Source organism: Pristis pectinata, chromosome 24 (genome assembly GCF_009764475.1).
Source record: "Pristis pectinata isolate sPriPec2 chromosome 24, sPriPec2.1.pri, whole genome shotgun sequence".
NCBI classification, from domain to species: domain Eukaryota; kingdom Metazoa; phylum Chordata; class Chondrichthyes; order Rhinopristiformes; family Pristidae; genus Pristis; species Pristis pectinata.
The window spans coordinates 4,610,924-4,732,819 of NC_067428.1; the positions used below are offsets into that span (position 1 = coordinate 4,610,924).

Sequence of the window (121,896 nt, forward strand, 5' to 3'; positions counted from 1 at the left end):
CGTTGTTAGGCTCGGTGGGGCAGGCATGTGGAAACCCAGGTCTCCTTGTGGTGAAGGAAGTCATAGAGTCACGGAAACAGGCCCTTCGGCCCAACTGGTCCATGCCGACCAAGATTCCATCTAAGCTAGTCCCATTTGCCCACGTTTGTACCATATCCCTCCAAACCTTTCCTATCCATGTACCTGTCCAGCTGAGGTTGCAGGTTGTGTTGGGAGACATCTCTGCTGCTGCTGATGGTCCACAGAGCCTCCTGGATGCCCAGTTTTGAGCTGCCAAATTCTGAGTCTGTCCCATTTAGCATGACCGTATTGCCCACAATATGATGGGAATGTGTCCTCAGTGTGAAGGTGGGATCTTGTCTCCACAGAAACTGCGCCGTGGCATCATCTCCCAATGCTGTTGTCGGAAGTGATGTCAACAGCAGGTAACTTCGTGAGGATGAGGTCACGTAGGTTAATCTCACCCACCTGCCGTGAACCCAGTCTTGAAATTTGGCCAACTCAGTCAGTGGTGATGTTATCAAACCACTCTTGCTGATGGACACTTAAGTCCCCATCCAGAGTACATTCTGTGCCCTTGCTATTTGTAATTGATATTGCCATTGGTTTATTACTGTCACATGTACCGAGATACAGTGAAAAGCTTTTGTTTGTGTGCCATCGAGACAGATCACTCCGTACATGAGTACATCGAGGTAGTGAAAAGAAGACAGAATGCAGAATATAGTGTTGTGACTGCAGAGAAAGTGCAGTGCCGGTAGACAGAAGTGCAAGGGCCACGATGAGGTAGATTGGGAGATCAAGAGTTCACCTTTAGTGTATGAGAGGTCTGTTCAACAGCAGGATAAAAGCTGTCCTTGAGCCTGGTGGTACATGCACTCTGTCTTATGTATCTTCTGCCCAACCAGAGAGTGATGAGGAGAGAATAACTGGGGTGGGAGGGGTCCTTGACAACGTTGGCTGCTTTTCGAGGCAGTGGGAAGTGTAGACAGAGTCAATGGAAGGGAGGCTGATTTTCGTGATGGACCGGGCTGCGTTCACAACTCTCTACAATCTCTTGCAGTCTTGGGCAGAGCAGTCGCCATACCAAGCTGGGATGCATCCGGATAGGATGCTTTCTACGGTGCACCTGTGAAGATTGGTGAGGGTCAATAGGGACATTTCGAATATCTTCTGCCTTCTGAGGACGTAGAGGCATTAGTGAGCTTTCTTGTCCATAGGTTCCACGTAGCTGGACCACGACAAATTGTTGGTGATACTTACTCCACAGAACTTGAAGCTCTCAACCATCTGCACCTCAGCACCACTGATACAGACAGGGACGTGTCCTCCTCCCCACTTCCTGAAGTCAAAGACCAGCTGGTTCATTTTGCTGACATTGTCAGACGATGTAGAAGAGGGCAGATTCTTCAGCCAAGGAAGGATGGGAGGTGGCAATTGAGAGGTTTCCTTGCCCATGTTTGACCTGGTGACATGAGACGTGGTGGTATTTAGAGCTGATATTGAGGACTCCCAAGATCACTTTCTTTTGCCCGACAGAGATAGAAAGGTACTTGATGAGGGAAGGGTGAAAGGCCACTGCTGGTAGACGGGAATGCAGAATTGAAGTTACAGTCAGATCGACAATGATCTTACCAAATGGTGGAGCTGGCAAAGGGTACTGAGTAACCTACTCCTGTTCCCAACCCATGTGTTCCCTGGCTTTCTTGTTTTATAATCTCCACACAAACAAGTTAAAGGCTCACATTTCAACTACTCCGGTCCGTAGGAATGGTGCCTATTAACCAGCTGGATGCCTGGGACTGAATCTGAAGACTTAACAATTTCTTTCTCACACCCCCAAACACTGTGCCGTAAGTAACGGCTACTGACAACCAATCAATATTCAGAAGGACACTGCAAGGCTTTGAGCGACCTCAGCTTCGTGAGAAGTGTGAATCCTGCTGTCTTGTATTCCAAGGTATAAATAACTTGGCCATTTTGACAAAGGTAGAAAAAAATTTAAAGTGGTGGCATGTTCTGATTCTGGACAATAATCCAGAAGATCTGAAGTATTTCACAATACTCTAATTCTTTCCCAACTAATGCTGACAAAGGGGGGAAAATTTCAATTAAATCACACCTCGTCATATTTTTAAAAGTATCTTTACAATCACTCCAGACAATGAATTACTGTGAAATGCAAAGAAATCATTTTGTGCTCAGAACAACCTGACACAAAGCAATCGGAGTTAATCTGTCTTGGTGGTGCTATTTAAGGGAATAATGTTGCGCCAGAAAAGTCCCTGAACTTGTTGATCACCTGAACATACAATAAAACATTTATGACCTACCTGAAAAGATTGCCTCAGTCTCTCGTAGGAGTGCGACTGGATTGTGAGCTCAAGTATTGGGGCCATGGGTTGTTCCGAACATAGAACATAGAACAGTACAGCACAATACAGGCCCTTCGGCCCACAATGTTATGCTGACACTTAAACCTCGCCTAAGACTATCTAACCCCTTCCTCCCACATATCCCCCTATTTTAAATTCCTCCGTATGCTTGTCTAGCAATCTCTTGAATTTGACCAATGTACCTGCCTCCACCACCGCCCCAGGCAGCGCATTCCATGCCCCAACCACTCTCTGGGTAGAAAACCTCCCTCTGATATCTCCCTTGAACTTCCCACCCATTACTTTAAAGCCATGTCCTCTTGTCTTGAACATGTTGAACATCAGAGCATCCACTAAAGTAATGCCCTGCATAAGGGGAAGCAATGAGCCCGCAGGTGAGGTAGGAGAAGTCCCACAGCTCCTCACCGAGGAGATCCGCCCATCATAACAGTAGGAGCTCCCTATGACAAGTGTATGAGCGGAGAACGGACCAAGAGGAAAATCAATGCCTGGAGCCAAATCCGAGGAATGTTGCCCACCAGGAAGGAGAGAAAGATCCATGGTTGGAGAGTGGAGAGAGGCCTGGAAAAAATTATCAGAGGAAGTAGTTAAACGTGAGTGGATCAAACTAAAATTAACCTAATTTTAAAGAGATTCGAAATAAAAGTCTGGTGTTTGAACGTATTTGAATAATAATTATGGCAGAGCACTTCAAGTGCTCAAGTAAATGCTTCTCCAATGTTGTGAGGGTACCTATCTCCACCACATCCTCAGGCAGTGTGTTCCAGATCATTCTCTGGGTGAAAACGTTCTTCCGCAAATCCCCTCTCTCCTTCCTGCCCCTCACCTTAAACCCTGTGGTTACAGACACTACTGCTAAAGGGAAAAGTTCCTCACTATCAACCCTACCAATGCCCCTCATAATTTTGCATTCCTCTGTCAGGTCCCCTTCAGCAGTCTTTGCTTGAATGAAAACAAACAGCCTATCCGGGCTCTCTCCTCGTAACTACTGTGCTCTAGCCCGGGCAGCATCCTGGTGAATCCCGTCTGAACCCACTCCAGTGCAATCACATCCACCCTGTACTGTGGCCACACAACTGCACAATGCTCCAACTGTGGCCTAACCAATGTTTTATACAGTTGTAACATTACCTCCTTGCTCTTACAGTCAATGCCCAGGGTAAGGAAGGCAAGCATCCTAAATGGTGCCTTCAACAGTTTATTCACCCGTACCGCCAGCTTCAGGGATCCTTGGACATGTCATAGAGTCATAAGGGTTGTAGAGTCACAAGACCTTTGTTCCATCAAGTTCAGTCCAACCATTGAACACCCACTTACACCTCAGTTTATTCTCCCCTCATTCTCACCCACTGCCCCAGATTCCTTCGTTAACCTACCAACCCATATGCCTTTAGGATGGGGGAGGAAACGGGAGCACTCGGAGAAAACCCACACAGTCACAGGGAGAACGTGCAAACTCCACACAGTCAGCACCCGAGGTCAGGATTGAACCCAGGACACTGGAACGGTAAGACAACAAATCTACTAGCTGCCCCACCGTGCTGCCCTCATGGTACACCAAGGGCCCTCTGTTCCTCAGTACTTGCTAAGGCCCACCATTCATTGAGTGCTTCCTGATCTAGTTAGTCCTGCCAAAGTAATCACCTCACCTCTTCCAAGATTAAATTCCATCCTGCCATTACTCTGCCTGCCTTACTGTACAATATTGTCCTGTAGCCTAAGACTACACTATCAACAACACCACTGATTTTTGTATTATCTGTGAACTTACCAATCGCATGTCGTACATTCACATCCAGATTGTTAATGTACATATCAAACAACAAAGGTCGCAGCGCCAGCCTCTGACACACAACACAGGTCAGAGGCTTCCAATTGCAAAAACCATTCTCAACCCCATCACAATCTGCTTCCTATTCCCAAGCCAATTTAGGACCCAATTTGCCAATTTGTTATGGATCCCTTGGGCTCTTACCTTTTACCCTAATGTGGACAAATGGGGTCGGTGTAGATGGGCGAAAAGGTCGGCATGGACGTGGTGGGCCTTAGGGCCTGTTTCTCTGCTATACAACTCTATGACTCTGTGACCAAGAGTCTATAGTTCACTGTACTTTTGTTTGCTAAATGTCAATGTTAAGAGTTGGGGCTGCAGTGGGAAGCCTGATATTGTGGGCCTGCCTGTCCGGTGCTTCCGGGAACACGCTGCCTCTTCCCCATGCTTGTTGCTGCCCACGAATCCCCACGCACGGGCAGCTCAATCCTTGCTCAATGTGTACGTATTGGGCAGCAGCATATGATGGTCCACAAACCTTTCAAGGTTTACCAGGGCTACAACACCCAAAGAAGTTGGAAGCACTTTACCACCCTGAGGAACTCCTGAAGTGGTGTTCCAGGCCTAAGATGACTGCCTTCCAACAATCACAACCCCATTCACTGGAGAGCCTGCCATTTTATTCCAGCTGACTTCGGTTCTAACAGGGTGATTTGATGCCTCACTCAGTTGATTGCTGTCTCAAGGTCAAGGGCAGTCACTCTCGCTCACTCTGGAATTCAGCTCCGTTTCCCTGTTTGGACAATATGGCACTGAAGCCGATCTGTGAAGAGTACTATTTTCCAGTTTCCATTATCTGGTGAGGAAGAAGAGGTTAATCTTCTAAAAAAAAGATCTGTGAATTTATTTTTAAAGAACTATGGAATTTTAATGATTTGCATTCAATCTGATTGCTGCACTGAAATCTTTAAAAAAAGTTCAACATCAAACATTAAAGTCACAATTAAAGCAAAGTGCAACAATAGGTACATCTACAAAGTAGTAAAGGGCGGTAAGGCACAAGTGGAGAGTTGAAGAGATGGTGTTGGTGAGGTGGGAGTGGATGGTGAGGAAGGGGTTGGTGGAGGGGTAACTCCACAATGAAGTGAGGGGAAGGATTATGAGGCAGGACTGGATTTGTCGGTACAGGGAAGTGGAGGTGGAAGTGAGGTCAGGGTGGGATTGGGGGCAGATGGGGGGGAGGGATTGGATGGGAGGGTGGGGTGGGATTGGGGGCGGATGGGGGGAGGGATTGGATGGGTGGGTGGGGTGGGATTGGGGCTGGATGGGGAGGAGGGATTGGATGGGAGGGTGGGGTGGGATTGGGGCTGGATGGGGAGGAGGGATTGGATGGGAGGGTGGGGTGGGATTGGGGCTGGATGGGGAGGAGGGATTGGATGGGAGGGTGGGGTGGGATTGGGGCTGGATGGGGAGGAGGGATTGGATGGGAGGGTGGGGTGGGATTGGGGGCGGAGGGGGGGGAGGGATTGGATGGGAGGGTGGGGTGGGATTGGGGGCAGAGGGGGGGGAGGGATTGGATGGGCGGGTGGGGTGGGATTGGGGCTGGATGGGGAGGAGGGATTGGATGGGCGGGTGGGGTGGGATTGGGGTGTGATGTCAGGGTAGATGGAGGTTGGTAGTGAATGGGGAGGAGGGGGGTTGATGAGTTGGGGGAGTGGGGGATGACGAGAGAGGGGGATGGTGAGGGGGGCAATGTGAATGATGAGGGGGAGTGATGGATGGTGAGGTGAGGTTTGGGTGAAGATGTGGGGGTGGGTAGTGAGTGGGAGTGAAGTCTACTGTTGGTCTCACGGTCCTTGTTCTGTGCAGAGAAAAGTTAGTCAGGGGAATGAGACTGCCACAACTTACTCAGCGTTTCCCACATCAAAGGCAGCTACCTGCCGACATTAACAACAAGCAACTTGTGCAACAGGCAGTGGCGGTGGTGGTGACATCCCTCCATCCTCTGAGAACCACCAGAGAAGTGGAGAAAGCGGCATCAAACGCGGGGGAAGGACTGAAGTGACTGGCGGTGGACGGGAGCAGGGAGCGTGACGCTCCGAACTACGAGTCAGAAGGAAGAGAGCGAGAGGGGCGAATCACCATTGCGACTGGTCACAGAGACCCTTGCTGCCCTCACACAGCTGATCCTGTCTCTATGTCAAGGAAACCAAAAATCACACAATGGTGCCTGCCCACAGGATGTGTTCACCCCCACTGACTGTTTGGTTGCTTTGAGTTCCCACATTAATGTCATTAAGACTAGCATTCACTTCTTTAAAAATGTAAATATATAAATTGTAGCTAATATAAAACCAAGATATGGAAGATCAACATATATTTGGACTGCAAAATGGTTAATTTGGAACTGTGAGGCTGCTTCTAATCTGGAGAGAGAACTGGTAGAATATATTCTGACGGAAAGACTTCAATCTCACCCGTGTGTTCAAAACCCGATCAGCCAAATTTAAATATCAATTAATAAGACATTTTTCATAATTCAGAAACCGCTACATTTCATCTCCATGGTCAGGGGTCAGTCCAGAAGAGCTCAGTTCAGTCCAGACTGAATGGCCATGTTCTGTAGTGTGGTCTTCCGGGTCAAGATCTTCAACGACTGTGACATCCTTGGAAGCAGTGCCATTCCTCAGCAAAGGGTCGGACCCATCGACAGCGAGACTGCCAATGACCCCAGCGAGTTCTTGGCTATTCTCAATTTGGTCTTGCTTGTTGCCTGCGCCAATACTCTCCAAGGTCAGCTGTTCACTCCATTCCTGGTTCTTCTCTGCTGGGGACCGAGGGTTGGCCAACATCTGAAGCACCCGGGTTGACTCCACATCATGCAATGACCGAGAGAATACTACAAGGCAAATCCATATTTTAGTTACCAATGTCTGCAGGAAGAAATGTACCAAATAAAAACAGGACAGAAGGGTTTGCATTAATGCTCCAAAATGCTTTTCAGCTCATTAGATATTTTTGGAAGTGTGGTCACAATGTAGGTAACATGGGAGGGATCACAGATTCACAGAGTTGTATAGCAGAGAAAGAGGCCCTTCAGCCCACCACATCCATGCCGACCTTTTTGCCCATCCACACTAATCTCATTAGGTTCATATCCTTCTGTGCCTTGACTATTTAAGTTCCTGTCTAACTGCTTCTCAAATGTACCAATTGGATCTGAGTCCACTAACTATTATCATTTTTGTTTATTATTATGAAGCATTGTGATTTTTAGTGTGATTCAGTACAATATATTTTGTAACATTCTGGTTTTTTTCCCTTTGGTTCATGTACTTTGTACTTCTTATTTGGAATTAATAAAAATATTGAAAACGAAAAGAAAGGATCTGACTCCACCACTTCCTCCGGCAGCGAGTTCCAGATATCAACCACCCTCTGTGTAAAAAAACTTCCCCCTCAGATCCCGTTAAAAACTCCTTCCCCTCATCTGAAACCTTTGCCCTCTTGTTTTTGATACCCCTACCATGGGAAAAAAGATTCTGACTTGCTAGCCTATCTATGCCTCCCATGGTCGTTTATACTTCCATTGCTGCAGGGAAAACCAGCCCAGCCTATCCAATCTCTCCCCATAACCAACGTCCTCCAATCCAGGCTACGTCCTGCTGAACCTCCTCTGGTGTTGTGGCATTCAGTTGTAGGCACACAGATGCAAGGTTCGGCGTGGGAGACACTGATGGCCTGTTGCACACTTTTCTTCACTTAAGGAAATGATGGACCTGGGTCAGGTCTGGGGGCATTCAATGTCTGGGTACCAATGGCAGGGGGGGCTAATTGGTACCTGGGGAGAGGGAGGATGTCTTGAGATTGGGATAAGTCTGGAAATTGGACATCGGCTCCAGGTGCCCCTGAGATCAGAGCCCCATGTTTTTACCCAGAGATGGTGGGTTGGTAGAGCAGGAGGTGGAGGAGGTGAGATGGGGCTTGGGTTGCAAGGTCATTGCATGGGGCAACGTTTGGTGAGGTCATGGGAGGTGGGTGGGATCCCAAAGTTGAAACAAAATTAAAGGGACCTACTGTGTCAGGTTCCCAAAGCTAGACTGGGGCAGCTCGAGAAGGTCCCATCACAGAACAGAAGAAGGCTGTTCTGGTGCCAAATTACAGCTGCTCCTCAGAACAATGTGACCCAATTTCCAGGGCAAGAATCCAATGGGAATCTCCTCACTGACACAAGAGAAGGTCAGGACTGGAAATGCCCAGGTAAACTTCCAGATGGAAGTGATTCAAACCACAAAAGGTCACAAGTGTGACATTCAGACTCAAGCACTGACTAAAACAGTGTCACATCTCCAACTCTTTTGGCCAAACCATTTTCGTGAATTTAGCTGAAGGATATCCCCAAGGTATCAAGGACTACTACAGTAGTGCCAGAGGAAGTTTAACGTCCACTTTAGAAACAGATGAATCCTTGATTTTAATATCTCATTCGAAAGACAACACCTCTCACAGTGCAGCAGTCCCTCAATGCTTTCCCTCAATGTCAGCCTAGATTTTAATGTTCAAAGTTCTGGTGTGAGGACAATACAGTTCTGTCTACCAACTAACACCCAGCTGACTGGTACGTGAGGATCAGCAGAGAGACATATTCCACTTAAGCCCCAATGTGTAATGATACATCATGGGTTCAAACAACCCATTTTGTCAAATTCTCTGACTCCAACACACCAGTAGATATACAGACAGCCAGGAATTTCTCCAAAGGAGGACGGACCACTCTCTCCATCAAACTAATCCTTCCACCAACCTGACCCTAAATCTGTCCCTAATATCTCATTTGGTTTAGTCAAGTTTTGCCTGTGTGACACCTCAGGATGTTACATTATGTTAAAGGTACGATGTACATGCAGGCTACCAGTGTTGTTGTGACAGTAAGGTAAAGGCCAAGGAAAAATGAGGTTTCAGGCAAAGTCTCCCAACAGTATACATTCTCCTCAGGGGCTTGATTTAGCTCCTCTACAAATGCTGCCTGAGCCATTAGCTGTGCCTGGCGACATGTTTGTTTTTGATCTTGGGCAGAATTAATCCACATTGAATTCAGTTTCCCAAAGGCAGCTGAGGTTAAAATTGCTCCTCCAGTTTCAGGAACGTGGGAAAGATCAGCCACCAGCTTTAGTTGCTTTAGAATCTGAAGACTTCCTTTCCCAAATGTACTTCTATTGTCTCTTTTCATGTGACGGGTGTTCCGTGCTCAGCCTAACAGGGATGTCAACTGTTCTACACCTTCAAATTCTCACATCATTGACTGAGTCAAAGATATGAATTAGGTTGAGGGTGCTGTCTGTAGCTCAACACCAGCGTATGGTTTGTTGCTCCAGGTTCCAGCATCTGCAGTCTCTTGTATCTCTGCCAATGAATGGTGTTGGAATGTTAGCCAAATCAACCAGTGTTAACTTAACCTGGGTCCTGTTACTAACCTCGTATAGGAGTGAAGTCGCCTTCATTTGCACCCTTATCGGTGCTGACCGAGCTGAAGCTGGGGAATATGATCAGACTGAAGGAGACCACCAGCACCTGGAGAGAGAGGAGGCCAGAATTGACACCACTCACATTAACACCAATAGCACACACGGCGTCCTAAAGAAATCCAGAAAACACTGGCGGAACTCAGTGGCAGCATCTGTGGAGATTCGGCGTTCCGGGTCGAGACCCTTCATCTGGACTTCGGGTCTGTTATGTGACAAGCCCAACGTTCATTCCATTGAGGTCAGTGGGACAGAGGCTAATGCAATTCCTTCTTCATCACCACCCTTGTCTAATTTTACCCACTCTCTGCAGTCAAACGGTTTACGTGTACATGCTGTGCAAACAGGACTCCTGAGATGATAATTTACCATAATGCATGTGCTTGTCTGTGCGCTCTTGCCCGTAGATTGCATGACCAGGGCTTGGAGTTTTCTCAGCTGCTGCATCAGTGTCCTGTAGAGAGCAAACAACGTTTGAAGCATCTGCTTTCCTGAGCGTATGCTTGTTCTTTTACAAATGATAAACGTCTCAGACTTTGAGGAACACACTGTACCAAAGCAGCCTCAACGCTGACCGTACTGTTCAAGGGCAATGATTCACCCATGCCTTAACAAGAGATTAGCAATGCAACCCCACACCCCCCCACACACCCCCACACACCCTGAGTCACCTGCACCTTCTGGGGCAGAGGCACAATCCACCAAACACGGACAACCAGTTATTTCCATTTTTTGTTGACTCAGCTATTGTGATCAGTCCTTTTATATTTATTCACATTACCTATGCAAATATACAAACCTCCCAGTATTCCACCGTAGTTGCTGCATCTTTCATTAGCTGAAAATCATATTTTTAATAGAGCTGATAGTCAGTGAGACCGAGAGTGTCTCATGCAGCAGTGAGACCAGTGTATATGGTTACAACCAGGGCAAGAGTGAGGCAGGACCGTGGTTATAAAAGGCGAACAATCTGGTGGTGCGTTTTACCAAGTTGTCCTCAATCTCTCTGGGTCTTTGAGAGCTCACCACACTCCCTCAAAGCGTCTCCACTGGGAGCCCTTCCCAACAGCCCCACGGGAGTGCTGTCACCAGAAAGACTGCAGCAGTTTAAGGAGGCAGCTCACAATCCCCTCTCAGGGCGATTGGGCCAGCACAATAAGTGCTGGCCTTGCCGGTAATGCCAGGATCTGGAAAAATGAACAAAGAACAATGTCCACTCACTCTGCTGCACGGTTCACAGTCACATTTTTCCCAGAGGATTCCTAACTAATTAATCCTGTCTCATCACACAAGACAAAATCTAAAATGTTGTATCCTAGTTGGTTGAAAAATATATTGTTCTGGGAATTCGTTCCAGTACATTCTGTGAATTCAAACTCAAAAGTGCTTCTGCCAACTTGATTTGGCCAGTTTAGATGAAGATTATTATGTTACTTTTGCTGTGGGGTCTGCATATATTTGATTAATACTCTCTCCAGTTGTACACCTTCTATTAGCTCCAAGCCCCACGACCCCTCCGTCACATAAAAAACCCATTTGTGCATCCGTAGTATTGCCTGATCCTGCCTCTGCTTCATCCACTTTCTTCTGAAATCGTCATCTCCATCATTGGCACCCCAGGGTTCCACTACAAACACTCTCCTGGTTAGACTCTTGTTTTTACCCACTTTGCAGATAAGCTCATCCAAAACTCTGCTGCTCATTCCCTACCTGGCATCAAGTTCCATTCTCACATCACCTGTAGCCGGGGAACAGACTCTGGCTCCTGAATCCCCCAACCTCCAAATTGAAATCTCAGTCTTCTATTTAAATCCCTGACTGTTCTCTCACCTCGTCACCTTTGTATCTTTCTCTACAGTCCTCCCCTGTACGTTCCAAATTCAGCATTGTTACCCCATTTCTTCCACCTCTCCATTGAGGACTACATGTCACAGTGCAGAATTCTCTCCCCTTACTGCCTCACATCTTGCCTTGTCCTTTCAAATCCTCCTTATAACCTCGACCAAGCTTACGGCCAAGCCTCCTAATTTTCTCCATAGCTTCTCAACCATTTTTTATCTGTTGGTGCCTCTGTGGAGACTTCCTGTGCATTTAAAGTTGTTGTTGTTTTACCTGGTACTAGATATTAATGCTGAGAGGAAATTAGTTTCAACAAACCTCACTAATGTTGGAAGACACTAATCTCATCGGAGACAGGAACACATCAGAGAGGTACAGCATTGTAGTCATGTCTCAGCCACATACTAAAAGATCCTTGGGTCTACAGAGGTTCACGTCCGTATCAGATGTACACCAGTGGTTGGGTTTTCAGTGTCACGATGTCTGCTACAGTACAACAGACCAGTGTAAAATACGGCCAGCAGAGGTGACTACTCACATGTTCTGCTTCTCCAGATGGATGACCTTTCTCTGTAGCTCATGGTTTTGAGTTGTGCAGGCAGCCATCCTGAGGAGAAAGAAAAGCTCTGTGATTCTGACATAGCACTTGTTCTCCTAACTCAAAAACACAGTGCCATCTCCTTAGCCTTAATTAGACACAGGGCACCTGGTGACGTATCAGGCACCCAGAGCTCAGGATGTCCTTAATCAGACACTCAGCACTGAGTGTCCCGGATCAGAGACAGCCTTCTGCCGGGTAGGTTCTAATCCTCCCCACCTTAAGACACTCCTTAAACCTTTCTCCTTGGTCACCTGTCCCACTCTGGTTCTGTGGCTTGGTGTCCTTTTCTCTCTGATGGCGCTCCTGTGAAAGGCCTTGGTTTTACTACATGGACCTCATCATATACGTATAAAGGGTTGCTGTTGTTGTAGGTGGGTCTGATTTCACGCAAACCCACTCCACCACATTCCAGAGACAATTTCTATTTACTTGATACTCAACCTCTCCCTGCCCCCTCCTAAAATCCCCCTGAGGACTTTAGGTGCAGGGATGATCTCTCATTGCCACCCCTTGTACCAAAGGCTGTAGCATTTCCACCCATCAATTTACCCGAGATCAGCCAATCAGCAGAAAGCCTGTTGCTAGTCAGGCTCAGTACCACTCCGCCTGAGGTGTCTGGGTGCATCTAGTGGAATTACAGTCTCACAGCTGCAGCGAACCAGGTTCAGTCCTGACCACGGGTGCTGTCTGTGTGGAGTTTGCACGTTCTCCCTCTGACTGCATGGCTTTCCTCTGGGTGCTCCAGTTTCCTCCCGCAACCCAAAGGCGTGCAGTTTGGTAGATTAATTGGCCACAGTGTGTTGGTGAGTGTCTGAATCTGGGGGGGAATTGATGGGAATTTGGACAGGAAAAGGATTAGTCCTTGTTGTCTGGCACGGACTCAATGGGCTGAAGGGTCTGTTTCCATGCTATATGATTCCATGGCATCCCTCACCTGTTTTCTAAGCCATCAATGTATTCCTTTTTCTTCTTGCGGCTCTCTTGTGCAGACTGTTTATTCCGGATCTTTCTCCTGATCTTCTTCAAAATCCGTTCCTCTTGCTGGGATAGGGAAGAAAACTCATCGATCTGTCACAGTTGGAGTCAATTATAGAGAAAGGGGACGCAAGTGGGAAGGGGTGAGAGAGAGACGGGGAGAACGAGAAAGAGACGCGGGAAGTAAAGAGAGGGACGCGAGAGGGAAAGAGAAAGGGTGAATATTGGAGAGAGAATCTGTGCAAGGAGCTGGAAGCAGCAAACGACAGCCAGAAAGGAAAACAGCTTGTGCGCGGAATGGGCTGCCGCAAACGGTGGTGGAGGCTGATACGACAGGGTCTTTCAAGAGACTGTTAGATCGGTATATGGTGCTGAGTAAAATAGAGGGCTATGGGTAAGCCTAGTAATTTCTAGGGCAGGGACATGTCCCGCACAGCTTTGTGGGCCGAAGGGCCTGAATTGTGCTGTAATTGTTCTATGTTCTATGTTCTAAATGTCTGAAGTAGAAAGTTGGCAGCCTACATAAAGACCACAGTGAAACGAGGGAGATATTTTATGCAGCTTGCATCACCTAATCATTCTTTAAATTTAATTATTATTTAAACTTTTATTTTTATATAATGTTATTATTTGTATTGTATACATAAGTATGTTATATTTTAAATATTATCTAACATATAGTATATACTGTCTTTATTAAAATGTATAATTGGGTGATATATGGTAGATATCATCCACATTACTGTATTCATTTTAATTTATATATAATGTACAAAAATTACAGTGTATGTTATAATATATTTATTATAATATGTAGTCTATGTATATTTTTTTAAAATGTATCATATTTATAATATATGTTTATAAATAAAAATTATATAAAAATAAAGATGTAATAATTTATTATATAACTAAATTAATTTAATTTAATTAATCAAAAAATTAACAACTGCTTGCCATTCCTTAATCACAACTCAGATAAAAGTTCAACCCAGAAAACAGATCCGAATATGTGCAGAATGAGACAATGGACGTCTTGTCTCCATTTTTGCCGAGGAACTGGATTTACCCCGTGTTTTGGGGTGCTCAGGGTAAATCCATAGAAACCATAGAACCATAGAACCATACAGCACAAAACAGGCCCTTCGGCCCACCATGTTGTGCCGTCCATCAAACCACCCTCACACTACCTAACCCCTTCCTCCCGCATATCCCTCTACCTCACATTCCTCCATATGCCTATCCAACAAGCTCTTGAACCTGTCCAACGTATCTGCCTCCACCACCACCCCAGGCAGTGCATTCCATGCACCAACCACTCTCTGGGTGAAAAACCTCCCCCTGACATCTCCCCTGAACCTCCCACCCATAACCTTAAAGCCATGCCCTCTTGTCCTGAGCATTGGTGCCCTGGGAAGGAGGTGCTGACTGTCTACTCTATCTATTCCTCTCAATATTTTATATGCCTCTATCATGTCTCTTCTCATCCTCCTCCTTTCCAGTGAATAAAGCCCGAGCACCTTAAGCCTCTCCTCATATTCCATACACTCTAATCCAGGCAGCATCCTGGCAAATCTCCTCTACACCCTCTCCAATGCCTCCACATCCTTCCTACAATGAGGCGACCAGAACTGAGCACAGTACTCTAAGTGTGGTCTAACTAGAGTTTTGTTAAACTGCATCATCACTTCGCGGCTCTTAAACTCAATCCCACGATTTATGAAAGCTAACATCCCATAGGCCTTCTTAACTGCTCTATCCACCTGTGAGGCAACTTTCAGTGAACTGTGAATATGAACCCCCAGATCCCTCTGCTCCTCTACACTGCCAAGTACCTTGCCATTTACCTTGTACTCTGCCCTGGAGTTTGTCCTTCCAAAGTGTACCACCTCACACCTCTCCGGATTGAACTCCATCTGCCACTTCTCAGCCCAGCTCTGCATCCTATCAATATCCCTCTGTAAGCTCCGACAGCCCTCCACACTATCCACAACACCTAAAACTAACAATGAAAGAGTTGGTGAAGCAGCAACGAAGTGGTTTACACCAGAAGGGAAGTGTAGTTCCAAAGGGGATCGTACTCAAGTCTGAGAATTCGCTGACACTACTGAGTATCAATCAGCATTCCTCATGGTGGACAGACAGCAGCAGGAGACACAGAGGAGAGAGAGGTTCAGGGGAGACAATGATAGACCTCCACAGTTCACCGAGGGGATTAGTGAGAGATATGGTAGGGGAGAGCTCTTTTCACCAGAAGACCTACCAGGGCTACCATTGAAAGAGTGCAGTAAGAGGTGGGTACTGATGTCTCCTTCCCAGACAATGGAGCAAAGTTGCAAGGAACTTCATCACCCCATGAGATATGTCAAACTGCACCACACTAACAAATTCTGCCCATTCTGCAAGGACCTCCTTCCCTTCCCCGATCACCAGGCTGACACAGGCAACAGACTCTAACCTTCAGGAGGCCAATGGTGTTTTCCACCATGACCCCGGATCCCAGTGGGAACGCCAGAGGTCTCATTGTATCTGCCCTTGGCTGCTGAGGGTGGAGACCACCCTGGTGTGAGAGAATCCTTGTCCCCCAGGGCCCTTCCCGCCAGCCGCAGAAAATATCCGGCTGCGTGGAATCCTTTAGGATGATGGAGTCATGTGTGCTTCCCAGAAACAAGAAATTCTTCATGTGGTCCACAAGCACCCATGCATTGAATGAGTGGAAACTCATAAAGAGCTCTGGGTGTCTAATGGGAGTCCTTAGGGGCAGAGCCGTGTGATCCATGATGCCTGTGCTCAGGGGCAGTCAGCAGTGCTGACAACTACCAGTGCCTGAGATGCTGCCTGTTTCTCACTGGATGGTAGGTGAAATCGTTTCTACACAAACACAGTGCCTGAGTGTCCTCTTCCATGTTGTAGTGAGCAGCAGGTTTGGAGATATGGCAGAGATCTGCTGTGGCTAGTTGGAGAGAACCTATGGCGAGGAAGTTAATAATCAAGGTGACCTTGACCTTCCAGGCATTCTCTCTTCTCTCCTCTTCCATTGGGTAGAAGATACAGGAGCCTGAGGGCACATACCACCAGGCTTAAGGACAGCTTCTACCCCACTGTGATCAGACTATTGAACGGTTCCCTTATATGATGAGATGGACTCTTGACCTCACATTCTACCTCACTATGACCTTGCACCTTATTGCACTGCACTTCCTCTGTAGCTGTGACACTACTCTGTACTGTTATTGCTTTTACCTGTACTACATCAATGGACTCTGTACTAACTCAACGTAACTGCACTGTGTAATGAATTGACCTGTACAATCGGTTTGTAAGACAAGTTTTTCACTGTACCTCGGTACAAGTGACAATAATAAACCAATACCAATACCAATACCTACACCCTTCTAATAGCTAGGCATTCTAGGCGTTGCCCAAGCAACCCATGTCTTATAACTTAACCCGATTTCCGAGGTGTGGTGTAGGGATGAATGCTCTACATGCAATGTAACCTGAGCTCTAGTGTAAATTATAAGTGCAATATAAATTCCACCTCTCTGGTCTCTGATAGTAAGGATATAGTTTTCAGGGTGACCAGCTACGCAGGGATCTGCTCTAATTCATTACATGCATGCTCTTGTTGAAACCAGCCCATTTTGTTTCTACCCAGCCGGCCACCACAAGACATGGACGTACCTTAGTCAACGGCAGCTGTGATGGAAGTGTGACCCCTTCTTTCAACAACAGCTTCTTCTCATCTTCGTTGAGCACCAGTTCTCGGGTGTGGTGCGGCTGCGGTTGGTTCTGCCACAGAAACAAACAGGTGGAAGTAAGAGGAAACTCGGATGCCCAGGGCATAACTTCTCAGTTACGAGGAGGGAACTGGGTGGGCCTGACTTGTTTCCCTTGGAGCAGAGGAGGCTTGAGGGGGGACGTATGAAGTCTGCAAGATTATGAGAGTAAGTGACTCTTCCCCACGGTAGAGGGGTCTAAAACCAGAGGGCATAGCTTTAAGGTGAGGAGCAGGTGGTTTAGAGTGGATCTAAGGGGGAATGTTTTCACCCATTAAGTAAATGTATCAAAGGTATGGAACCAGTAGATTAGATGAAGATAGGATGTAAATGGATGGTAGCACAGGCTTAGTTGGTGGTGGGATGTCCTGACTGAAGGGGTGGTGGATGTAGAGAGTCTCACAATATTTAAGAAGTATTTGGAGAGTGTCAAGGCATGGTGGGCGACAGACCAAGTGCTGGTAAATGGGACTAATGTAGACGGAACTGGAGGTTAGCATGGACACAATGGGCCGAAGGGCCTGTTTCTGTGCTGTATTCCCCCATGACTCTATACAAACTGAGGGGAGGCCACCAGACCTGCTGCGGTACCAAAAAGAACTGCATTCATATAGCGCCTTCCATAATTCCAGGACATCTCGGGTTGCTTTGCAGGCAATGCAGATGCTTCTGAAATTTGGCGGCAGTCGACCATAGAGAGTCAGTTTCCACATAATAAGGTCCCACAAACATCAATGACCTAATATGACCAGGTAATCTGCTTTTACCTTAGGCTGAGGAACAAGTCCTAGGCAGGATGGGGAAAGTTCCCCTGCATTTCTTCCACAGGGATTTTTATACATCGAATGGGATACTTTAACTTGAGCTTTAATTTGATCATTTCTCTGACAGACAGCCCCTGACCTGACAGCACTCCCTCAGTACTGCACTGGGGTGTCAGCCTGAAATATCCGCTACCTGAACCCACAAACTTGGAAGTTAGAGTGAGACTTTCACTTGTACTATCTCCTTCCAAAGACTTTTACATGAGAATAATAACACATTCATACTCTGTCAATATAGTTTATGAGGATTTAATGTTCCCTGCATCATTAAGTATTACTATTACACATTTGTTTAAATGAGGGCATTTATTAGTCTTTATGTAGCAAGTATTTAACTATATATTGATTAAAAATCCAGTTAATTTAAACTGGACAGATTTGCGGTTGAATTTTGTGAAGAATTTTGTGGTTGTAACTTACAACATGGGAGGATGCTCTCTGTGACTGTGCTAATTCGATGCAAGATTAGTCCCACAGCCACATTCCACAACACTCTGATGCTTAAACACCAAAATTAATTTCTCACTCAACCTTATCTTAAAACTAAAGATAAAATACAGGAACGCGGCAATCTTCAGGTGAGAGAATTCGTTCAAAGCAGCCTGCTCACACGGGGCGTCCACAGACTCACCTTCTCTGACACGTTGGAGAGAAGTAGGTCCTTGACGGTGAGTGCCAGGAAATTCTTGGGGGCAGTCTGTGCTGGAACGTTCCGTGCTCCTTCCTCAAGAAGTTCAGTGTTCCAATCACCTGACAGAATAAACGAAGCGTTTGCCTAGGGATTTCAGTATTAGTTGGGGCCACTGAATGCACAATGTAAATGCAGAACAACCAAATAAAACTGTCTTTGATGCAGCGAAACGATGCAAGGCACATCACAGGAGCATTACTGTACCCTGAACTTTCATTCCCTTCAGCAGTGGTGCACAGTGGCTGCACTGTCTACACAATGCACTGTGGTTACTTACCCAGGCTGTTCCAAAGGCACCTCCCAAACCTGCAACCTCTCCCATCGAGAAGGTTCAAGGAAGCATCACTGCCCTTCCAGTTGCACATCAACCTGAATTGGAAGTACATCTCTGGTCTTTCATCATGACTGGATTTAATTCCCTCTACTGTGGGAGTACCTTCACCAGAAGGACTGCAGTGGTTCATCACCTCTTCCTCAAGGGAGGTTACAGATGACAATGAGCGCTGGACCTGCCAGCAGATCCCAGATCCCAAGAATGAATCAAAAAAGCACTGGCCAAAAGCTTTGACAGAGAGTTAATCTTAAAGGAGGGGGAGGTGGGGAAGCTGCAGGATTAAGGGGAGGAATTCCGTTACAAGGCCTGAAGACAAGACGGCAGTATTGGGCCACATGGAAGAGTCAATGCGGAGAAACAGGCAGATCTTGGAACTGGAGGAGGTTTCAGACGCAGACAAGGCCCAGCTGGAGATAAACCTCAGAACAGAATGGTTGGGCCAAATGGCCTGTTTTTTTGTGTGATTCTAACTCTATGCAGGGAGGGAGAAAGAACTTGCATTTATATAGCGCCTATCAGACCTCGGGACAAAGCAAACCACTTTACAGAACCTGAAGTAATTTTGTACCATCATCTGCACACAACAATTGCCACAAACAGCAATAAGATCGAAACTCTCAAACCAACTAGGTCGATGGAGCTAAATATTCTGGGTCACAGTTGAAGAACGAATATTAGCCAGGCCACTGGGAGAAGTCCTCAGCTCTTTCCTGAAGCAGCATCCTGGAACCTTTCTAGGTGTCCAAGAGAGCAAAAGGGGCCTTCAAAGAAAGTGGGTTCAGGTCGAATTTCGTTTGTGGTTCTCTGCACGGAAATACGGAGGGACATGACCAGGAAATGTAAACCACTGGATTATTTGCAGAAAGGAACTCGTATCCCAAGGCAACCGAGAAATAAACTTGTGCAGACCTCACACACATCCTTCTTTCCAAAACCCTCCACCCCCAGCCCCCTATCATCCCCATTATTTTCCCCTCTCCCACCCACTCTATCTGCCCATCACCCACACACTCCTCCCACTGGGTCCCTCCTTCCCCCACTGTTCCCATCTGCCCTCCCCACCTCCCTCACTCGGTTCGACGGTCCACCTTCCTCTCCTGTCAGATTCCATCATCTGCAGCCCTTTGCAGCCTCCACCTGTCACCTCCCGGCCTCTGTCGCTGTCTCCCTCCCCACTGGCTCCATCTACCAATAAACCCTTCCTCACCTGGATCCGCCTATCGCTTGCCAGTTCTCGCCCTGCCCCTCCCCCTCGCCTCTGTATACCGGCTGCTCTTTCAGTCCAGATGAAGGGTCTCGACCCAAAACGTCCACTTCCCTCCACAGATGCTGCCTGACCCGCTGAGTTCCTCCAGCGGCTCGTTCTTTTTTTACTCACACAGACCACTGCTGCTGAACTGACAGGTATCAGTCAGTGAAGCAGTGCAGGGAAATTGACAACAGTATTGAGAGCCTCCCTGAGTGGCCTTCCTTGTTATCATTTCAAGGATTTGAGATGAACATAACTAATAATGCCAACAAAAGCCAGAATGTTCATCAATGGCTCGTTTCTGCTTTTGCATGGGGGGGGGGCTGGGGGCAAATACACTTTAATCGTGGTCATCTGCTGCCACCTTGTGGTCACATTGCACCAAGGTCGAATCACTGAGCCTTTTGTTAGGGAGTTGATGCCACTAAATCGCCACACCTCTCGGACGGCTTCAGGAGGTCCCAACCACTCGAACCAAAGATTAGAATAGATGGGCACCTTGGTTGGCATGGGTGAGTCGGGCCAAAGGGCCTGCTTCTGTAATGCATGACTCTATGATTCTAAGAATTTCCACTGAGATACTTCTGAACAGTAGTCATTATGGCAATGTAGGAAACAAAGCAGTTAAATCCCACGGGAGAAGCTCCCACAGACACCAACAAGAAAGTGAGGCTGCAGTTAGCTTGAGACATTAGCAGAGGGATGCATATTGTCCAGAGGCTTCCCTGCTGTTCTAGATGTTATAGGTTCCTAAGGGACACCTGACTGAGAAGGAGGAGCCTCAGCTGAACATCTCATCTGAAAGGTAGCATCTCCTGTGAGTGTCACATTCCATAAGTCTACCAGGGAAACATGCTCAGGGCTCTGGAGTGGAAGTCGAAGACACGGCTTCCTTACAACCTGTGACCACAGTCCGAGGCACGTGAGTGTAGAAATCCCTGCTTTGAGCCTCAGCCAGTAAGAACATAAGAAAGAACATACTATATGAGAAACAGGAACATTATTAGGCTGTTCATCCTCTCAAGACTGCTCCACCATTCAACAAGGATGTGACAGATCCTTTACCTCTACCCAATTCCCTGATACCCTTAACACCCACAGATCTATCAGTCTCTGTTCTGACTGACTGAGGCTCCACAGCTCTCTAGGGCAGACTATTCCAAAAATTCACCAGCCTTTTGTGCGAAGGCATTTCTCCTCATCTCTGCCTTAAATGGTCGACCCCTCACTCTGTGATGGTGACCCCCCCCCCCCCAGTCCTTGACTCCTCAGCCAAGGGGAAACATCCTCTCCACATCTACACTGTAGACCCTGCTAAGAATTTTGGAAATTTAAATAAAATTAACCTAAAGAATAGAAGGACGAGAGGTGATCCACTCCACCTCTCCACAATTGACAGAGTTGCTGTCTCAAGAACCAGTCAGGTAAATCTCACTGGACTCCCTCTGTATCAAGTGGATCCTTTCTATAGGTATAAGATCTTTATTAGTCAAATGTACATCGAAACACACAGTGAAATACATCTTTTTGCATAGAGTGTTCTGGGGGCAGCCCGCAAGTGTTGCCACACCTCCGGCGCCAATATAGCATGCCCACAAACTTCCTGACCCGTACGTCTTTGGAATGTTGGAGGAAACCGGAGCACCTGGAGGAAACCCACGCAGACACGGAGAGAACGTACAAACTCCTTACAGACAGCGGCCGGAATTGAACCTGGGTCGCTGGCGCTGTAATAGCGTTACACTAACCGCTACACTACCGTGCTTGCCAAAACAACTGTGCAGGTATATTACAAGGTTCCGCCACAATTTGAACTTGGATCGCTGGATTCAAGGTTCAGAAGTGTTCACCATTACAAGACCAAAATTGTACACAGGACACTAGGTGTGAACCTTTATAATTGTGGTAAGACATCCTTACTCTTGTACCCAAACCCTCTTGCAACAAAGGTCAAAAGGCCATTTGCCTTCCTAGCAGCCTGCTGCTCTTACAGGTTACCTTTCATGACTCGTGTACAAGGACATGGAGTTCCTTTTGACCATTGGGACTAACCAATCACTCAGCATTTACAGAATACGCAGCATTTCCATGAGAACAAGTGCCACAAGGGATTAGCTTTCTCACAGTGACTACTGTAGTCAAATAGCCTTAGATACCGGGTTGACCTTTGGGGTGAGGTGCCAAGGAATTCTCACAACTTACAAGAGAAAGTTGATATTTTGCGATAAGCACATAAAAATGGAGTTCTGAAATAAAAACATAACATGCGAGAAACACTCAGCAAGTCAGGCAGCAGCTGTGGAGAAAGAAGCAACCCTCTCAGGTCAATAACCCTTTGCTGGAATTGGTGAGAAAACTATGGTTTAAGTTGCGGAGAGGACGAGGGTGGGGAGAACAGAGGGGATGTCTGTGGCAGGTGAGGCTCTTCAATTCTGCTGAAAGGTCATTAATCTGAAAGATTACCTTTGGTTGTCTCTCCGTAGATGTAGCCTGACCTGCTGAGGATCTCCAGAATCCTCTGAATTTATTTCAAACTGTGTCATCCTCCCAACATTGCCCTCTGATTGGGTTACACCCCGCAGACATCAGTCCTGTCCAAAGGGACAGGGAATTAAAACAGGTCAGCGTCTGGGCAAACAAAACAGGGGAACATCTCCTTCCTTCACACTCGGTCTCCCAAGTCCGCACTTACAGGGCAGCTGTGCCTCTTACCAAAGCTGACGGAGAAATCCACATCTGGGTATGTAATATCTGGAGCTCCTGGCCAACGGTCTGAGCAGCAGGTCTCTGGGCCAGTGTGAAAGGCCGGCTCCTTATGGAAACCCTCAAAGTCGCGGGAGCTGTTGGATGACTGCTGCGGGCTGTCCAGCTGATCAGACAGGTGGTCCTCAGATATCCCGCTGTCACTGCCCGCCGAGGACCAGAGCGGGGAGTCAGGGACTGCTTCAGCCAGGATCGATGACAGGATCTCCTCGCTACTTCTCCCGCTGTGGGTCTGGGGAAACCAAGGAGATCGGGGTGAGAGACTAGATTATCCGTCAACACTTTACCGGTGGAAATGTGTGAAGTGCCTCAGGTTGTGATGTTTTGTGTGTGGGACATGACCCACGTTAGAATATTCTGTGTGTGTGTGTGTGTGTGTGTCTGTCTGTCTGTCTGTCTGTCTGTGTCTCTGTTTGTGTGTGTGTGTGTGTGTGTCTGTGTGAGTATGTGTCTCTCTCTCTCTCTCTGTCTGTCTATCTGTCTGTGTATGTATGTGTGTGTATATGTGTGCGTGTATGTGTGTGTCTGTGTGTGTGTCTGTGTGTATGTGTATGTGTTAGTGTGTATGTGTGTGTGTCTATGTATGTGTATGTGTGTGTGTGTGTATGTATATGTGTGTGTATGTATATGTGTGTGTGTTTGTGTATGTGTGTATATATGTGTGTATGTATGTGTGTACATGTGTGTACCTGTGTGTGTGTGTGTGTGTGTGTGTGTGTGTGTGTGTGTGTGTGTGTGTGTGTACGTGAATGAGTGAGTGAGTGGGTGACAGGGTGTGTGTATGTGAGCGTAAGAGTGTGTGAGGTTACCCGAGTTACGATGTTCTGTGGACGTGCGATGACCCAGGTTAGAATTCTGTGGGATATGAAAGCAGAACATGCTGGAAACACTCAGCAGGTCAGGCTGCATCTGCTGGAAGAGAAACAGTCAACGTTTCAGATTGAAGGCCGTTGGTCAGAACATTCTGATGACGGGTTTTCGACCTGAAACGTTAGCTTTGTCCCTCTCCCCACAGATGCGGCCTGACCTGCTGAGTGTTTCCAGCATATTCTGCTTTTACTTTAGATTTTCAACATCTGCAGTTTTTTTCTGCTTTTCACCACAATGTACGTGGGGTGACCCAGGTCGCAATGATCCATGTGCAAAATTCCTGGGATTGCACTATTAACCCAGGTTACAATGTTGTGTGTGTGTGTGTGTGTGTGTGTGTGTGTGTGTGTGTGTGTGTGTGTGTGTGTGTGTGTGTGTGTGTGTGTGTGTGTGTGAGAGGTAAACTGGGCTACAGTATTGTAACTCGGCAAGCCGGGTTACAATACTGGCCTGGGTTATTGACTCGGATTACAATGCTCTTTGTGTGTGAGGTGACTCAGGTTTCTGGCGCTCTATGGGTGGGGTGACCCTGAGTTGTGGTACTCTGTGTGCGGGGTGACTCAGGGTTACAATGTTCTGTGCCCGCACGGTGATACAGCATTCCAATTCTCCTTACACTGGGCTGCGCCATCTCCCAGCAGTCTGCACTCTCACTGTCATTTGCCTCGAAGCTTTCATGGCGAAGGATCCCATCCTGTTGATCAAAGAGTAGATCCAGGAGCTCCACACTGTCCAGTTCCGGGGTCAAGCATTCTCCTGGTGCCTAGAGAAGGAGCACACAGAAAGTGTAATCCCACTGAACATCAGCCCAGGATAATTTGCACAGATGGTAAATATTAGTGAGTACCAGCCATAATCAGAGGATATAACATGTATTAATCACTAATACACATAAGAACCAGCCTTCAAACTTCTTCCAAATGTAAATTACAGGTAATAAGGACAGCTGCATGAACCAACATCACTGTCTGTGAAGGGAGCAGACTGTCGGCTCACAATGGGAGACAGTTTCAGAGAAATGCTTTGGAAAGGGACAAGATAATACCTGAGGAGTTTGTGTATCCAAAGGATCACCCCTCACAATACTGTGGTACAGGAAGGTTGCCTTGGGAGTCTAGAGTTTGTCCTCAGCCATTGTTAGAATATCGAGGCAAACCACCTTGTCTCAACAAAGGTGTTTGAATATTCAGTGTTGTTCTCGTCATTTAAGATGCACTCCCATTGTAACTGGATAATCCTATGCAACTATTTACCCACACTCAAAATATTGAGGGGAACTACACATTGAAAGTATTGAGAATGTATTTGATCACCTGTTTACACCTACGGTCTCCACATGGCTCATTCAAAGTCACAACAGTACATCAAACGATTGAAAGGGATTGAAGATTCAAACAGCATAACAGCTGAAGCTGATTATATTACTTATATTATTATATTATTTAATTATTATATTCATAGCATTATTATAGCATATTATATTACATATAATATAATCTGATAATAAAGGAGGAATAAAGGCAGCAAAGAGAGTGCATCTTAGCTTAGAAAATCAGTAAGTAGAATTATTCTGAGCTGGAGTTAAGAAGCAGAAAGGGACATAAAACACTGATGGGAGTCGCGTTGAATCAAAGGAGACGATTGTTTATGGCAGTGGGGCATTATCCTCAAAGTCACGTCTCTCATCCACAAAGGAAAAGTAATTTGATCAGTCACTGGAATTTGTACCTCACTGGATCACTGGTGGATTAAATTCCAGAACAAAGAGTTCATTTCACAGCAAGGAGAGGTAGAGAGAAGGGAAAGGATATCCTAGGGTTACCTGTTGTTTAGATGGTTTTAGTCTCTCAGCTTCAAAAGTAAGGAATTTTGTGGGGAGATTTTGTCATTTACTAAAAATCCCTCATTAGGACTTCTCACAAGGCTGTTGGTGATTCATTGACTGCCCACTGTAAACATAGGTGGGCAGGTGGACAGACTAGTCCTATCAGACTTGGGATATACCAGTGACAGTGCAGAGGATGAATTCATGGAATGTAAATGAGATGGTTTTCTAGATCACATATTGAGGGATGAAATAGCGGGTTGACTGTTTTAGATCTATTATTGTGCAGTGAGAAAGAGTTAATTAATAATCCTTTGGTTATGGGGCCTTTAGGGAAGAGTGATCACAATATGAAAGCATTTTATATAAGGATTGGGAATGAAACCAGCGTCTTAATTATAAACAAAGCAGTGTGGAAGTTTGAGTTGTGGGTTGGTTGTGGTAGATTGGGAAGCTGCGTTAGAAGATATGAAGTGAATAAGCAAGGCCTAACATTTAATGAATTAACATATAGCTTGCAGCAAATGTATATCCATTTAAGGTGCAAAATTCCAACAGAAAAAGAGGTCCAATTCTGGCTTAAAATGTTGCCAGAAGAAACAGTAATCCACAGGAAGCAGAAAGTTTCAGAAGTCAACAACAGAGGATCAAGACAACAATATTGAAAGAGAAAACCGAATTCAAGAGTAATCTAGTGAGAAAAATAACAACAGGCTACTGGCTGCTCCACTGTGCCGCTCAAAACCAGAGCAGTAGGATTGTGGGCACATACGGGGCATTGACTGAGGATTGGCTAATGGAAAGAAAGTGGTGAGTAGGAATGAACGAATCATTTTGTGCTGGGGGTGTGTGAGTGGTGGGGTGCCAGAGGGGTCAGTGTGGGGGACAACCTCTCACAATGATTTGGATAAGGAGATAAGTACAATATTTCCGGGTTTGCCGATGATACAAAGCAGAGCGGCATTGTGGATTGTGAGGAGGATACACTGAGGCAGCAGGAGGAGAGAGACAGGCTAAGGACCTGGCAGATGGAATATAATGGGGAGAAATATGGGACCATCCACTTCAGCACAGAATGCAGAAGGACAGAGTATTTTTTAAAAGGTGAGAGATTGACAGGTGTTTGAGAGAGACTGGCACATGATTCACTCAAAGTTAATATAAGTAGTGTAGCAGTTAGCGTTACGCTTTACAGCACCAGCGACCTGGGTTCAATTCCGGCCACTGTCTGCAAGGAGTTTGTACGTTCTCCCCATGTCTGCGTGGGTTTCCTCCGGCTGCTCCGGTTTCCTCCCACATTCCAAAGACGTACGGGTTAGGAAGTTGCAGGCATGCTATGTTGGCGCCGGAAGCGTGGCGACACTTGCGGGCTGCCCCCAGAACACCCTACGCAAAAGATATATTTCACTGTGTGTTTCAATGTACATGTGACTAATAAAGAAATCTTATCTAATCTAATCATCTAATCTAATAAGATATCTTTATTAGTCACACGTACATCAGAACACACAGTGAAATATATCTTTTGCGTAGTGTGTTCTGGGGGCAGCCCGCATGTGTCGCCACTCTTCCGACGCCAACATAGCATGCCCGCAACTTCCTAACCCGTACGTCTTTGGAATGTGGGAGGAAACCGGAGCACCTGGAGGAAACCCACGCAGACACGGCGAAAACGTACAAACTCCTTGCAGATAGTGGCGGGAATTGAACCCAGTCGCTGGCACTGTAATAGCATCACGCTAAACGCTACACTACCCCGGAGGTACAACAGGCAATAAGGAAGACAAAGAGTATGTTGGCTTTTATTGCAATAGGGTTTGAGAAAAGAGAAAAGACATCCTACTAGAGTTATAGAAGGCCCTGGTGAGACTGTACATGGAATACTGAGTACAGGTCTGGTCAGGATATATTTCTAACAGAGGAAGTGGTGGTCTGGCAGGCAGTTGAGAGATGCAAGAGGGCAATAGGACTGGCAGACAAATGGTGGCTTGTGGGGAGGACCAGCAGATTGCTGAAGGAATCTGTATGACATTGCAGATTCAGGAGAGGCTACAGATCAGAGTGCCTGTGGGGCGATGCAGTTAACTGACTTGGGTCGGTGTTGCGGGGTGTGCAGACCAGGTTGTCCTGGTTGTGCTGCCAGCAGGCGCCCTCAGAACAATGGCCCAAAGGACACACAGCGGGGACAGCAGGGACATCCCCCGCATCCCCATCGTCAAAAGCACACCGGGGCACAGGAGCGATTCACACTCTGATGTGCTCAGTCAGACTTCCAAGTGACGTGAAGCAACCCAGAAGCAGATGTTATTGTCTAGAATAAAATAGACTTCCAATTACATAACGTTGAAAAAAAAGGTAGTTCAGTGCAATTTAGTTTCTAGGCCCCTTATAGTTGGTCCAAATGGGCTTTTAACATTTCAGCAAAAAGTTGCAAATAATCAATTAATGCTTAAGTAATTTTAATAAAAGTACAGGCCAGTGACTGAGTTGGGCAACAGACCACTAAAACCAATTTAGGGGCAGTGCTGCTTCCAAGCTGAGTCTTTCAACTTCATTGTGTCTCTTTTTTCCCTCTGTCTCTAACTACAGTTTAGCAACACTACGGTCACTGTGAGCACTTTGCACTAAAATGGACTTTTTTTGTTTTAATTGTGTTCTTTCTTGTAGAAGTTGGGTATAATTTACGTCTAATTTATGTTTTTTCTTGTGAATGCTGCTTATCTGATGCTATGTGCCTGTGACGCTGTTTCAAGTAAGTTTTTCATTGCACCTGTGTACACATGGACTTGTGCAGATGACAATAAACTCGACTTTGACTTTGACCACTGGTTTTAAAACCTTAACAACATTGATCTGTGACCTATCACAGACATTCCTTTTTTTTCCTCTCTCCACCTTTCTGCAACTTAAAACTCACTTGTTTTGTTTTCCACTTCTACAGCTCTGATAAAGGTTCCCTGACCTGAAACATTAACTGCTTCTCTCTTCACAGATGCTGCCTGACCTGCTGAGTTCTTCCAGTTTTCCCTGTTTTTGTTTGCAGTATGGCTGCCTTGCCAAGAATTGTAACTGCATTGTTATAAGCAACTGTTTCATTCGAGGTATCATTCGAAGTATTTTCATAAACAGGCCCACCCCAATGTTGGACAATATAAAATCGCAACCATTATCTGTGATAACAATTTGAAAAGAAGTCACCCATACATGGGATATTTATACGGTATTGTACATAACGGCTTGTGGAGAGTATATATTTTGATTTAAAGTGAATTTGATTTAAGTATAATTCAGATGGATTTTCTTAATGAGCTATTATCTTAGAAATTATATTTCACTGAAAGGCATATTTAGTCTCATAAATGAATTAATGGAAAACTATAACACGGGGGGAGTGCGAGCTCAGACCTGCATCAATCATGTTAAAATCAGCGTCACCAAAATACATAGGAGCAATTTGCATAAATTTGAATATATTTGTGGCTGATCAGGATAAACTTATGTGTAACTAAGCATGTGAGCTGAACAATTCAGAGAAGCATGACAGAAAATGTGCTTCAGTAATTATCGATGACACAAAATGCAATAATGTTTCAAATCAGATTACACAATATTTGCAAACTATATACTTCACAATGATCATTCCCGTCAAAATCATTTTGGTTAAATGTAAATTAGGGAAAAGTTAGCTACTGAGAAACAAATCTGAATTGAGTGTTAAATGAAGAATTTACAGATGAAAGGTGCTAATTAAAACATCTTAAATACTAAATTAATATTAAAAAAAAGTTATTTTTTATTTTATATCCATTTCATTACAGAATGGAGAAAATGTGTGCTGTGCCAATGCAGTAGGTTTATAAGCACAACACTGCTTCAAGCATTCTGATCCAAAAAACAGAGAGACGAGCAGTTGAAGGCCTTGGGAAACAATGGATTAGAGCAGGACTCAGTATAAGTGCTGGTTCCTACACCCCGAGGAACTATTGGAGAGGAACCAGCTGTATTGAAGTTAAATGAAGGAGGTAATGTGTGTTTCTCTGGTATCTTTCACATCTTCTAGATGTCACAGAGCATTTCACAGCCGAAGAACCACTCTTGATGTGTAGTCAATCATTGTGTGCAGTAAAATATTGCAAATAGTCAAGTAATAATGACTAAAAGAAATAATGTTCTTGCTTGCTGGTTGGGAGATAAATATTGGCTAGGAGAACTCCCTGCTCTATTTTGAACTAGTTCCATGAGATGCAAATAATGTGTGGAGGAACTCAGCAGGTTGGGCAGCATCTGTGGGAGAAAAGGAAATGTCAACATTTCGGCTCGAAACCCTGCATCAGGTCCAGGTCCTGATGTAGGGTTTCGACCCAAAACATCAGCAATTCCTTTCCTCCTAACTCCATACTCAAGGAGAAAAGACATCTTTCAATCCATAGCAGCTGGTAGGGTAGGCACAGTATTTGCCTGAAATCCAAGCTCCTCCAAAGTGCAAGCATTCATGGTGGCCAACATCCCCGCAGCTGTAACCCTGAGGGGTCTCTGTGAACCCCCCGCACAAAAATATGCCTCTTAAGGGCACAGTTCTTCACAAGCCTGTCCACATCTTCTGGCCCCTTTAGCCCTCTCCCACTTCCCTCCCATTAATGCAGCATCCATTCACCTAGTAGCAACACTTCCCAGTGCCCAGAAGAGTGTTGACTGCATTATGGTACGCTGGCTGCAGTAGTTGTACCTGCGGTGCTACATGCTGAGATCCGTGAAGAGGCACGACTTTAGGGAACACCATGCCATCAGATTTATTGTGATATTACACAGGGAAATCCGACAATACTGTTCTGTGAACCTTCCAGTTGAAGTTGCCACTCCATATGCAACTTCCACAGTGTAATGATAACCCACAATGCTATTTTAACACCAAAATGGTATGGACCAATTTCTAGGCAATTATCTAAAATATACATTTCAGCACTCCCTTAGCATTGGACTGGAGTGCCAGCCTAGATCTAGTGTTGGATTTGAACCCATTACGTTCTGACTCAGAGGCTAGGCTGCCGTCCACTAACCCACAGGTATGCAAGAAGAAAAGAAGGAAGTTCCCATGAAATTTTGTTTCTATACCGCTCCTCACACAAAACAGCGGATAAAAGGTAGAAATAAACAGGGAAGAGCGTAAAGCATGATCAGTCAGTTTAAGTAAGATAGAGAGATTCAGACAGAGTTCCAGTACAGACAGAACTGTAACTAATGCTGACACAGAGGGAACGAGATGCATAGTGGTATCTTAGGGCAGGGAGGCATGCAGTAGAGACACACAGTGACAGTCAATCCCATGGTTTGGTCGTGTTAAAAAACTGAACGTGGAGAAAGGAGCTGAGAACAGGTAGAGTTTGACAGCAAGTGAAGTTAGTGAGGAACTGTGTGTGGGAGAGACAGGAGTGTACTCAGTCAGGTGTAGTTCATGGAAAAGAGAAGCCAAAGATAAAAGAGCACTTGAGAAGCCTCATAGCATGGGGAGGGAGCAGGGTCTGAGGCAGGCAACATTCTAGTGTTCTTGTTGGTGGAACTGACTGCCCAGAGAGAGGCACAGGTTACTGCCTACAGATTAGGACAATTACCAGACAATAAAAGGCCAAGGGCCATATATAATAATAATGGAACCATTGGCTGATTATAGCTATCAGTCTTTATTAGTTAGATACAGTAGACCTCAGGCATGATATGAGAATAAATCCAGTGGTGGACAACTTTGAGCATCAGAGTAGAAATTCATCCACGCTCACTTTGTACCCTGGTAACAGCTGCAATAGTGTGTCACATTTTAGTCAACAGAACCGAATTTTGGAAGCAAACTATGATACGCAGCCCCTATCATATTGTGTGCTTAATGCTAGCAGCTAAGTTCTACACCAGGTAGAAAGTCATCTGATCCTCACAACTGTGCAACACTTACCACATCTGTCTTAGATTACTTGTAGGCACTACACTAAATTCTAAAGATCAAGTTCAAGTTTATTGTCATGGACATACCCAAGGTGTAAATGCCATGAAAGTTAGCTTGGGTGCTGGTATTTTAACTCTTGGCTGGGACCATCTTAACTCTTGGTACTCATTACCAGGGAGAAGTCAGGATTAAAGGATGTTGAAAATCAGCTCAAAGTAGAAATGAGTTGGACAGAAGTAAGAAGTGTGGCAAAGAGGGGCTGTGACAGTAACAGTCAGTGATCAGACAATAGGTTTCTCAGGTGTCTGAAGGGCAGGATGTTGGTTTAGGAAAGCTTCTTTGGAACCAGAAATGTCACAGAAGTTTTCAAAGGGTGGGAAGTGACCCAAAGTATTCTTCCATCAATGTCCATTACTAAAATCAGACTAATTGGTCATTCACTTAATTATCATTTGTGGGATTGTGCTTTGTGGAAATTGACTGCTGTGCCTGCCTAAATAATCATTGCACCTGAAAAATAATTGATTAAATGATAAGACCTTGGGGATGTGTTGCAAGGTGCAACAAAGTATTGCTTGATGTCTTCCTTCCATTCAGGAATTATGTTACAGAGAAATAGGGAAGCCAGTAAATCCTTAGTCTGAAGGAAGATTCGAGCATTTTTTGGACAGTGTTATATTCAGAGAATTAAAAAGAAAAGATGAAAACAAATCCTCTTGTGATCTTTCTGGAAAATTGACATCACAAGAAGAAATTCCGGATGGATGACCTTGCCTTCAAATATTTGTTCTCTTGGATTCGGAAGATTAAAAGCCATGACCACAGCATAAACATGAATCAAAGATGTCCAAAGTATATCACATGCTACCCTTGAGATGATGTTTGTTCAAAAACTGCATTTCATTTATTTTTGATGTCTCAAATCTCAGATTTGCCAGTTTTCAGAACACCAGTTTTATCATCTTCCCCAGTTCTTGTTGTTCTCAAGCCCTTGAATTGTTGGGGTTGGGAATATGGATTGGGGTTAGGACGGACACAGCGACATCATACCAGGGCCAGTTTGACTCTTAGCACTCATTACCAGGCAGAGGTCAGTCTTCTGATATCAATAGTTCTCCGTCCCAAGCCAAATTCACACTTGGCATGTGGCTGAAGCAAAATGTTTCCTATCAGGAATTTCTGCTGGGAATGTAGGTGGACCATCACTGCCATTAGGGTAAGTAAAAGTGAGGACTGTCTGGAGAGGAATGTGGAGGGAGGGAGGCTGGGAAATAGTGTATATACAGCATGGAAACAGGCCCTTCGGCCCAACTCGTCCATGCTCACCAAGTTGACTATCTCAGCCAGTCCCATTTGCCTGCATTTGGCCCATATGCCCTCTAAACCTTTCCTATCCATGGACCTATCTAACTGTCTTTTAAACACTGTAATTGCGTTCACTTTTACCACTTCCTCTGGCTGCTCGTTCCATATACCCACCGCCCTCTGCGTGAAAAGGTTGCCCCTTAGATCCCTTTAAATCTTTCCCCTCTTACCTTGAACCTATGCCCTCTGGTTTTAGACTCCCCTACCCTAGGAGTGACTGCTCATCTTGTCTATTCCCTCATGATTTTATATACCTCTATAATGTCACCCCTCAGCTTCCTACAATGGGGCTGCTTGTTTCCTGGCCTTCCACAGTTCCAACTCAGGAGACTGGGATTAAAATACCATCAATGTCTGAATGACTTGATGCAGTCTCAGTTTCTGCATTGATGACACCCTTAACAGACTGGTGAGCACGTCCTCTCATGATCACAAACTGCAGAACAAGTGTACTAGGAATGGTGGTGCCAGCCAACAGTTTAACTGCATGAACCTTAGGCCTCTCTTTCCTGCATTTAAATGTTTCTGAAAATAAAGCAGGACGTTGTTGCTGCCTGCAAGCCATAATACATAGCAAGTCACAGGTCTCTGCACTGACTCAGAATTAGCACTGTTGCCTCTTAAATGGAAGTTGCGATTTCAACTCCCCACCCCACCAGCAGGTCTGCACACAAACACCTAAAGCAAATCCAGTACTCTACTAAAAACTCAAGAAAATAGAACCCCCACCATTTAATACGATCATGACGGATCTACCCCCAGACTCAACTCCTCTTCTGCCCCGCTTCCCCATCACCCTTGAGCCCCTGATCATTCAAAAATGTATCTACCTCCACTTTAAATAATTCTAATGATCATGTCGTGCCTTCACAACTCTCTGGGGTGGAAAATTCCAGAGATTTACCTCCCTTATCGAGAAGAAACATTTACATACCTCAGTTGTAAATGACAGGCCCCTTATCTTGTAACTATGTCCCTCATTCAAGACTCTCCCAATTGTGGAAATATCTCGATATCTACCCTCTCATGCCCCCTTAGAATCTTATACATTTGTAAACCACCCCTCATTCTTCTAATTTCCAAGCAATACAGACCCAACCCATCTAACTTCTCTTGATAGGACCATGCTATCACCCAGGAATAAGCCTGGTGAATCTTGTCTGGAATGCTTCCAAAGCTAGGGAAGGTGACCAAAACTGTGCACAATATTCCTGGTGTGAGAATACTGCCTTTCTAAAGAAAATTTCAATGTTTTCGGAAGTGCACGTAAAAGATCCAGTCAGAGTCAGAGACATTTTCCCAGGGTGAAAATGGCTAACACGAGGGGTCATAATTTTAAGGTGATTGAAGGAAGGTATAAGGGGGATGTCAGGGGTAAGTTTTTTACACAGAGAGTGGTGGGTGCATGGAACGCACTGTCGGCAGATGTTGTGGGGGCAAATACATGAGGGACATTTAAGAGACTCCTAGATAGGCACATGAATGATAGAAAAATGGAGGGCTATGTGGGAGGGAAGGGTTAGATAGATCGCAGAGCAGGATAAAATGTCAGCTCAACTTCGTGGGCCGAATGGCCTGTACAGTGCTGTAAGGTTCTATGTTCTATGACAGTATCTGAAAAGCGCAGGAGCATTCTCCCTGGTTCTCTGTTCAATGTTTATCCCTTATTCAACATCACTATATTAGGTTATCTGGCTATTGTCATCCTGCTGCTTGAAGGACTTTGCTTTTTGTAAATTACCCACCAGGTTTCCCCATAGTATACCATGGTCCACTGACTATAAACACTTTGGTTGATCCTGAGATTGTTAAAAGCCCTAAACGAAACCAAAGCTTTCTTCCAAAACAATTAATTTTGCAGGTGGATACCCCTCAAATTCTCAGAACATGTAGAAGGTTTGAATCTTCCACCCTGAACCCTGTGCTCCAATCTCTGTCTGAACTTTGTCCTGTTTTAGAGCTTTGTGTTTGAACAGATCTGATAGCCGGATGATAAAATGAGTTTATTTATTTTGAAAAATTATTAAAGTTCAAATAAACTTACCGTCCCTGTGACCAATGTCATTTTCGGAAATTTCAGTATGGAGCTAAAACTGTTCCTCTGTTTTCCTGTGTTTCAGAAGCTTTCCCGTTCCCTCCACTCACCGATGCACCCTCGTCTTCCTTTGATTTGACCTGTGACTAAGTTGAAGTCCAACTAAGGAAAAATAGCTTCAGATATTGCAACACCAGCTGCCCTTATGATTGGCTGGAGAGGGGCTGTTATCTGCGCTGGCTGCCATGGAAAGGCAGTGACTGATAGCTGAATATCACGTTGATGGTTGAGAATGCCAGGGTGTCATACAATTGCCAATTATCCAATAAATAGGGGAGGAGAAAAGAGGGCTCCCAAAGCTGCACTTCTACACAAATCAAAGTACAGCACAGACGAACTTTAGACCATGATCTCAGCTCACTGAAGAAAGTGTACGCTTCATCAATCACACAATTAATGGATCACCACTGTAGCACTGCTTTATTAGATCATTCTCACTTACTGAGGGAGTATGATCACAGGCTCGAGCCCTCTCAAATTCTCTAGCACTGGGAATAGCTTGTTAAACCAGTGTAGTGCAACAGGCCAATGTGTGTCTTGCACATGGACACGCCAATGCAAAATTCTATTGCGCATGAAGCCTGAGGCATTGTATTCAATAAAATCAGCCCTGCACGGATAAACACGTACAAAGTCCTTTCCACCAGAGTGGGGTGTCAGGTAATGGTTCGTGGGATTGGGAAGCTGGAGCCATGGAGGAGGGAGGCCCTATGTCTGGGGCTTCAAATGGGGGACAATTGGGACTCTGGGGTTGGGTATCAGAGGGGTGAGGGGTGTGGTGACCAGCTGGTGGGGGTGAGGAGAGAGATCAGGATCAATGCTGCTCAACCCGAGCTGTCGTAGATTAATAATTTGTGGAATAAACAAACCAATAATTTGATTGCCACTGGCGATTGGCCTGTAGTTAGTTACTTGTTTCTCCAGTAAATGGTACAACATTAGCAATTTTCCGGTACTCATTCACAGTAGTGGGTGTCACTGGGAAGGGCATAATTTATTGCCACACCTGTTTGACTTTGAGAAGATGGTGGTGAGTCATCTCCCTGAGCTTCTGCGGTCCATGAGATGGTACCCCCACAGTGCTGAGGGCTGGGGAGTGTCAGTGTGCCATCCTCATGACAATGAAGGAAGAACAATGCACCTTCAAGACAGGTTTAGGATGGAGGGCAGCTTGAGGTGCTGGTATTCCCACGTGCCTTTTTTACAAGTCTTTCCAGGTCATCGAGTCATACAGCATGAAAACGGACCCTTCAGCCCAACTGGTCCACGTCGGCCAAGATTCCCATCTAAGCTAGTCCCATTTCCCCGTGTTCGGCCTATATCCCTCTAAACCTTTCCTATCCATGTATCTTTCCAAGTACCTTTTAAATGTTGTTAATGTACCTGCCTCAACCACTTCCTCTGGCAGCTCATTCCATATACTGACCACCCTCTGGGTGAAAAAGATGTCCCTCAGGTTCCTATTAAGTCTTTCCCCTCTCACTTTAACCTTATGCCCTCTAGTTCTTGATTCCCCAACCCTAGGAAAAAGACTGTGTGCATTGCCCCTCATGACTTTATCACCCTTATCCTCCTATGCCCAAATGAGAACAGTCCCAACCTGCTCAACCTCTCTCCATAACTCAGTTTCTTGAGTTATGGCAACAACCTCGTGAATCTTTCCTGCACTCTTTCCAGCTTAATGACATTTTTCCTGTAGCAGGGTGACCAAAACTGAACACAGTATTCCAAATGCGGCCTCCCAGACATCTTGTACAACTGCAGCATAACATCCCAACGTCCATACTCAATGCCCTGAGTGATGAAGGCCAGCGTGCCAGAAGCCTTCTTCAACACCCTGTCTGCCTGCGACACCACAGGTGACAGAAGTTACAAGTATGGGAAGTATTTTTAAAGAAGCCTACCATGTTATTGGACTGGAAATTGTGAATGGTACAACCACAGCCACATTGTACCAGTGAGGGACACAATCAATAGTTAATACGATGGACGAAATGCAAAACAAGTGAATGAGCACCAGAAACTTCCTAATGTTGTACCATTTATTGGAGAAACAAGGAAGTAACTATAGGCCAACCTGTCCAACACCAGTGGTAAACAAATTATTGGTTTGTTTATTCCACAAATTATTAATCAAACACAGCACAGGTTAAGCAGCATTGACGCTAACCTCTCCCCTGACCCCCACCAGCTGATCACCACACCCCTCACCCCTCTGATACCCAACCCCCAGAGCCCCAATTGTCTCCCATTTGAAGCCCCAGTCACACATCATTCCTTTTGTACTTCCCGCCCCTCCCGACACACCATCATCCATTCCTCTGTGACTGTTTAAAACCTGCCACATCCCCAACCTTTTCAAATTCTGGTTCAAATCATTGACCTGAAATATTAATTCTGTTTCTCCCTCCACAGATGCTGCCTGACCTGCTGAGTGTTTCCAATATTTTCCTTCAATATTCCATCAAACTCCTGAGGTGCCCTGATGGAGATGGAAAGGTTCGAGGGAGTCAGGGGGTGAGTCACTTTGATGAAAATACTGAGACTCTGACCTACTCAAGAAACCACAACATTTAAGTGAAAATTAAGGGGAAAAATAGTTGGGGGAAGGTCAAAACCGAAGGTACCAGTGCACAAGGGGTCAACCAGTGCCAGCAAGATTTTGAAAATGTATCCATCATCAGACACATCTTTAATGAAGACACAGGAGACTGCAGATGCTGGAATCTGGAGCAACAAACACCCTGCTGGAGGAACTCAGCGAGTCGAGCAGCATGTTTAATGAAGTTTCTGCCAAACCAAGGAAACAGAAAATTGGAGTAAAAGGATTTGGGAATCCTTCTCAACAGTTCTTAAAAATTAGATCAAAGGCTGGTTCATTCACTTTAGTTAATGCTGTTTAAGAGCAGCTGTGCATTTAAATAAATCCCTGGGAATCCAAAGCCATTCTCTCTGACCAGCTCTTTCAACATTGCCCTGTTATCTTCAAAAGTTTATTTACTCTTTGCTAAAAAGGTGTAATGACATGTGTCTCAATCAGTGTCCGGAGCAAACTGTCCTGCAATCTATCGACTCCCTGCACAATGACCCCTCTACCAATCAGCCCGAGGTTTCAAACTAATGAACCCTGATTTCCCCAGTCAGAGGAATTACCCTGATTCTGTCAGAGTTCATATTTTTTAATTCTATTCTATTTCATCTCAGTCTTCCGCAATCTTGAGGAAATATATTAAGTTCTATTAATTCAAATTTGCTTATATCGATTGATAGATCCATTATTAAATTTTCTCATTTACTACATTACTTAATTTACTTTGTTTGAAATATTAGATAATTTAATTTTATTGCTACAATAGTATAGAACATTACAGCACAGTACAGGCCCTTCAGCCCACAATGTTGTGCTGACATTTTATCCTGCTCTAATATCTATCTAACCCTTCCCTCCCACATAGCCCTCCATTTCTCTATCATTCATGTGTCTATCTAAGAGTCTCTTAAATGTCCCTAATGTATCTGCCCCCACAACCTCTGCCGGCAGTGCGTTCCACGCACCCACCACTCTTTGTGTAACAAAACTTACCTCTGACATCCCCCTTATACCTTCCTCCAATTACCTTAAAATTACGCCCCCTCGTGTTAGCCATTTTTGCCCTGGGAAAAAGTCTCTGACTGTCCACTCGATCTATGCCTCTTATCATCTTGCACACATCTATCAAGTCACCTCTCATCCTCCTTCTCTCCAAAGAGAAAAGCCTTAACTCACTCAACATATCCTCATAAAGCATGCTCTCCAATCCAGGCAGCATCCTGGTAAATCTCTTCTGCACCCTCTCTAAAGCTTCCACATCCTTCCTATAATGAGGCAACCAGAACTGAACACAATACTCCGAGTGTGGTCTGACCAGAGTTCTATGATTTTGCGTAAAAGGTAAATTGTACCTTTCAAAGACTGTCTCTCCTCTGGTTTCTCAAGCTCCTCTTCATAAGTACTCCTGTCTCATCCTCGGTCGTTTTAAAAACCTTATAACCAATTTTTTTAAAAATTACTGTCACTGTAGTAATTCAGGAAGAAAATGGCAGCCAATTTTCACACAGCAAAGTCCCATACATAGGAAAGAATCAGTTCCAGTGTTTGAGAGAGGAATATTAGGAAGGAATTCTGAAGGACCCAACTGCGCTTCTTCAGATCACAGCATGGGACTTCCAATAATCTTTTGAACAGGTAATTATCATTCAAAGGGCTGCCTGTTAAAATATATAACACTCTCAAAGCCTGCTGGGTCACATTATCAGCCCAGATCATGTACTCACTCACAATGAAGTTAAGAATTCACAAACATCTGACTCACTGGGAAGTCTGCAATCTTTAAAGGAGGGGTTGTCTATTTTTCTATATTTAATAATGACAATATAAATTAAATATTAACTCCCTAATGTGCCTTTTTCTGCTGCTGTAATCCTAGTTCCCACATGCATTACGGATACAGCATCACAAGGCAGGTACCATTAACCTATTGCGACTAAGCTTCTGACTTAACTACTGTGCCTAGAAATTGCTGCACATAATTTTCTTTTGGTGTAGTTGCCCTATTGCTGTTTGTGAATGTTGCATTGAAAGAAGAATGACAATTGTGTGTTTCACAGAACAGAACAGAACCTACCGGACATTGAAAGGCCTGGATAGCGTGGACGTGGAGAGGATATTTCCATCAGTGGGAGAGTCTAGGACCAGAGGGCACAGCCTCAGGATAAAAAGATGTCCCTTTAGAACAGAGATGAGGAGGAATTTCTTCAGCCAGAGGGTGGTGAATCTGCAGAATTCATCGCCACAGACGACCATGGAGGCCAAATCATTGGGTGTATTTAAAGCGGAGGTTGACAGATTCTTGATTAGTAAGGGTGTCAAAGGTCACAGGGAGGAGAATGGGGTTGAGAGGGAATAATAAATGAGCCATGATCGAATGGCAGAACAGACGATGGGCCGAATGGCCTGATTCTGCTCCGATGTCTTATGGTCTAATTGTCAGTTTCCCTGCTGAAACTGACATTATTGGTCTCTGCATAATATTCCCTATTGATCAGCTGTAGGTTCTTCCTGCTTTCAGCATATAACTCAGCAGGTACAATCTTAAAGGAATATACCACAATGCAAGCACAGTGGACAGTGTTGCTGCTGAATGGATGGATGATGCAATGATGGGGGAGGAGTGTGACTGTCCTCTCAGGGGTCTGAGGGATCTGGACAGACTGGTGAAGAACAGTGCCCACAGGAGGCCATCGGCATTGAGGGGATGTCTCTGTCAGGACGCGAGGGCAGTCTGCACTTGGGAAAACATGCAATGCAGGAAAATGCCTCTGCCCCCTCTGTCTAGTACTTGAGGCTGAAGGAAAAGCAAGTGAAGTCTCCTCTCCTTGAGCATGGAATTTGAGTGGCCTCCCTAATGCAGCAACGAGCAACAAATTGTGAGGTGTGGCAGAGATCAGCAGCAGCCTGGGATGGTCCTGAGGCCAGGAAGCTGAGACTGATCATAATCCTGGGAAAAGCAGTTCAGCTGTACATATGAGGTTGTATTTGAGGTCAAATTAGGTCACAAATCTCATTTAGGACAAAGTATTTAATTTGAGTGGTGACCCTTTGTATATCAAGGGACAATTACATCTGGTTGCTCCATCAGTAATCAAGGATTGTTGCTTTTCAGACCAGTAAAGTTGAAAAACTCACTGTATTGGGTATTGGTTTACTGTTGTTACACGTACCAAGATACAGTGAAAAGCTTTTGTTTTGTGTGCCATCCACACAGATCATGCCAGACATTATTACATCGAGGCAGTAAAAAGAAAACAGAATGCAGAATATAGTGTTGCAGTTACAAAGAAAGTGCAGTGCAGGTGGACAAATAAAGTGCAAGGGCCACGGCAAGGTAGATTGGGAGATCAAGAGTTCATCTTTTAGCGTATGAGAGGTCTGTTAAAGAGTCCTATAATAATCGGATAGAAGCTGTCCTTGAGCCTGGTGGTACATGCTCTGCCCAATGGGAGGGGGGAGAAGAGAGAATGACTGGGGTGGGAGGGGGTCCTTGACTATGTTGGCTGCTTTCCCGAGGCAGTGGGAAGTGTAGATAGAGTCCACGGAGGGGAGGCTGGTTTGTGTGTGGATGGGCTGTGTTCACAACTCTCCGCAATTTCTTGCAGTCTCGGGCAGAGCAGTTGCCACCAATTTGTGATGCATCCGGAGAGGATGCTTTCTATGGTGCATCTGTAAAAATTGTTAAGGGTCTTTGGGGACATGCCTAATTTCCTTAGCCTTCTGAGGAAGTAGAGGTGTTGGTGTGCTTTCTTGGCCATAGGGTCCACGTGGCTGGACCAGGACAAGTTGCTGGTGATACTTACACCTAGGAACTTGGAAATTCACCGTAGATGAATTTTGCAGTTCACCCTACTGTTGATGTCACTTGGGAAAGCTTTAGTCCAGAAAAGTACCAGGGAGAATGAAAATCCCACCAAAAAACATGAAGACAAATCCCCCAATTGTTGGTTAGACACAAGGAATTCAACATTGATCTACTCCAGGTTAACCCAATATTCAACAACACCTCACCTTCTATGGTTGTTGTGTGAATGAACTTCTAGCCTCTGATCTGGCTCTGTGCAAGCCATGGTCCCCGACAAATCAGAGTTTGTCCACACAACAGACAATCACAAAACAGCTTGACTATCGGTTTGCGCAAATTAAATAAAAATCAAAAAAACTGCAGGTGCTGGAAACCTGAAAAAAAAACAGAAAATGCTGGATATACAGAGCAGGTCAGGGAACGTCAAAACGATGAAGGGTCTTTGATCTGAACATTAATTCCGTTTCTCTTTCCACAGATGCCGCCTGAGTATTTGTCTTTTATTTAATGCACCAATCAAAATTCTTCTTCTACACTAGCTGGGCATGCACCAATCATGACTCCACTTTCAGTGTGGGCTGAATACACCCTATCAGGAGATGCTATCTGTACAAGCTCCCAATCAACAGTGATACTATCTTGTGATTGGTGAGATGGGCACTGAGCGCAGATTGCGATTGGGAGTACAAAGAGCCACTGGATAAAGTTTACAGCAATGTGATTGTGGCCAAAACAGCTGTTGGCGGATCACAGAGTATCTTTGTAGCACACCATTAACAGTGCGCTGCAACTTCTAGGTCTTGTCTTTTCACAGTTCCAATAATGCTCTATTACCACAGTTATCTAACATTAAAGATCTCATCTAAAGTAACTTGGCCTACTAATTTCACATGTGCCAAGAGGAACAGACGGGGAAGAGGGATGGAGCAATGTGTAATGAATGAAAACATTTTTTGGTACCACGAGGTCAGTACGGTGGTGCAGCGGGTAAGGCCGCTGCCTCACAGCTCCGGTGACCCAGGTTCGATCCTGACCCCTGGTGCTGTCTGTGTGGAGTTTGCACCTCTCCCTGTGACCGTGTGGGTTTCCCTTGGGTGCTCCGGTTTCCTCCTGCATCCAGCAGATGTGTGGATTGGAGGGTTAATTGGCCTCTGTAAATTGTCCCTAGAGTGTAGGTGAGTGGTAGAATCTGTGGGGGAGTTGGTGGGAATGTGGGGAGAATTTAAAAAAATGGGATTAGTGTAGGGTTTGTGTAAATGGGTATCTGATGGTCAGTGCAGACTCGGTGGGCCAAAATACCTGTCTCCATGCTGTATAACTCTATGACTCCATGCAAGGGCTGCCCTTAACCATTGAGCATTACATGGTCTACCCCTTGCTACAGGGCAAGTATCAGGTCTGGTGGGGTATGTCCGTGTCACCATGTCAGCTCTCCACCTGTCTGTTTGCCTACAGAGGAGGTTTATTGCCTTCCAGCTAAAATATTAAGTACTAAACCTGACATTTTAAAGAATTACATAGATGGAGCATTGAGTCATTTTGCATTTCCACTGCTTCTCCCTCTTCACCAGTCAGGAAGTGCACAGTTCTAACCAAAATGAATGCCTATGTTAGAATTTGTTTGCCACATTTTTGGCTATTTGCTGACTCTGTTGATACATCTTTGTGGTTTGATGCTTCCAGTTCATTACTTACCTCACCTTGAGCCTTTGGCAGACTTGGACAAATGGCTCTCCATCCTATCACTTACATCATTAGTAAATGCAGTGAACAGTTGAGGTCCCATTATAAATCCCAGTGGGCCACCTCTTGTCACATCCTGCCAATTAGAGTGTCTGCCCACTAGCCCCAATCTTGATCTTCTGTTGTTCACTCAATTTCCCAATTCAGGTCAATACTGCAAGTTGAATTCTATGGGATTCTGATGAGTGTCTGATGAGTGTCTACATTGTATGACTTCTAGGAACCCACAGATTTCACTATTTTAGTTACCTCTTCAGATAATTCAGCCAGCTTCATCAAGCTTGCTCTTCTCTCTACAAATACCTGCTCTATCTCTGATTGGTTAAAAATATTCAAGCTGTTCAATCATTCGATCCTTAATTATAACCTCCAATAATTCCCCAATAACAGGTGGCAGGATAACTGGGCTATAATTCCCTTGCTTCCTTCCCTCACCTTTTGTAAATAGGAAGAAGAGATCATCACAAGGCATGTGACAGGAAGGCATTCATGCTCAAATTGGACTCATCCATTCTCTCTGTAATCATGGACTATGTGCTTGGAAAGCCCATCTGTGCATCAGACATTGTCTACTGCTATAATTGATCAGAATTTGAAGCAGTCTTTATATCCAATAGCTGTGGTTACCAGTGGAACATTCAACTTCCATCCTGGGCCCGGCATATAAACGCTATCACAAGGAAGGCGCGCCAGCGTCTTTACTTTCTTAGGAGGTTAAGGAAGTTTGACTTGTCACCGAACACTCTAACAAACTTCTACAAATGTACCTTTGAAAGTATCCTGACTGGTTGCACCATGATCTGGTACAGCAATCCGAATGCACAGGAATGTAATAAGATGCAGAGAGTAGTGGACTCAGCCCAATACTTCACTGGCACATCCCTCCACACCATCGGTGGTATCTACAGGAGGTGCTGCCTCAAGAGGGCAACATTCATAATCAAAGATCTCCACTATCCGGGCCATGCCATCTTTTCACAGCTACCATCGTACAGAAGCTGTACTGAGGTACAGAAGCCCGAAGTCCCACACCACCAGGTTCAGGAACAGCTACTTCCTTTCAACCATTTGGTTCTTGAACCAACCGGCACAACCCTAATCACTACACTATGACCACTTTGATCACTTTACGCTAAAATGGACTTTGTCTTCTTTGTTTTAATTGTGTTGTTTCTTGGAAAAATTGTGTATAATTTATGTTTAATGCTTTTCTTGAGAATGCTGCTTATCTGATGCTATGTGCCTGTGATGCTGCTGCTGCAAGTAAGTTTGTCATTGCACCTGTGCACACATGGACTTGTGCAGATCATCTTTGACTTTGACTTCCTCTCCAAATGGACCAAAGTGCAAGTATATCCGAACAGTTGTATGCCCTACACGAGTCCTATAGGGAACTATACTCAGAGCTGTCCACCAAGTACTGCTGCACATTTGAGAATCCTGTAGGAGAGAAAATATATACAAGAGCACTGTCAAATTAAGAATGTTAGGATTTAGTTGTGCATATGATCACACTTCATTCATTGTTGACATCAAGCTAAAATGAGAGTTTTATATTACACTTAATTCCTTCACCAGGTACCTGGGTAGCCTGTATTTCCAAAACAGCCAGGCAGATAGAAAATGGTTTTGGAAACTGACCTCCAACACACTTATAGTCTGTGAGATCTCTGGAAGGCCACTTCTGGTTTCTCCCTGTTCTCCTGCACAGAGGGAGTGTAATGGTATGTATTCAAGCAATCAGTGATGTAGATTCATACCAGTTGTTCAAAGGAAGTGGGAGAAAGAAAAGTAAATATCTGGCACTATTATTATTAGAATCATTACTGACAATGCAACTAAAGGCACAAAGTTCCAAATTTAAGAAAAATAATTCATCCCATCCAATCTCCACACAACCTATCGTTTCCATTCAATACATACATCTCAGGTTAAATGGAAACTACACAACACTGTTTATAAATAATTAAATCATTGCCCAAAGCTCCCTTAAGGTGCACAGAAAGATTTCACTCATTTACAAGCCAGAATATGCCCCTCCCTCTATATTAGTAGCAGCCAAAAGATCAGTGTTCAGGGCCCATCGCTAAAAAAGACAATATTCCCTTCGCATGTTGTTGTCTGTCACCAGGTGACAACACTTCCGCGCAAATAACCACACTTAAAAGAGTTCAGTTTCCAAACTAGTTGCATGTACTGACTACTTAACACGCATTGTTACATTTAACTTCTGTTACCAAGCTGGGATATTACCCACACACTTGTGAACTCGACAGAGTCACAGTGAGGGGTTTTCCTGGCTCCCAATCCCAGACATGGGGGATTACTTCTTCCTTGCAATGGCTGGTCTCCAGAGTTGTTGCTTCCCGAGGTCTTTGACAATCCATCTTTTATACAGTTTGTTCAAAACCCTCTCTGTTTCCGTCCAGTCCTGTTTCTGCAGTTCCTTTACAAGTCCATTAATGGGCCTGTTTTTCCACTTCACCTATCACCGATCCACTGGTAATGTTCCCATACAGGTATTGATCAGACAGACACCAGCTGTTTCCTTTACACAGAGAGTGAAGGATTCAGCAGTTACAGCAGTTACATATCCTCTCCATTGTCCACGACCTTGACCCTAAGTTAGAACCTCCTTGGCAGCTCCTTGGCAGAAAGAGCTCTGCTCCCAAGCCTGATGGGATACTTCTCCGGCTACAATAAGGGTGCATTGAACTGTTCATAAAGTCACTAAGTCGTGCAGCACATTAACAGGCCTTTCGGCCCACCATGTCCATGTTACCACTGTACCTATTTTACACAAATCCCATTTACCCGCATCACCAATAGCCTTCTATGCCCTGGCAATTCAAGCACTTGTCCAAATGCTTCTTTAGTGACATGAGAGTACCTTCCTTCACCACCTCCAGGAGGAAAAAACTCCCCCTCAGAGCCCCTCTAAACTTCCTACCTCTCACCTTAAACCCTCTTATCTTTGACATACCCAGCATGAAAAAAAATCTTTACTATCGAACCTGCCCATCCCCTTCAATTTTGTATATCTCTGTCAGATCACCCCATCAGCATCCTTTGCTCCAGGAAAAACAAACCCAGCCTAGCCAGTCTCTCCTTATAACTGAAGTGCTTCAACATCCTGGTGAATCTCCTCTGAACCCCCTCCAGCACCATCACATCCCTCCTATAGTGTGGCAATCGGAACGGCACACAATACTCCAGGTGTGGCCAAACCAATGTTTTATGAAGCTGCAACATGACATTCGAGTTCTTATATTCCATGCCATGGACTCTGAAGGCAAGCATATCATACGAGTTCTTCACCAGCCATCCACCTGTGCTGCCACTTTCAGGGATCTATGAACTTGTACTCCAAGGTCCCTTTGTTCATCAGCACTTCCCAGAACCCGGCCACTTACTGTATACATCTGACCCTCATTTGCCCTCCCAAAATGCATCACCTTACATTTGTCAGGATTAAATTCCATTCACCATTGTTCCGCCCAATTTTCCGGCTGACCGATATCGTTTTGTAGCTTTAGACAACCTTCCTCACCACCTGGATACTTACTTATCAGACCTCCTGCATTCATAGAACCATAGAACACTACAGCACAGAAAACAGGCCATTCGGCCCTTCTAGTCTGTGCCAAAACTTTATTCCGCTCGTCCCATTGACCTGCACCCAGTCCATAACCCTCCAGACCTCTCCCATCCATGTATCTATCCAATTTATTCTTAAAACTTAAGAGTGCGCCCGTATTTACCACATCAGATGGCAGCTCGTTCCACATCAGATGGCAGCTCGTTCCCCCTAATGTTCCCCCGAAACCTTTCCCCTTTCACCCTAAAGCCATGTTCTCTTGTACTTATCTCTCCTAATCTAGGTGGAAAGAGCCTACTCACATTTACTCTGTCTATACCCCTCATTATTTTGTAAACCTCTATCAAATCTCCCCTCAATCTTCTACACTCCAAGGTATAAAGTCCTAACCTTGGTCATATCCAAGTCATTAATGTATATCACAAACTTCAAAGGTTCCAGCACTGATCCTTGTGCTACACCATTGGTCACAGGCTTCCAATCAAAAATGCAACCCACTACCACCACCCTCTGCCTCCTGTTACCAAGCCAATTTTGGACCCTATGTGCCAGCCTGTCTTGTATCCCATGTGCTCCAACCCTTTGGGCAAGCCCATTATGCGGGAGCCTGTCAAAGGCCTTAATAAATTCCATGTACACAGCATCTTCTGCTCTCACCTCATCAATATGCTTAGTCACATCCTCAAAAAATTCAATCAAATTTGTGAGGTAGGATTTACCACTAACAAAAAAAGCCACGTTGAATATCCCTAATTAATCCTTCTTTCCCAATTGAATCCTGTCCCTTAGAACTTTTTTGCAATAGTTTCCCTACGATTAGTTATTAGTCCCTGTAGTTATCCGGCTATTCTTGCTAAACTTCTTGAATAAAGAAACAACATTTGCTGTCCTGCAGTCATCCAATACCTCAGCCATGGTTAATAAAAATGCAAAAATGTCCATCAGGGCCCCAGCGGTCTTCTCCCTTGCCTCCCATTGCAGCCTGCTGTTTGAGGATCCCCCAATGCAAGTCCCTATGCCCAAGACTGCACTCAGCCCATTCAATTCCATTTAGCCTTCTGTCAATTGGTCCTATCATTTTTGATTTAAATCATTATTCACCTATTTTCTTTACTTTCCCCACTACAGAGGCATCAACACTAGATCACTGCTCTTTATTTATTTAAAAATATCTTCACTTCATGGTTCAGAAGGCTACGAGCTCACTCCAAGTTGAAAGACAAATGCTACACTATCTGTAGTGCCATCTCTTGAATGAACCATTCAACAGAGCCCCTGTCCTCTCAGATAAACATGGAAGATCTCATAGAACTAATCAAAACAAAGCAGAAGGGTTCTCCCTGGTGAGGAAACCCACATGGTCACCGGGAAAACATGCAAATTCCACACAGACAGCATTGCTAGCTGCACCATTGTGCTACTTATACAGAAACAGACAGAACCATCAAAATTGATCACAAAAACATCATGAAAACTCATAAAACCATGTTAATAGTTTTACCTTCATTTGTGATAAAGATCATGATCACTAAATAATCTAAAACCCAAGTATGTCCATTAATCTATTCCCCAACGATAAGCAATATGTTGTGAATACTATCAGTTGGAGGGGTTTTGAGGGTTCCTGTCTGACAGAAACAAGCAACACCTCCCTGAAAATTTTGGGGAATAAGTCTTCCAATTCTCACCATCATTAGGGACGTATTCTACCTGGAGAGTCCCAAGAGCTTAAAACAGCTGGGAAGTCCATGTAAATTGTAAATTAGCATCCTATGATAAAGAGTAGATTGCAGGACTGAGAATAGAACAACTCCCTCCAGTGTCCTCTGCTGGCCCATCCCACAGGCTGGGTAATTTGAGAGGCACAGCAGTGAGAGTTGGAAGTTTTGGAAGGACAAAGTCCAATGTCCAAAAACCAGCTCAATAAAGTCAGCACAGAGGCTGTAAACAAAACCTAGTCCTTTATGATTAACCAGTCTGAGCATGATGTAATTCTGTAAGTGTCCAATGAAGGACAAACCTGATATTAAAATTACCAGAAAGTAAATATGACAAACAAATGAAGAATATTTTGGCCTAGACTCGGTCATGTCCTTGATGAAGCTACAGATGAAATTTACTGGGATGGTAATGGAGATGAGGGGCTTCAGTTGTTTTGTGAGACTAAAGAAGCCTGGATAGGTTTACTTGAAGGAGAGAGGGTGATGGGGAGATCTAATGGAGGTGTTCAAAGTTACAGAAATTACTGATAAATTATATAGGTAGAAAATATTTCCACTGGCAAGATAGTAATCAGGATGCAGATTTAAAGCACTTAACAAAATGAGAGATATGAATTGAAAACAAAAAAAAACTGTAGATACAGGAAATCTGGAATAAAATAGAAAGTACTGGAAATTCTCTGCAGGTCAGGCAGCATCTGAGGAGAGAGAAGTAGAGTTAATGTTTTAGGTTAGTCAATGATCCATCATCAAAAGGGTGATTGAGCTGGGAGATATGAATTTCTTACACAGCAAATTGCAATGGTTGAAAGAGGGTAAAATCAGGTTTGGTAATAACTTGTAAAAGGAACTGGATATATACAGTATTTGAAAAGAACAAAATTTCAGTCCATGGGAAAAGAAGCGGAGAATGGAATCTTTCATAGAGCCAGCCCAGGCAACAAAATGGGGTAAATGGCCTTTCTCCTTGTTGTGTGTCTCTATGAATTAGCATGTTAATGGATTCTTTAGTTCTGTTATAGTATTAACAGTTTTAAAAAGTTACTTTTTTTAAAAAAAATTGTAATGAACAAAGTTATTGGTTTGACTGCAAACAACTTTCTGAGGGAAAGAGCAAAGTCATTCAATTCATTTCTAACGAAAGGTTTGCAACCTGAATTAACCCTGTTTCTCTCTTAAGAGACGCTGCCTGATCTATTGAGTGTTTCCAGCATTCTCTGTTTATGTCTTGGACATATTGTATTTGCCCCCTTATCCTGATATTGATAATGAACAGTTGGGGGGCCCAGCACTGATCCCTGCAACACCCAACCAGTTATAGCCCACCAACCCAAAAATGACCTTTACGGCCAATAAGGTACTTTTTTAAAGCAGTCATACAAAACATAAAGGCTCATGGAGGTGCATGGGTGAAGAATTGTTCAAAGAACAGAAAATTGAGAGTAGGATCTAATGGAACATTTTCAGGTTGGTTGCCACAGCAGACAATATTTGGAAGAGCAAAACACAATACTTTTTTTAAGTGATGAGAAGCCAATGTATGTAAGTGTGCGGAGGGATTTTTATGCACTGGTTCATTAGATGAGGGAAATAAGTATCCAAATACTAGTAAGTAATTGAGAAGGCCAGTAGCATGTTGATCTTTATTGCAAGGAAGCCAGAGAACCAAAATAAGGAAGTCTTGCTGAAGTTGTAAAGGGGTCGGTAAGACCTCATTTGGATCACCATGTACTATAGTCTCCATAACTAAAGGAAGATATGTTTGCCTTGGAGTCAGTACAGTGTAGGTTAACTAGATTGATTCCAGAAATGAAGGGGTTCAGTTTAGTTTATTGTCACGTACACCAGGGTGCAATGAAATTCGTTGCTCGCGTAAAGTTGACAGAGTAAACAGTGTACGTGCTATTGATAAATGCAACAATAAAGACAACAACAAGCACAAAGCGACAGAACGGTGCAAAGATTGTAGTGCAAACCGAAGTAGTGCAAAAGAAAAGCTAAATTGTAGAGTTGTGAATGCAGCCCAGTCCATCACACAAACCAGCCTCCCCTCCACTGACTCTGTCTACACTTCCCGCTGCCTTGGGGAAGGAGCCAACATAATCAAGGACCCTTTCCACCCCGGACATTCTCTCTTCTTCCCCCACTCCGTCCATCAGCCGGAAGATACAAAAGCTTGAGAACACATACCACCAGGCTCAAGGACAGCTTCTAAGACTCTTGAACAGACCTCATATATAATAAAGGCGAACTCTTGATTTCTCAGTCTACCTCATCATGGCCCTTGCACCTTATTGTCTGCCTGAACTGCACATTCTCGGTAACTGTAACACTATATTCCGCATTTTGTTATTGTTTTCCTTTTTACTACTCCTATGTCTTATGTATGGGATGATCTGTCTGGAAGGCAAGCAAACTAAAACTTTTCACTGAATCTCGGGACATGTGACAATAATAAACCAATTACATTCACCACTGGGTAGGGGATGTGAAAGAGGTGATTGGTTCAGATGTCTGATAGTGGTGGGGAAGAAGCTGTTTTTAAGACGTTTGGGCTTTAAAGCTCCTGTATCTTCTCTCAGAAGGTAGAAGAGAGAAAAGGGAATGGCCAGCATGGCAGATATCCTTGACAATACTACAAGCCTTGCTGAAACAATACACCATGAAGATGGGTTGTCCTATGAACGAGAATACTCACTGGAACTGAGAAGATTGAGGTATAATCTCATTGAGACATGATTTGAGAAGGATCAACAGGGTAGATACTGAGGGACTATTTCCTTTAATTTGAGAGCCTTTGGACTCAGAGGACTGTGAATGTTTAATCATTAAGTATGCTCAAGGCTGAGATAAATAGGCTATTGGACACTTATGGAAATCAGAAAATATGGGAACAGGGCAGAAAGTGAAGGAGGCACAGGATTGCCCGGGATCTTGTTGAATTGTGGAACAGCCCAAGGGGCTGGGATGCCTCTTCTTGCTTCTTTTTCCATGTTGTCATTTCTCTGCTGTAGTGTAGGAAAGGCAACTCCATCCCAGATGTCCATTTGAAAATATCGGTCCTGATGCAGGGTCTCCATCTAAAATGTCCAATATCCCTTTGCCTCCACAGATGCTGCCTGACCAACTGAGTTCCTCCAGCAGCTTGCTTTTGCTCCGGAGTCCAGCATCTGTGGTCTCTTGTGTCTCTCCTTTTTGGCTGGCCCTTCCCAAACCGGGTGGGTAAAATTCCAAAACACCAGTGGGAATGGAGGGAACAATATGTATTCAGGGTGTCGTTTCATTTCCGCTGTACGTTTGGTCCTATGATCAGCATCACTCACCACTGGGAGATTATTAGGGACTCTGCTACGGAGACCCAGACACAGAGTTCCATAAACGTCAAAGTAAAATTTTAAATATTTATTATTCAGGATCTAAGGGAAGAAGAATGCTTTATGACAAAAGACTACAGCAACCTCTCACTTCTCATCATAAGGTGGCCTAGTTCACATCACTGATGTTGACAAATTCGGAACTCAGAGCTAACATTTGCTGCAAATAATCATACTTTTTTTTAGGGTCACAAAATACTTTGGCTGTAAAGAAGCACATCCTGAGGTCAACTGCACATTGTGGTCATTGATGAATGAAGCCTGTACGTTGGAAAATCCCCCAGCATAACTGCTTCCCTTTCCTTCTCCCTTATAATCTTTATACTTGAAATTGTAGCATCTTTAAGTGTGATGATCCTGCACTGAAACATATAAACGAGCAAAAGAATTAATGTTGCGGCCTGAGTAAGGTGCACCCTGAAGACTTGTGGTCTATGGAAAGTAAACCATCTGTGCTACATCCAAGCTCACTCGATTGCCAAGAAAATCAAGTCAGTGTTATCTTTTCCATAAGCTCCTAGTTCCCTAGCAAGAGTCCTTTACACATGAGCCATAAGTAACATTTTTCATTTTATGTGGACATTTTAATTGATGATGCTGGCTCCCAGGAGCCCCCACATTCAATAAAAACTGTAGTGCCTAATATAATAGGAAAATATGATTAAGAACTTTTAAAATGTTAATACTTTTTGAAGGTCTGTTACTAATAAAGTCTGAGGGTGTGAGGCGATCAAATTGTATGCTGCTCCAGTCAGATGAAGCTTTAAGTACAGTGTCCAATTTCAGTCATCGTAAAACAAGGGAGACATTCAATAGCTGGAGGCAGTACAGAGAGGAGCAGTGTAAGGGGGCTGAATGAGGAGGGTAGGATGAAGATGCGAGCTACTCTAATGAAGGCTGAGGGCTGATCCTTTAGAATAAAGTGCACCGAATCACTTAACACCTTTTGACATCTGAAGTATCTTTGAAGTGCAGTCACTGTGTAACTTAAGCATATCAGCTATGGAATTGCTTTTCATAATTGATAATAAATTATTGAGTGTTGACTAATTTGGAATACCACTTTAAAGATTTGGGAAAAGGACAACATGAGGGTTCAAACAAGTGAATCATAAATTTTGAAGTGATTTAGGAGGTTCTTCACAATTAGAATGGAGGTCAGGCAAAGAAAAATATTTATAAGAATACTTGATCTAAAGCAGATCTACTTTATTACAGTTGCAAGAGGGGACTCATACTGTGTTAACAAGAGAAATGGAGCTGACCTGATGCTCAGCTGGTCAAGCCACCAGTAGTTGTTCCAATGTAAACCCGAATCAGCAGAAAAGGTCCTCAACCTGAATTATTAACTGATGCTGCCTAATCTGATGGATATTTCCACCATATTCTGTTTTAATCCTAGTTGGTGCTGTGCTAGGCGATTTCAGTCAAGGGAGCAGGAGGATGACAAATGTGACAAAAAAGTAACAGCAGGGAATAATCACTACATGCTTCAACGCTGATTGGAATCCAAACCCTGATCCCCACTCCACCTGTCCAATAACAACAGGAGGTACGGCAGGGTGGGTTTAAAATGCTGAAAATTATGGTTCTTCTCAGTCCTTTGCAATGAGTGGCATTTGAATGGATGTGTTTTGCCAGGCAAGTGAGGACCCTGTTGGAGGGTTGTGGTGTGATAATTGCCCTCATCTTACAGTATTTTATCTTTTGACAGCAGCTCAAACACCCAGTGCTGAGCTCACCAAGTGAAAAAGGACAGTAAGTTCAGGAGAGACCTCATAAAATTTGGGAAGGGGGCAAGGAGATACGAGCTAAGATTTCTAAATTTGCCACTGACGTAAAACTTGGCAGTATTGTAAATTGCAAAGAGGACAGTGATAGATTGCAGCAGGATTAAAAGAAGCTGACAGAATAGCAGGCATGCAGCAGATACAAAGATGTGAGGTGATACGTTTTGGTAGGAAGGATAAGAAAAGGCAATAGAAAATAAAGGATACTGTTCTAAAGAGGGTGTGGGAGCAGAAGGAGCTGCTGATACAGATGCATAAATCATTGAAAGTGGCAGACCAATTTGAAAAAGTAGTTAGTAAGGCTTACACAACCCTGAACTTTATTAACAGAGGCAAGGAGTATAAAAGCAGAGAATCAGGCTGAACCTTTACATAACACTGGATCAGACCAGCCTCAGCTGGGATATTGTGTTCAGTTTTGGTCACCTCATTATCAGAGGCTTTGGAGAGGGTCTAGAGGAGATTTACAAGAATGGTTCCTGGGAAAAGTGACTAAGGTTGCAAGGATAGATTAGGGAGCCTAGGACTGTTTGGAGTAGAGAAGGCTGAAGGAAACCTGTTGGAATTATCTGATGAGGGATTTGAATCGAGTAGGTGGTGGCAAGCTGTTCTCTTTGGTGGACAGGGTCAAGGACTAGAGGTCACAAGTATAAAATAAAGGGGAACAGAACTAGTAGTTTTTCATGGACAGCGTGTTTGGAACCTGGAATGCACTGCTTGCAGATGCAATGGAGGCAGCTTCTACAATGCTCTTTAAGAGGGAATTGGATAAAAATATAGTGAGGAAAAGTTTGCGAGGCTATGGAGAAGGGTCTGAGGTGTAGAATTACAGAGATGCTCTGTCAATGAGCTGGCATGCACACAATGGGCAAATGGCCTCCTTCTGTTCTGCAACCATTCTATGATTCCATGATTCTACGTTCTTTTTTTATTATTAAAAAATCCTTGTAGTCTGGAGTAATAACTGTTAAACTTCCAGTGCAGCACCTTCTAACTTCTTGCTACAAAGCAGACAAATCATCAGGCCTTCCTTCTGACTTCTATTCAAATGCTGCTCCTAGAAATGCAAGTCACTTTGGAGTGACATATTTCTGTTGGTTTTATAATTAAATCTTTTCTCTATTCCCACTCTGTGAAAATTTACATTAGGTAAGGGGCTGGGGGACAGGGAATCTTACACCAGCTAGAATTGGTCCATAAAGAGAAGAAATCAAGTATGAGGAAATACTTAACTTTGTTTTATTTATAGTCCATTTCAAAAAAATTCTCAGCTAAAGCTCACTCTCATCTCTAAGTTGAATAGATATAGGTTCAGGTCCCACACCAGAAACTTAGTGCACCTAATGGAGCCAGATACTTCGGCATAGTACACTCATGGTTGGAGAAACTGGCTTAGAAATGCGTTTGTCAAATCCAAACTCGGTGCTGTGCAGTTGAAATTGGCTTGGCCTGGGTTAGGGCCAGTTTGCACACATTTCAGATTGTCGTGGTGTTCTTCAAGAAAGAACTGCTTGGTTGGATTTCTGTTTGCTCCAGCATAATGACCCCTCCCACCCTGGACATTGTCTCTTCATCCCCCCCCCCACCCATTGAGCAGAAGATATAAAAACCTGAAAGCGTGTAGCACCAGGCTCAAGGACAGCTTCTATCCCGCTGTTATAAGACTATTGAACGGAACTCTTGTATGACAGGATGGACTCTTGACCTCACAATCTACCTCGTCATGGCCCTGCACCTTATTGTCTGCCTGCACTGCACTTCCTCTGTAACTGTAACACTATATTCTGCGTTCTGTTATTGTTTTTCCTTTGTACTACCTCGATGTTCTGATGTGATGAAGTGATCTGTAAAGGTGGCATACAAAACAAAGTCTATCACTGTACTTAGGTACATTAAACAATAATAAAACAATTACCAAAACTCCAACTGACAACAAAAGTGTAACATACAAAATTCATCTGCAGTGAGACTACTGAACTCACTGGTCTGAAAAACGTGAGTTCCTAATTATCCACAGAATAACCATGTTTAACAAACCCCATTTCCCCTTAAACCATGATATTTAAAGGGCCAACACTCAGACTGCGGCCTTTGTCCTCAGTGAGAGCTGTTACCTCCTGCAACTTCAAATACAGCCTATCTGCCTGGACTCTTGGCCTGTGGAGGTCAGGACCATGGTCACTCTAAGTCTCCTAACGTCAGGACCATTCTAGGCTGCTGATGCTGATCACTGCCACACCTCACATGTTGCGCTCACTAGTGCAGAAAAGAAGGAAAGAAGGAACTCAAGCTCCGTACTCGCAGAGAGGAAATGTCACCTATTTTTCCTTAGCTCACAGGAGCACCAGGAAGGCGCAGGGATTTGCCTGTAGTGCAGGCTTCCCCAAAGTACAGGGCTTCATAGACTGCACTCACGTCCTTTGTAGCAACCTCCTGCCAGGAGCTTCTGGCTGCAGCTTGAAAGGTCTCCAGACACAAAAAACATACCTGCTTCAGCCTGAAAACATCCCTATGAGTGGATTCTCTCACCTACATCCTCCTATCTTTGTGGAATCCATTCACATGGTTGCAACACTCCCCTGCAACTGGAAAAGTATTGTTAATTTTGTGGTCACTCCCTTTAAAACCTGGCTACAAAGAATGCACCTCAGCAACAGAACACTATGGACCACCTCTTGCGTTACCATGGACTTTTCTTCAATTGTGTCTTTGTTTTCTTTTTGCACTAAGGTCTTGCTTTTGGACAGTCCTTTTTTGTTCACTGTATGGTATAGTTTTCAAGTATAATTTACATTCTGTGTTGTCTGTACTTACTTGACTGTGATGATGCTGATGTACTGCAGCTCACTGTACTTGTGCACATGACAATAAACTCAGTTTGATTTGATTTGTTAGGCTAGATGCTGACAGCTGCAATTTCCATGACAGCGAACACTTGGCTGTAACTGACAGTATGGGGGATGTTGTATCACAATGCTCATGATCCACAGACATCAGCTATGATTGAGAATGTCAAAATGTGTTCACAATGGCTTCTACATGCTGTTTTTACACCAATGTCAAACTTTCCTAAAGAAGTAAACCAGAGCACCGTTTCCCAAATCTGCGAGAATCTGCAGTACCTGCCATGTGCATCTTCATCACAAGAGGTCCTCAGCGTTAAGCTTCATCTGGCTATTTGACCACAGGACCCTATTTTCATATTCACATGCAACACGACAGGAGACAGAAGCTGTCAGGAATAGGACCATGGAACAGGATCTTTCTTTCCCACTCTAGAGCCACTCACTTAAACCATTTGAAGCCTCAACCTGGGCTCTTCCCTGAATATCTGTATGTTGCCAATCAAAATTCACTTACATCTGTGTCCCATTAAAAATATTACATACTATCGGTCTACAAATCTCTCTTTCATTACACTTTATTCCATTATAGATCCCCATGCACATACTTTGAATGGGAATCCATGCTTCGATGGTCATCCTGTAGTTTCAGAACTGACCATGAGATGGTACCATAGAGTTTTCTCCCGTCAACCCCTTGCACGTCCACTGTGGCAGCAGGTTAAAGCACTGGCAGACAGGAGGATCATCAAGTGCTAAATGACGCACGCCTCTAACTTAGGTTTCATTTTCCCTGCAACAATCTTTCGCTTTTGTCCTTGGCAAAGTCTCTCAGGAGGCAGTGAACCTCAATGTCTCCTGTATTTTATTTTTGAAGTTTGAAAGAAAGTCCGTCTCCGATATTCTTTTAATTTGATTGCATTCCATTAAAAACACAAGAAACAAGATCAGGAGTAGGCCACTAGGCCCTTCCAGCCTGCCCCGCCATCCAACAAGGTCAAGCTGATCCGGTCTTAGCTTCAGCACCACTTCCATGGTGTGTCCCCATACCCCTTCGAGTTCAAACTTGAATAAATTCAATTACTGCTCCCACATGTCTGTAAGGTAGAAAATTCCAAAAATTAACAACCTTCAGTACGAAATTCCTCTTCATCTCCCTGTTAAATGGACAATCCTTTATACAGAAATTATATCCCACTAGTTCTAGACACCCCACTAGGAGAACCATCCTCTCAGCATCTACCCAGGTCTAACGCTTTACAGTGCCAGTGACCCGGGTTCAATTCCAGCCACTGTCTGTAAGGAGTTTGTACGTTCTTCCCATGTCTGCATGGGTTTCCTCCGGGTGATCCAGTTTCCTCCCACATTCCAAAGACGTATGGGTTAGGAAGTTGTGGGCATGCTATGTTGGTGCCGGAAGAGTGGCGACACTTGCGGGCTGCCCCCAGAACACTCTACGCAAAAAAGATGTATTTCACTGTGTGTTTCGATGTACGTGACCAATAAAGTTATCTTATATGTGTCAACAAGATCACTTCCCTTTCTTGTCTCCAATGAGTGTAGGTCCAACCTGCTCAACCTTTTTTCATATATTAACCCTTCATCCCAAGAATTAACCCAATGAACTTCCTCTGAACTGCCTCCAAAGCAAGTATATCTTTTCTTAAATATGGTCTCAACGGCGCCCAATAAAGTTACTTCAAACTTCCCTACATTTAGTCTCCATATCTCTTCTAATAATTACTTCTTAATTTCTTCATAATTACTTCTTGAACTTGCAAGCCAATTTATTTTGAGTTTCATTTCGTAGTCTCACTCCATTTAAATAACTATTAGTTCATTTCAATTAATTTCTAATTTCCTTTCCCACTAGGCAGCCTGGTTTTGCCTCCAGGTTGCACTGGTTTGAAGAGTACGAGGTACATGCACCACTACAGTGCTCAGTGCACATCAACCCATTGTGAGATTCCCTGCTCCTACCCAAACCTCACATGTTGAGCACTGAATGCAGAATCCAGCAACTGCCCAAAACTCCACCACCCAGGGACAAGGTAAGTGGCAGAATGGACGAGGTAACACCCCCACTTTACTACGCCTGTAACTATGGAACTGCTGGCGACAGTGCAACTCCACCTTGCCACTTGCAAGGAACCAGACAACCAAAGTCTGAGGACAGCTTATGAACTTTTGGGATGGGATAATCGACAAAGGTTCTGAGCCCAAGTACCAGCAACCACCTTTTTATCTTCCATGGCAATCAACCCCTCCATCCATTTTCCAGAACAATCATCACTCTACTCCACAGAAAAGTTAAAGGAAGCCATTATGAACACATTTTGAGCTGCTATGAAAATGACATCCCAATCATCAAAGGTAGTTACCTTTGCAAACCCCCACCCATCCCCAAAACACCGAACTGCCTATCTCCCATAGCAATCAACCAAGTGCCCTCGCCATTAATCCACCCTTTCATTCACCCACTCAGCCATGTCACATAGGAATCAATGGACACCACTCTTCCCACTGCAATCTACTGATCTCCCATAGCAATTAAACAACCATTCATGTACAAACCCCATTCAACTACCTAACTATCCACCTGTCCATCTACTTCCCATAGGATTGAACAGACTCTGCCCTTCTTGCAGTAACCTTCTGGTGTCCCATAGCAACCAAATCCCCCATGCACTTTCCATACAACCAGACCCACACCCATTGCAAAGGTATCCCACAGTACAACGTTCACCCCATTACAGGAAGGATGCGGAGGCTGCCCGGATTAGAGGGCATGTGCAATAAGGAGAGGATGGACAAACTTGGTTGTTTTCTCTGGAACGATGGAGGCTGAGAGGAGACCTGATAGAAGTTCATAATAATATGAGAGGCATAGATAGAGAGCCGGTATCTTTTTTCCGGGGTCGTAATGTCAAATACTAGAGGGCATGCATTTAAGGTGAGAGGGGGGTAAGTTCAAAGGAGATGTGCGGGGCAAGTTTTTTTACACAGAGAGTGGTGGGCGTCTGGAATGTGCTGCCAGGGGTGGTGGTGGAAGCAGATATAATCGAGGTGTTTAAGAGGCTCTTAGATAGGCACATGAACCTGCAGAGAATGGAGGGATATGGGTATTGTGTAAGCAGAAGGGATTAGTTTAGTTAGGCATTTAATTACTAGTTTAATTAGTTCAGCACAACATCATGGGCTGAAGGGCCTGTTCCTGCGCTGTAACTGTTCTATGTTCTAAATAGTACCAATCCCTTTTCTGTATCCCACCCCCCACAGCAGCCAGCACCTTCAGTCATCTTCCAAAGTGTTTCCCTGCCTATCACATCTCCCATTGCAAAACAATACTCACCCATACGCCCGAGTAATCCGCTCCCACATCAAAGAACCCCAATCCATTCCCTGTCACAAATCAATCTCCCCATTCCCATGTCAACCAAACACCCTGCCTTCTCCGATACATCCCACCCCCAGCCTCCATAGTAACTGGCTCCCCCTAACTTCCACAGCAACCTGGACCTTACCCATCTCCCAAACAGGCACCACCCCTCCCATAGCAACCAGTTTACCACCCCCCATAGCAACCAGCCACCACCCCTCCCATAGCAACCAGTTTACCACCCCTCCCATAGCAACCAGCCACCACCCCTCCCATAGCAACCAGTTTACCACCCCCCCATAGCAACCAGCCACCACCCCTCCCATAGCAACCAGACACCACCCCTCCCATAGCAACCAGTTTACCACCCCTCCCATAGCAACCAGCCACCACCCCTCCCATAGCAACCAGTTTACCACCCCTCCCATAGCAACCAGCCACCACCCCTCCCATAGCAACCAGTTTACCACCCCTCCCATAGCAACCAGCCACCACCCCTCCCATAGCAACCAGTTTACCACCCCCATAGCAACCAGCCACCACCCCCCATAGCAAACAGTTTACCACCCCCCATAGCAACCAGTTTACCACCCCTCCCACAGCAACCAGATGCCACTCCACCTATCAATCTCCGCAGCAACCAGGTTCAGGCTCCGCCCACCCGTTTCCCATAGCAACGCGCGGCCCGGGCTCTCCAGGCCGCCGGGAAAGCCTGCTTGCTCCGGAAGCGGTTGACGGCGCAGGGCCTGACCTTCCCTCCGTGTGTCGGAGGAGCGGCCGCCAGTGAAATTCAAATGTGAGGCAGAGGGAGGCCGGCGGACAGGACAGGACAGGACAGGGGAAGGGAAGAGAAGAGGAGCGAGGGCAAGGCCGAGAGCACACAGCGAGGAGCCGGCCGCGGGGAGCAGCACCATGTTCGCCAAGCGGAAGGCGGTGCTGCCCGCTCTCACCATCACAACCACGGTCGGGGAGGGACCGTCCCCCGCCAGAGAGGACACGGCCGAGTAAGGCGGGGGTGACGGGGGACCCCCGGGGGAGAGGAGGGGGGTGACGGGGTCCCCTGGGCGGGGGTGACGGGGGACCCCCGGGGGAGAGGAGGGGGGTGACGGGGTCCCCTGGGCGGGGGTGACGGGGGACCCCCGGGGGAGAGGAGGGGGGTGATGGGGGACCCCTGGGGGGGGAAGGGGGGTGACGGGGGACCCCTGGGGGGGAGGAGAGGGGGGACCCCTGGGGTTGACGGGGGATCCCTGGGGGGGTAGGAGGGGGCAGGAGAGGGGGGCCCCTGGGGGTGAGGGGGAATGATGGGGGACCCCTGGGGGTGAGGCGGTGGCCCCTGGGGTTGATGGGGGACCCCTGTGGAGGAGGAGAGGGGGGTGATGGGGGACCCCTGAGGAGGAGGAGGAGGGGTGGAGGGGTGGGGGTGATGGGGGACCCTTGGGGGGGAGGAACAGGGGATCCCTGGGGGAATGGGGGACCCATGATCCATAATGGGGAAGGTAGTGATGAGGGGCCTGAGGGAGGAGATGGATGGGGAGGTGGAGATATGGGAGGGGAAGTTGGGAAGAAGTGGAGGGTGAGGGCAGGGAGGGCTGGTGACCAGGGCCGGATATAGTAACGCGATGCTCACCCTGCTGCCTGTGCTTCGTCATTTTTGATACCTTGCTGAATTCTTACCTCTAAATTTCATAGAACATCTTTCTCATGAGACTCCATACAGTACATGTAGCTTGTGTTTGTCTGGTCCCATAAACTTGGCAGGAGTGTCATCAAACAAAAAACTGCTGTCAAGTCAGATATTGGGGTAGTTGACTTAAATGCTTACAGGGAATGAGTGATACTGCTCAAAAGGCCTGAACTGGGAGTTTATTTAGCTCATCAAATATGGGGGGTTTTGTGTGTTTGGGATGTGAATTAGGATGCAGGCAGCAGAGTTTTGGGTGGTCTCCAGTTTAAGAGAGTAGAACTAAGATGGGGATGAATTGGATGATGTTATGAAAGTATAAATAGATGTTTGTTGATGCTGTGGATTTGTGGTCTAAAATAAACCTCTAGGTCAGATATGACATGCACGTTGTAGATGTTTTGCTTTGGGTTGGGGCGGTGGGAATAGAGTTGGTGACTAGAGAATACAGTTTGTGATGGGAACCAAAAATGACATATTTGGTTGGCCCAGTGTTACATTGGAGTAAACATCTGCTCATCCAGTGCCAGCGGTTAGGCAGAGAATCTGACAATTTAGAGAGAATGGAGGGGCCAGAGAGATGGTCTTTTGAGCACATAAGGCTCAGTGCCATCAGGATACATGTGGAAACTGACATGGGGCCAAGGGATATTGTTGGAAGAACATAGAGATAATGGTGCAGGTTTAGGAAAGGGAGCATTGCAAGTGATTCACTGGCAGTAATTGAATGGATAAGAATGGTAGAGGTGGGTGTAATTCTATTCAGTCAGACCACAGGAGAGGGCAGATGTATTGTCTTCATCAAAGACAGCAGATTGGTTGAAAAGGTTCAGGAAGAATTGATTGCCTTTGTCACAATTGCATAGGGTGCCATAAGTAACCTTGTTCAGAGCATTTCTGATTCTGGGGCATGGGCAGGAAATAATACAACAAGTCCATTTGAACTAACTCCAATGTAGCCTGAAATGTGCATTAAAAGTGGAAGCCTTACGATAAAGCTGGATAATCTTGGGTTAAAAGTAACCAATACCAGAGATGAGGGTTTTTACTTGGGTGAGCTATGAGTGTTTTGACATAGTGAAAGAGATTTAATCTCAGTAAAACTAGAAAAAAAAGCTTGGCACAAGAATCTGTGAATATTCGTACTGATTATTTTCACCTCTTCAGTAATGGAATTGTATTACAATTCAAAGTAAGTAAGATAGTTTTCTTAAAGTTCTGACTTCCAAGAATGTGGAGATAGTAGATTTGTGATGAAAGTATTACTATTGGTATTGGTTTATTATTGTCACTTGTACCGAGGTACAGTGAAAAACTTGTCTTACAAACTGATCGTACAGGTCAATTCATTACACAGTGCCGTTACATTGAGTTAGTACAGAGTGCATTGATGTAGTACAGGTAAAAACAGTAACAGTACAGAGTAAAGTGTAACAGTTACAGAGGAAGTGCAGTGCAATAAGGTGCAAGGTCACAACAAGGTAGATCGTGAGGTCGTAGTCCATCTCATCATATAAGGGAACCATTCAATAGTCTTATCACAGTGGGGTAGAAGCTGTCCTTAAGTCTGGTGGTACGTGCCCTCAGGCGCCTGTATCTTCTACCCAATGGAAGAGGAGAGAAGAGAGAATGTCCTGGGTGGGTGGGGTCTTTGATTATGCTGGCTGCTTCACCAAGACGACGAGAGGTAAAGACAGAGTCCAAGGAGGGGAGGCTGGTGTCTGTGATGTGCTGGGCTGTATCCACAACTCTCTGCAGTTTCTTGCAGTCCTGGGCAGAGCAGTTGCCGTACCAAGCCGTGATGCATCCAGATAGGATACTTTCTATGGTGCATCGGTAAAAGTTGGTGAGAGTCAAAGGGGACAAACCAAATTTCTTTAGCCTCCTAAGGAAGTAGAGGCGCTGGTGAGCTTTCTTGGCCGTGGCATCTACGTGATTTGACCAGGACAGGCTGTTGTTGATGTTCACTCCCAGGAACTTGAAGCTCTTAACCCTCTCGACCTCAGCACCATTGATGTAGACAGGTGCATGTACACCGCCTCCTTTCCTGAAATCAATGACCAGCTCTTTTGTTTTGTCATGAGTAGTGTCACGAGTAGGTTTGATGAGCTGAGTAAGAACCTAGGAGCATAGACCATTCCTTCCCTTAAGCCATTCAGTAAGATCACAGCTGACTTTTTGGCAGTTCTACCATTCTTTGTCCCTCTTATTGTATTAGTGATTCTAACCCTTAAGTTGGGTATATACGTACAATCCTAGGTTTGACTGTACACCTTTGTTAAACTTAAACTGTTATCTCATGGTAAGACATCCAACTGCAACCCAGTTCACTTATTACAGTTCCAGTAAACAGACAAAAGTTAAATTAGAGGGGATGCATCTCAATATTTTCTGCTCAGTCCTGTTTGCATTTGCAGCTGTTAGTTGAGTGGTTCATTGTTATTGAACAGTTTGTTGAGATATTGTAGTTTTGAAGAACTGAAGCAATTGAACCGTTTAGAATTTCTGCCTTCAGGAGGAAATGGAAAACATTCTTGCACCTATATGCTTTCTGTATATTGATAGGTGTTAGTGCTATTTAGGTTGGGCTCAGTGATTACATTCTTGCCTCAAAGCCAGAATGTTGGGGGTTCTGGTGTTTCTCCAAAATTTGCCCAGGCCACCAAGGCTGACATTTCAGGTCTGTACATTTATCAGCTACGTTCTCATACAGGTGAGAAGTTAATAGCGGGTCTTTGTCTGTTCATTACATTCTTCTGAAATGGTGAGACAATTCCCCCGATGTTCTGACTAATATCTGTAGACGAAAAGCAGACAAATTGATCAACTCATACTTGATATTCAATTGGTAAATGGTTTAGTGTTTACCCATACGAGAGTGAGCAATTCTGAAGTAAGACTTGCACAATCCTTTAGGATATCCTGAAAAGAATTATGTAAATACATCTTCTTTCTTTTCACTTATTACTATAGATCAAAACTTGTTTAAGTTGGGCTGTCACTAACCTGTGAATTTTTTTGATATTAAATAAATTCTGGAATAGTTCTGCCTGCTAGAAGTATTCAGAGGAATATGATTTCCCTTTTCTATTTGACTAACTTATTTGAATTAAAAATCAAAAATCTGCAGATGCTGGAAATTTGAAATAAAAACAGAAAATGCTAGAAACATTCAGCAGGTCTGGCAGCATCTGTGAGAAGAGTAACGGAGTTTACCTTTCAGCTCTTGTTTTGCATTGGCATTTTCTGTTTCTGTTGGATTAGTGTTTCTTTTTAAAGAGGTATACGATAGTGAGCACAGACGTGGTGGGCCAAAAGGCCTGTTTCTGTGTCCTCTCCCTGTGGTGCTATGATATGCCTAAGAATGTGAGTAGCATGCACTAAATGGTCTTTCACCTGGATAATACTAAGTAATCCAGTTCTTTCTCCAGTATTCTACCTTGAAAACTGGGTAATAATCATTTGCCTCCATTTCATTTGTTTTTTGCCTAAAGAGCATTGGGAATCTGTAACCAACGGGGTAGTAGAGAGAGGCTACAGATGCAAATGGAAGCATGGTTAGCCTGAATAGCTTTTTATGGCTGTTATGGATGTGATGGGCTGAATGGTTTCCTATGCTATAAGTTTTGATTCAACTATTTTTGTATTTAAATTGGCTATGTTGAATACTTTTTCTCTATAAACAACATCCTGTTTATTTTTCAGATGTTTTTTTAAATGTAAAGTTATTTTTGTTCTTGCTTAGCAACAGTTTTCTGCTGCATGTGCAGTTGATGACAATCTGTCAATTCTTGTCATGCTGATCCACACACTTTCCAAGATGTTTTGTTTCTTGTGAATTTCGGAAAAAAATTGAAGAAATTCTTTTCCGACCTTATCACACATCTCCAATACATTACATTCCTTTGTTGCTTTGAGCTGCAAACTGTGAACAGTTCAAGTTAAGGTTGGCAAATTTCAGTGTCTTTTTCAAGTTTTTATGTATTTTCCTGGCCTGGGCGTTAAGCATCCATGTCTAAGTGCTTGTTCCTCCTTTTGATTTTTATAAGCACAAAACTGTTTGGGGAAATTAAATGTGTAGTGCTTGTTATTCTTATGTCTGAATCAATTTGTGTTTGGGGGGGGGTGGAGTTCAGTTTTGTAGAATTGTGTGACGGTTTGTAGACTGTGGGTATTGTTCCCACCAGAGCATGAAGGTTCCAAGTTCAAGTCCGACTCAGAGACTTGAGCACAATAATCAGGACTGACTGTTAAGTGTTTACCAAGTCATGTGGTTTTCCACATAAAACATTAAGTTAAGGCCCTATCTGCTGCCTCAGGCAGATATACAAAATTCCACTCTGCTTTTTGAAGGAGAGCTGGGGATTAGCTCCTATTCCCTGGCCAGTATGTATCCCTTAATTGGTGTTCCTACTTCGGGTAATCTTGGTTGTTATCACCTCAGTGGGAGCTTGTTTTGTGCAGATCAACTTCTCTCATTATGACAGTGACTACAATCCAAAATGACTTCATTAGTTATAAAGCACTTTGGGATGGAGTGGTACAGCACAGAAGCAGGCCCTTCAGCACACCACACTCACTCCAACTATTGTACTTATCTCCATAAATACTACTTGTCTGCATTAGGTCCATAGCCTTCTAAACCTGAAATCCAAGTGTCTGTATAGGTGCCTCTTAAATGTTGTGATTTGTGTCTTCTTCCTCTACCACCTCCTCTGACATGCTCTGTGTATATTTTTTTAAAAACTTTCTCCTCTGAACCCCTCTAAATCTCCTCCTCCTCCTCCTCACCTTAAACCTATGTTCTCTTATTTTAGATATAGGGTAGAAAGTAAGAATTGTTTACCCCATCTAAGCCTCTCATAATTTTACATACCTGTAGGTCAAGCTTTCCAATCCAGGAAACAAGCTGGCAAATGTCCTCTGAACTCTCTCCAGCACAACCAAATCCTTCCTACGGTGTGGTCCCTAGAATTGTACACAATCCTTCAAGTGTAGCCTAAGTGATGTTTCGTAAAGTTGTAACCTGATGTTCCAACTCTCTCATTTGTTGTCCCATCTGATGGAGGAAAGCTTGCTGTATGCTGTCTTCACCACCCCACTCTCCTGTAATACCACTTTGAGGGAACTATTGACTTGTACCCCAAGGCCTTTATGTTCATCAATGTTCCTTGAGGTCCCAGAGAGGATATACTAATGGTCATGTGATTCAGGAATCTATCAAAAATTTGTATTTAGAAAGCACCCCAAAATGCCATAGCCTTTAAAGACAACGTATTACATCTGAAATGTAGCTACTCTATAATACAGAAAAGGAGTTAGCCATTTTGTGTACACCAAGAAGCCACAAATAATATGATACTGCAAGATGATCTGTGTTAGTGGTGTTGCATGGTAGACTAGTTATAGCGCTCCTGCTTCAAAATAATGTTGTAGGGAATGTTTACAGACGAGAGGACAGACATGGACTTTCAATGTCTTTTCTCCGAGATGGACTACTGAGTGCAGCACTCCTTCTGTACTGCCTTGGGAGTGTTATCTGAGATTTTGTGTCCCCTTATCTGGAGTAGATCTTGAGCCTGCAAGATTATGACGACTCGGCCACTCGTCCAATGCACTGAAGTCTTAAAATATGAGATCCACACAAGAAGTCTGTCAGACTTTCCAGCCTTGATGTTTAACAGCAGCAGGCAGTTCATTTTCATATATTTGATGCTCAATGAGAAAAGTGCTGCTATTTCAAGAATGTAATACAGTGACAAATGGAGCACCAAATGTAATGTTTGAATAGTGAGTAAAGATGGGGCTTGAAGTCTTTGTGTTGGATGCAGCTTTCATACATTGGAGTCAATTAGGACAATACATCAATGTTATAATGGCATAAATCCATTAATTCAGTTCATGTAAGATTGGTGACTTCTGACAGTCTTTTCTTGTTTTCCTTCATCCTTAATGTTGACAGCATTATATTTTGTGGCAGTAGAATGTTCTGCTTTGAATATAAAAAGAAGCTAAAGTTGTATGTCAAAACTAGTTCTGTCATGTATGCTGTTGAAATAACTGTCATAACAAGGAAGTGACCAGTGCATGTCCTGACATATTTGACACATTGATTTTTTTTAAACAAGATGGGCTTGATTGGGTAATCTGCTGGTTGAATCTTTAAATGCACTAAACTGAACAGCAGAACTCTTATTAGTTGAATAAAAGGTGCTGACAATTCACTGCAGGTTCTCAGTAGAGCTTAAATTGTAGCATTGAATGACTTCACACACTAAGGACATCTCAATGCAATGACAGTGCTTCTATATTATTTCCTTGAAGTCTCTGTCCTCCCTGAAGTTTTTTTTTGCTGAGGTGCAATTGCATGAATATCAATAGTTTCTCATCCAAGGTAGCTGTATGTCCTCTGAATTTTCAATATGTCATTTAACATACATAGATTAGCTCATCCCATTCACAACAACATTTCATATTTTTATTTCATATTTTCATATTTCCTTATTGCTTCAGAAGTCTGTGTCTCGCAGAACAATGCTGGCTTTGCCATTCCTCTGCAATCTGTTCTCTCTCGTGTGCCCGTGAGCTCCTCCCTGGTTTTCTGATCACCCACCTACACAAAGGGTAATTAACAGTAGCTACCCACCCTGTATCTTTGGGAAGAAACCAGCCGACCTAGGGGGAACCCACACAGTCATGCTGAGACAATGCAAACTCCACCCAGGAGTGATGGAGATCAGGATCGAACCCAGGTCAGTGGAGTTGTGAGGCAGCATCACCACCTGCTGCACCAAGCCGTGATCTGATCTGTTTTGTTCTTATTTTGGCTCTGTTTTAAAATAGTTGTCCCTCCTCTTGTGCTGCTTGATAGCCTGGTCAACAAAGGCCACAGATTCTTTCTAGAGTGCTCGTTGTATGTCACAGCAACACCTTGGGTATTGGAGTTATTCTAGAGACGTTCTAGGCACTGTAAGGCTTGCTTCTACATTGCACTGCAATCTACGTTCAATGCAAGGTAACTGTGCTTCTCCAGTTCTGTCTTCTTGAGGATCCCCAAAATCGATCACTTTTCTCCCTAGAAAGGTGTGACTTCAGCTATCAAGGCCCCAAGCTCTGGAATTTCCTCCTATTTTCTCCCTCAAAGCACTACTTATAACCTACCTCTTTGACCAAGTTTGCACCCTAATGACTCCTTTTATAATTGGTCATTTTTAGCTTGATGGAACCTCATGTGCCTCGGGACATTTTATTGTTAAAGCTGCTACAATAAAAGTCTGATAACCTGACACCCTTGGCACTTTGCTGGTCTAGCAGATTTTCTGGGCTATTGGATGTTACTCTTATTAGTATCCAAAAATCCTTTCATTTTACTTTTTTATGTTACGCAGTAGTATAATTTTCCAGTGAATTTTTAAAGGGAGCGGGTAATATACATGCACTCCCGATCCGGCTCCAGCTGGAAACGTACTCCAAACCCCCACCCCAGCTCTGCCCCACATTCAACCGCAGTCCAGAATGCACTTGCACTCTGGGGGCCCCCCAGTGCTCATTCCGGGCGAATGAGTGAGTCATATGCCATGCAATTTCCAAGCAATCGGATGCCGAATTATTGACTTTTTACTGCCTATAACTGCAAGTCCTTGTTGGGGTATGTGTATGTATGTAGGTGTGTGTTTGGTCTAAATGATCTGTGCCAAATTGTCATTAGCGGAAAACTAAATTTAGCTATGAATTAGCAATTGCTCTACTTTGCATAGGTACCTCTGTAAATCATTTTAGATGGTAATATTTGTCCAGTCAAGCCCAAACTTGTGATCTATGAACAACCCAACCCAATAGCTGGTTCCTACCAGCTGCCAACTAAAAGTCCAGAAACCATGCAAACATGCTGTTAAAACATCTGGTCAACTCATTAACTGACATGATATGTTATACAAAAGAACCAGCCTGGTGTTTAACACAACGTAAAAGTGAATTTCATTAATTCTGTCAATGATCTACTTGCAATCCTCCAATTATAATGGCAGCATAGGTTGCCATATTATCTTAGCAGGCTTATTTAGATTTAAGTATGAACTTTGCCATTGTTGCTAAGCAACTTGTCCATCCACGTGGAATGCAACAATGATATCATTCAGTGGCCTGGTCAGTCAAGCTCAATATTATACAGTGAAAACAACTTGCATTTATATAGTGCTTTCAGCATGGTAAAATATCCAAAGGAACATCAATAAAGAGAATATTATTGAGCTACATGGATATTTGATCAGATGCCCAAAATTTTAATCATAGAGCTACGTTTTAATAACCTTAAAATTTCTGGAATAGCTCAGGGAGGAAATTCTCGAGCTTAAGGTCTGGATGTCTGAAAACACAACAAAGTGAATTTTGGATGCACAGGGGCCCATGCCTTGAAGGTCACGTGAATGAGAGATTACTCATACTTGCCCTTCCTTAAGTTCTGTAACGTCCAGAGATGACCAAAATCTAGTGAATATGACGTATTCATGAGCTTACGTGTCTCACCACTGACGTGTGTTAACAGACAATTGAGTCAATTCAGTGTAGTATTCGCCAACATGTGGCAGAATATGCCTCAAAAAATTTCAGATTTGAAGGTGCTCCAGCAATTACGTTCAGAACACTTTCAGATGTTCTGGTATTATCCTGACGTGTTCCTCTGAAAATTTTCTTGTTATTCTCCTTAGTGGCAATTAACATCAATACAAATGACACATGCTTGCATGCAAATTGTTTCTCGTGTCATCCCCACTTTATAGCTGAAGTAAAAGCCAGTTTCTTTACATGGAGAAAGTGAAAGCAGAGTTGGTTCTTGCAAACCAAGATAGTACAAAGGTATCAGAACTAAGAGACATGAAACTGAAGATGTTGGAATCTGGAGCAAAAAAAAAGCTGCTGGAGGAACTCGGTGGGTTGAGCAGCATCCATGGAGGAAAAGGAATTGTTGACGTTTCTGGTTGAGACCTTGACAGTGGAGAGGGAAGGTAGCTGGTGTAAAGAGGAGGGGTGAGATAGAGGCCTGTAGGTGATAGGTGAACCTGGAGGGATGAAGGATGATGAGCAGAAGGGGGGGGGGGGGGTGGGTAGAGTTGGGCAACAGTGATAGGTGGAAGCAGATAAGGAAAAAGGGGGCAGATGAAGCCAGGTGGGGGCAGGGTGAATGTGTAGCTGGAGGCTGGCAGGTGATGAGTTGGGACACAAAGGCTGCAAGTGCTATAATCTGATAAGTAAGGTGATAATAGGAACCATTCAAGGGAAAAATTGGCAGATGGAACCAGATTGGGAGGAGATCTGATCTGATGTATGTGTAGGTTTAACATTATCTCCCTTTTATCCATGACCACCTTGGGTAGCTGTTTTTGATGCCTTGTTTAATAATTTAGCTATTGTCCCTCTATCCTCTTGGTTTCAAATTCACTGTAGAACTTTGTATTCCTCTGAATTGTTCGCATTGAAATTAAAAACTTTCACTAGTTGAAGCTATGAATCATCAGTTTTCCCTTGCTGCTATATTCCAAGGCTTTTTAAAGATCTGAGCTAAATAAAAATTAATATCTACTAGCACTTTGGAGGTCACATCTTCCCTATTCCTTCACCCTTGGTGGGCTTCAAGTATGGTTATTGGTTATTCATTCATGGTTCTCAGGGTGATAATTATAAGCTACTGAAAAGGATGCTGTGACTAACGGATTTGCAAGGAACCTAGTTTTGTATGGATATATGAAGTTGACAAGTTCCATAATGTTAAAGTTAACTGCATTCAGTTTTATGAGAGAAAGAGACTCTTGCACACTAATGCACAGCTAATCCGGGCAAAATATTTTATCAGTTGAAGGTTTTATTGGTTATACTTTCATTGCGTATTTGAATAGGTACTGAAAACAGAATGTTGCACTTCAACAAATATAAGGTGTCAAGGAGCCTACACTAAGCATACATGTTTGACAGACCACCATTAGGATGTTACGGTGGTGCAGCCAGTAGAGTTGTTTTCTCACAGCTCCAACAACCCATGTTCAATCCTGACTTCCCCTGCTGCATGTATGGAGTTTGCACATTTTCCCTGCGACCGAAGGGAACCCATGCGGTTGCTCTGTTTTCATCCCATTGTCCCAAAAATATGCAGGTTGGTAGGTTAATTGGCTGCTGTAAATTGCCCCTGCTGTGTTGAGTGGTAGGATTCTGGGGCTGATGAAAGGAATATAGGGACAATAAAATAGGCTGGGGTAGAATTAGTTGAAATGTAAACTTGATGGGCAGAAGGGCCTGTTTCCATACCATCTCTCTATGACTGACTTCCTCCAACAAAACTGCTGCATCAAAAGAAATCAACACCTCTTGTGATTTCATTGGGGATTGACTTGGAGAATCTAACGAGTATGTACACTACAACTCAGTTATTATGTTCGAGTGAAGTGACACAATTAACCATCATTTCTATCTTGTAAATGTGTTTTCTGTAAAGCTCCTCTAGACTTGCACTCTGGCATTGTGAGTAGTCATGGTTTAAATGATTTTTGAAGTTACTGTGGAGAAAATTGGTCAGGATTTCGCTGTTGATTGTCCATTGAATCTTTTGAGTTAGGGATAAGAGGAGAGAGCAGCTTAAAGTTTTTTCTGTTTTTATCCTCTTTTGCCTTTTAATGATGGGCAATTTTTAATTTGATGCTCCTCGTCACCTCATACATCCTTGCGTGCACGTGCAGTTGCAGTTTTTATGCTTGTATTATATATTAAGTCGTCATGTAGCAGCAGTTCACATTTGCTTTAGAGATTTTGGAGGGACAGAGAATCAATTGAACTCCACTTGGGGAAACCCTATAGAAAGGCAAAAGAGGGAGAACTGCATTTGTGCAGCAAGATGACTGCTGTTGGAAAAATAGAGAGCAGACATTAGACTTGTGGGAACAGTCAAAGGAGCTGGAGGCTATTATGGTTGAGAAGTTTTTGAGGGTATGAGAGAAAGTAGGAAGAAAAGTTCCTTGACTTGGGGAAAAAAAAGGGCTGCAGGGAACAACAATGGCAGGTCATATTGTTCATGGCCATAAAGTCCAAGAGTTGTCCAACCATATTTGAGGTAAAGAGGACTGCAATTTCAGTAGAGGACTGGAGCCGCTAGATGTGGTAATGAATGGTTAAGTCAATTATGTACCACGTATGCTCAAGTTTGAGGCTCTTGGTTTGCATGGAGTAGTGGTGAGTGCCAAGTCATAGAGAATTACCATGATAAAAGAGTAAATGTGGCTCTCAAAAATTGATCAGTTGAGCAGATTAACAGGTGAAAGGCCCTCCTGGCAAATGGAAGTCTAAAGGATGGGCATTTGGCTGTTGCAAATATAAGGGACATGACAGAGTGTTCTTGTTGGGATGAACACTTGGATATAGAATTGGAAGGGATTTGGATGATGTGACTGGCTGAGGGATGTAAGGAAGTTGTTAGAAATAGCTTTCTCCTTGTTGCATTGGCTTTATATGAGGCAATAAGGTAAAGTCAACAGTGCCCATGATTATTCATAGTTCGTACTGAGGATAGGAGAGATGTGAAATCGCAGGAGAGAAAATAGCATGAACTGTGATGCAAATTGCAATTGCCAAGGGATTACTCACTGCAGAGTCTAAGGGAGGAAAGGAGGAAGCAATTGGATTGCTTTCATGTGTTTTAAGTAAATGGAAAATGTAAAATAGAATTTAATTTTTTCAACAAATATTTTTAGACAAAACAAGTCAGATGGTAAATTGTTTAATCTATTCTTTATATATCTGTCACTGTATTGTGATTTGCCAATCAAGTATACAATGTATAATCCAAGTCCATAACTTGCTTAATATTAAGTGATATTTTCATATACTAAGTATTCTCTCCATTCCCCGAAATTCTTTATCCAATCTTTTCAAAACCTTTTCCTTGGGTTACTTCTCATATGGAAACAACACCACACTTTAGTCATCTAACAATTAAAATATCTCTACATATAGAAGTTACATTTGCCTACTCTCTAGTCCATTTCGCCCCTGTTAGGAACAGAGCCCAGGTACTAAGCAGTACAGCCAGAATTTAAGCAATCACAAAAGTGCAGCCTACAACTTACCAGAAGTGGGAAGTTGATTTTTGCTGCTGGACCTCTCTGACATTGGAGAAGCATTAGGGGAGAGTGGTGGAGTCAGCCATGTTAAAGACTACAAACAGCTGAAAAAAGATGGAGGGATAGATTTATGATTCTTAACTTTGGATAAGAGCCATTTCAATAACATGACAGGGATGGAAAACTAACAGGTTAAGAGTTCTGGGTAGAATCAGCAGAAATTTGGCAAGTCACAGCAAGTTTAAGAACTGTGGAGAAGAAAGGAATGTTAAAGATCATTTGAAAAGATAGGTATTTTTGAGAGCTACAAGGAAAGTAGATATGAAGTACTGTGAACAGTATGAAGTGATAACTCTCAACAATAACAATTAATGTGGGAGACAAGGGGGAAGTTGAGTTTATGGGGATAGGTTCAAAAGAGTAGGAGATGGGATCCCATGCATAAGATGAGCTCGGAGAATGTGACAGGCGATGGGTTATATAATTTTGAAAAATGTTAACCTGGGGGGAAAAAGGAGAGTAGAGTCCGAATCGGTTGATCATATAGCCTACAAGCTCCTCTCAGTTATTGATCTACAAGCTCCCTGCATTTGTTGATGTGGACGGGGAAAAGGTTTATAAGGAGAATTTTCAGTTCAGCCATTTTTATTTATTGTCATAGTCAACAGCTTTTATGGAGTTCTGAGCTGGGACCCCTATATTCATGTGCAGATCTCAATTAACAATTGACGATAACTCTTCTCTCAAACTATGCGGGGCAGGCAAGTGTTTGGCTATGAAGTGGCAAGCTGTTTCTGGCACTTACTCTGGGCTCCGATGTTGACCCAATGCTTGGGCTGGAGGTTTTCAGTGGGGTGGGGGGGGGAGTGGGGGAAGAATAGGGAAAGAAAGCTTTTCATCCTGTTGGATTTGGTCCTTTTCCTGTTACCTACATTCTATGTCCTTGTTGACAATTGTTTCAGTGGGAACAGTTTCCATCTATCTACATCGTTCATGATTTTGAATGTCCCTATTTGATCCTCTCACACCCTCCTCTGTTCCAAGTCAATCCATAAAACTGAAGCTGCTCGTTCCTGGAGTCTTTTTAGTAAATCCCTTCTGCACCCTCTCTAAAGTCTTTAAATCTTTACAGAACCATAACAACTAGAATTAGGCACTCTAATTGTGGCCAAACCAGTATTTTATAGATCATCATGATGATTTCCATCCTCTTATACCCTGTTCCACTATTCTTAAGCCCAGGACCCTGTCTGCTTTTTTTTAAACTACTTTCTCAACCTGCCCATCCACTTTTAGTGAATGATGCACACGTACTCCTAAACTCCTGTGCTCGTGTGCCTGTTTAGATTTCTGCCATCTAGTTTAAATTACCTTTTTTTTTATTCTTCCTACCAAAATGTAATACTTTGCATTTAATTTGCTATCTTTTCACCTATTCCACCACCGTCTCTATCTCCTTGAAGTTTATCAATATCGTCCTCATTGTTTACAGTGACTCTGAAGTTTGTATACTCTGAAAATTTGGAATTGTGCCCTCTTCACCCAAGTCCAGGTTATTTTAAAAACAAAAGCAGTGATCCACATACTGACCCCTGGGGTACTCCAGTGTACACTTCCCTCTAGTCCAATAAGCAACCTTTCACTACTACTCAGTTGTGGGTTGCTTAGTCAATTTTCTATCTACACTATTACAGATCTTGTTATTCCACAGCTTTCAGTTACACTATTACAGATCTTTTTATTCCACAGCTTTCAGTTTTAATGTCTAAACTTGATGGCTCATTATGGCACTTTATCGAAAGACCTTTAAAGGTCAGTATATACCATGTCAGTACCATTTCCCTCAACTATACCATTATTTCATCAAAAGTTCTATCGGGTCCGTTAATTTGCCTCTAACAAATCCGTGCTGTTTTTCTGTAATCAAGGCACCCTTTTCCAAATGACTCCTAAATCTGTCCTTTTCTAACTCCCAACTAATCTTTGTCCAATTAACTGTTTATTTCTGGTATAAACATAGTATGTTAGAGGCTTGTTGGATACTAATCCATCCCCAGTCATCATGGGATGCATTATTAAGGTCTTGGGGTATTTTTCCAATCAATTTTTCTCCTATCCAGCATAGAGTTTCATGAAGTCTAATAACATTTGCCCTCTTGAGTAAAGTGATGTGCGTTTAGCTATGTGGTACTGTGAAAGCTTGAAGTGGCAATTATCCTACCATTTATTTTGAAGCAATATGTCTGAAGTCTCCCTCTGTGGTACAGTATTTTCCTTAAACCTTCAGTTGGCCGGCTGCACGTTGTCATAAAAGCTTACTGTTGAATAACACTACCCTAAAGCCGTGGAGACCCAGCAATGCTAGTCTGGTGAACACCAAGTTAACTAATCTCTGACAAAGCTGCAAGGAAACTAATCAAAGTATGTACAGAGGAGGGGTATATGGACTGAATGGAAGAAGTAGAAGCAGGAATGGGCCATTCACTGCACTCTGCCACTCAGTAAGCTCAAGACTGATCTTTCATTTGATGCCACTTTTCTGTACTAAACCCATATCCCTTGATTCTCTGAAGTCTTTCAATCTCTGTCTTGAATATCCTGATTGACTGAGCCTCCAAGGCTCTTGGGTAGTGAATTCTAAAGATTCTGTACCCTTTGGGTGAAGAAACTTCTTTTCATCTCAATCCTGAAAGGTCAACATCTTGTGTTAAACACACCAGTCAGGAAACATTAACTTTTCATCTGCCTTGTCAAGTTCCATGAGTATTTGTTTTAATGAGATCTCTCCCAGGTCTTGAATGGGGAGTGTGTAGGCTCTGCTTATTCTCCCCATATGACAAACCTGCCATCCCAGGAATCAATCTGGTGAACCTTTTGCTGCATTCCCTCGATTGCAAGTATTTCCTGCCTTGGTATGGAGATGAGACCTTAAACACAATATTCCAGATGTGGCCCTACTGGGATATTTTATCCTTGGGGCAATACAGCTCTACTCTTGTACTCAAATCCTCACCATGAAGACCAACAAACTGCATGCCTTCCTTATTGCTTGCTGTACCTGCAATTTAACTTTCAGTAATTCACGTACAAGGCACCTTGTACATGAATCACTGAACAGAACGCCTTTTGTTCTCTTGTTATTTAAAACAAACTCTACTTAAGTCATCCATTCACCTAAAAAAAAGTTTTTTTCCCCGTTATATTTCCATCTACAGTGTGCTCAGCCATCCACTTAATCTGCCTATAACCCCCAATGCCCCTCTCGAATGTCCTTACGATCTATACGTTCACATATCTTTCTTTCATCGGCAAATTCAGATATATTGCACTTAATCTTGTATTGCACTGATTTGTGATCAGGATTGTCAGGCAGCATCCGTGGAGAAAAGCAGGTGGTCAACATTTTGGGTCAGGACTGAAGATAGGAAAAGGGGAAGCCCAGTATATAGAAGGGAAAAGCAGAGCAGTAATAGGTGGACAAAAGAGGGGAGGTGGGGTGGGCACAGGGTGGTGATAGGTAGATGCAGGTAAGAGATAGTGATAGGCAGGTGTGGGGGAGGAGGGGAGAGCAGATCCACCGGGGGATGGGTCAAAGGTAAGGAGGAAAAGAGGGGGGTAGAAAAAAGAGAGGGAGGCTAGGAAAGGGAGGAAAAGAAGAGGCACGTTTGGGGTGGGACTTTCTTAAAGTGGGAGAATTGAATGCTCATGCCATTAATGAGGAAACAGCACCTCATTTTCCATCTTGGAACCTTGCAGCCTAACGGCATGAACATTGAATTCTCCCACTTTAAGAAATTCCCACAACACCCCCCCCCATCCCATCCATGCCTCTTCTTTTCTTCCCTTTCCTAGCCTCTCTTTTTTACCCCCATTTTTTCCTTGCCTTTTGACCCATCCCCCAGTGAATCTGCTCTCCCCTCCTCCTCCGCACCTGCCTATCACTATCTCTTACTTGCATATACCTGTCACCACCTTGTGCCCACCCTGCCTCCCCTCTTTTGTCCACCTATCACTGCTCTGCTTTTCCCTCCTATATATTGGGCTTCCCCTTTTCCTATCTTCAGTCCTGAAGAAGGGTCCTGACCCAAAACGTTGACTGCCTGCTTTTCTCCACGGATGCTGCCTGGCCTGCTGAGTTCCTCCAGCATCATCGTGTTTTTCATCTAGATTCCAGCATCCGCAGTCCTTTGTTTCTCTACACTCAGGATTGTGTTAAGTTTACTCAAATGTGGACTTCACTCCCTCTCCAATATAAAGAGCAATGAGGAAACTCTCATCCCATACTTTCCTCACTGCTCTTTATATTGGAGAGGCTGAATTCAAGCATTTTTTTGAAGTGCTAAATAAATGCAAGTTGGAGGCTGCACTATGAATAAATTTCTACTTTTTCAAAAACCAGAAAAAGCACATGTTGGAAATCTAAAATAAAAACAGATAATGTTGGAAACACTCAGCCAATTGGGCAGCATCTGTGGAAAGAGAGCTTGCATTTCAAGTTGGAGACCCTTTGTCAGAACAAGACCATGTATTCCTATGTTACACTTCACAATAGTTGTATATTCACAAGTAAGATGCACAACAAAACTGTCCCATGGAGACTCAGATTCACCAGCTCTTTTATTTTACTACTTAAAATTATGCAATCTAAAAGTTCTCCCCAGAATCTAGTACACGAATCTCGGTTTGCATTTTCATTTTCCACTCACTAAGGTTTAACTGTGCTGTTTTTTTGTTTTTCACACTTTATCTCTTTTTAGTTAAAAACCCGTCTATCACGATCATAACATGATGATAGTTTGATAAATGCAGGTAGGAGGAAGTTGTTTTTCAAAAGAAATCCTCCCCCAGAAGTATGCTATCAGATCATTGCTAATTATTTGCTGTATAACCATAAGTTGCAATACAGTTTTAAGAAAGGAAGTGCAAAACCTGAGTGTGTATGTATGTATATATTTTTTTAAAAAGGCATTTCTATTACATGAGTATTCAACTCTACGTTTAAATGAACTTGAGCATCAAAAATTTCCTGTTTTTAAAAAAAATTATGGATTTCAAACGACCACCAAATTTTGAAGTTGTAAAGTGAAACGACAATTGAGATACATCAAAGATGCATTTAGGAGTGGAACATTCAAACTAATTTTTATTACAGATAATCAATTATTAAATTTTGCTGAGAAAGTAATTTCAAAAACATATTTGCATACTGGTTTTCTGCAGAGAATAATTGAGCAAACTACTTTTTTAGCAAACAGTCTTGTAGATAAATATAGATGTGCTTGACTTGTTTGCCTTTTAACAAATAGCTATTTCCTGTGTCTTGTGTGTACTGGTGAGATAACACTTTGACATATGGTTTTAAGGGTAGATTCAGAATTAACTATGGCTAATATGGATCTTCAAGAAATGAGAACTTCAGTAAATATAGTGGAGTTTATATGATCATTGGAATAAAGTGACTGCTTCATCAAAGATGCCCTAACAATCAGTATGGCTTTGGTTTTAACTTGCTACTGTCCTGCTCTATAACATGTATTTGTCTCAATATCTATGATGGAAGAGACTGGGAGGTGGAATGAACAATTCCAACTTCTGATTATCATAAAAGTATAGGAGTGAAGATGAAAAGCCAACATGGATCTCTTGACCATATAAAATATTTTGTAGCGAGTAAGGAGATCATAGAACAGTACAGCACAAAACAGGCCCTTTGGCCCACAATGTTGTGCTGACCTTTAAACCTTGCCTAAGACTATCCAACCCCTTCCTCCCACATATCCCTCTATTTTAAATTCCTCCATATGCTTATCTAGCAATCTCTTGAATTTGACCAATGTACCTGCCTCCACCACCATCCCAGGCAGCGGATTCCATGCCCCAACCACTCTCTGGGTAAAAAAACCTCCCACTGATATCTCCCTTGAACTTCCCACCCATTACTTTAAAGCCATGCCCTCTTGTAATGAGCATTGGTGCCCTAGGAAAAAGGCGCTGGCTGTCTATTCTATCTATTCCTCTTAATATTTTGTATGCTTCTATCATGTCTTCTCTCATCCGCCTCTCCAAAGAGTACAGCCCCAGCTCCCTTAGTCTCTCCTCATAATGCATACTCTCTAAACCAGGCAACATCCTGGTAAATCTCCTCTGCACCCTTTCCGATGCTTCCACATCCTTCCTATAATGTGGCGACCAGAACTGGACACAGTACTCCAAGTGTGGTCTAACCAGAGTTTTGTAGAGCTGCATCATTACCTCGCGGCTCTTAAGCTCGATCCCACGACTTATGAATGCTAACATCCCATAAGCTTTCTTAACTACCCTATCCACCTGTGAGGCAACTTTCAGTGATCTGTGGATATGAACCCCCAGATCCCTCTGCTCCTCCACACTACCCAGAATCCTGCCATTAACTTTGTACTCCGAGTTGAGCCCAAATCATGCCAGACTTCTAGAACAAGTGGATGGGATGATGCAAAATTTGGAAACATTTTGAACTGCAGATGTGTAAAATTCAAGTCAGCGGCCTTTATGTTACAAGATCCCTGTTTTAATTCAAGATGATATTTTGTGTTCCAGTGCTAACCTAGTAACCCTACCAAAGAAGTTGGAGGAACTTGAGCTTGATGAGCAGCAGAAAAATAGACTTGAAGCCTTTCTTACACAGAAGGCCAAAGTTGGTGAATTGAAAGACGACGACTTTGATAAGATATGTGAGCTGGGTGCTGGTAATGGGGGCGTTGTCACCAAAGTACGTCACAAGCCATCAGGTCTTATTATGGCAAGAAAGGTAAGCTAATATCTGCAGTTGCCATATTCTGCTATTTGGAATTCAAAACTTTGCAATTCTTGAAATTTTTTGTCAATGCCTAAGCATAGAAGGAAGCTTCAAAACTGGCACAAATTAATCAATTTGATAACTTTGACCTTAACAGGTTGTTTGAATGAATCTTGCTCTGTTTGTCCAGTTAGTATCACCGTATGTATGGAAAAGAAAAATGGTACCTTTTCTAACATCCAGCTGACTACAGTATAAGCTGCTCACTAAACTATTCTGCACCAGAACACCCTGTCCCATCTGAATGTGTTTTTTGTAGCTAGCCAGTGATTTTTGTGCCAGAATTGTCATGATATATCTGAATCTGATTTTTGAGTTGTAAAATCTGGTACGATTCAAATGAAAAATATTATAGTGAGCACTTCTCAAATTTTTAAGAAACTAATAATTCAGATAATCTTCAGAATCTTCTCCCTTTCTCCAGCTGATTCACTTAGAAATAAAGCCTGCCATTCGCAATCAGATCATCAGAGAACTCCAGGTGCTTCATGAATGTAACTCTCCATATATTGTGGGCTTCTATGGAGCATTTTACAGTGATGGTGAAATCAGTATATGCATGGAGCACATGGTAAGTGTTAAAGCTGATATTAATAGGTCTTGGATTTCTCAATTCAAATTACACAGACATTACAGGGCATGAGCCAGAGACCTATTGAAAGGTTTTTCAAATAGGGAGGGGGGAGGAAAAGAAATATTTCTAACCCCAGCTTGTATATTTATTTAATTCAGTTTTCAGGATGTGAGCAGTGAGGTGCCAGGTCAGTGTTTGTTGCACACCCCATATGTGCTTGAGAAGGTGGTAAAGTCATCTTGAACTATTGGATCCTCCTGGTAAAAGCACTCGCACCGTGCTGTTGGTTAGGGAGTTCCAGGTTTAGGCCCAGTGATAATGAAGGAACTGATATAATTTCCAAGTCGGGATGACGTGTGACCTGAAGGGAACCAGCAGGTGGTGGCCTTTCCATGCACCTGAAACCCTTGTCCCTTTTTATGTTAGTGGTTATGGGTTTGGGAAGTCCAGTTGGAACAGCCTAGATGAGTAACCTCTGCACATTTTATAGATGGTATGTAACTAAATGGGCTGCTTTGTTTTGTATGGTGTTGGACTTATTGAGTGTTGTTGGAGCTGTATTCAATCAAATGGAGAATATTCTATCATGCTCCTAGTTTATGCCTTTTTAGATAAGGGAAAGGTTCAAAGTGTAAGGAGGTGAGTCAGTTTGTAGGATATGCAGCCTCTGGCCTGCTTCTGTATAAACTAAGAAATTAAAGCTTTTTATTCTGTTTAAATTCAATTGCATTTCAAGGTAACCACTGCTTTTGGACAATGTGTATATATTATTCCATGAAAATCATACCTAAAGTATTGTGTTCATTATCTGTGTTATGCTTATTCAATCTTTGATTCAGTTTTTATATTGATTTTTTTTAATGGATCAAGTCGATTTTTCTTTTCTATTTGAATATTCTCTACTTGGGATTCATCATTCCTAAACATGCTACACAGGGCATCTAACCCAATAATGTGAGAAACAATGTAAAGAAAGATTCTTACCTGCCAGTAGTCACTAACTTTTCACAGTTTGGCCCTCCCTTACTATATGCCTTTTCTGTGTGATCAAGTGATATAGCTGATTTAGTCCTGCACTTTATTTTGATTTCTAGCAGTCCTGTTGAGGACTATGTAATGACCTAATTTGTGTAATTTTTTTAAAAACTGCAGACTGGAAATTTGAAATAAAACCAGAAGGTGCTGGTAGTACTCAGTTTAAAGTCAAAGATCTTTCATTCAGCTTTCAGATCAATGAAAGATCATTGAATAGAAACATTTAATTCTGTTTCTTTCTCTACAGATGCTGCCTGACTTGCTGAACCTTTCTACCATTTCCTGTTTCTATTTTAGATCTAATTTTTGTGTTTGGTTCAGTACATTGGACGTATCCTCGTTAAAACAGATGGGGTAGGAGAGGATTGCATTGAGAAGACCCGAGTCAGTTTTTGCAGGTTTTCAAACAGCATGGGTTATGCAAACATGCAAATTAGAAGCCCAGTTTGTCTGTCCTTTCCTCATAAGACAATTTACCCATTCCAGGTATCAGTCTAGTAAACTTTCTCTGAACTGTTTCCAATGCATTAACATCCATCCTTGAATAAGGGGATCAGTATTATACATGGTACTCCACAAGTGGTCTTACCATTCAATGCCTTCTGTTACTGAAGCATAATCTATCTACTTTTCTATTCAATTCTCCTAACAAAAACGCAGGCTTTCTATTAACTTTCCTATTTATACTACCCTTTTAGAAATTGTGAACTCGGACACTTGGATCCCTCCTTGAATCTAGAGAATTTTTGAGAATTTAAAACCGATGCATCAAAATCTTACCAGCCACGTCTTTTAAGACCCTAAGATGAAGTCTATCCGGACCTGCACACCTGTCAGCCCACACCTCAAATAGTTTGCTCAGTACTGTGGCCCTGGTGATCTCCTCTCTTCCAGTTCCTAATTTAAAACTATTTCTGGGATTTCACCTGTATCCTTTTACAATGAAGACTGATGCAAAATACCTGTAAACTTATCTGCTGTCTGCTTATTATGGGTACAAATTATGGTAGCTCTGACTTAACAACTCAGTGATCAAAAATAGTAATTCTTTCCTCTGCATATTTGTTTCCCGATCCACTGAATACTTCCCTTCAACCATCCAGTTCTTGAACCAACTGGCCAATCCTAATCACTACAGTTTAGCAACACTATGACCAGTTTCATCACTTCGCACTAAAATGGGCTCTTTTATTGTTCTAATTGATCTTGTAAAACTTGTTTAATTTGTTTTTCTTGAGTGCTGCTTATCTGATGCTATGTGCCTGTGATGCTGCTGCAACTAACTTTTTCATTGCACCTGTGCATACATGTACTTGTGCACATGACAATAAATTTGACTTTGATTTTGAGCATTTTCTGTTCTTTAATTTCAGAGTTTCAGCATTTGCAGTATTTTACTTTTGTCTTTTGGTCTAATCTTCAATCACAGTAACTAATGTGGGGAAATTTGGAGGGGAAGCTGTTGGGTGGTGGAGGATGTGGAGGAGCTGACAGAGGGGAATTCTGAAGTCTTCTGCATCCTTTTTTATAACAAAAATAAACACGTAGTGTTTTTTAACGTCAAGGAAGCAGCAGTAAAACCTCACTCCTTGAACCTGTATGAATTTGTGATCCTTAAGGTAGATTATCTGTTGGTATTTATTCATGAAGTATCTGCTTGTGAAGAAACCCATTTTTTCCTCCATATTTTTAATGTTCTACGAAGTGTTATGGATTACAGCGGAAAATTCCTTTGCAGACCTGAGACCCGACCTAATCTTGTAATGCTATGAAATTGTTCTTTTTAGGATTGTTTTTTTGGCTGTTTTCTTTTCTCACAATAGCTTTTTTTCTAGATTGGTTCTGTACACAATTATAACAGATTTCCCTTTGTACCTACATGCATGTGATGCTACTGTGAGGTTTTTGTTGTACTGTACTTCACTGTACTGTGCACGTGACAAACTCGATTATTTTTAACTGCTTCAAAGAGTGGGTTAATTGACAGAGTAGTGGAGGTAGAGCACATGGAAAGTAAATTGCAAGTAGTCAGAAACCTATCCCCAATTTTTTATGTCGTAAGTACGTACATGTTGAGGGCTACTCTGCTGCCAGAATAAAGAGGGTTCCTATCCCAAATAGATTGATATGACTGGTTATTAATATCAGCGAACAGTAACAAATGTCAATCTTCCAGTGGTTGTCAGTTTTGTCACTTAAAATCCTACTTTATGTATTATTAAATTGAGTGCAATGAGAGTAACATCAATTTTGTAATTGTGCATCAGTAACTGTCCTTTAAATTCAGCTGACTGTAATCAGATTTTATTTTCTGCTTTTGTTTTTCCTCTTCCTGTCTAGAATTCATTGACTAATCATGCAGATTACACAGCAAGACAAGTGCTTTAGATCACTGACCCTGGGTGAAGCAAGGTTAATGTATGATTCTTTCCCTTGCCATCTCCCACATTCTACTCTTCCCTACCCATACCCCAGGCATAGTTAAATACTGTGTATGTGTCTGCTGTTTAATTTGAGCATAGATCTAGTTGCGTACCTATGATAGTGTGCAGAGGTTCATCAGATTAATTCCTGCGGTGGTGGAGGTGTGGTTGAGAGGGCTGGGGAGAAGAGTTGCCCTTTGACATTAAGCACACTGAAGCTATCCATGTGAAGTGTAGGAGAATGAGGTGATCTCGTTGAAAGAGAAGGCTTGACTGGGTGATGTAGGGATGATGTTTTCCCCAATGTCCAACTAAAACAGGAGATGGTGCCTCAAAGTAAGAGGCAGTCAATCGGGATTGAGCTGGGAAGAATTTTCTTCACCCAGCAGTAGTGGATCCTTGGAATTCTCCACTGAAAAGGGCTGTAAGTCCTCAGTCACTGGTTAGTTTTAAGACTGAAATAAATAGATTTTTTTTGGATATTAAAGGTACAGGGGGATATGGCTTTAGTGCAGGAGAGTGGCACTGAGGTATAAGATCAACTTTGATCTTATTGTATGGCAGAGCAGACAAGGGCTTCAGAGCAATTCTCCTGCTTCTATTTATGTTTGTACGGTTCTCAATATACTCTAGTTGTCTGGAATCTCTTCCCCTGCTGCTGTTTTTCCAAGAACTTCCCCACCATCAAAGATGGGGGGATCCAGCATGCAAGCACTAACGGACTGAAGCTTTCTCAACCACGTTCAGCCCAAAGTGGCTAATCTGTTCTTCTCCCTGAGATCTTCTCAACACAAAAGCTGGTCTTCAGCCAATTCTTTTCGGTCTGTGATATCCGGAAATGGTTGAGAGCACTGGACACAGCAAAGGCTAGAGGACCAGACAGCATCCTGGCTGAAGACTTGCACTCCAGAACCAGCTCTTTCTCTTGCCAAGCTCTTCCCATACAATATGGGACTGGCATGTATCTGACAATGGAAAATTGTCCAAGAATGTCCTGCTCACAAAAAACACATCAAATCAAGTTTGACTAATTACTGCCTAATTAATCAGTTCTCCATCATGAACAAAGTGCTGGCAGATGCTGAGACAGTACTTGATCACCAATCACTTAATCAAGGGGCACTTAATCACCAATAACTTGCTCATCATTGCCCAGTTTGTGTTTTGCTAGGACCACTTAGTTCAATTCCGGAGATGATGTCAGGGCAGTCATTTGCCTCAAGGCAGTGTTTGATATTAACATCAATCAGGGTAAAAGCCATCAGTAAAATATGGCTTGCATTGCATTCATAATGTTCCAAAGTGCTTTCACAATGGTGCTTGTTTTTCTTTGATGCATTATAACTGCGTAATGTCAGGAAACCCAAAAGAAATTTTGCAAAGAGCAAGTTCCCACAAATAGAAATGAGATAAGTGATCAGATAACTTTTTAGTTGAGAAATGTTGGCCTGCAGAGCTGCAGGATATTTTGTCCATTTTCAAAAACAGTCATGGAGTCTATTACATTCATATAAGTGCAGAGATAACACCTTATTTTAATTCTTACCTTAAATATGTCTCCTATTCCTTGTACTGTACCCCTGTCAAACTAAGCCTGTGGTTTGAAATCTCAGCCTTCCGACATTGTGTGCCTTCTGCATGGATGAATTGCATGGTGTGCTTTAATGCACCAGACATCTGATCTGAACTATACAGGAATCATTTAGTTGAATACCATCTGAAAACATGCTTGCTATCCTCTCTTAACATGGTACACTCTATTGGTTTGCAGTTTGAAACATTTTAAAAATTCACAGGGGAAATGCATTTCAATGGTCACCATACAACATTGTGCTGAATTTCTCAGATCAGAGCTCACCTCAATGGCATACCTGTGATCGCCCTAACACATACCAAGAAGGAATAATGTCTTAAAAAAACCTTTACTGCTTCACATAATGAGTGCCTGATCCCAGTCGTTGATGGTGGCTATCTGGAGGGCAAATATCTGCCCAAAGGAAAAAGAAGTGGGAAAAGATGTAAAACCAAATTTGTTTCTGGTGAAATGTATTTTCTTCCACAGGAAAATGGAAGGGAAAGACTGAAAAACAGTTCTGCCAATGTTACAAAATTGGTCAGGCTGCCATCTAGAGGCATCTAGATGCAGCAAATTTTCATGGTCAAACATTGAGGGAGAGGTTGATCATATTGCATACCACTGGTTTATATCCAATTTGATCCTATCTAATGTAATTTGCTTTGAGGTGTACAAGAGTGTTTAACCTATAATGTAATTCATTGTTTGAACACACAATCGGCATTTAAAAGCTTTTGACACATGAATCCTGAATTGCAGATGGATTGTTGTGCTAAAGAATTGATTGTACCGATCTCTAGGGTTTGTCATCTTTATTTCCAGCTGCTACTTGTATTTTTGTATTGTAACGCGAGATTGGAGTTCTTCCTTGTGCTTACTTTTAAAGCTGACTTGGTTGTCAAGGCAATTTGAAGCATAGATTTCAAATACAGAGTTGTCCATTGCCTTACTTTTCTCCCTTTTAGAATTGATTTGCAAACTAGGACAATTGCATAGGATCTGATACTATCTAAGGCAGTGGTACTCAGTTATGTGACACTGTCGACAGAGACAGACGTGCACACGGACACACATTAGCTAATTGATTTATAGCATGTATTTGATAATCTGTCTGTCAGTTTGACGTATGGCTAACCTGAAATACAAGCTCTGTTAAATTGGGTTCTATGCTTAATGGCAATTTGAAAGGATTCTGTGGGTCGGACAATAAGTCAATTTTCATCTGATGCTTTGATTCCTTGATTTTACAATTAAAAAATCGAATTGTTGCCAGATATGGAGCCATGTTTGCCTCCACTACTGAACACAGAAGAAATTGCAATACCCTCTCCCTTCCTTCCCCCCACCTCCCCCCCATCACCCCCAATGAACTTGACACTATTTTGCACTTTCACCATTAATGTTGGAGTTGTACATGAAACAAATGTAGCATCATCTGTGAACATTCTTGTAGAACCTACTATCTCGGCAAGGTCTCAGCACATAAAGTAACCTTTACCAGTATAATATCAGCACAAGGTAACATCCTTTCTGATAAAGCATAATGTACAGTACATAAATGCTAAACACTAGTTTGTCAAGCTGAAAGCTAATTTGATGTGGCTTAAAATAAGTTTCTTCTATTAACAATATGCAGATTAAAATTTATGTCCTTTGTTTTGAAAGGGACATAATTTGAATCTGTATATTGTTAGTAACAAGTGGAAACAATCAACCAATATTCTCCAACTATTTGTCATTGAACAATAGAACAGTTATGACAGAACAGGAAACCATAATCGGTAATATAGCATAAGAGCAGGCCCTACAGCCCAACTTGTCCATGCTGACCAAGGTGCCTTCCTGAGCTAGTCCCACTTGCCTATGTTTGGCCCATATCCCTCAAACTATTCCTATCTTTGAACCTGTCCTATCTTTGAACCTGTCCAAATGCCTTTTAAACATGGTCCATTTGCGTGCATTTAGCCCATTTGAATCTATTACATCTCTAGAGCAATCATGGTGGTCCATTTTTAGTTTTGCACAGTTTACCCTTAACAAATCTGCTGTGGTTTTCCTTTATCAATTCATTTCTCTGTGTCTATTAATACTTTACTCTGTACTGTTATTGTTTTTACCTGTACCACATCGGTGCACTTTGTACCAACTCAATGTAACTGCACTGTGTAATGAATTGACCTGTACGATCGGTATGCAAGACAAGTTTTTCACTGTACCTCGGTACAAGTGACAATAATAAATCAATACTTTCCCTGGTAATAGTTTCTAATTTTTCCTGACTATTGTATGGGGGAAAAGAAAGGTTCAAGACAAATTGAAGTTTTTAGTGTTTCCACTGTTTAGTACTTATAGTTTTTTTTAAAAAATTGATTTTAAATATACTACTTCTGAAATATTACACCTTATTGTTGTGTGAAAGTGTATTTTCTTTGATGCTACTTGGAGCTATGTTTTGAAGATGTTGGAAATTTGAATCATTTCTAGCATTGCCTTGTTACAGAATAACTGTACATTACAGTTAGAGTAATGTTGGAATTAGTTTATTATTGTCACATGTACCAAGGTACAGAGGAAAAACTTGTCTTGCATACCGTTCATACAGATCAATTCATTACACAGTGCATTGAGGTAGTACAGGGTAAAACAATAACAGAATGCAGAATAAAGTGTTATGGTTACAGAGAAAGTGCAGGCAGATAATAAGGTGCAAGGTCATAACGAGGTAGATTGTGAGGTCAAGAGTCCATTTTACCATACTTATCATTCAATAGTCTATAACAGCGAGATAGAAGCTGTCCTTGATCCTGGTGGTACGTGCTTTCAGGCTTTTGTATCTTCTGTCTGATTTTTGGGGGGGGAACGGAAGAAGAGAAGAGAGAAATGTCCAGGGTGGGTGGGGTCTTTGATTATGTTGGCTGTTTTACCGAGGCAGTGAGAAGTGTAGGCAGAGTCCATGGAGGGGAGGCTGGTTTCCGTGATGTGCTGAGCTGTGTCCACAACTCTCCGCAGTTTCTTGAGGTCACGGGCAGAGCAGTTGCCATACCAAGCTGTGACACATCCAGATAAGATGCTTTCTATGGTGCATCGATTTAAAAATTGGTGATGGTCAACAGGGGCGTGCCTCCTGAGGAAGTAGAAGCGCTGGTTAGCTTTCTTGGCCATGGCATCTAACGTGGTTGGACCAGGACAGGCTTTTGGTGATATAAATGATACTGGATTATCCCGGTTTTCACTGTTTTGGCTTTGGCTTAATGCGCTTGCCACTTCAAGAATTTTATAGGGTCAGAATCCTTGACGGTTACAGCCACTAAATCTGCGCTGGTGAGCAGTCTAGTGCCAAGATATGGTGCATTGTCACAGGTGATATGTCAAACCGTGACGTCGTATGTGCACGTAGTGTATTTTCCTTGGCCGTGCAACACCTGTGAGATAGCCTGTGCTTCTGTTAGAGTAATCTATATCCACAGAAGGGCAAGGAGTGAAAATAATAGATTGCAGAACCATAACAACGGCATTTGGGGGTGGCTTGATGACGCATTTTAATTCTTTGTCTCATTTTCTCGTCTTCATGTGTAAAAGGAGCTTTTGGACTTGTTTTATTAAGCTCTGCATTTACTCATTTTAATTGGCACAAATTAATTAGTATTACTGTAATAGTATTGACACATGGTAGCAATTAGAAATAGCTGTTGACTCAGACAAGGAGCAGGCTTAGGAAAAACCAGATGTCGTCAGAAACAGTCAAAGGAGGGTCGGGCATAATGTAAGTGAAAAATGAATGAGGTCAATGTTTTTGCTGTCAAGGAAATTGATGGAAAATTCCAATTTTTGAGTCATGATTATGGGGTTCCAATTCATGACTACTCTTGGCATTGTATTCCATCCTTGCATTCAGTCTAGAATGTAAGCAGACCCTTCAGCTCAATGTGTCCTTATGCCAGTGTTTGTCCACCACACAAGGTGCCTCCTGTTGCCACTTTAAACCCTGTCCCCAGTAATCCTCTGTCCTTTCTGACTTCTAAAATGTGCCGAGGACAACTTCCAAAACCCCTCCGCATTCTCAGCTGGTTCCTGACAAAGTTAACTAACCAACTGGAAATATGGAAAATTATGGTTACTGCACATTCAAATAGAAAATATTGAAAACTGTAAATTTTAAATTGCTGCAGCAGCTAATGCTTATTTCTGAAAAATCCACTCATTTTGAGCACAAAGCATACCGTACCTTTGGGTTGGAGCACTTGGCTACCTCAAACATCCTGTTGAGAATCCGAATCGCCTTCTGTTCCTAGTTTTCCATAAATGTATTCAAAAACATGGCAGTAAATCCCTGGAGTGGTTGGGTGGCAAGAAGGTCTTTTGAATGTAGTGACCTTCCTAATGGATCAGTGTGAGAGTTGTGGCAGAGATCAGCAGCCTGGAATGATGCTGAGGCTAGGAAATTAAGAGTAATTGTGACATTTTGCCTCCACAAGTAAAAGAGTCAAAGCAGACAAGGGTGTATTTGAAACTGAAGGGAGTCATAGATCTTGAGGGTAAAAATGTGGTCTAAGTGGTGTTTTAAACAGCACGGTTTCAATGGAAATTGATTAGTAAAAGCTACTGTATTTTGAACAAATGTTTTCCAGACCAATGAGGTTGAAAATCTCACTGCAGGTGAATTTTGCATCTTGTATTGCTATTAACGTCTTTAAGAGGAATTTTATGTCAGGAAATGTTAAGGAGTCAAATTTCCCAACTAGTGCTAAAACACAAAAATGTGTCCAAAATTCCTCTACTCTCACTTTGCAGCACGTTCTTTGGAGTTGTCTGAACAAATTTCAAGGTCACAATATTTTCCTGTGTCCGTTTGCTGTTTTAATTGTTTGGATTTCAGAACTTTTAAAACGGTATAAAACTACAACAATTAACATCTTAATTTCAAACTCTAAAGGGGAAAGTTTCAGATTGAGGCTGGCACTTGCACTTTTAGAGGATCTGTCAGTTCTTGCAGATAAATGAGTTCAGAAATGTGAGCTGAGAGAGGACGCTGGAAAAAACCCAGATAGATTTTCTGCTACCACAGTCAAGAAACCTGGCGTGTGTGAATGATGTCCGTTTTGAAGAAGGTACTGGAATATTTCTAGTTTGGGAGGCCAGGTACTATTCTAAGGAGTGGAAAACATCAGTAGATTGCAGATAGAGTTTACAGCCTTTAATAGAACAGTTTTCTGTTCATAGTTTATATTTTAACTAATGTGGGTTTTCTCAACAGCCTCAACCATCTTAAGTTCAGACAGCTAAACTCGGAGATCGAGGTTAGAAATGGGACAACACGGATCCTGGAGGGTTGTAGGGCACCAGAAAGTTGCACAGATGGTGAGAGCCAAGGTCATGAGAGGGTTTGAGAACAAGTGAAAATTAAAATTGAAGTATTGTTTGACTGGGAGTTAACATGGATCAGCAATCACGGGAGATGGGTGACTGGGCTTTAGTGCAGGTTAGGTAGCCAGCAGAGTTTTGGGTGACCTTAAGTTTGTTGTAGTAGAATTACGGTGATCAGTCAGGAGCATTTGAATAATCTGGAGGCTCAAAATACATTAAGGTTTCAACAATAGATGAGCTGAGGCAGGGGCAGGGATGATCAAGGTTAGGGGGGGGTAGAAGTAAGAGGTCGATAAAGTAATTGGTCAAATGTGAGGCCGAGGTTATAACTTTGCTGATCCTGACATCTGTCTGAAACAGAGAGATGGACTTTCACGAGGCAACAGCTTATGATGGGAAGTGATGAAGGCTTTTCAGTATTTAGTAAGGTAAGGGGGAAGCAGAAGTTGGCAGGCAGCATTTGTAGAAAATGAAACTGTGCAGGTTAATAGCCTTTCAACAAAACATTATCAGCCTGAAATGTTAATTCTGTTTCTCTCCATGGCTGCTGAGTTTTTCTAGTCAGATTACCACACCAGTTGTATTTTGCTTTTCAGAAACCTGACCTATCTGCTGCCTTTTTCCAACATGTTTTTAAACAGTTTGTCTTGGTTAGATGGTGTTCTTTCATCCTGAATTGTGCATGGTTTTGGCAGTTAAATCTAGAGCAAGGAGAAGCATACAGATGCTAAATAAAATAATATTAATCTTGCCGCACAAGTTGCTAGGGTGGTAAAGAAGGCATATGGCATGCTTGCGTTATTAGGCGAGGCATCGAGTTCATGAGTCAGGAAGTTGTGTTGCAGCTTTATAAAACTCTGGTTAGGCTGCATCTGGAGTATTGCATTCAATTCTAGTTGCCCCATTATAGGAAGGATGTGGAGACTTTGGAGACGGTGCAGAAGAGGTTCACCAGGAAGCTGCCTGGATTACAGGGCATGTCCTATAAGGAGAGTTTGGACAAACTGGGGTTATTTTCTCTGGAGTGGTGGAGGCTGAGGGGAGACCTGACAGAAGTTTATAAGATTGAGGGGCATAGATAAGGTAGTCAGCCGGTATCTTTTCCCCAAGGTTGAAATGTCTAATACTAGATGGTATGCATTTAAGGTGAGAGGGGGGAAGTTCAAAGGAGATGTGCGGGGCAAGTTTTTTTTTACACAGTGGTGGGTGTGTGTAATGCGCTGCCAGGAGTGGTGGTGGAGGCAGATATGACAGAGACGTTTAAGAGGCTCTTAGATAGGTGTGTGAATATGCAGGCAAGGGAGGGATATGGACCATGTGCAGGCAGAAGGGATGGATTTCAGTAGGCATCATTAGCTTAATTAGACATGACATCGTGGGCTGAAGGGCCTGTTCCCGTGTTGTACTGTTCTGTGTCTGTTTTACAATTTTCTAAATCTTGATTTTTCTGCTTTTCATGTTTCTTATTTCAGGATGGCGGTTCTCTGGACCAGGTGCTGAAGGAAGCCAGGAGAATTCCAGAGGAAATCCTAGGAAAAGTCAGCATAGCAGTAAGTCCATTAATGTGGAGTTAGTGTGGTGTTAACTGACAATACAGTGAAAAATGGAAATTAGCTTTTTTATAGTTTAAATATTGACATATTTGGAAACTAATCATTAGATGAAATAATTAGTATTATGTTTATATAAAGCAAACTGGTTTCTGTTTCTCTGATAATGCAAGTTATTTTGTTACCCCTCATCCTTGCATGCTATGCAGCTTTCTCTGCAATCCTGTGCCACTTTACAAACAAGCTAGGTAGGTGAAATGGATGAAGGTTGATGTATAGAATTCTCCACCCCTCACCAGGATGGAGCACCTGCCTGCACTTGGAAATGGTGAGGTTGGGATTTTGTGTTTTTAATTCCCATGCTTGTATTTTTTTTTACATGGATAGCCTTTGTATTTTCATGCTTATAGTTTGTACCAGCATTAGCTGGTATTTCTTGTGGCTGAAAGGGAAGGCAAATGGAGGGGTGGGGAATCGTGGTGGCAGGAACTGGCCCATGACAAGTTGAAATGCACCTTATAACTCCAGCAACCAGAACTGGTGGATCCTCCAGTGGGCTGATTAGCCTAGTCTCTCTTGAAAGGAAAATGTGAATGATAGATACAGGAATTCATTTTGGGTCATTACTACATTTCTTCTGTGACAAACAACAGTACCCACCTTCAACAGTTTGGTTTAACTAAACGCCTTGAAGTGCTTCAAAATTTCTAAAATTTTTAAACCAAGTACAAAATGTACTTGTTTTGGATAGTTCGAAACCTAGATGGTATGAACACAAACTGATATTTACAGTCTTTTTTTAATGACATCTGTTCTGCAGGTCCTAAGAGGGTTGGCATATTTAAGAGAGAAGCATCAAATCATGCACAGAGGTGAGATGGCAATGAGATCAGAAATAAATGACCCACTTTTTCATGTTTGTTTATGTTACTTTATGAAATTCAATGCAAAATGCTATACTCAAATTTGCATGTCTGGTTTGGTGGAGTGGTACATGGCAAAAATGGGGTTGCTATCCAGATTTTATAGGTGATGCTGCTAGAACCTGGTTGAGCCTTGTAACTCTAAGTAAATATAATGAATGGCAGTGCTGGCTTGAAGGGCCCAGTGGCCTAATCCTGCTCTTATTTCGTAAGATCATGGTTGATCTTATACCCCAAAACCATGCAGGTGCAATCTCACCAAGGCCCTACATAATTGTTAAAATGCTTCCTTCCCCTTGGATTCAATCCCTTTTGTAACGAAGGCTATATTGCCATTAGCCTTCATTGCTTGCTGCATCAGGATGTTGGCCTTCAGCAACTTGTGTACAAGGTCCCTTTGAACATCAACACTACCCAATCTCACCATTTAACAAACGTGCTGTTTTTCTGTTGTGTGCACCAAAGTGGATGACCTCAAATTTATCCACATTAGATTGCATCTGCTATATTCTCTCCCACCCATTTGGTTTGACCATGTCCCATTGGTCTTTACATCCTCCACCATACTTTCAATCCCACGTAGTTTAGGATTGTTATCAAATTTGGAAACGTGACATTAGGTCACCTCAGGCAAATTATTGATTGTGAATAGCCTGGGTGCACCCTGAACAGCAGAGTTGTTGTTGTGCCAGTGTGGATGACATTTGCCTCTCCCACCTCCTGCTGCTGCATCATGTTGTGGACTGTGCAGCAGAACATTTGGCACACTGGCTGTTGTACAGTGAAGGGCTTCTGATATGGTCAAGGCATTTAAAACACTTTCAGCATTCTTCTAGCTTGTTTGATAACTTTTCTAGCGGACGGATGGCATTGACTGCAGTGCGCTGACCTAGTTGCTTGGGTTCTGCATGGGCATCAGTAGTTGTGCTTTAAATGGGTTTCCTTTCACCCAAGGAGCTAGCTCCTGAGTCTACTTGGAAGACTGAGTGTATCAGAGAGAGTGGAGTGCTGCAGGACGAAGGAATCACTCTGATCACACCTCACAGCAGAGAGTTTCTTGTGGTTGCAAGCCAGCTGAATGTTATTGGAATGGAGCCCTTTCCAACCAATAAACCCTCCTGGCTGGGCTAGGTTTACCTTTATTGCCATGAGTGCCTTCAATGGTAACTCCCCTCCACCCACCCCAGACATGTACAAAGTCTGTTGTAGTCACAACCCCATGTGACCCCTGGTTCTGATTTCCTCCAAGGTAGGAGACTTGATATACATGCCATCGCTTAAACAATGCATGGTCACCCATCAATGAAATCCTATAGATGTCTTCACTAAAATACAGCATTTAAGGGCAATTGTTGCTACTTCAGCTGCTGTAATAACCTGATTCCATCTGTGAAGCTGACATTTCAACATATTGAAGTAGGCAACCCATTGCTTGTATACTCTACATGCTGGCTATGTCCTCTTGTGCCTGTCGTAAGCTGCTTTCATGCATTTGCAGTTGGGCATGGAGGTACCCATTGTTCCTGAAGATCTTGTGCTTGTTCTTCCCATTCCATCTCTGGCTCTCTCAGCATTTTTCCTTGAGCACCATTCTAACTTCAGCTAATGTGTGGACAGATTCAAGCAGAATAACGGTGATATTTGTACTAATTTTCTTAAAACTGTGCAAAGTAAAGAAGCAATACTGCTGTGCAGAAAATATTTCTTGGACTTGATCAAGATAATAAGCATGAAAGTGCACTGTGTCAGATTGAATGATCAACTCAGTTGATGTTCAATGGCATTCTGCTCCTGCATTGGTTTCATGGAACTAGGGAAACCCACGTGCTGTGTTAGACTCTCAATCTGCTGTTAAAATTTATTTTAATCAGTGATCAACATTTAAATTGGAACACACCTATCTCATGGAGGGTTTCCTGACACAGTCCATTAGATTCAAAGTCAGCAGCTTTGCATGGGGGTACTTTTCTCCACACCTCCCTCCCTGCTGCAAAACACACTTGTTCTCTGGTAAAATTCCTGTCTGTGAAGTGGGAGGGGGAAAAGGGAAATTTGGAAGTTTTTCCTCCAGAAATAAAATGGATCTACAAGTAAATCGGAGGTCATAAATTTACAATCATCAAAGCAAAAATTGAGTTTTGGAGAATCATCCGGTTGTTAAGATGCATGTTCCTTGCCACACAAGGGATGTGGAAGGCAAAGAAATATATTTCCAAATATAGGGCAAGTACTGAGGAGCGGGATTTGGTGAATAAGTTTGGGAGCTGACACAAATGTAATAAGTAAAGAGAATGTCCGGGGTGGGTGGGGTCTTTGATTATGTTGGCTGCTTTACCGAGGCAGCGGTAAGTGTAGACGGAGTCCGCGGAGGGGAGGCTGGTTTCAGTGAGGCGCTGGGATGTGTCTGTGACTCGCTGCGATTTCTTGCGGTCCCAGGGCAAGGCAGAGCATTTGCCGTCCCAAGCCGGGATGCATCTAGATAGGATACTTTCTGTGGGGCTTCTGCACAAATTGGTGAGTGTTGATGGGGACGTGCCAGATTTCTTTAGCCTCCTGAGGAAGTAGAGGCACTGGTGAGCTTTCTTGGCTGTGGTGTCTTTGTGGTTGGACCAGGACAGGCTGTTGGTGATGTTCACTCCTAGGAACTTGAAGCTCTCAACCCTCAACCTCAGCACCGTTGATGTGGACAGGAGCATGTACACCGCCCCCTTTCCTGAAGTCAGTGACCAGCTCTTTTGTTTTGTTGACAATGAAGGAAAGGTGGTTGTCATGACACCACGTCACTAAGCTCTCTATCTCCTTCCTGTACCCCGACTCATTATTTGAGATACGGCCCACTGCGGTGGTGTCATCTGCAAACTTGTAGATGGAGTTAGAGCAGAATCTGGCCACGCAGTCGTGAGTGTACGGGGAGTAGAATAGAGGGCTGAGGATGCAGCCTTGTGGGGAACCAATGTGGAGGATAATCGTGTCGGAGGTATTGCTGCCTATCCTCACTGACTGCGGTCTGTTGGTCAGGGAGTCAAGGACCCAGTTGCAGAGGGAGGTGTTGAGTCCCAGGTCTTGGAGCTTGGTGACGATTTTGTTTGGAGTTATGGTGTTGAAGGCAGGGCTTTAATTAGTCAGTAGGAGACTGATGGAGGTTCTCCAGATGCTCCAGAGCTGAGTGCAGGGCCAGGGAGATGGCATCTGCTGTAGACCTGTTTCAGCGACAGGCGAATCGCAGTGGGTCGAGATTGTTTGGGAGGCTGGAGTTGATGCATGCCATGACCAACACTTCACGATGGTGGACGTCACACAGCAGGCGTGCGTTCAGGAAGGCAGACTCGCTCGGGGGTTGGGGTTTAAGGACGGAGATGGTGCGGGAGAGTTGTGGGGGGATGTTCCAGATCGACAAGAGGGTCAGGGACACCACACCCAGGGTCCTGGGGGGGACAAAGGGGAAAGGGGCACATGCTGCTCTCACGCCGGCGCCTGGGGGTGCACAGGAGGGAGTTAACTCTTGGGGTCCATGTCCATAGATCCTTCAAGGTTGCCGCGCAGGTTTGTTAAGAAGGCGTATGGTGTGTTGGCCTTCATTAGTTCAAGAGCCGTGAGGTGGTGATGCAGCTCTGATCAGACCACACTTGGAGTATTGTGTTCAGTTCTGGTCGCCTCATTATAGGAAGGATGAGGAAGCTTTAGAGAGGGTGCAGAGGAGATTTACCAGGATTGGAGAGCACGTCTTATGAGGATAGGTAGAGTGAGCGAGGGCTTTTCTCTTCGGAGAGGAGGAGGATGAGAGGTGACTCGATAGAGGCGTGCAAGAGGCATAGATCGAGTGGACAGTCAGAGACTTTTTCCCAGGGCGACAATGGCTAACATGAGGGGACATAATTTTAAGGTGATTGGAGGAAGGTATAAGGGGGGATGTCAGGGGTAAGTTTTTTTTTTACACAGAGAGTGGTGGGTGCGTGGAACGCACTGCCGGCAGAGGTTGTGGAGGCAGATGCATTAGGGACATTTAAGAGACTCTTAGATAGCCCTCCATTTCTCTATCATTCATGTGTCTATGTGGGAGGGAAGGGTTAGATAGATCTCAGAGCAGGGTAAAATGTCGGCACAACATTGTGGGTCGAAGGGCCCGTACTGTGCTGTAGTGTTCTATGTTCTAATAAGCAAAAAAACAAAATGTTGGAGGGGTTCAGCAAATAAGGCAGCACCTGTAGAGGGAAATGGACAGTCATTTTGGGTTGGACTGGGAGATAGAGGGGAAGAGCTGGCAAGCAGTAGGTGGATCCAGGTGAGTAGGGGTGAAAGGTTGATGGAGGGAGGAATGGAAATGGCAACAGAGGTTGGAAGGTGAAAGGTGGAGACAATAAAGGGCTGCAGATGATGGAGTCTGATCGGAGAGGAAGGTGGAGGTGGGGAGGGCAGGGCAGATGGGAAAGTAGTGGGTGGGGACCCGGTGGGAGGAATGTGTGGGTGGTGGGCAGACGCAGTGGGTGGAGGTAATGAAATAGCCACCTTTTGCTTAGTAGAGGTCTATAATTTTATCGTTTTGCCATATTCGTTAGATTGGTTAGTTATCAGAAGGTGAAATACCTGGTCCTTTGTGCTTCTGAAGGAATAGCCTTACCTACGTGACTGGAGTGATAGATGCCCAAAAAATTAAAAACAATTGAAAGTCACCAGGATCATATTTCTGAATGGAGGCTCTAACCTAAGGGACACGAGAGATTTGTAGATGCTGGAATCTGGAGCAAACAACAATCTGCTGGAGGAACTCAGTGGGTCAAGCAGCATCTGTGGTTATTGGGGGGGGTATTGGAATTGTCAACGTTTTGAGTCAAAACCCTGCATCAGGACTGCGAGTGGAGTGGTGAGACGGCCAGTGTGAAGGGGAAGAGGGGGAGTGGTGAGAGAGGAGCCTGAGGTGACTGGTGGAGTGAGGAGGGGTGTAAGATGATAGGTTGCGCCAGGTAGGGGAGGGGAGCAGGGGTGGAGTTGGGAGACAGTGGCAGGTGAATGATGGATGGAAGCCGACAGAGGGAAAAAAGAGAAGCTGATGGAGCGGGGAGGAGGGAGGGGAGTGTGAAGGTTGGAGACGGCTGCTGGGGGAGATTAAGCAGGAACCAGTGCTAGATTCTAAAGGAGGTGAGAATGGGAACCATTAGGGGAGGGGTGTACGGCAGTTAGAACCAGAACCGGATGTGGGGGTGGTGAGGTGGGACAGGAATGGGACTTGATAAAATCCCACCCTCAGGGAATTGGTACTTGCCCTATATTTGTAAATGTTTCTTTGCCTTCCATTTCCCTTGTATGTAAAGTCATTTTACACAGCACCTGCCCCCTGCCCCCTCTCCTTGCCCCCCCCCCCCGTTCTGGTTCCAATAGCCATTCACCTTTCCTTCCTCCCCACCCCCCACCCCCACAGATGTTGCTCAACCTGCTGAGTTCCTCCAGCAGATTATTTGAGGCTCCACCAAAGTGTTGCTGTTGGGAGGGAAAGGGAAGCTCTATGAATACTTGAGTACATGCTGTTGCAAGTCTGATCACAACTGAACTGATTTTGAGTAAAACTTATTTTAATGTGCCTTTACTCTGAACTCATGGTTTAACAGATTATTCCTTAAACAATGTGGTCTGGTGGAGGGAGGGCCAAGGTGAGCATTTCCTCACAGAACACATAACAAGTTAAAAAAATGTTCAAAATAAAGCTGTTTGCTAAAATTTAGAACTGAGTTGATGTTAATCTTTGGTACTTGCAATTGTTTGCTGATCTCTGACTGCTTGGTAGTACTCTCCATTAATATAGTCTAAGTTGGACCGGCATACAAAAAGAACCTAAGAACTTGAGCAGCATGATCTTGGTACTAGTATTTTTGTTTGCACTTGGGAGAAGATAAGCAGAATGATTTTTTTTGTCTTTATTTTTCTATGTACTTAAGCGAACTGGTTCCCTTTGTAAATGTGTATTCTTAACCCGCTATATGTAAGTTTCACAAGTGATGTGATGGTCCAAAGATGAGCCAAGGGAAGTCTGAATGAGCAAGGGCCATCTAATAAGTGGAAAGTCTTTGGTAAAAATTTCAGAGGCTTGAACTTTTTACATAAGGTTAATGCGCTCAAAGGTGAGATTCCCTGTGAATGAACATGAATAGTTCACTTTAAAAATGAGCACTGAGGGGAAACAGAGTGCCAAAATGTCTGCACTGTTTGTGTTCCCTGAATTATGTTCTATTTCAGATGTGAAACCATCCAACATTTTGGTTAATTCTCGTGGTGAGATAAAGCTCTGTGATTTCGGAGTAAGTGGTCAGCTCATTGACTCGATGGCAAACTCCTTTGTGGGAACTCGTTCTTACATGTCTGTAAGTCTTTGTTTTCAAGCTTTGTACAATTATTAATGACTAGCCATTTATAAACAAGGCAATCTAAGTGATATTTCAAACTCCTTAAGATGTGGCCATTTGTGTGATGCACATACAAGAAACTTCTGCCTTCCTAAAGTGTCGCAGCCACTAAAAAGGAGCCAGGTCAGCAGTGTAGAAAGATTGCAGTCTCTTATGTAGAATTACTTTGCCAGGAGAACTAGCTTGTTTACTTTCTTCAGGTTATTTTAAACAGGAAAACGTGTTTCAAACGAAGAAGTTTTGACCTGTTTTAAATCTCACTTGTAACTCTTACTGTGAGGATCACTTTAGTTCTCTAAGGACTGATTTTGTAAAAAGACTGAGCAGTAATCTTGAAATGAATCAAAGATAATAGTACTCCTTCCCTCCATATTCCTTGCATTCAAAGCTCACTGGTGGCACAGAATTAGTCTTTGCAGCATTGAATATTTTAAGTACCTGTAACTATTCCTCACGCTACCAATGTTGAATGTTTATGAAATAAGACCAATTTACAGGAGGTGCAATCTGTCTTGTCACTCTTTTCTATAGAATCAAATGCAGTTTTGGCAGAAATCGATAAAACATATCGCGTCAAAGCACATTCTAACTTCTTATAAAATGATTTCTGTGACTTCATTCCATGAAGTGGAGAGAAGTGGATCTCTGATAATAAATTGTGTTAGCCTTTGTTACTGAATCATATGCATCCTTCTAGCTTGCACTTTTAACTTAATAGATAGACTTGTTTATATCTTGGCTGATTATATGAAATTCTGTTTTTGTATCCGTGTATCATTTAGTTGCATTTTAGTTTCTTGGTTTTTAATAAAATGTGTTAATTTCATACTTTTTTTTAAACTTGGTTGATTTTAAAAAGGAAATTTGCCATCCTTAACCAGTCTGGACTGAATACAACTCCAGACCTAGAGCAATGTGGCTAATACTTAATCAACCTCAGGAATGGCCTGGAAAGCCATTCTATTTGGGGGCATTTAGGACTAAACAATAAATGCTGGTCTAGCCAGCAATATCCACATCCGTGAACACATTTAGAAGAAAAGTTTGGCTGGTTATCTGTTTAAGATGCAAATTGCTCTACTGTACACTTGTTTCCTGGCAGCCAGAGAGACTCCAAGGCACCCACTACTCTGTGCAGTCTGATATCTGGAGTATGGGCCTTTCCTTGGTTGAGATGGCAATCGGAAGATATCCGATACCCCCTCCTGACATGAGGGAGTTGGAGGCCATCTTTCAGTGCCAAGTAATGGATGGAGCAGGAGGGGAATCGCATAGCACGTCACCCAGATCAAGGAGTCAAGGGCGCCCCATCAGTGGTAAGTACCAGGCGACTCTACTGCTTCAATAATGCTTTCCACATTATAATTCCATGTGTCGATTGGTTCATGTGCATCTGTCATCATTTCATTGTCAGTGCCAATTTTAGGAGAACTTTGTGTCATCTACTGCTGGATTAATTTTGATAAAGTCATTTGAAAGTGACTGCCAATGTTTATAAATACCTTCCTCAACTGAAAGAGTTTACCTTCCCCTTGATAAATTATTTATCATAAGCAAATCAGAAATGGAAATGTGTGAGATGACCAAATGTGGATGAAATTAAGATGAGATGAGATATTTATTAGTCACATGTACATCGAAACACACAGTGAAATGTGTCTTTTTGCGTTACTGACAAATGTTCTGGGGGCAGCCCGCAAGTGTCGCCACTCTTCCAGTGCCAACATAGCATGAGCACAACTCCTAACCTGTACATCTTTTGGAATATGGGAGGAAACTGGAGCACCTGGAGGAAATCCACACAGACACGGGGAGAACGTACAAACTCCTTACAGACAGCGGCAGGAATTGAACCCAGGTCGCTGGCGCTGTAATAACATTACGCTAACCGCTACACTACCATGCTGCTAATATCATTTGCTACTTCCGATAAATATATTTTGCAGTTTCAGATAGTTGAAGGACTTCTCATGAGATTTGCATTGTGGGGACTGTCATTGAGGTTTCATTTGTAAACTCGGCAGCAAAAGTACACATCCAGCAACAGTGATTGGCTTTGTGAAGGCTCATTTCTTTCCCTAGCATTTAATTAGTAAGGTGAAAGAAGGGTTAATAGGATTTTGTATGCAATCTGTTCCTCAGATCATATTTTCCTACTTAACTAACAGGTAAGGAAGGTTTGAAGTAACCTTTATCTCAGTGACTTAAGTAACAGGGTTACTTAACGACTTAAGTAACCACTAAGTGGGATTGTGTGTGGCCTGATTGTTGGCCTGAATTCCATTTTCCTCCCTAACCCCATCCCTTTTTGTCCAAAAATCTATCTCTGATCAGAATGTACTTGTATCACAGCTGCCTGGGGTATAAAATTCCAAAGAATCGCAATTCTGAGAATTTCCTCCATCTGTCTTCCATCCTGAGACTGTTACTGAGTTCTGGAATTCCCCACTTCTATAGTGTGCACTCCATCAAGATCATGGATCAAGTTTGAAAAGTTTAGTTTCTTTTACTGTATTAAGTATATTAATCTGTCCAGGCTTTCACTTCTCTGATACATTTGGGTGGATGGATGACCATCTAATTTTGAAGTGTGTGTGCCTGTCTCAATGGAAACAGAAATATTTGTCACACTTTTCTTGTTCTTTTCAAATTGTTGTTTTAAGGTACCTGCAAGTGAAATTTGCATTTGTGTGGGAAATTTCACAACCTCAGTACATTCTGAAGTACTTAACAGCCATTTTCATTGTCACTGAGAAAACAGGAACAACACAGATGTAGTGAAATGTTATTTTCAGCATGTATGCTTTTTATTAATAGGGAATTCGAGATCAAAATGGGTCTCGAAGAAATTACCTAGTTTTGCCAGAGTTCAGCTGTAGAAAAACATGACTTTGCATAAATATAAAGGGCATTGCTTCTAACAGCACACATATCCATACTGTTAAACACTTTATCTGAGGAAAAACCTGGATTCTTATGTTCCCATAGCAAAAATTAAATAACTTCTTTTTGTATTGTCTGATCAAGAGTTGGAAGCACAGAACTATACAGCCTCTTACCTGCTCTTGTAGCCACAATAATTGTCTGGCTGCTCCATTCATGAAGAGGAGGTTAGATTCCCTCTTGTAGATGGTCATTATCAGGTAGTTCTGCAGTACAAGCATTCCTTCTCTCTTGGATGGCTCTTGCTGCATGCAAGCATGGACTGCTTCATGGAATGTCATACAATCAATGGTGAGCATCCCCACTTCTAACCAATGGACAAAGTCAGTGAGGGCGATGAAGATGGTTGGACCCAAGATACTACCCTGGGGAACATAGTGATGTCCTGGGGCTGGAATGTTTGGCCTCCGATGGTTGCAACCACCTTCTGTTGTGTGAAATGTGACTCTGACCATGGGGGGTGTTTTTACTTTAATGACCACTGACTTCAGTTTTACCAGGGTTCCATCATGTAACACTAGGTCAAGTGCTGCCTCGATGTCAAAAGCAGTTACTTTAACCTCACCTGTGGAATTCAGATGGCACTTCATCACTGGCACCAGTCAGTTCCACACCTTGTCATGGTTTTGGACCTAAAAGCTGAATTATAGAGGTTTGGTGAGAGTGACTGCCATTGACTTTAAGGCAGCATTTGACTGTGTATGACCTCAAGAAAGCCTGGTAAAACCAGTCAATGCATATCAAAGGGAAAGTGCAATGTTGGGTGGAGTTATAACATGCAAAAAGAAGAATGGTTATTAAAAATCAATCATCCCACCTTCAGGCCATAACTGCAGGAGTTTCTCTGGGTAGTGTCCTAGACAACAATCTTCAGCAGCTTCAGTGATGTTCTTTCCATCAAGTCAAATATAGGGATGCATGCTGATGATGTGCAAAACAGTGGAGTAGTTAGTAGAACTGCTTCCTCAGCTTTGACCCAGGTTCAATCCTGACCTCTGGTACAGTCTGTGTGGCATTTGCATGTTCTTCTATTGCTGTGTGGGTTTCCTTTTGGATGCTCCAGTTTTTTTCCCTCCCACATCCCAAAGACGTGCAGGCTTTGAGGTTATTTGACCCTAGTGTGTAGGCAAGTGGTAAAATCTGGGGGGTATGTTGATGGGAATGTCAGAATGTTTCTTTTCAAAAAAAAATTGTGTAAATGTGTGATTAATGACAGCATGGTCTTGCTGGGCTGAAGGGCTTTAATCCATGCAGTTCAACTCTACAAATGTTCATTTTCATTTGCAATTTCTCAGGAAATGAAGCAATCCATACCTGTATGCAGCACAACTAGAACATTTAGACATGAGCTGATAAATGGCAAGTAATTTGTGCCACATAACCTGGAAGACAATAATGACCTCCAATAACAGAGAGCCCATTGACATTCAATGGCATTATTGAGTTCCCCGCCATCAATATCTTGGGTCACCATTGTCCAGAAACTCAACTGGACCAGCCACAAATACTGTGACTTCAAGAGCAGATCAGAGATTGCTCATAACACACAGCCTTTCCACCATTTTAGAACCACAATACAAGAGGGTGATGAAATACTCTTCACATGATTGGGTGGGTACTTCTCCAAAAAACATTTGAAGCTCCACAGTATTCAAGGCAAAGCAACCATCTGCCCTAAATTTTCATTCCCTCTATCACCAATGCCCATTGACCTGCAGAGTTGTACCAACTACAAAATGTATTGCAATGACTCACCTAAGCTACTCCGACAGCACCTCCCCTCAAGAACCTCTACCACCAAGGGCAATGGTTTCCACTGCATGGGAACACCACCACCACCACCTGCAGGTTCTCCTCAAAGTCTCACACCATCCTGACATTTAAATACATTGCTGTTCCTTCACTTTCACTGGGTCTGAATCCTGGAAATCCATCCCAACAGCAGGTTGGGAGCACCTTCACCGAGACTGCAGTGGTTCAAGAAAGCTGCTTCCTGCTGCTACAAGGGCAGTTGGGGATGGACAGTAAATGCTGGCTTTGCAAACGAGGCCCACATCCTGAAAAATGAATACATAAAAAGAAACAGATTTGAGCAGCTTTCTGCTTTTTTTGGGTAGATGCCAGTGTTGTAACCAGGCTGAAAGAGCTTGGCTAATTTTGGAGCTCAAATCTTTAGGGGATGGTGGGAATGTTGTCTGTTTCCATAGCCTTTTCGGTATCCAGTATTGTCATCTGTTCTCACTACAACATGGAGTGAACTGAATTGGCTGAAGACTGGCTTCAGTGATGGTGGGGACCTTAGGATCAAACAAACTCATCATTCTGGTTGAATGTGATTTTTAAGTGTATCAGCTTTGTCTCTGATGTTTAATTCTGGGTTTGCCTTTATTGAGGAAGAGTACGTTCTCCAACCTGCTTCCTCTAGTTCACTGTTAATTGTTCACCACCTTGTTTAGATGTGGTCAGACTGCAGAAATTTGTGCATGCTAAACAAAAACAGCATGGAATACACAGAGAAGCAATCTCACAATCAATGAATAATCATAGTCCTGTATTGTGTCCACGTGGGATTGGCACCTCATTGGTCCTACTCCCAACAGGGGGCCCTCCAGACTGAACCAGGATTGACCTTGACTTTGATTTTAAAGACAATGTGTGGAATGTGCTGAGCCATGTAGTTACAGATCATGGTGGTGTATTTGCTTTTTATTTGCTGCTAATGGTCCACAGCTTCTCATGAATGCTCTGTTTCAAGCTACCACATCTGATCTGAATTTATCCCACTTGGTGCTCACAAAGTGATAGTAAGTGTCCACCTTGTGATCATAGGCCTCTGACTTTGCGTAGTCCTGGGAATGTATCATGGACGGGTTCATCTGTGACACATAGCTTTGAGGAAATGAATGGGTAGGTTTCTTTCTCATTGGTTTGTTCAGCACCTACCACAGGCCAAATGAGTTCCATTCAAATGTTAATCCACTTCTCTTTTGGATGTTTCTATTGAATAGTTTTCAGCAGTTCAGTACATTGAACAACAGCTTGCTGTGTCAAAAATCCAGGTTTTTAAATTCAATGCATTTTTAAAACTAAAGGAAGTGACTTGCCTTAAGTTTTATTCATGGGTTTATCAGCTACATTTTCAGTGACTGAAACTGGAACAGAACTGCTATGTGCTGATGAAGAGTCTTCAACCTGAGGCTTTGGCTAACTTTTTGTTTCCATGGAACTTGCTGAATGTTTCCAGCATTTTCTATTTTTATTTCAGATATTCAGTTTTTTCTTGCTTTTCTATTGTGTGCACTGATATTTGTATCCCCATTCACCGTTTGTTTAACCTATTTCATTCTAAATTGCTAATATATGATTAAGTTAATTGTGTTCACTTCTCAGCCAAACAGTAAGTTTTTCGTGGTTTTTTAAATACTGGTACTAACCACTTTGGCATTCAGTTTCTGTTTCCAATGCCAGTTGTGAGGTCTTCAAATTGTCACAGTAACCCTTTGTGGTTGGAAAAATGTAAAGCCTTAGTGAACATAAGGTATGCAGCCTTGTTAAAATTTTGTTCTTTGTTTTGTGCAGTTGGTAGCAATCTCCCAATGGTTGCTGTGCCCTATTAAGCAATCCTGAAAAAAGTTGCTAATTTAATATTTGAAGGTAATTTTTCTGTGCATCATACTTTTGCAAAGATCACAGGATCTTCCCAACCCTTTCACTTTGAACATTGAACTGCACAGCACAGGAACAAGCCCTTTGGCCCGCAATGGTGTGCAGAACTAATTCAACTAATATAGTAATCAAATGCCCAATGAAACTAATCCCTTCTGTCTACACAATGTCCATAATCCCTCCATTCTCTGCACATTCATGTGCCTATCTAAGAGCTGCCTGAACGCCTCTTATCGTATCTGCCTCCACCACCACCCCGGCAGTGCATTCCAGGCACCCCCACCACTCTGTGCTTTTAAAAACAAACTTGCCCTGCACATCTCCTTTGAACTTGCCCCTCTCACCTTAAATGAATGCACTCTAGTATTAGATGTTTCAACCCTGGGAAAAAGATACTGGCTGTCTACTCTATCTATGCCTCTCATAATCTTATAAACCTCTTATAAGATCTCTCCTCAGCTGCTGCTACCCCAGAGAGAACAACCCAAGTTTGTCCAGCCTCTCCTTGTAGCACATGCCTTCTAATCGAGCCAGTATCCAGATAAACCTCTTCTGCACCCTCTCCAAAGCCTCCACATCCTTCCTGTAATGGGGTGACCAGAAATGAATGCAGTACTCCAGATGAAGCCTAACTAGAGTTTTATAAAGCTGCAACATAACTTTCTGACTCTTGAACTCAATTCCTCAACTAATAAAGGCAAGTGTACCATATGCTGCCTTTACCACCCTGTCAACCTGTGTAGCCACTTTCAGGGAGCTATGGACTTAGACCCCAAGGCCTCTGCACATCAACACTATTCAGGGTCATGTCATTAACTGTACTGTTCCTTTACATTTGGTCTCCCAAAGTGCAACACTTCATAGTTGGCCAGGTTAATCTCCATGTGCCATTTCTCCGCCCATATCTGCAACTGATCTGTATCCCGCTGTATCCTTTGGCAGTACTGTATGCTACCCACAACAGCACCGATCTTTTCTTCATCTGCAAAGTTGCTAACCCACCCATCTACGTTTTCATCCAGGTCACTTGTATACATCACAAACGGCAGAGGTCCCAGTATGGATCCCTGCACAGCACCACTAGTCACAGACCTCCAGCTAGAATGAGTCCCATTGACCACTACCCTCTGTCTTCTATGGGTAAGCCAATTCTGAATTCAAACGACCAATACCATGCATCTTAATCCCCTGGATGAGCCTCCCACAAGGGGCCTTGTCAATTGCCTTACTAAAATCGATGTAGACAACATCCACAGCTCTACCTTCATCAATCACCTTTGTAACCTCCTCAAAAAAAACTCAATCAATTTAGTTAGACACGGCTTGCCCCACACAAATCCATGCTGACTGTCCCTAATTAGGCCACGGTTTTCCAAATGCTCATAAATCCTATCCCTAAGAATCCTCTCCAGTAACTCCCCTACCACTGACCTGAGACTCACTGGTCTATAGTTTCCAGGATTATCCCCATTTCCCTCCTTGAATAATGGAATAACATTAGCTACTCGCTAGTCCTCTGGGACCTCACCTGTGGCTAGAGGGGACATGAAGATCTTGGTCAAGATCCCAGCAATCTCATCTCTTGCCTCTCTCAATAACCTGGGGTATATCCCATCTGGGCCTGGGGACTTATCCACCTTAAATGTTCTTTCAAGAGACCCAATAGTACCACCTCCTTTATCTCAAAATGCCCTAGCATATTAACACACTCTACACTGATCTCACTATCCTCCATGTCTTTCTCCTTGGTAAATATTGATGCAGAGTACTCATTTAGGAGCTTGCCCACGACCTCTGCCTCCAAACACATGTTCTCTCCTACCCTCTCCCTGGTTGTCCTCTTGTTCCTGATGAATGTATAGAATGCCTTAGGATTCTTTTTAATCTTTCTTGCCAAGAACTTTTCATGGCTCCTTCTGGCTCTAATTCCTTTCTTGAGTTCTATTCTGGCTTCTTTCTAATCCTCAAGAGCTTTGTTTGATTTTAGCTTCCTGAACCTTGCATACGATTCCTTTTTCTTCTTGACTAAATTCACCACCTCTCTCTTCATCCAAGGTTCCCTTATCTTGCCATCCTTGTCCTTTTTGGAACATACTTGTCCTGTACTCTGTGCGGTTGGTCTTGAAACACTGTCCACATGTCAAATGTGGACTTACCCAGAAACAGCTGTTTCCATTTAACTCTCCCTAAGTCCTACCTAATACTCTCATAATTTGCCCTGCTTCAACTTAATACTCTCCTGCAAGGTCCATACTTATCCTTATCTATAGTTATCGTAAAACTTAAGAAGTTGTGTTCTCCCACTGAAAGGTCAGTCACCTGGCCCGGCTCATTACCCAACAGCAGGTCCACTATGGCCCCTCCTTGTGCTGGACTATCTACATATTAATTTGAGAAACTTTTCTGGATGCACCCAACAAATTCTGCCCCATCTAAACCTCTTGCACTAAGAAGGTCCCAGTATGTATTGGGGAGGTTGAAGTCACCCACTACAACGACCCTATTGTTTTTACACCTTTCCCTAATCTGCCTGCATATCTGTTCCCCAATGCCTTGATGGCTACTGGGGGGTCTGTAGTATAATCCCATCAGAGTGATTGTACCTTTCTTATTTTTGAGTTCTACCTGTATGGACTCAGTGAATGAGCCATCCATTGTGTTTCTCTGAGTGTAGCTGTGATATTGTCCCTGATTAATAGCGCAACTTGCCTTCCTCTGTTTTCCAACACCACCACCACCAACCCCCAACCCCCCCCCCCCCCCCAACATTTTACCACCTCCTCTATCTTTTCTAAAACATCGAAACCCTGGAACATTAAGCATCCATTCCTTCCCTCTCTCAACCGAGTCTCTGTTATGACCACAGTATCATAGTTTCATGTACTGATCCATGCTGAGTTCATCACCTTTGCCCATAATACTCTAGCATTAATATACATACACTTCAACCCATCTGTTGCATTGTGTCTATTACCTTGCCTGTTCCTACTGGTCGTGACATCTACCTTCCTCTCAGTCCTCCGCTTTCTGACCTGGTGTTCTGATACCCATCCCCTTGCCATAGTAGTTTAAACCCTCCCGAGTAGCACTACCGAACCTCCTGCACTTGTTACCTGCATTTTGACCATGAGCAGAAGTGTTGCCGTTAATATAAAATGTAAATTTCTTTAAGGAAAAGCCATTTTCTTCCCCTAGCTTTTTGTTGACTTTCCTGTGCCAGAAACGAACAACATTGCAGATAGCCTCAGCAGAGGTAACTGCCAATGCAATGCACCAACCTGAAGGAGCTACTGTGGAAAAACTGGCCGTTTACTCTCCAGTCTTTACTCCCGTCTTCCAACATCATTCTTCACTTTGTGGCTGTCCAGGTGTCTGGCTACTTCCAAAAACAGCTGGGGGGTGGGGGGGGGGGGCTGGTGGGAGGGGAGGTGGAAGGAAGATGCTGGGAATGTTCATAGAACAGTACGGCACAATACAGGCCCTTCGGCCCACGATGTTGTGCCAACAGTTAAACCTCGCCTAAGACTATCTAACCCCTTCTTCCCACATATCCCTCTATTTTAAATTCCTGCATATGCTTATCTAGCAATCTTTTGAATTTGACCAATGTACCTGCCTCCACCACCACCCCAGGCAGTGCATTCCACACCCTAACCACTCTCTGGGTAAAAAAACCTTCCTCTGATATCTTCCTTCAAATTCCCACCCATTACTTTAAAGCCATGCCCTCTTGTATTGAGCATTGGTGTCCTGGGAAAGAGGCACTGGCTGTCTATCTATTTCTCTTAATATTTTGTACACCTCTATCATGTCTCCTCTCATCCTCCTTCTCTCCAAACAGTAAAGCCCTAACTCCCTTAGTCTCTCCTCATAATGCATACTCTCTAAACCAGGCAGCATCCTGGTAAATCTCCCCTGCACCCTTTCCAACGCTTCCATATCCTTCCTATAATGAGGCGACCAGTACTCTAAGTGTGGTCTAACTAGAATTTTGTATGTTCAATAGATCCAGCAGACAAACACAGTTGGGGCCACACATTCAAACAATAAGTGAATGTGGGGAGACGACTGGGCTATGGGCTCAGTCAATCAAGTTTCAGACTATTGACGTGAAACATTTACTCTTGTTTCACTCTCTTCCTATAAAAGCTGCCAAACTTGCTGAGTATTTACTTCCTATTCTGTTTTTAGATGTCCAGGATTTTGTCTAGGAACAGCTGTAATAATTTGTTCATAAATCTGCTTTTTTGTAACAGAACTATTGGTACTTCAGCTGATGTGTACCCTTTGTATTATGCAGGGCATGGAATGGACAGTCGACCAGCCATGGCTATCTTTGAACTTCTGGATTATATTGTTAATGAGGTTTGTACTTCATTACCATAAATCTTGCTTTTTCAAATTTTTAAAATAAAGGATAAATGTTCTATTCCCTATAATTTGTATGAAACGTCATTCCCTCTTATTTTTTAAAAAAAAGCTCTATTTCAAAGCTGTCATGCTAGTAATTCTTCTTTCATACTCTGCCTGCTACTGTGATACATTTGGAGAATTTGAGATTTTCCCTCCTTGCTTTCAGAGAAAAAAATCAAGTATGAAATATAATTTACCTTTACTGCATCTACATGTATTCCTATAATATCTTTAAGATTATCTCAAACTTCGGAAGAAAAATAACTTTCTTGTAAAAGCTGAGAAACTTGGCCATCTGTTAGATTTGGATTCCTCTTCTCCCTCTCTCTTGTACCCCCAACAATGCTCAGGAATCCCGACACAACTGACCATACCGCTGGATTCCATGTGGAGTCAGTGGAATGCTGGCGACTGTTACTCTGGACTTGCTACAGCACCACGGAAGTCTGGGATGCACTTGCCTACAAGCAGCTGAACACTAGCAACATCCAGCTTAATTCGGCTTCCAGTATAGATCAAGTAGCAAACTCCTTTTGAAGATTTAAAGTCCACGTGAAATCTCTTCCTCAAAGGGTAGTGGAACCAAGCTCTTTGAATATCTTGAAGGCAGTGCTAGGCATTCTTGATGAGGGGTGAAAGGTTGCCTGGGATGGTTGAGAATGCAGAATTCTGGGTACATTCAGATTAATTGTGATCCTATTCAATGGCAGAGCAGGTTTAAGGGGATGAATAGTCCACCCCTCCATTTCATCTGTTTGTAACACACATTCTAGGATTATAACCCAGTGATTAAATACTTGGATTTGTTTATTTAAAACAATGCTTTTGTGTGACCATTCAAAGATAGAAGTTGAATAACAGTGAGGCAAAATGCAAATAATGCTTTTATATTAACAATTTACAGGTTGTCCAGAGAAACTTTCTAGAGAAGAACACTTACATAATTTTAAATGGCTTTGAGCACTGGTGCTGTCCAGTAATGAACCAATGTGCAAAAGACTCTCTGTATTGAGGGGAAATTTCTGAAGCTGCTCACACTTTGCTACTTTTCCTTCCAGCCGCCACCTAAACTCCCCATTGGTGTATTTTCACAAGACTTTCAAGAGTTTGTAAATAAATGGTAAGTAATTGCACCCTATACTTGTGATGTAGGATTCAGGGCAGGCAGTGGTGGCTAACAAAGCCAGTGATTCTTGTAAATGTTCAAGCTCTTCAGGTATTTTCATTGTACTAAAGTATTTATCTGATATTTTCTAGTCCCTTTCCCTTGCCATAATTTACACTCTCATTTTTATAATCTCTGTATCAACTGGCTTGTGCTGAAAGTTAATTTGCCATTACTTGAGATCCAAGGTACATGATACCGAACTTGTAAATTCAGGATCACATATGTCATAATCTTTTCCTAAGTCAGGACCTGGTCAAGAGAATAAGCACTCGGCTGATATTTCTGAGGAAAAGAACTGCCTATTATCTAGCTAGCTATTCTTGCATTATATAAGGTGATATCTCTTGAACCACCTCAGTCTGTTAAACTGGAATATCCTGATTCTAAAGTGATACAAATTCATGGATCCCAGTTGACCCCAATTTTTAAACTGGAAAATTCTATCAATATGCATGATAGTCAATTACTGTTCGGATTCCTATCGGGTTGCCTCTATGTCACTGCTGGTAAACAAACTGAGCCCATCTAAGTAGCTAAGGTGGTTTAAGCTATGAAGGTATCTTCAAGGTATCATATTATAAAAACAAAACTGGAAATGCTCTAAGTCAGGCAGCATCTTTACACAGATCCTTCAGAGCTCGTATGCTGTGTGGGCAGACCAAAACTGAGCACAATACTTGGTGCATTCCAGATAGCAACATGTAGAGTATTCAGTGGTTGATCATACTGAATGGGTTCTATTCTACATCAGCCACTTGCCTTGCCTCATTTCCTAAGAGGGGGTTGAATGTTGCCCACTCTCTCATGGGGCTCTGGAAAAATCTTCCCTGGACACACTTAACAAATTCTGCCCTATCTGATGCCTTAACATGACAATCTCAGTCAATATTAGGGAAGTTAAAATCACCTATTTAGGATAAATTTAGTAAAATAATAAATGCTTGCAATTCTTTCAACTTCCCTCATTCTCTCCCCCTTCCTTCTGCAATCTTCCCTCTGCAGCTTGATCCCATCCAGATTTGGTGACGTGTTACTTTAAATAAAACCAGCTTCGCTCTGCCACTGATTTTCACCCCATCCATTATTTGTACTGAGAACATTTTCTGTTAAGACTTTGACAGCATTGTTTTCCTTGGTAAAGTCTGATAGAAAGTATTAAGTGTTCCAGCCTTTACACAGTGATCACTTTCTTCATCCTTAATGTCCCACATCCACTGTTACTATTCTCTTACTATTTACATGTCTGTGGAATACTCTGGATTACCTTGTTTGTAAACTGTTTCTACTGTCATATTCCCTTTTGCCTGCTTTATTTGCTTTTCACTTGCCATTTTCAGTTGACTATGTTCAGCCTGGTTCTCACTTATGTCATTTATCTGACATGGATCCTACACCATTCACCACCTTATTTCGTCTTGTTCTTCATTTCCTTTTATCATCCAGATTGGCTTGATTTCCCTACTTTTATTCCTCGATGGAATATAACTAACCTGTACACCTTTGTTCCATTGTATCTTATCTGCCAATCTTTCATTTTAATCTTCCACACATTATACATTGGATTACTCCTCGTGCTTTCCCCATCACTGTTTCTTGTTATCTATGACACAATGATCATGAGAAGCAGTGTGCTGCCTTATCAGTTTGCTGCTCTGTTCATTCAAGTCATCCCTAAACTGAATGTATATTTGGACAGACATGGCTATGCCTTTTTAAGATGTAATGAAAAATGCCTTTTTAAGACATAATGAAAAATACCCACTTAAAGATGGTAAAGAGAGGTCTTTGATATCTATAAACCTTTCTTCCCCTGTTTGCCAATCATTTGCTAATGTTAAAGCTCTTAGACACACAAGAAACTGCAGATGCTGGAATTTGGAGCAACAAACAATCTGCTAGAGAAACCCGTCCCAGCCTTGATGCAGGTTTCGACCTGAGATGTCGACAATTCCTCCTCCATCCACCCCCCCACAGATACAGTTCAATCCTTTGAGTTCCTCCAGCAGATTGTTGCTCTCCTTTTTAAATCTCTTAGGAAGCATTTGTCCATTTTTATAGTTCATTTTCAGTATAAAACTGATGCAATCTTTTTTAAATTAATAATTTGTTAAACTCCCACACTCCATGGAAGATGTTTTCATTTTGAATGTCATACTCTTTATGAGAGCATGCTTCAGACCATACAAATTTTTCAGATTTTCTGCTGTTCTTGTGAAATGGTTACATTGAAAAAAAAACTTTTGGAAAAAGTAAGTGACTGTGTATACTTTCAATTATTTTATTCTAGTGCAAGTGCACAACTGGTCATTGAAATATTCAACTGGTCAAGCAGCATAAGTTAAACTAATTGCAGGTTGATGACCTTTCATCAGAGTGATTAGAGCTCTGAGTCTGGGTTTTCTTGCTCCTGAATAATGAATGAAATGTGCTATTTTCTTCAATTGTAGTTTATTCAAGAATCCTGCTGAACGAGCAGACTTGAAACTACTCATGGTAAGTATTGTGTTAGCACCTTCACTTATCACAATGCATCTCGAGCAGACTCGTTGGGATCTTTAATATGGTTGCATTCCAGCCATTCTAATCATTCTACTGAAAATGCCACTTGAGCTGAAGGTGGTAGGAACTTGCATCTTGATGTCTAGGTTTTGGAAATGGATTATGGCATGTGGTGTGGCTGCATAAATGCGCTCTGGACAGGTTTGGAGGGGATAATGTTTGATGCTGCAGTCACATCCAGGAGTTTCCATTGGTGTAAAGGATGATCGCATCTTTTTTTTGTCCTTCCAGGATCTACTTTGGGCTGCCCGGTTATTGTGTGGAGGGTCTAATCCAGTGTGGTTCTATAAATGTCTTGGATCAGGACTTCGTTGCTATTCCACTGAAACCTCTAGAGTTTCTTGATGTTGTAGACACTTCCATAGTGATTTGAGCTACAATCATGGCTTGCCTTAACTTCTATGGTAGATCAGGTGTGATGGATTTATAGAGGTGAATATCGCTCATTTTAAATACAGGCAGTCCCCAGGTTATGTAAGGGTTCTGTTCCTGAGAACAGTCCATAAGCTGATATCTCCATGAATCAGAAATGTCCATTTTCTATAGTAACCCATATTGTATTGCTCTACATATACTTATTGTTATAATTTCATTTCATCAAATATTCACCCAGACACCACCAATAATTAATTAATGGAATATATGCTGTGTATCCAGTCATTAATGAATACCATGAAACATTTTACTACTATCTTGAAAAATACATTTTTAAAAAAAGATGTATGGGAGAATTTGTGTAAATTTGGATTTCCATGTCAGGTCATCCATAACCCAGGGAACCCCAGTATTATTGGTCAGAGTTTTATGAGTGTACTGTAATTGGGCATCTGAGTCCTCACTGCAGCTGTGAGCAGTGAAGCCAAATTTTGTTTACGAGTGTAAAGCATATTTTTGCATATCTTGTTGGGGATGCACTATTACTCAATCTCAGGCATTGGTCAGAGGTTTATAGTCACAATTTATGATACCCCACATTAAAGAGGAAAAAAGTGTTGTAGAATTGGAAGCTCTGATGTGTCTAGGGAGGTCTCTTTTTCTTTATGATGAACTTTTGATGACTTGGGGAAAGTATCTGTGTGTTTAAAGATTGAAACACCATGTTCCAGTAATGGTGTCTGGTCTAACTCTAGAGTCTGTAATGAATTGACTTGAATGTCTGTGATGTCACATCTGCTTTTAATTTCCCCGAGTTTTCGGTTCCTGATTTTGCTATTCTCTTATAACAACCTCCTCCATCCCAGATTCAAATATCCCATCAATGCAGAAATGCTCAAAACTTAGATGAAGAATGGCCATTTCAGGGGCTGACTAGTCTGTGATCATTCGTAGAAACAGAAACCAGCTTAGGAGTTGATAGTCTTCCTTTCCTGAGAATATAATGTCAGAAATGAAAGGGTTTTTCCAAATAAAGTTACAAAACTTGGAATAATTCATTTACATTTGATGAACTTACTCATGTTTAGATTGGCCCAGCACCAAGGAGATAACTGAGAAATAGGAGCAGGTCATTTGGCTCATTGAGCAACTTCTGCCGTTAAGATTGTGACTGAACTTTGTCAGTTCTACTTCCGCAGCAGCCTCTTCCCCTTCTCCTCCCTCCTAATTTAGTTGCTATATTGATGCTGTCACTGCCATCACAAAGATGTGCCTATACCTTTAAATTAGCTGCATTAGATTTGCATAAATATTCCAAAGTTCAGTTTAAATTAGGTAGCTTTTGCATCATCTACACTTTATCTGGTGACTATTACTGAGATAAGTTGACAAAGATGTTGACTACAGTTTAAAATAATGATATAAGGGTATCATTCAAATATATTGACATCTTAAGTATGATGACTAAACGTAAGGTATATTAATATTAAACACACCACGGCAATAACAAATCAATAATTACTATGTAGCTAGTATTCATCTGATACTTTCAAATTTCTTGCTCCTGCTCAGATTTTTTTTTATAAATGCAAGTTATGAGAGAGCTTTGATGTTGCTCTTGATCTTGATTTAATTGAGTAAAGAATCAGCAAATTTTAGCGACGAGGCTACAACGTTGTCCCTATAGATTCTGTGTCTGTGAAGGAAATCTGTAAATTTTAAAGGAACATTTCTAATGCAGTTTTATTCCATAGAGCAACCAGGTTAATAGTTTGAAAGGTTGATGTTAATGTTCAAAGAATATGGAGGCTCACCTAGAATGGGGCCTGATTTGAAAGCCAAGGTCGCTGATCTAAATTGATTTACTGATTAATCAAATGCCAAATATATTGATCCTTCTGCAGAAAAACAAAAGGGACACAGTTAATTGCAGATCTTTTTCTGTATTTTTTTGCATCTGAGCAACTAAGTAGATAAGCAAACCAACTACTTATAAATCTAATAGTATTCAGGTCAAGTTTAAATTCTTTTGAATGTTACATGCCTTTTTTTTAGACCTCTGATTAACCTTAAAAATAGGAAAACAGTAGCTGTTGGAAGTCACCCAATAACCACAGATATTTATATTGCAGGAGATTGCTGTTCAGCCCTTCGACCTTGCCCTTCGGTAGCATATTCTAAAATTTAGCCCAGTCCTCTGCTCTCTTCCTATTCTGTCCTTTCATTCTGCCTTGTTGTTATGGTTAATTGGGATAATTTACATAATTTATTTAACTTCTTGAAATGCTGGTCTTGCTGTGAAGGAATTCCTGCTGTTGGATGCCTGGTGTATTGGTTGGATGACAGTAAGTTGTTGATAGGTCCCTAGATCATTTGGGCACTCTTTCAGTTCCAGGTAGCAGCCAAACACTTATTTGGTTTGCTATATGTCTCGCAGGTGTTTCAGTGTGCAAGTATGAAGTGGAAAATGATGATCAATGATGAGGTCTATTTATGATTTGCTGCTTTCAAAATGAAAGGTTTTGCACTTCAAATAGTACATTATTTTGGAGTTTAATGCTGCTTATTTTAAACTATTAAAATCATTGAACATTTTAAAAATAATGAACTGAAAGTAGGATAATTGCCTTGTGGGGTGGAATGTATTAAAATATGTCTCTGTGTATTTGTCATTTGTATCTAATGCAAGAAATTACTTATCCAACTGAGTATAACCTGTCACTATGCCCTTGGACAAGGTCAAAGATTTCATGGTAATATAGCTTTCCTGTTTGTTTTTTTTGCAACAATGCAGAAAGTCAATTTTGCAACTTTTATTGCAATTTTACAATACATGTCTGTAGGATTTTTCAGAAAGTAAAGCTTTCATTGTGGAATGTATTCCAAAGAGATTTTCTTTAGAGCATTGCAATATTAATAGGCAAGGTGTTTGGAATGCAGCTGGTTTTCATTGCCATCTTCTGCGCAGTTGTATTAATAGCATCAATATCCTGTCTCTGTAAAACACTGACTTTTTCTTGCTTTTTCACAGAGCCACACGTTCATTAAGCGGTCTGAAGTAGAGGAGGTGGATTTTGCTGGCTGGTTGTGTAAAACCATGGGGCTGAACCAGCCCAGCACCCCAACACGCATCGCTGTGTGAGCGACAACCAAGAGCCCTCCTCCCCCCCCTCCCCCAGTGCTCCCATTCACCTCTGCTGATGTCAACCACTACTGTCGTGCCTGTGGCGTAAAAAAAAGGATTCTCCCTGCATTCAGAAACTGTGTGAGGAGGTTTACATTCAGGCAGCATTGGCAGTTCTTTCAAAAGAGGCACTGTCTTTCTTTAGCTGGTTAATTCTTAGTTGGGCGTGGTCATGGGTGTTGATATTACAGGTGACAGTGATTTCTGCTTGCCAGCAACTTGAAGTCTGTCATTCAAGACACAAAATCGTTCTTTATCAGTGGGTTCTGCTCATTGTCAAATTACAGCAGCTAATTTCAAAGTCTTACATCACATCTCCTGCCATTGATAGAATGATTTTAATTGATTAGAGTCAAGATTTGCATTTCATAAATAGCCATATTTGGTGTGATTGATATTTTTTTCCTTAATCACAGTAGTGCCATATGAATTTATGTTCTTAAAGGAATGCAGATTGAAGCAGCATATTCAGAATTTGTTCAGCATACAGCTCTTAAGGAACAACTAGGTTGCCAGATGAGGTAGGAGTTATCAAAAACAGATTAATTTTTAGTGTTCTTTTATTTAATGTCCCAAAGATTCTGAATTAAACTTTAAAACTGAATGGTATCTTACACTATTTGAAGCTTTCAATATTGGTCATTTTTCTTATAGTTCAATACTTGTTATAACATTCAACCAGTGATTGTGCAAGTGATTTAACAACCTATTATATTTTTCTTGCACCTCTTCCAAAAATAGTTGTGGGTAGCTGGAGTTAAGGGCCTTCACAGGGTATGCTTTCTTCTCAAATAACCAATATTATAAATCTATTGACAGTGAAGTTAATATCCCAAATGCATTGGCCACAAATGCATATCTTGGTAATATTGTGCATATTATCACTGTAGATGTTACTTTAACTCCTGCCTTTATATGTAATGTGTTATCAGAATTCCTTACAGTTTGAATCTAGAGGCAGATTAAGGGATTTAACTACCTCTAAGTGGTGGTTCAGTGAAATGACTATTTGTAGTGTTTTGAGAGCCAGCACTGACCTATGCTATGAATATTCAAATTTAATTTTGTTGTAGATCCTTGTAGATTACAGGTGTTTACTAGTAGGTGATGGTGAGTAAAAGATACCAGTCCTTAGGATTGCAGATGCTTCACAATGGGATAGACTGGGTGGAAGGCAAGTCCTTTTATTGGTTTAATTAGAAGTGTAAAAGACATCCTTCGTTCTATATGTATTGGAAATGTTACATTCAGACTTCCTATTTCATTGTTAAGACATTTAGCATATTTGATAAATTCTTTCAAAATGCCAGTAGCACTGCAGGAAAGTTAGAACTGCCATTAGGAACTAAATATTGGTTAACAACTCAAACTGAGGAGGGAGAGAAATGTGCTTAGTTTTATAATTAGAATTCTGCTAATTTTCAACAAAAGAAAACTTTGACCATTAGATGGTACAAGAGGTTTTGAACCACTTCTATCAATGAGCTAGAGTAAAATATTCCTGAAGGTAATAAAATATGGGAACACAATCAATACAGCTTAACATCCTCCTCAGTCTTCAAACTGACACTGTTGTCCAAACTGTACATCTATATTGGGATTTGTTATTTTATAAGGGAATAGAGTTTAAATTAATCATCTAAAGGAAGACACTGTTTTCTTTTTCAATTCAGCTTTGCCTCCTTGAGTTGTAAATTGTAATGTCTTAGTTTATATTGTTTTAAAACAAAAGAAGATTTTACCTTTTATTTCCATTCTTAGGTCCACTCTTTAGTTCACAATTTATTAAATGTTTTAAATTTGCTGCTTCACTGCTGGACATGGCTTGTTTGCTGGGTGAGAGCTTGTTTCTGATGAATAGGGGTTTGGTCTTTACAAGCACTGGCTTTCTAAAAATTCTTATCGTTGCAGGTAAAATATGTCCCCCACCCCCCACCACCATATCTTATGTCCATTTAAGTTCCTAGAAGATCAGCCTGCCTTCTGGCTATCAGGCTTCTTAGAGTAAATACATTTTACAATTTCATTTACTGTGTACTAGAATGACAAAATCTAGTTCATTTGTGAAATATTACATTTGATAGAATTTAGTGCAGCTTGGAGTTGTGATGCTCGGTTTGGTTCAAGGATGTTATTCACAACCCAATGGCCTTTTAGCTGACGTTATTTTGGCTGCAGTATAATCCCCTGCATGGCAACCAAGCCTCCAGTATCAACGTCGAAGCACTCCAAGGGCCAGCCTACCAATCAAAAGCAGTGCATGTGATTTGTCTCCATCTACAGGAAAAGTTAACTGATAAATATTGATTAAGCATTGTCCTGAATAATAATGCCATGATTTCCTAACCCATTTGTGTTGTGAAATGCACCTTCCACTGAAAGTGCTGTGCACCCAGTCTCATTCTTTCATTGCTTCTATTAGAACACATCCAGTTCAGAATCATGAAAAATATTGATATTCCTGAATGGAGACAGTGAGACGAAAAGGGCAAAGTTCATATCGTATTTTACACACTTTAAAGAAGAACTATTCACATAATTATTTGTGAAAATTCAGAGGTTTTTTTGCTTCTGGCTTGCTTCACATCTTTGTCACTGAACTATATAGCAGCCAAATGGTTTTGACACAAACTGCACCCCGAATGTACTTCTGAGGGAATGTGAATCCATTTTAAGTGCCTGGGGGAATGAAGATGAATTTACTTTAAGAAATACATGTGAAACCAGTTTATTACACTGAGCTAACGAAGGTAAAAGAAACGCACTGTGATTAGAATGATGGAGTGGAGTTTTGTGCTGGGATCTCAGTTGTCTGTGTTGTGCTCCTGTATTGTCAATGGATTGTACATGCCTATGCCTTTAAATAAATAATATACATGTAAGTTGTTGTTGTTAAGGCACTTGTGCATATTGGTGTATGTCACTATATCAGGTTTATGATGTTGGTCTGATGCACTTGTTCCCTTTTGTGAAGCCCATCAGCATCTTGTGCTACTGGTTGTGTTACACTCTTTTTAAAAAAAAAAGTAATTTTGCAATGTGTAAAATAGATTTGGCTTATTACAAGGAAAATTACCAATAGCACAAGGACTGTACTGATTGTTTTAAGCTTTTTTTAAAAAGAATTTGCAAAGCAAATTGTGGACTGAATGTATAATTTAATCAACTGTTGCAAAAAGTTATTAAAACTGAAGTGGCAATTGTTCTGTGTGAATTAGAAGCAATGTACCATTTTGTCTGAATTATGTGTACCAAGGAAAAAGCGCCTTTCTCTTTTATTGATGACCAGCGCAGACTTTGTTTTATAATGGACTGCTTCCAATAGGGATAGCTGGGTTTGCTGGAACTGTTGTGCTTGATCGTAAAGTGAAAGTGGCCTGTTCACTTCAAATACTTTGTCGGCGCATATTTTTAACTCAGAGAAAAAAACATTGTAAATAAATGGCACTTT

The 121,896-nt window shown here is 42.8% G+C and overlaps 2 protein-coding genes across 3 annotated transcripts; one reads left to right on the forward strand and one right to left on the reverse strand.

Annotated features, from left to right (window-relative positions):
* Positions 1 to 6,527: 6,527 nt before the first annotated feature.
* LOC127582558 (cyclic AMP-responsive element-binding protein 3-like protein 3) lies at positions 6,528 to 35,057 on the reverse strand. Of its 2 annotated transcripts, none has more exons than XM_052037911.1 (10): positions 34,784 to 35,057; positions 24,231 to 24,377; positions 22,694 to 22,976; positions 18,339 to 18,457; positions 16,789 to 16,896; positions 13,064 to 13,197; positions 12,067 to 12,135; positions 10,059 to 10,143; positions 9,642 to 9,738; positions 6,528 to 7,066 (listed from the first exon to the last, which is right to left on the reverse strand). In XM_052037911.1, exons 1-10 carry the CDS (start codon positions 34,802 to 34,804, stop codon positions 6,717 to 6,719), a joined length of 1,413 nt encoding a protein of 470 aa, XP_051893871.1. In that variant the 5' UTR covers positions 34,805 to 35,057; the 3' UTR covers positions 6,528 to 6,716. The 2 variants fall into 2 exon arrangements, with proteins under 2 accessions (XP_051893871.1, XP_051893872.1); XM_052037912.1 differs by having other exon boundaries at positions 13,064 to 13,170; positions 34,784 to 35,056.
* Positions 35,058 to 60,377: 25,320 nt separating this feature from the next.
* LOC127582396 (dual specificity mitogen-activated protein kinase kinase 2) lies at positions 60,378 to 121,327 on the forward strand. Its single transcript, XM_052037591.1, has 11 exons — positions 60,378 to 60,681; positions 80,039 to 80,249; positions 80,722 to 80,868; positions 92,742 to 92,819; positions 93,640 to 93,691; positions 99,971 to 100,095; positions 101,240 to 101,453; positions 111,047 to 111,111; positions 112,218 to 112,279; positions 114,775 to 114,820; positions 118,293 to 121,327. The coding sequence occupies exons 1-11, from the start codon at positions 60,590 to 60,592 to the stop codon at positions 118,401 to 118,403; spliced, it is 1,203 nt and encodes a 400-aa protein (XP_051893551.1). The 5' UTR covers positions 60,378 to 60,589; the 3' UTR covers positions 118,404 to 121,327.
* The last annotated feature ends 569 nt before the right edge of the window (positions 121,328 to 121,896 follow it).

Excerpts from the sequence above, each read along its gene's own strand:
- LOC127582558 (XM_052037911.1), bottom strand. The coding sequence starts at position 34,804 with ATGACATTGGTCACAGGGACG. Across the intron at positions 22,977-24,230 it reads GGGAGATGGCGCAGCCCAGT|ACCCACAGCGGGAGAAGTAG; the intron begins GTAAGGAGAATT and ends TGGTTTCCCCAG. Across the intron at positions 16,897-18,338 it reads TCTCCAACGTGTCAGAGAAG|AACCAACCGCAGCCGCACCA; the intron begins GTGAGTCTGTGG and ends TTTCTGTGGCAG.
- LOC127582396 (XM_052037591.1), top strand. The coding sequence starts at position 60,590 with ATGTTCGCCAAGCGGAAGGCGGTGCTGCCCGCTCTCACCATCACAACC. Across the intron at positions 80,250-80,721 it reads GTCTTATTATGGCAAGAAAG|CTGATTCACTTAGAAATAAA; the intron begins GTAAGCTAATAT and ends CCCTTTCTCCAG. Across the intron at positions 111,112-112,217 it reads TGGATTATATTGTTAATGAG|CCGCCACCTAAACTCCCCAT; the intron begins GTTTGTACTTCA and ends TTTTCCTTCCAG.